The sequence below is a fragment of the Akebia trifoliata genome, chromosome 16 (assembly GCF_017979445.1).
Source record: "Akebia trifoliata isolate Shusen 1 chromosome 16, ASM1797944v1, whole genome shotgun sequence".
NCBI classification, from domain to species: Eukaryota; Viridiplantae; Streptophyta; class Magnoliopsida; order Ranunculales; family Lardizabalaceae; genus Akebia; species Akebia trifoliata.
The window spans coordinates 6,740,527-6,880,770 of record NC_141390.1 but is presented as its reverse complement, the minus strand read 5'-3'; the positions used below and the strand labels follow the sequence as shown (position 1 = coordinate 6,880,770).

Genomic DNA, 140,244 nt, shown 5'->3' with positions numbered 1-140,244 from the left:
TATCTGACCTATTTAACTTAAAAGTAGAAAGAAAAAAAAAACATTGATTCCTAAAACTCAAAAGAACAAGGCCTAAGTTAACGTGAGAGAGCCCTTTGAATCTATGAGTGGTTTGTATACATTAAACTTGGGGCAGTTAACAGGTTGCATTCAAGTCAAGCCATATTTAGACAAGGCTTTTTGCCTGGCATGAGAGACAATAAGCCAGGGCGGGGCCCAAGATAAGGCCATCCTTATTGAAGTATCCAATTTAAATTAATTCGTGCTTACATTTGAGCCAGGCCTGAGTACTAAAGCCCTAATCCATGGCCCACCATGTGTAACTTACCACCGTTGACCATTGTTCTCAAGCCCAAACCCATTTCTGATGGGCTTAAAATGAAGGTTGTACCCATTTTTCTCAAATCAAGGCAGACATCTCCAACACTCAATGTTTTTTTTGAATAAATCTGTTGATGTTTTGGAAGGAGAGAAATAATGTGGGTATTTGAAGGGAAAAGAGTAGTCAGTCTTTGAGGTAATTATAGGTATTTTAGGCCTTTTTAAGCTGTTTTTTAATGGGATCAGTAACTTGATGATGACTAGAATTGAATTCAGGTCTTTAGTCGCGAATTATATCAACTAAATGGGTAGGCTCACAATGTGGTAATGGCCATATTTATGCCTAACTTCATTAGGATATTATCAAGTCAAGTGTAAAGATTTCATTTATCTCAATCTACATAAATAGACTTAAATTACTTGGGTATAAAAAAATATGTTGGGATCGGTAGACTCGTGAAAATGAGCTCATACATACAAAATCTCAACAGGTGAACTCTTTAACTGTTGGATTTATCTTAGAGACCAATTATGTATTCTCAAGGTATTCACGAAAACGTGACCAACTTTTGATGAAATTCCGATTTTGGCTCATTGTTCATTTTAATTATCAAAATGTGAACGGTAAGACATTGGAGGTTTGATAGTGACAATTTTGTAGGTTTAAACTTTAAAGTGACAGTCTAGCAGGTATCAAGTGACTATCATGTAGATTTCACTACTTTTGGTTTGCAATTTTGCACGTTCACACTTTGGGAATTAAAATGAACAGTTAGCCGAAATGGAAATTTCGTCATATTCGACTCATGTTTTGGGAATCAAAACTCTTTTGTGGTACCCATTCACACCTAAACTCTTTGAATAGTTGCGATTCTAAAATCCAAGTAAATAATCTCAATTTTGGTGCCTATGTTTCGTGGTATCCATTTTGGAGTAAAAAAAAAAATTTGTTTCCTCTTCCCCTCTCGCATTATATATCTCCCTTTATCTCATTCTCTCTCCCTCTCAATCTCGATCTCTCAAGGTCTAAAATGGAGTAAAGAAAAAGAAGAGGAAATGAGGGATTTTGATCAACCTATCCTTATTTTTCAAGGGTTAGAACAACTAACTGAAGAAGAAGGTTATGTTTTTTACTTTTCTCAGTAATTCTAAGGTTTTTTCCCAGTAATTTTGGTGTGGATTGCCGGAAATTATAAGTTTATTAATTGTTTAGTTAACTCTTTGTGATCATGTTCTTTAATTGGACTTTTGGGTTTAGGATTTAGGTGTTTCTCACTAATTTTTTCTAGGAATTTTTGTTTGAAAGTATTGTTTATTGGTAAGTAAAATATTCCTTATTTATTTTTTATTTGTAAGGTGAAGGGATTGCAAGATTGAAGATAATGATTTTCAAATAGACATTCTTGGTAGAAATCTATTGTAAAAGGTATGGTCTTCATAGATGTTGCAAATATGATTAATAAATCATAGACATTCATGGAAGGAATCAATAATGTCTCTAAAAATAGACCAAGCCATACTTGGATTTGAATGTCTAAGAGAAGCATTTATTTGTATTGCCTTTGTAGTTAGATTTAGAATTTCACAACCTTTTTCTCCTTGTATCTCGAGGTACAAAAATCTATGGTTCTCTCAACACTACCATGTCAATTCAGTGTCAAAAGAAGTCAGTTTGGAACAGCTCTTTTTTTATTAATCAACTATATGACCCCCTTAAATCAAGTAAAGTTAGAAATCATTGGATAACGAGGATCGATAAGCTAAGTGGGATCATGTGGGTATGATATGTGGAGTATTGTTCACCGAGGAAGATACACCTCAGATGTATCATGTATTATATCACAAATAGAATTCTTCAACAATTGGGGAGGCTTTACCCATATATTTAAACTAGTGTTCTTCTGATTATCCACGTAAATGTATTAGTTGTAACCTACTCTAAAAATGACTTAAAAATCTTTTAGTAGGATTTAATATTTAAAATTAAAGATGGATTTTTTTTTTTTCTTTAATGTTATAAATAGTCAAATAGAAGCAATTTTAAAATCAATCTTCTTATATATATTATTCCATGCAATCATAGGATTTTGAAGTTCTGCCATTTAATCAAAAAAAAAAAAAAAAATTAAATATCTTGGGTGGGTCCCGAACTTATTTTGCATATGAGTAATGCTTGAGTGACTTCACAAGACACGACACTGAGCTGACATCGTGGTATGCATGGCAGTATAGATGCTTTTCACTCGTATCTCAAGGATCAGGGCAGTGTTATAGAAAGTCACTTTAGTAATTTCTCTTTACATATTACTGAAGATATTTGGTGGGACCCACACATATCATAAATTCCTAAGAAGTAGATACTGATCTCGAGGAAAACTGTGTTTTTCCTCGCATCGCAGTCATTGGAAATATGTTCTCCATGCGCACGTTAGAAAAGTCGACTCTTTTTTTCGCATGAGAAGAGAGACGTCCATCCCTTCTACCTGATTACCTTGTTAGAATGAATCTCAAGAGGTAACTAGAGAACGCTTGGAAAATAATTTAGAGTTACTATTAACACACCAACATTTACTTATAGCACACCAAACTGTATGCAAACACGTGCTTACTTTCAAAAGGATTGATGTGCTCTAACTACAAAAATTGGTGTGCCAATAGAGAATCTCTCATGATTTAATTTACCAAGATTTTAATTGTTGGACCACCTAGATTGTCATGTTGGAAAAATAACACTACAACCCTCTAAAATCCATGCCTAGACCAAATTTAAAACGAATCAAATGAAAATATTTATATTTTTGCTTGATCCATGATTTGAAAATGGATGACCACTAAACTTTTAAAATTTTATTGACAACATAGATTATTAAGGGACATGTGTCAGGAGAAGAAGGTGCGTTGTATTGATTGGACATGTTTCGCGCGGTTCCCATCCCTGTGGTCCCTGCTACGTGGCACTCATTTATACCATCACGACAAAGGGGTGCACAACTAATAGTCGTTGGGAGTTTATTACGACGTCAGGAAACCACCATGAGCAAAGGGAGACAAGTAGGATATGTATGTCTCCCTATCATTCGAAGAGGAAAGAGCCACGGAAGGGAGGGAGACAGCTGTACTAACGATTTCCACATGCCAACAATGTACCTTGTCCCATTGACTAGGGATTAAAACGGGTCGGATTCGAGCTGGATATGTTTCTATCCTTATCCATATTCAGATTTTTAATTCGAGTCCGAATCCGGATCCTACTAGCTTAAACCATATCTGATGTTTTTATTTTCATTTATCATAATTTCAAACTATTACAAAGTAATTTATTAAAAAATGTGACTTGAACTTAAGACCTCTCCTATTTTAAAAAAAGCTTTGACTACTTCACCTAATACTCATTTGTTAATAAATAATAAACTAAAAAATATAAAAATATAAAAATATAACATATACAACATACAAAATAGTATATCATTCAGAAATAGGTAGATATAGGGATGGGTCTGTATATGACATGGATCAAGGGATACTAACCCATATTTTAATTTAGATATACTTGAGAAACCAAGTTCACTAAAAAACAGATTCGGATCACTCAAATTTTGGATAAAATCTAACCCATTTTTAGCCCTACCCTTGACCACGTGACACATCCGTGGAAAACATTTCTTTGATGATGTGTCGACATCCTAGGGAAACACGTGACGACAAGATTTTACTTTAACACTATTTAAGACAAAGGAACCCTACTTGGGACTTACCTTGTCCATCACAAAACAAATATTAAAATTCAAATTCAATCATGAAAATATATTTTTAATTCTTAAAATCTAGTAATACACTAAGGTATTTTATCATATTTTTGAAGTTGAAGTAAACTGATTTGGGAAAGACATCAAAAAATATATATCATATATATATATATAAGATATATTTTTTTTAATATTTCATTTTTAGGTTCAACCGTTCCGGCTTTTAAAACATTGGTTTGTGCACTTTCAGTGTTGGGGCAGTTAACAGGTGCATTAAAGGCCTCAGGCCAAGGCTTTTGCCTGGCATGTGAGACAATAAGCCAGTTTGGGACCTTAAAATAGGCCCAATAGCTGGCCCATCCTTATTGAAGTATCCAATTTAAATTATGAAACATTTGAGACTGGCCTAAATATTAAAGCCCTAATCCTTGTCCCGCCATGTGTAAGCCACTGCTTGGTTAGACCTACCACCTGGGCTCATGGCCTATCAGTTGGGCCCAAGCCTAAACCCATTTTTAACGGGCTTAAAATGAAGGCTTCTACCCATTCTCCAAATCAAGGGCAGACATCTCCCAACAGTCAATGTTTTTAGATAAATCTTTTGATGTTTAGGGAGAGAAACCATGTGGGTATTTGAGGGGTAAGAGTAGTCAATCTCTGAGGTAATTATAAGTATTTTGTTAGGCCTTTTTTTTTTCTTTTTCTGCGCGAGATCGTAATTGATTAAGGAGATTTTATTTATTTCAATGTGATCCGTAACTCGATGAAAACGAGAATTTGCAATTCTTACATTACAAGATGGACCACAAAAAAAAAAGAAACGAGTTATTTACACACTCTAAAAGACACTTGAGCCACTACTCCATAATCAAATCCATCACTATTCTTGTCTCCACATCACCTTATTACCTTTCTCTTAAAACCCTTTTCTTCATACTTCAATTTCTACCACAAACTTTATGCTCACCTGCACATATTATTAATCCCCATTAAACTTACATACAAAATTAAAAATACCCTACCCTTGTACTAACCGATATACCTGTTTTCGGTTGTACACGGCATACTCGTTGTATTCTAGAGGACTGTCATTGTGCCCTGAGGAGACCAAGAGGCCACACGGTAATTTCCAATTTTTTGGTACTTGGGTCCCACCTGAAATCCCATAAGTGTATATTTTGATCAAAGAAAAGAAAAGAACACAAGCTAGAACTCTCGAGGTCTGTACTTGCCTATAAGGACTTCTTTTAAACTTCTCAACAACGGATAACAAGAGCTCAAAGTACTTGTTCCTTCCCTCTGCCTTGGAGTCCAAAATATCGGGAAGAAAAGCAACAAAACAGATTGTAGCCGAGCCACACTTCTCCTCCATCACATCTTACACGAAAAGATAACCAAAATGTTTCAGTATATATAGCTCCACAATTAATGAACTTATGAGCGCACAGATAAGATGCTTATCGGACCAGTCAATTCTGTCACTTCAGGGGGTGAAACATTCGTCTCAAGTTCCTGCAAGGCAAATGACTCGATCGCTGAGGCAACTTTTGCACCCTCGTAGGGAAATGGGCTGTCTTTGTCAGCACCAAACACCAAAATTGTGGGAAATCCTTGTACATTAAGCCTGCTCATCAGAGAGTATTGTACACATTATGTTAGAGATCATACCATAAAGTCGAAGTTATCATTTTAAATCGAACTTTAAGTATCATCCTTTCATGCAATTGACCCAAAACTTATCGATTATGGTCCACCTTTGGACAGTAGGACCATAGTCATCCAATCAAGAGCTATACTTGGTTGTGAGAAGCTCATTAACTCATGCACTGGACAGTTAATAAATTGGAGAAAAAACATGCCATGGAAAAGTCTGCCGTGGAAGTTCTTGACTAAGAAAAGTTGCTTAAAAGATAAAAAATTTATGCGAGTATTTGAATTTCTTACCTTTTCAGCTTCGCAATCAACATGACCTAGTTTCACCTTCCGCTTTAAGTTATTCGAATCTTTCTTCCATTTGGGTGCAAGCTTTTTACAGTGACCACACCTGAAGAAAAAGAGAATTTAATGGCATGTATCTCTTAAGGACTCATTTGGGTTTCTTACCAAATGCTTATCAGTATCTAAATTCTTGATTTCAGCTACCATTTCAACATGTTACTGTAAAGTCCCTCCAAATTTGACTTTTGAACCTGCAAATTTTCAGTAAAGTGACAATTAAACTACATTATTAAATACATAAATAAAAGGCACACGCACAGAAGTACAAAAAGGTTTCAAGTAGTTGAGCATGGACATCCCACCTTCTTTGGCTGGAAGGTATAGGGGAATGGTGAATGCATAGATTAGGGAAATAACGAAATTTAATCATCTCTGTTCCCCTTTTTTGGTGGATTTAACTCACACCAGATAAATTATGCTCTTTTGGAGTACCAAGATTAGTATTTTCAATTTTTTTGAGGATATATTTGTTCTCCCAAATTTTTTTTTTCTTCCGACTCTTCAACTCATCCACAAATGATATTGAAGACATTTGAAGATTAGGCACACTGAGTTTCGTTTTTTGGAGAGCCTTAAAAGTCTCTATATTCCATTTGTAAATAGAAGTCCAAGAAATTGGTGACCAAAAAAATAGTTAGAATTATGCATCGCTCAATGCACCCATGTTATAGAAGAATTAAAAAAAGAATAAATATATTTTTACTAGTCGTGCATTCAAAGTCCCCAGCCAAACTCGCATATTTACTATACTAGTCACGCATTCTATTCATCACAATAGAATGGATTGTCTCCTTCCGCTTTTAGGAAATATCGTAGCCAATATATAAAAGAAGAAAAACATGCCTAAGCGGGATATCATTAGCAAGAAGATCCGTTATATCAACACTGCACCCAAGCATATGCCTACACAAAATGTTCAAAAGTGGCCCAAATGTGCGATAAAATGTTGATTTTATGAAGGAAATTATTCTAGCGTAGTAAACTAGTGTAAGAATACACTACGTTTGGACAGTCGTTTTAAAAAAAAAACGACTGCCCCTACAGTCGGAAAAAGGGTCATTTTAAAAGGAGTGATTTTTTAAAAACGACAGACCAAAACAGTCGTAAAAAACGACTGTCTTTCACAGTCGGAAAAAATGACAGTAGCTACAGTAAAATAGGGATATAGCGACGGTCGCCGACCGTCGTATAGGGTATTTAAAAAAAAAAATTTATTTTACACCTGCCCCTCTCACATGTTGCTGAATATTGGAGATACCCTATGTTTTGACATTGATGACCTAGACCCTAACTAACAACATGAAAAGACCCAAATCATTTCTCGGGCAATCAATAAATAGAATGCATATATGAGTTAACCAGGGAGCTTCAACAATGCGCCAAGAATCACAACAGAATGTATGAACATCTAAAGCAATGAATGATTTTGATTATTGGAATCTCAAAGTGGATGCTAAAATTGTGCTCAGCAAATGATATCATCCATGCTTCGATCTCCATGAAGCCACTTGAACAAGCAACTTTGAGAAAAACTTCCATTGTGGCAACAACAATTACGAGCTTCAACTCACCTGTTCTCCAATCAAATCAAGACCAACAACTAAGAAAGTAATCCCTTGAAACAGTAGAAAATAGAAGTGAATCCCTTGGTGAAAGCGCCCTCGATCCGCGGGGTGCCCGGATCCGCTTTTGACCCTTGAGGTATGGGAGTCGCCACCTAGTTATTACGGTCTAGGAACCAAATTGACTCTACAATGGATAAAAAAGAACTAACCTACTACAGAAATCTGAATCCGGGGATCATGTTACGGGGTTGGAAGGTGTTAGGCACCAACCCCGCCCAGCCAATGCCAGTCTCTACTTATTCCAAATATAACTACATCGCTAATGACAAAACCTAGATTAAAAAAATAATGAAAAATCTTACCTTCGATCTGCAAAAGTACTATTCCCTCAGATCTGGTGAAAATAGCTCCTTGTACCGTACTCCTTGCTTCGTTCTGTCTCCGGATCTGATTTCTGATCTCCGAGGCAAGGTATCTCCTTCTTGGATCTGGATGCTTTGAATTTGTTGTGGATTTTTAGAGTGTTTTTTAAAGGTTTCTAGGTGTTTTTTAGGCTAAAATCCAAGTAGGGGTGTTAGGGAAGGAGTTGGGACTCCAAAATTAGGGTTTTGGGGAGGTTGTGGAGGCTTCTTCACCTACCTTTTCTAGGGTTTTTTCTTTGATACGAAAATAGGGTGTGGAGGCTCCTTTTTATAAAAATTTTTAGAAGCATTAGGGTTTGATTAGGGTTTCTTTTAGAGTTTTAATTAGGATTTTGACTTTGGTCTTATGAGATGGACTTAGTCTTTAGGATTTTAATTTAGGGTTTTGACTTTAGTTTTATGAGATTGACTTGATTAGTTTAGATTAGGATTTTGATTTAGGGTTTTGAATTTAGTCTTATGAGATTGACTTGATTAGTTTAGGTTAGGATTTTGATTTAGAGTTTTGACTTTAGTCTTATGAGAGTGACTTTAATACTTTGACTTTAGTCTTTCTTGGTTGGCTTTTAATATCTTGATTTTAGTCTTACTTGATTGACTTTAGTCTTACTTGATTGACTTTAATGTTTCACTTTACATTTTTTTATGATTTATTTATTAATTTCGAAAATTTTAATTATTAAAGTTGTAAAATTATCGTTTTGCCCTCGGAGAGGATTTTTTACGTTTTAAGTCGTTTTTCAAGGTTTCAGGATGTTTTGGAATCAGTTTTTCATAAGGAATTCAATGGGAATGTTGGTTTTTATCATTTATGAAATTTTTTGTGTCAAATGATCGTGAATTTTATAAGGGGTATTTTCGTAATTTTGTCAAATTTTGTGAAAATTGGCGAAGCGGTTTATTTGGTTTCGATTTGTTGTTTTATGTGTTTTGAATGGGTTTTCCTAAGCGTAACGTAGGTTCTAGGGTTGCTTTGATGTTAGGGGTATTTTGGTAATTTGGTCATTTTTAGTGGTTTTTATCGTGAAGCTTCTTTTTGGTTTGCGAGATGATGATTTCTATGTTTCTGGGGTCGTATTTTCCTAGCGTAGCGTGGTTTCTAAAGTTTTGTCAGTTCGAGATACCTCATCCGGATTTTTTAAACATATCTGGTAACAAAATAATGCATTGGAATAGACATCCATCATTGGGAACTGTTGCGATCGGATTGACGAGTTGATTAATCAGGCGAGTACAAAAATGGGGTGTCTACACTTGGGCAGACAACAAACTTCTAGCAGAGGCAGTTAACAGAATAAAGGCAAGAGCGAGTTCCTTCCTGTACATATTGGTGAACAAAGTTTTAACCCCCTTTGTTTACTTGTCTTACACGAAGGAAATTCAGAAACTATTCTTATGTTTGTCGATCTTATTCGATTCAAGTTTCAAATTTTTTCAACTCCCTTGTCATCATCACTCGATAAAGAAGATAACAATAGCAACATTTGGTCCAATATGGTTTAGAAGTTTCCGAATGGGGCTGATTTTTTGTGAGGTTGATCACCTCCATCAAAATTGGTTTACAAATTAACGGTAAAAATTGATGGTCCACGATTCCTCAATGACAAGAATAGTTCCAAAAGACTTTATCACGACATGCAGAAAAGTCATAACTCAACATACCTATTAACCATAGTAACCATAGGCTAAAGCATTATAACATACTGACATTAAGAGAGAGAACTGAAAACTGTAACAATTCAAATGAATGGGTGTGCAACTCCTACTAAACCATAAACATACCAAAGTAAGGTTTTAAATAGTACATACTTGATGTCGCTCTTTCCACTTGAGAAAGAATTTGTTGCGTAAGAGTTCAAAAATGTGATCTTGCATTTCATCATTTGTCACAAGCAAACACTTAAGTTTGACAGCGGCATAGAGCTAATACCTGAATTTGGCCCACAAATTAAAGGGTTTCCAATAATTCTGATAAAGACAGAAAACAGAGTCGTCAATAACCAACCATAACTTCAAAGACATATGAGTGCTACAAGATTGAGAGAGCGTGGCTTACTTGAAAGTTCTTGTAGATATTTTCGGAATGGAACCGCAAAGATTGTTATAAGAAAGATCCCTGTCATGCATGGTCCACATCTGTAAATGAGTGACAATTCACACTAAATTGGCAACAATCACATTTCTGTCATTATGCAAATAAAAGTTACAAGCCACAAAGTGGGAACTTTCTAAATGCAAAGAAGCTAGAACACAGTTGGCTTAATTTAGAAAATATCCTCAACTTTGGCATGGATGAAAGCTTAGAAATATTTTAGAACATAACATTTTCCATTTGGTTAGTAACATATATGGTCTAAAAGCAGGGTTTAATCTATCTTAGTTTAACAACCGAGCCAATTCAAGCCAACTCTAACACAAAATGCAGCACCCCTGATTAAGCTAATAACGACGGTTTAACGACTGTCAAGAACTGTAGCCATTAACAACGGCCTTTAACAGTCGTTTTTAGTGCAAATACACAGTCGCTAATCAACAGCTTCATTCCCAGTGTTGGGGACTTTTCTCCAGTGGAGTGAACACTTTCCTCTAACTACTGCAGAAAATGAAAGTGTTCTACGTTTTTTAAGTTTTGGGAGATTTTTTTTTTTTATTATTTTCTTTTTAAAGATAATAGAAATATTTTGTTATTATGTTAAATTCAAATTGACTTGATCGATAAAATATTATTGTGGATCAAATGAACAACTAGAGATTAATAGAATGAATCAATATTGTCAAAATTAAAAACTGATACTGTTATGCTCATAGCTTAAATCCAATCAAAGGATCATATTGGAGTGTTAAATTAAATCATAGGTGGGATCTAGACACATGTAGAGTGTAGATATGCTGATAGCTTCAAAACATGGGTAGCATTATTGGTATAATAACTGTGATGGTGATTGGTGATGGGGACTGGTGGCCGTAGCTATCTTAATTAACCATTTTTGAAAAGGATTGCTTAGGATAAGTCCATGGGAGACTCCTTATCTCAAGCAGATATAAAGTCATTCTTTTCCCCACTTTTTTCTATATATCTAAAATAAATCCCCATCACGGCATCACCCCTTTAGCCCAACTTTGCATAAATTTGTCAGCTATTGAACACTTCCACACGTCAGGAATGTGAGATATGGCGAAAAGCTTTACCTTGCATGCAGGGTTATCCAACTTACTCAACAGCTTCATTCCCAAAGCCTTTTCATAGAACTTAAGCTAAAAAATGTAGCCATCAGGATCCTTCACAAAAGCAATGACTGATGACCCACCTTTAACTAGACCAGGTTCACGAATGATATTTCCCCCTTAGCCCGAATGTCTTCAACCATTTTATAGACCTGCACAGCCATGAAGTTAAAGAGTCCTTAAGTTCTACAATACACAACCATAATCATGTTTCTAAAACTTAAATTATAGAACAACACACACATCTTGAGTAGCAATTGCAAAATGTCTGAAGCCTGTTCCAATGTCATAGCTATCCACTCCATAGTCTGTGAATCAACACAAAAAGTGAGCACATCAAAAACCATATTTTAACAAGATAGATAAACATTATTCAGGCCTAGACATTAAGATATATGTTATTACTTGATACTGGAATCAGTATTACTTTCAAAAGTATGTATTTGATGCAGCCTTGTTACCTTTCCCAGACTAGCATGACCAATTGTCATCTTTCCCGACTCATAAAGCTTGCAAAGTCGCCAACCAACAAGGAAAATTGCTTGAATGTTACCCAACATGCGAACAAGTTTCACTTGGTTAATTTGGAATGATGCCAATGGAGCTCCAAATTTTCACCTCCGAAAAAGAAAAGATAATATAACATACCTACAAATTTTCACCTCCCAAAAAGAAAATAAACATAAAAGAAAGTGACGTACCTTAGCTTGTGTACGTGTAATCTTGTTCGAGTGTCAATCAATATGTTCATCTTCACTGTTAGAATCTGTGCGACAAAGTCAAGAATTTCAAGATCAAACAAGGGTTACTGTTTATAGCAGGAGCCAGGTTCTTGAGGGGCAACTCTACCGGGTCCAGCCAATGGAGCAGCAGCAACTCCTCTTTGATTCAACAAACACCTGAAGTGAGCTAGCCTTCCAGTAACATGTCTTGGATCCTTCTCAAGTTTATTGAAGGGTGTCCACATCCGCTCTTCAATACATAAACAAGATATGTAAGTAAATAATAAATTTAATGCCAAAAGCACTCGTAACTCGCAAACTACAAGTATTCCTGAATTACAGTGTCAAATATTGTCTAAATAACTAATGTAGTTAATCTACATGAGCATGTTTTAATTGAAGCTAACATAATCAAGGATAATAAGCATGTCATGCAGGGAACAAGACATTTCAGTGGTAATCTTATAAATTTTCAAGTTGGGTACAATTTTTTCAATTTTAGTTGGTTTGAAATGCAAATGCCAATTTAATCAATGGGAGTATTTAAAGTTTTCACCTATAATAAATAAAGAGAGCTGCTATTGGTACCCCAATTTTTACTTATTACACCCGAATTAAAAATAAAGAAAATAATAGTTAGCTGGTTCAGGAGATCTCCCTTTTACGACACATTGAATGTATGAGTCTTATCCTAAGATGTCACATATGGTTTGCTCGATATCTGAACCATCAATATGTTCAGCCCACATGCATACCTCACCTCCAATAACTAATTTTTGTTGTTTGGGGTTTGTGATATTTACTAGTGGTTCATTCATATAAAAATCCTGCCAAGTGGCATCCAAATGGTCCAATAACTAACCATAAACAGCTCTGACTGGGAAACCAACCATTTAGTAAAAATCAAACCTATGATTTCCAAAATCACAAGGATTCTTAATAATATTTTCTCTCGATGATTTCCTTCATATGAACTAGGAATTAAATACATGGAGTTCTAAAATGACTGAAAAACTATCCATTACAATCCCTAACAAAGAGTCACAACTACACAAAACTAAAATAGATTCATAGTTGGGTACCCAACAAAGAAAAAAACTTCAGATTAAGATTTCTTCACAAAACTAAATTAGATGAAGATTTTATAACTAGATGAATTAAACAACTAACATCCAAGAATATATAGAATTTTGACAAATAACATTAACTTGAATTTGAATTCGGATATACCTATATCCGATAGGATAGCTATCCATTGATAGCCCTATTTGACACCATCCTACCTTCCCTAATGGTGCTCAAATCCTTAGTAGCTTAATATAATGCACTTGCTAATGGCGCCAATGATAAAATGCACAAGTTATTGCTAACTTACGCAATAGGTGGAGAAGTGGTAGGGATCACTCCTATTTTCTTTGATGAACCATCAAAACATTCCAGAAGTAAGATTGTTAGCTACGACATGAAATAAATGGACCAAAAACCATGGTAATATTATGCACCAAAAACCATGCATGTGGACCAGAGACACTGATAAAGTATCTAGGTATCATTGGTGGCGAGCTAAACCTATGAGCATGAGCAGCATAACTAAGCATAGAGTCTTAAAAAAGGAATTCCATGGCTGTTGACAACTTGTATTTGTGCTCCTTGCATGCCTTTAATGATGTTGGAATCTAAAAGAGAGCTTGAGAATTAATAGGATATGCAAACAGAGTTCACTGGTTTGAAAGTGTAACCAAACAATTTGGTAATCTCTAGAAGCAGTGTGATTGCTACTCCCCATGCTATATATCCCTCTTTTAGATTTATCTCAAGTAAACCATTTTTGTTTATCTTCTAGATTATGCTTCACATGATCAAGAAGTAACCAAGGTAGACATGCAAACTTGTACTAAGTTATCATATATACTTCAATGCAAATTGGATCACATTTATGTAATACATAAGAAGGCCTGTACTATGCAAGCCTAGATGTTGTTCAAGGAATAAATTGGTTGGAGAAAAATATGCATTGGTATGAAGGGATAAAACGTGAAGTGTAATGAATCATATACTTTTATAAGGTTTATAAGCTGACATTTATTCAGAGGTGGCTGAAAGTTATAATGCAGCTCGAAACTTTTATTAGAGGACTTGTAAACCAACATGAAGTTTATGGTTCACAAAGGTCCAGATTCTTGATCTTTGTTCAAGGGAAGTACTATTTGTTCAAGGGAGGAAAAATAGAGAGAATGGTAACTACTATAAAATAGAATCTAACCATATTGGGATGGTTCAAGGATCTGTGGTTCATAATCTCTCTCTACACATTTTCATCAATCTTTGACACAAAGAACCTCTCAATCAACCTAACATCCTATTAGTCAATCACTTCAACAATTGCAACAAAGAGTCTAAATTTCACGAACCTCACCTCGGTTTCCTATATTATTGGTAAGAGAAAGAAGCATAACAAAGAGGTTTGTGTGAAAAATAAATAATCCAACTAAAAGAATGATGTAATCTAGGGACACATTTGAAAAAAATAAACATCTGGAGCTACACTATAGCGAAACTAATTTTTGATATTAAACCAAAGTGCACTTGTTTATAAGGGATATATCCCATAGTAATGCACTTCATCTTGGTGGGGTAAAAGCCACTAAGCTATATTAACCACTGATCTCCAACCTTCACAATGCTTCTATATAAACTTTTTCATGTAAAACTATACAAAAAGATGATCTCTCATGACACCGATTACACCAATTATTAAATATTAAATAATAAGACAAACAACTATAAATTAGCAGTTATAGATCATGTTCCTGTACAAGACCTAAAACAAATTGCAAGTCTTTATTTAAATAGACCCATCTCATCGAGCTATTTTATACCTCATTTAATATTAACTTAACAAATATTTACTTATGAAATCAAAGGAACTCCTTGGACTCTTGGGTGAGGCTATATTAGGGGATTAGCTTGAGTGCCACACATACTCTATGCGACAAGAGGCTAAGTTAATGCCAATGTGGAAAAGTAGATCAAATCTTAGAATCAAATATAAATACATTCAAACAAAATCTTGAAGAGCATTATAAATCAAGTAAAAAGGGCTATTTCTTGCCAACATTTTTCTTTATGATCTAGAACTCCCAAAATAGGAAAAAAAAACAAAACAATTTTAGCTCAAGTAAGATAAATCGAAACAATTTTTTTTTAAAAAACATCCTTCAATTGGGTATCTGGTCAAAGTTTCAATTTTCCAAATCTCAACAAGCCGTAACAAAACCAATCGAACCCTAATTACCAAAAAAAATACTCATATCATTCAACAACCCTAATGTAATTCGATCCACCAGTGTAGAAACCTCATGTGATCATAGAATATCAAAATCTCAAATCTCGAAAGATGGAACAAAAGATAAAGAGCATAAAACCTTACCTGAACCGAGAAATTGGAAGAGTCGTTTTGTTCTTCTTTGATTGAATTGAAGAGCAGTGAGAGATGCGATTAATCTTGAGTTCCAATCGAAGAACATAAACCCTAAGTTTTGAGTTTTTTTTTCATTTTCGACTTCTGATCTCTACGAACCCTAGATCTAGGAATCTGTGGAGGGAGAGAGTGTGTGAATTGTAGGTCTGGGAAGCTGTGGAGAGAGAGTAAGTGTGTATGTGTGCGCGCGCACAAACCCTAGATCTGATTCAGATTTGTAAATTTGAGACAAATTTGGGAAACGAGTTCACAAACCCTAGATCTGGAATGTTGTGGAGAGAGAATGCGTGCGAGAGACAGATACATACATAGAGAGTGTGAGAGAACGAGAGAGCAAGGAAGAGAGACAGAGAGTCGAGGACGAGAAATAGAGAGAGAGAGAGAGAGTGCGAGAGAACGAGAGAGCAAGGACGAGAGACAGAGAGTCGCTTTTCTCTCTCTTAGCTGGGGAAGAAAGAGTTTTTTTAGAATGGCTATTGGCACCCCAATTTTTACTTATTCCGTAGAAATGACGGTTAAATGACAGTTTAAAACTGTCGCAATTAACGACAGCCTATAGCAGTCGTTTTTAGCGCAATTACGGCGTCGTGAAAAACGCAATATGACGTAGTGATAGTTGGTGTTGTCACAAGTGAATTACCAGTTACACTGGGTTTTCACAAGGAAGAGTTCCGAGTCATTCCAGGGTTGGCCATTTAATATATGCTAGTTGCAGTGAAGATTTAGTAAAAGTAAAGGAGCCTAGAGAGGGAATGGCAAAGCTAAGACTACGAAGGCATACCTTAGAACCTACAAATTAAAAAAAAAAATGGCGTTACTTGTCAAGTGTAGCAATTACTGTCTACAAAGTGGCTTTAATGGTTCTCTTCACCCTCAATTTCCTATAAAACAGAACATTGTTAGTAAGCAATTAAAAAACAATTGGACATAACAAACTAAAACATAAAAGTAATGAAATCTAACCTCCTCCTTGAATAATGGCATCTACCACTACTACTCCCCCCTTTCACACTCTCACACCCCCTCCTCCTTGGTTGCAGTAGCTTGAAATCTAGATTGGCAATATTGTTTTTACCTGAGTTTTCGTGTCCTGAACAATGAAAAGTAAATATTAGTCTTCAAATGCAAACAAGTATGGAAAATCAACAGGAATTTATATAAACTTACTACCATACAAAGTAGCAGCCACACCAAATAAGTACAAAATTCCAAATATCGTATCCGAAGAAAATCCCTCTAAAACTCCTTATAGATTTACTCCATGAGAATATGAGCCCCAAGATGGACATAAGGATCTTCCTGTAAAGAATGCTCATTTCCTTTGAACAATCTAATATTTCTCTCCAACCAGTCATTTGCATGCATGTACTATGTGTCTGTATGTGTGCGTGCTTGCCTCTGCATATGAAAACTCATAAACTACTCAAATAATGAGGACACTAGACTTTGGGATGTTCATTGTGTCAGGCACATATTGATACAAAGAAACATACTGACGCACATCCTATGACAGAAGGTAGTGACACCTTTTATTTCTTGTGAAAGAGGGTTAATCCATCCCCCATAAACTAGTTTATGAGCTACTCTAATACATTGTCTACCAATGCAAACATTGATGCCACAAGTAGTAATAATACGTTCATGCAATAAGCATATCTCATTTAGTTTGAACTTTGAGCATAAAATGGAGCAACGTTTATCAGATAAGATGTATATGAAAAAATGCAACTTAATGGAAATTGTCAAAAAAATATATTACAGGAGCAATGATAGTCTATGATGTGCTGTAATCCAAGTATTATACTACCAGAAAATGGAAAGTCTGAAACAAAAAAGCCTAGGGAGCTTTCAAATATCACAGATAATTTCTATATTGCAGCCATGTGTAATGTTGGCTGGTCTAATTTTTCACATTATAACCTTAAATCTAGAATACAGACACATCAGATAATTTCTGTTAGTATAATACTTTCTATCAGCAGATATCAGCAGATAATTTCTATATTGCAGCCATGTGTAATGTTGGCTGGTCTAATTTTTCACATTATAACCTTAAATCTAGAATACAGACACATCAGATGCCGAAGAACCTATTACTCATGGTCTCCTTTTTGTCTGATTAGTTGATTCTATGTTTTAACACCTTTTAATACCCCAACAACCCTTGATCTGTTTAACATAAGTAACAACTCTCAGCGAATTCAAGAACTTGATCTTGAGTACAAAGTGTTGACCCAATTGTAATGATGATTAATATTTGAACTCAAAACAAGTGGAGGACTGCTATAAATTTTATTTTAAATACTTTTATATTGGTTGTAAAATAAATAAGCAATCGAGGGAGAGACTGAGAGAAAGAGAGAAACTTCGGTTCGTTCCAAAAGAATCAGACGGAAATTTGGAATTTTAAAATACGATTAAAACGGTTTTAAAAGGTAAAACGGTTTAATGCCATTTTTAAATAGAAACGGCTTAATGCCGTTTTAAATGTTTGTTCTTGTTTCACAATTTTTTTGTAGTGAGAGCAAAAGAAAGCAACTTTTCATAAGGTCGTGGATTCAAGTCCAGCTTACCAACAAAATAAAAACAATAAAAAAAAACAGAGAGAAAGAGAGACAGAGAGAGATAAACTAAGTCAGGAATTAAGTCTCCCTCCACTTAAGAAAAAACCAATAAGAGAAATAATAATATAAGTTGATCAATGTAGATGTGGCCCTTAATTCACAAAGGTAGAGATCGTGTACCCAAAGATAATCAAACAAGCGTGAAAATCTTCGCAACAATAACACATGCATTATATTGCAATCTGACTTGAAATAGTAAAGAAAGCTCAAACATTCACCTTCTTTATTGGAGCTAACTCTAAAAGTTCTTTGACAGAAGTTATCATACCATGGACACTAAGCTTTGGAACAGCCAATCCAAGGTAAACCTAATTGTGAAGGCATTACTAAATCTGTGAAGGCACTTGTAGGTTTTGACTTGAATAAAGGTCCAAAAGGTCATATTCAAAATACAAAATAACATACCTGAGGATAAAAAGAGGCTAGATATGATACTTCCTTAGAAAAAGGATAGGATGCATGTAGAAGCACAATACGACATTTAGAATATCTCGTCTTCAAGAAGGGCCCGTAGATGAAGGGGATTACTCAGCCTCATATCCAAATCCCTATCTCCAAAACTGATACCCAATTTATTATTATTTTTTTTAAATGTTAGTAAGTCTTGATATAAAAATATACATCAATAAAAAAGAGGAAAAAATAAAGATTGGCAAATACAAAGGTATTAGGAATATAGCTGAGAATGATGGCCATACGCATACTCATGTTAAATGTAAGGTGGATTCTATAGGCAAAGAAGGCACCTATAGAGTAGACATGCCTTGCATATAGAGATCACTCTTCCCTAATTTCATCTTTTACAAGTACGTGGAACAATAAACTACTTTAAGTTGTAACAATTAACAAGTAACAACTAAAGAAATAGAATTAAAGACATGGTGCTACACTAGTTAACGACATTGTTAGGTAAAAGTATAATAAAAAGGGAATCACTTAATATTTTCATGCAAAATAAATCAGCATCTAGACAAATGTAGAGATAGGATGCATTAATTTGGTAAGTACACAGAAGTGAAGGCTCTCATGTTACCCTGTGTGTATCTGTATTGGCGAGTCAAAGCACGAAGCTACCTCCAAGCTACACATAAAGATATAGTCAATAAAGCTTTTATTATTGATGTGAACAGGCTTTCCAGCTGCAAGGAGGAGTGACAGAAATATCAATTCTGCTAAACATGAAAATGTTCCAGCAACACGCTCAACAATAAATATTTATCAACAACTGTAACATGTGTTATCAACAACTGTAACAACATTGAAGACATCTCATACACACAGCTTAAGACTTCAGTAAGTCCTTCCTCAGCATCCTTCCTAGTAACATGTGGATTAATTTCTAGACCACTTCAATACGCAGCTATGCTGTTCATAAGGAGAATTGTTGGCACACCGTTTCCCCTGTAATCATAGGAACATTACATAGACTCGGCAGAGACCTCAAATATCGCATGAAATTTTGGCTGTATATAAGGGTGAAGAAAATATCATTATTGATTATACTAGATGCGGGTTTGTATATTAAGTTGGAATAGGTAGTGAAGGAGGCTATAAATCATGATCCAACCCCAAACCCAAGTGGAACATTCAGTTATGCATCCAGATGCACATTCAACCCAATATGTTAATGTCACATTTTAACTTAGTGAACGATGCTTCAAAAAATGAATTCTAAATAAGGGTTGATGTCTATACTCTATACTAGGGGTGCACATGGTTCGGATTGGTTCGGATTTTGTCAAAATTGGAACCAAACCAAACATGATCGGTTCTACAAATCTGGAACCGAACCAATCCAATTACCCTATAGCACTGAACCAATCCAAACCAACCTTGGTTTGGATTGGTTCTCGGTTCTCATACTTTCAATTGGTAATGGATTGGTTCTCGAGTCTATACTATCAAGTTAAAAGCAATAATTTTCGAAGTAAAAGATAGCAAGAGAAGAGATTGACATAGGTTTTTGACTTTAGACTTCAATTATGTTGTCATGGCCATTTTTATAGTTAATTAGGTTAATATCCCACTTCATTCGGACAACAACAATGATGCAGACTCGTATACAGTGAACCAATAATGAGTGTTAACAAATGAGTTATTTCTAGATGCAACCTATAAGAATAGAATCCGAAAATATTTCTATTGCCACAGGGACCAAAAATTAACATTACTAGAATATTTTCATTACTTTTTTTTTTTTTTTTGAAAAGTATAAAAAATTGGGTTTTAGATCCACCAAAGTGGGTAGCCTTAACCGTGTGTGGTAACAGGTAAGCTTGAAAGCTGTTCCCGTTCCTGTCAGGGGAGATGCCAACTGTCACTAAAATATTTATTTAGCTCTTTTGAATTGTTATCACTTCTTTTTCAAACGACACTTCATTATCTTTAGACACACTCAAAAAATAAAAAAAAAGCAAAAGAACATGATCCAAATCATCTTCTACCTTTATACGACAAGACTCAACACCCAACTCATTTTTACTTCAGCTTTCCAATTTTAGGAGATTTTGTTCATTCTGCTCTCATTTCTCATATCATGAAGTTTTTCTTACTAGTGTTCTTTGATTTATGGTTCATAAGAGGTTGTGTAGTTGAGGATCTGGTTTGATCGCCTCATAAGGCCTAAAACCGTTTTACACCCACGTTCCTAGTTTGCAATTTCCTTGTACTGATTGTGTGAAACACGGTGAATTTCAAGGTCTCTCCAGCACGATTTAAATCAATATGATTCGTAAATTCTAACCACATTAGACTTAAAACTGAATACCTCGAGAAGACTGAGTTAACTAATCCTCATCTAGGATTAATCAAATCCTATAAAACTGATTTCTAATTTTTTAAATTTATATTTAATAAATAATTATAATGGGGACTGACTAATTACACACCACCATTGCGGAGCCAGGATTTTCTTGTAGTGGGGGCAAACTAATGGTAAGACTGAAGAGCTTGAAGATGAATGGATTTAGAGGAAAAATTTAAGGATTTTTGGTAGAAGATTGAAGAAAGTGCTTTTATGTCATTTTCAATTAGTATAATTATATATGAGAGAATGCCCAATTCAAAGGGCAATGCCTTCTTCAAATTGACGGGAGGGGGCAAAAATTGGAGGGAGGTGATGGAATGGGCAAATGGGGCAAGTCATGTTGAAAATACAGAGGTATCTCAAATTAAAGGGTAAATGCAAGGGGTATCCAAAAATATTCGGTGGGGCCAATTGCCCCCTAAGCTTCGCCCTGGCACACCACCCATTACCAATTGCATTCCACCACTTATAATTTCCCCGTTGCACTCCATTTGGACAATTACAACCCAAAAATAATTTTAAAAGTATTCGACTATTTTTTTTTCCTTCTTCCTCAACCGTGCCCACATAAATATCTTAGCCACACCTATACATGATTCCTTTACCAGGATCCATAGTTTGATGAATAGCTCATCAAGTATGATATAACTATATAGTTAAAATTCCCCTTAATTAATATGCCCCGATGACTTCTAAGACAATAATGGTGGCTAGAATTTACCAATCAAATATCTTAGCCACACCTATACATGATTCTTGAGACTATATCCAAAGCATCTGAAGTCATCTAAGAAAAGTTTGTATATATCTAATTATCAATCCAAAAGGGGAAAAGACAACAACAACAAAAAAAAAGAGAGAGAGGGTAAAAACAAGTAAAGAAAAGTACTATTTGGGCTTAGAGAAAAAGTAAATTGAAATACTTTTCTTTCTAATGACTGTTGGTATCATTCATTTACCATCATCTGGACTTGATCATGAATTCAACATGAATGAGTTCCAAAAAGCCAAAAAAAAAAAAAAAAAAAAAGGAGAAACAAAGTATTTTCCTTATCCAAGAGTTTAGGTATCTTTCATTTTATATGTATACCAAAATCAAATGGATCAAATTTATCCCTGAAATAAGTATCATTGAGATGTGTGCTATTGGAGATGATTCAGTCCCAAAACTCAATGGAGCCACCATGGAAAATAATCAAGTCAACTTGTCAATTCCATCGACTCAGCTAAAAAATGTGCCAAGTCAAGAAATTAAATATTTTACTTATTTAAAATACTAACAAATACATTTTAAATGTTTATATATCCAATGTCTACTTGAATCAACTCCGCGGACATGAGTTGAGTCAAGTGTTAAAAACAAGTCGAGTGTTAAAACAATGATCCAAATTAGTTTATTGTAAATGGTTAGACCAAAAAACCCATTTGATGAACTTATAGCTAGACTTCTTGGGGATTTATTTTCTAGCATGAAACAGGTCAGGTAATATTTATTTATTCATAAGGGGAAATTTGATTCCTTCCCAACAAAAGTAAAGCCAAAAAAGAAAGAAACAAAATTATATTTCTTGTTCAGGAATGCAAGTATGGTTTCTTTACCTTTTCCATAGTCTAAACCATTTATTAGGAGGAGAATAAGAATGACTAAACTCATCTGTTGAATCCAAAGAAAGCAGAATGGAGAAACATTTCTGTTTGAACATAACGTCTGATGATCACAAGTATTCTTCTCCAATGCCGATAATTGGCTTCTACATAGCAGCAGGTACTTCGGTATGTTTTATATTTATGATGTGTGATGTATTGCATGGATTATGTCATCGGAAGCCATGGATACCATGTCGATTATTTTCTCTCAATTCCCTTACACTCACTCTTCTTTCAATTGCTTCAAAACTCCCGGTAGATCTCACCACTCCAATGCCTTCTGCTCAGGACCAACTATCCAAGCTGAGCGGTGCTGTCTTAATTTGCATTTCTATAAGTTTTTTCTCCCTTTCACTCGGAACTCAGAGTGACTCTGAACGCTTGTCAAACATGTTCTCCTTGACCATCTTCGTAGTAACTGTTGTTGTCAATGTTTGTATGCAAATGGTCACTGGTGTGATCTTCTCGTTCATTGTAGAACATGTGATAGTCATGTTGTGCATGCTACTTTTGCTCACAGCGTTGTGGGTCACTTTTGATTATAGTAGGCTTAGGGTTATTTCAACCTCTTCTGAAATTGGTGATTTATTAAAAAAGAGTGACCCTCGAAATTTTGAGAGTAAAACTATGTTACATAGATTGAAGTCATTTTACATATCCAGTTGCACAAATCATAACCGTGAATTGGAATTCCTTGTATCGCCATTGTGCATTTGTATGCCCATTCTTTCTGCAATCTGTGCACTAGTTCTATTAGAAGCTACACTACGGTCCTTTCTTCATAAGGGGGTAGAGTTTCGATGTGGAGTTTCTGATTATAAATGGTCAATGTGGATTGTTGTTGTTACTCAGATTCTCACTGTCCTTGTTGGAAGTATAGCCACTGTATTCAGATGGTTCTTGTCAACCAAATCTGCTATGGAAGAAACTGTCAAAGTAACAGTTTTGTTCCATGTTTTGTCTGCTTTTTCCAAGCTTGAGACTTGGCCTTCGTGGGTTTTATCCTCTTTGTCAAAGCTCCACATTCTATCATTCTTTAAAATCTCTAGAACGGGTTTTGTGATCATCATTCAAATCATCACACGGAATTTGAGAATTGTATTGTTGATACTGAACGTGATCATTGCTCTTTTGGGTCTTATCTTATTTGGGATGTTTAAGATACCTTCAATATGTATGAGGAAAATCACGAAACTCTGTTTTAGGGAAGAAAGAAACAATGAAGTCACAACTGATTACATGGATATGGAACAGTTGATACAAACAATTTGTGAGGAAGATATAAAGATGCAGATGATAAAATATAAAAGGGATTCTCCAACTCATCTCATCCGATTACTTTCCCAAAAAACCCCCTCTGAAGAGTCAATTGCCACAAAGATATCCACTATACATCAAAACAAAGTTTCTTGCCTTTTAGTGGTAGTCTTTGTAAGAGTGGCCACCATTTTGCTACCAAATAACCTAAGTGCTTCTCTAATTCATACATTAGATGAAGTCTTTGAAGTCATTTCTTTCATTGACAAGCAAATGGATGACACAGATTACGATGATAAAATGAGGCGTGTAATGGCAAAAGAATTGTGGATGAATAGGGACAACACCTGTCATTGGTTCCATAGTAAAATCATTAAACCTTCGATAAAAAAAATTCATTCACAATCATTTAAGAAATCTACAGATGGGGAGTCACAGTTTCAACCTCAGCTGGATCACTTACATTTTGTTGTTGGGATTATTGAAGAATTAAAAGAGAAATCTAGTACACATACCAGTTATATATTTGAAGAAGAAGCCCTTGTAAAGTGTGAAATGGATACCATTTATTATTTTATCATGGGACATGGGCATCTTAGAAGGTACACATCAATCAGCCAGCTACATGATCACATGGAGCAACTATTTGTGGACATGTTGCACTTTTTTCTCACTCAACTCCCACTTTCCACATTCAAGCACCTTATTAAGAGTCCTATTGAGCAGTGCGAAGAAAGAGCAAGGCTTGCTTTGAAATTCTTTTGTAAACTTGAACCGCTAGAGTTTAAGGTTCATTGGTCATTTCCTGATGGAATTGGTATCACTAGCTTGATAACCCCTCAAATTCCTAGTACAGACGCTCAGGTTTGTCACTCGTTATCTGATGGAATTGGTAACACTAGCTTAATGACCACTCAAGTTCTAGCCATAGAGACTCAGCAAATCAAACCGGTGGAAGACAATATAGATGCGAATGCTGGTCATCGAGTGATTGAAGATGATGAAATTCATGAGATTGTTTGAACAACTTCGAATGTAAGTACTTTTTTTAAAAATTTACTTTGGTGGTCTTTGTTTCCGACTAACGAATGGTCTTCCACATCCCTTTTGGGACGGGGCTAGTCTTTACATTCACACGCCCTAACTCAACAAAAGTTTCAATATTTACGATTACATGTGTTATCTTTACAGTTTCTAATGTTGAACAATGGATAATATCAAAGCAAGAAAGTTGTTCTATAAGCAAGATTGGATTGATGGGCTTCATTCAGGTAACGGAGATTTCTTTTTTTTTGTTAGAACATAGTGGGAATCAAGTAATTTTGACTTGGGATTTCTTAATTGTGAGTTTTTTTTTGTTTACATCAGGATATTGGCTCGTACAAACTACATCTTGTTTTCTTCTGCTGTTCCTGTTATTGCCTTTGGAGAGCAATAACTGAGTAGAGAAACAGGTTTCTCTTTTTTGGTTTTCTTTCTTGCTAGAATTTGCAAGTAGGGGTAATGAAATCACCTAAATACAAGTTTTCAAATAAAGGATGAATTTGATGAGTTTTGTTTGTTGTGTAAATGGAAGCTTGAGTACAGTTGAAAATTTAGTGTTTACCGCAAATTATCATATCATAATGTACACTTATTTGTACAATTTCACCAAAGAAAGGGCAGACTTGGGTCAAGAACTTTTCTTTGGCTTAGGCTGGACAGTAAGAAGAATCAACCTCTCCTTGTAATTATATCTGAGTTCTCTATATAGGGCTTCTATAGTATCTTTATAGCAGATCTTTATTTTTTCGATCATGGTGTTGCTTCTCAGTTGTCTTCTATAGTATAACTTATTTCAGTTTTTCTTCATTTATTTATTGTGCTTCAAATTCATGATTTCTCGTTTTGATCTATGTCCTCCCATGCACACTAAGAGCCATGTTGCTCTCAAGAAACAGGTGGGATAAGGGTTTTAAAAGAAATTTCTACTGCAGGGTTGGCCTCTGTTGTTTCGACATGAGAAAGAAATATGAGCTACTTTTTGGGTATTTAGCTTTCTTTTTTTCCATTGTCTAAAACTGCAAACTTGTTGCTAGAATTTTGAGGTGAAAGTTCTTGAAAACATGGAACATTGTCATTTTGTTAGGTTCTTATTGGAGACTAATTCTCAGGCATATTTAGATCTATAGCATTATTCAATCTTCTATAAGAACAATAGACAACAATTATGTGAGTAATTTGGTTGCTTTTACTAGTGGGTTTTGGATTATAGATGTGGAAAGTAAATTTTGCAGTTTTGAGTTTCTCATGAACATATATTTGTGCGAACCTTTTTTGGGGTTTTTAGGTACCTTTCCCATTGTTGAAATAGTTTGATTGTTTAGAAATCCTTGTTTTAGGTCAATTCTGAGAATCATATGTTCTTATTCTCTTATACCATATGCTGCGATAGATTGAATCTCCATTCCCATCAGAATGGGAATGAAGCAGAGGCCTTCATGGTCGTTTACACCTTAATGCATCTTACCAATCATGATGATCAAGGGTTAAGAGTGTAAATTCTCCTCAAGAACTCTAAAAAAAATTTTGAGGGATATAATTGTCCATACAGTTGAGAAGAAATTGAATTTCATAAAAATTCTTGCTTGATGACATGCAATCATCCAAACATGAAGGGTCTTAAGGGTCAATTAGTATCCCTTGAGTCTTAAAAGCTTGAGGTCAAGAGAGTAATTGCTCCCTAAATTCTAAAGAATTATTTTTATGGGTAAAAAGGTGTAAGACCTTCGAATTTGGTCAAATTGCATTGAAACCTAGATGAAACAATTATTATCCATAAAAACAGGGTTTCAAGGGTCAATTACCTCGTTTTGGGTCTCAACAAACTGAGGTGATGTGGTAATTTACACTAAAACGATGAACGAAAATTACCTTTGAAGATAGTAATATTTACATGAAATTCTTGGTATCGAACTCATATAAATATATAATATGATTAGAGGATAGGTAAAGTGGGTACTTCACCCTATTTTTCTCAAGACACAAGTGCAAACATGATTATTAGAGAGAGTTACGATGTAAAGACACCTTAGTAGCCATCTCCTTGTTGGACCTATGTCATCCACATGGATGAATCCATGGACGTTTATGATTGATTCAACAACATTCCTCGCTCTGTTTTGCATAATTATTAATCAACACAAGCTCTCCACAAATAATTTCACAATCTTAAATTCATCAAATCCTTTCATCACTTTTCTGACATTTTATCTTCAATGCTCTTATTTCTCCTTTTCTAGTGATAAAACTTCTATTTCCTTGGATGATTTTATTACTTTCATCATGATCATATTTGTGATCCTTCCAGTTTTCACCCTTGGAATGACAATCAACATCTAGCATTTGTTTCTTCAACTTTGATGGACTATTAGAACCCACTTTCATACGTAATTGTTTCCCAACATTCGTTAATATCGGTGATGTTATCCCCCCTATGTACATTTCACCTATATGTGACGATCCTGTTTATGGAGTTCAAATATTTTGTCCCACTTAGTAATAAGGACATTATCTACTATTACATCCCCTCTCATCTCTTAAATCATTGCATTACTTTATAAAGTGGACGACTACATCCTCTTGCAGTTACTACACAAGTCTTCCACAAGAATGCTCTAGCATAGAAGTATGATACTTAAGCTCCATAACACGTATTACAATTGTATTCATGTATCAACTATCAAAGTACGTCTAGATTTGAACATTGGTTCTTGATATAGTATGATACTTAAACTCTTGAATAAGGAAGGTAGTATGTTTTCTTTAATTTGTTTATTTTGGAAGCAAATCATATTGAACTCTTGATCAAGACCTTTGGACATATTGTGAAGGAATATGATACCTACATTCTTGAGAAAGAAAGGTATGTTTTGTTCATTTGTTTTTACATTTTGTCTTTCTTTTGGTCGGGTTACTAATTAATTATTGTTGGATGGATTCGATATGTTATCTCAAGATTAATGATTTATTTATGTGGGTGTGGCTAAGATCTAAGTGATTGGAAATATACAGAAAATTTTGAAGCTTATTACTTCTATTTTCTTGGGGGCATCTCCCAAGACCCCTATCGGTTGTCTCACTTCTCTCTTTTCATCCCACTTGGCATACTCTTTAGGTCCACTAATAGTATCAAATTTCAATGTAAATTTTTTTATTTTTATTTTTATATTTAATGATCAAATATAATTTCATGTTTTAATGGGCCAAGTTTTCTAGTCGATTCCAAGACTCGATTAAAATGAGTTTCAATGACTGAGTCAACCAAAAATACAATCTGATCAAGATGAGTTTCAAATTTTGAAACTATGCCCAAAAGAAAGCAAATATCTGGCCAGTTTTTGTGATCGTTGGTACCATCGTTGGTCCCGATCAGGAATTCAACATGAATTAGTTCCAAAATGGAAAAAAAACTATTTTCTTTATCCATGAGTCTAGGTATCTTTCTTTATAAACCTTAAGAAGAGAATCAAACTGACTTCCACACACACACACATGAGGTATGACAGGGGAACCACATTGATCCCAACCGTTTCAAATACAAAATCAAATGGAAGAGATTTATCCTTGGCACAAGTATCGTTGAGATGTTATTTCTATTTGAGATGACTCAGCCCCGAAACTTGATGGGATTGAGTTCAACCTGGCAAATCTACAAGTCAACTTGTTAACTCTATCGTATCAGCTCAAAGATGTACCGAGTCAGGAAAAAAGTTGAGCAAGCTATTTGGTGAGAAACAAGAAATAAACATTTGCGTGGTAGGAAACAAATAATTTCTTTATTTAAAATTAGTGTATGTGTGGGAAACAAGAAATAAATATTTTATTTATTTAAAATATAACAAAAAAACACTTTTTAAATGTTTATCATTGTATTATGTTGACTTGACTCTCGATTCCGTGGACATGAGTCGAGTCAAGTTTTTAAACAAGTCCAATTTTAAAACTATGATTCAAACTAGTTTACTGTAAATATGCAAACCAAACATGTCCCTAGTTTTCTTGGGGATCATAATCCATTTGCTAGCATGAAAAAGGAGGGTAATATTTATTTGTTTATTTATTTTTTATTTTTTCCAATTTCCTTCATAGATGGCTTATAGAAGGAGGTTTTCACCCTCATTTCATATGGGGAAATTTGATTCCTGTCCAAGAAAAGTAAAGCCAAAAAGAAAGAAACTAAATTGCATTTCTTTTAGCGGAATGCAAGTATCGTTTCTTTACCCTATCCATTTATTAGGAGGAGAAGAAGAATGACTAAACTCATCTGTTGAACCCAAAGAAGGCAAAATGGAAAAACATTTTTGTATGAATGTAACGTCTGATGATCACAATTATTCTTCTCCGATGCCAATGATTGGCTTATATATAGCAGCGGGTACTTCGGTATGTGTTATATTTATGATGTGTGATGTATTGCATGGATCACGTCATGGGAAGCCATGGATACCATGTTGATTATTTTCTATCAATTCCCTTACACTCATTCTTCTTTCAATTGCTTCAAAACTCCCTGTAAATTTGACCACTCCAATGCCTTCTGCTCAGGACCAATTATCCAAACTGAGTAGTACTGTCTTAATTTGCACTTCTATTAGTTTTTTCTCCTTTTCGCTTGGAACTCAGAGTGACTCTGAACGCTTTTCAAACATGGTCTCCTTGAACATAGTCGTAGTAACTGTTGTTGTCAATGTTTGTATGCAAATGGTCACAGGTGTGATCGTCTCGTTCATTGTAGAACAAGTGACAGTCATGTTGTGCATGCTACTTTCGCTCACGGCGTTGTGGGCCAGTTTTGATTACCATGTCCTTTGAAATATTTCAACCTCTTCTGAACTTGGTGATTTATTAAAAAAGAGTGACCCTCAAAATTCCGAGAGTAAAACTATGTTACATAGATTGAAGTCATTTTACATATCCAGTTGCACAAATCATAACCGTGAATTGGAATTCCTTGTATCGCCATTGTGCATTTGTATGCCCATTCTTTCTGCAATCTGTGCACTAGTTCTATTAGAAGCTACACTACGGTCCTTTCTTCATAAGGGGGTAGAGTTTCGATGTGGAGTTTCTGATTATAAATGGTCAATGTGGATTGTTGTTGTTACTCAGATTCTCACTGTCCTTGTTGGAAGTATAGCCACTGTATTCAGATGGTTCTTGTCAACCAAATCTGTTAACCATTAAACAATCAAAGTAATAATTTTGTTCCATTTTTTATCTGCTTTTTCCAAGCTTGACACTTGGCCTTCGTGGGTTTTATCTTCTTTGTCAAAGCTCCACATTCTATCACTCTTTAAAATCTCTAGAATGGATTTCATGACCATCATTCAACTTAGCAGAAGGAATCTGAGAATTGTATTGTTTATACTGAACGTTGTCATTGTCTTTTTGGCTTTTATCTTATCTTGGATGTTTAAGATGACTTCAATATGTATGAGGAAAATCACTAAACTCTGTTTTAGGGAAGAAAGAAACAGTTAAGTAACAACTAATTACATGGGTACAAAACAGTTGATACAAAGAATTTGTAAGGAAGATATAAAGATGTAGATGGTAAAATATAAAAGGGATTCTCCAACTCATCTCATCCGATTACTTTCCCAAAAAACCCCATCTCTAGAGTCAATTGCTACAAAGATATCCACTATGCATCAAAACAAAGTATCTTGCCTTTAAGTAGTAGTCTTTGTAAGAGTGGCCACCATTCTGCTACCAAATAACCTAAGTGCTTCTCTAATTCATACATTAGATGAGGCCTTTGAAGTCATTTCTTTCATTACAAAGCTAATGGATGACACAGATTACAACGATAAAATGAGGTGTGTAATGGAAAAAGAATTGTGGATGAATAGTGACAACACTTGTCATTGGTTCTATAGTAAAATCATTAAACCTTCGGCAAAAAAAATTCATTCACAATCATTTAAGAAATCTACAGATGGGGAGTCTTAGTTGTAACCTCAGTTGGATCATTTACATTCTATTGTTGGGATTATTGAAGAATTAAAAGTGAAATCTAGTACACATACAAGTTCTATGTTTGGAGAAGAAGCCCTTGTAAAGCGTGAAATGGATACCATTTATTACTTTATCATGGGACTTGGGCTTTTTAGAAGCTACATATCAATCAGCCAGCTACATAGTCACATGGAGCACCTATTTGTGGACATGTTGCACTTTTTCCTCGCTCAACTCCCACTTTCTACATTCAAGCATCTTGTTGAGAGCCCTATTGAACAGTGTGAAGAAAGAGCAAGGCTTACTTTGAAATTCTTTTGTAAACTTGAACCGCTAGAGTTTAAAGTTCATTGGTCATTTCCTGATGGAATTGGTATCACTAGCTTGATAACCCCTCAAATTCCTAGTACAGAGACTCAGCAAATCAAATCGATGGAAGGCACTGTAGATGCGGATGCTGGTCATCGAGTGATTGAAGATGATGAAATTCAAGTGATTGTTTGAGCAACTTCGAATGTAAGTATTTTTTTTTTTAAATTTATTTCGGTAGTCTTTGTTTCTGACTAACGAATGGTCTCCCACATCCCTTTTGGGACGGGACTAGTCTTTACATCCACACGTCCTGACACGACAAAAGTTTCTTAATGTACAACAGGGTAAATCGGGAGGCCATACAGTTTAGAACACATGACAAGAGGGAGCAAACCCCTAGCACTAGTTTTACCCGCAAGCCAACACCCTAGCTGTTCTTAATTTGGTATTATTAGATGAACTAATTTCGTATTTTATTTGAAGGATCATTATTTTTAACAGTTTCTTTTATAATAAGGAGCTGGAACCAACTCATAACTTACCAAGTCAACTTTGGCTTAGCTGGATTTCCTATAGAAGTGATCAAGTTAAGAAGGAGAAGGGCTTGTTCTCATCTGGACCCTCCAATAGGCACAACATCATGAAGAGCTACTTCAAAAAGTTGTGGAATTATTTGTAATCCTTCATTGCCTTGATATTTGAAGAAATTAAATGATTACTCTGTTTGTCATGAATATTATTAGTTTTTATGTTTTTGTAAAACTTCTTTTGCAGAATTTTCTTTGTAATCTATTCGGTTTATTTTATATCACTGTATCTCTTTGCTTTATTAAGAAAAAAGATTAAGCTCGTACAAGAAAAAAGATCTAGCCTCCATGCCAAATGAGTTGGGAAACTTGAACTATCTTGAGAAATTGACAATTTATGATTGCAATGATCTTATGTATTTGCTTGATGAGGGTATGCGGGGATTACACTCTCTTCAACACTTCAGTATTTTGTGTTGTGGCAAGCTCAAGTCCTTATCTAGGGAGCTGAGGTGCCTCATTTCCCTTGAAGAATTGACCATTGTGGGTTGTCCCGACTTGGTTTCATTGCCTAATGGGATGCAACATTTGACTTCCCTGCGGAAGTTGATAATAAGGTGATGTCAAGATAGGATAGTAGAGGGAAGGCGAGTATTGGCCAAAGATATCTCATATCCCATCAATCAAAAAATTAATGGGTGTAAGATAAACCCGTCATTATTAGAATTAGAGAGAGACAATGGAAGATAGGGAGATGCCCCATCAACACCATCCAGATGTTGCGAAAAAAACTCCCTTCAGCCAATCAAGATTGATAAACTACGAAGATTAAAACGGAGAAAACAAATAACACAAGAGATTTACGTGGTTCAACAAAATTGCCTACATCCACAGGCAGCGAAGATAATTCTTTATTGATGAAAACTACAAAAATACAATACATCTTTTAGGGTTTCTGAACTTGAAATATATATGACATCCTAAGGCAAAACACCCATTTTTAATTACAAAAATACCCCCAAAAAAGTACAGATGCCCAAATCGAGCCAATTGTGGGCCGAAGGGGCCTGCTGGCCCTCGAACCCCTGTTGTGGCCTCCACACCTCTGGCTACAAGATGTCCCCAAAAAACTCAAGTTCGGGCCATAAACCAACTCCAGACCTCATATTACACCAATTGTTGAGACGGACATTGCAACAACCGATTTTTGAATTAAGTTCTCCCAATCTGTATTATGGGGTTCATTTCTTATCACAAGAAATCTAATAAATCTATTTTAACTAATGAGTATTCTGATTTATTTATTGTTTTAGTTCTTTTGGTGATGGACTAAAAGAAGCATATGAATGAGATTAAGTTCTGCACATGGTTTCCTCTAAATTTTCATGGAACTTAATGAGAGCAATGTAAATTTTCAATATTTACGGTTACATGTGTTATCTTTACAATTTCTAATGTTGAACAATGGATAATATCAAAGAAAGAAAGTCATTCTCAAGAAATAGGTGGGTTAAGGGTTTTAAAAGAAATTTCTACTCTAGGGTTGGCTTCTGTTGTTTCAACATGAGAAAGAAATATGTGCTACTTTTTGGGTATTATCTTTTTTCCATTGTCTAAAATTACAAACTTGTTAGAAAGGATTTTGTTAGGTTCTTATTGGAGACTAATTCTCAGGAATATTTAGATCTCTAGCATTATTCAAGCTTCTATGAGAGCAATACTATGACGCCCCGCCAAACGCTAACACAAATCCCAAGACCACCTCGAGGCACTAGGTGGCGCCTCGAAATTTCGGTATGGTCTCATCTGTTTATGTTAGCGTTTCACGGAACTCAAAACCTGATAAACCAAATCCAAATAATCTTGTATAAAATAACATAACAACAATGAATAAGAAGCGAAAGACGGAAAATTTACAAACAACATAAAACGAGGTTTGAGTTGGGCAAAAAGGAATAAGGATATACAGGATTACAACAATTTATCCTCACTCTAACATTACCCTATCACTCGGCCCAAAACACTATGTATACCTCCTAGGACGAACAAACTCCTAAAGGAAGTAATCCCATTGCTCACCAGGTAATGGACATTGGTCGTCGATTTGACCAACCAGATGCTCCTCGACTGGTGGCTCAACACTCTCTTCCTAAGCACAGGCTCTGCAACTAAAAAAAATGGAAGGAAAGGGTGAGTAACAATGGTATTCAGTAGGTCCACAACCAATTCCTACTAATAACCTCACCTAACGTGATCGAATAATCATACTGCATCATTTCAAAACATGCAAGTTTTACAATTGAAACTACGATTAATTGGTACATATAGCCAAGGATGAGCAATTAAACAGTTTAAAAGTTACACATAGCATCAATCATCCATACTCATTATACAATTTTCATTTTATGCAAATACAGTTGACAACATTGAAATAATAGACATGCTTTTCAGTTTATAATTTGAAATATAATAACATATACATAGTACAAGTGATGGAGTAATGGAATTTGAGCATTGGGATTCACGACTGGATCGCTCCCAATCGGGACATGATGTTACAACATAAATCTGGCTTTTAGTTCCTAATTTTGTGGTCGATCGCTACTCTTATCACACTGGTGACCATTTATCCGGTTCAGGCGGACCGTTTGACGTGATCGTAAGCAATAAGTCTCTTTTCGATGTGTCAGAACGTTCGACTACTACTAGATTATTAGTAATCACTAACCAATCATCTTCGTCTATGCTTATCAGGCGTGCATGTGATTTTCAAAATAACACTCCACTCGTATACACCTTTACAATACACGTTCATTGGTAAAGATAAGAAAGGAATGGATCCGGATTTCAGTTGTGACTCCACTCTCATACGTGTCCCCCATACCACGTATGAGCTTGGTGGTCCCTACCATATATCCCAGGATAGTGTACCCCTCCGAATGATGTGACGCACTATCCCTTCAGACATTCACAAACCCTTTAACAACTCACAAAATAGCTATATATATATATATATATATATATATATATTATTTTTCATTTAAAACAAAAGAGAAATTAACAGAACAGGGTTGATAATGGATATCCAATTCCTACCATGCAACTGTGGCCCCTCGGCTTAAAATAAATAACAATACTTAGCACACGCACTAACATAATCTTAAATAAACATGCAACCATTTCATTAATAACCTGGATATCCCTTCACCAACCTACACACAACATACAATGTAAAATGCAGATATCATCCCTCGGGTGTGATTCTGATATTTTATCATTCATCCCCTTTTTCATTATCTCGACATTTTCACTTTTCGTCTTTTCAAATCAAACCATTCATTTTCAATCTTTCAAATTCATTTTTGGTCTTTCCATCGAAAAGCATCAAGGTTTATTCAAAACGAGGTCCCGACGATGCACGGGAATGAAACTGTTAAAACAAGGAAAGCTGGTAAAAATTTGGCTAAGTGTCGGAAACTCAATTTTTCAAAATTCTCAAAATTGAAAATGGATTTTTGAAAATGAAAGCCTCGATCACGAGATTCGACTCCATATAGTTTTTGTAATCTAAATCAAAGTAATGCAAAGGGTATTAACTTTTGAAAACTTACCGAAAACGTCGAAATTTACGTTTTGTTCTTGAAACCAAAATTTGGATTTTGATCCTTTGAGATTTGGATCTGGAAATCATTTTCATTGCTCCGAAATGGGGGGTAAAACATTAATTTCATTAAAGAACTTAAAGTAAATGGAAAGTAAAATTTAAGGATGATATTTACTTTAATGTTTTTAATGAAATAAAGGGTTGGTAATCATGTACAAGTCATAAGGAAAACAAACCAATAGTCAGAAGCAATTTTGATCAAACTATTCTGTCAGTGACAAGTCGGTGGCAGAAACATGATTTTGTTAGTGGAACCGACAGAATGGCCTTTGGCAGGTGTCGGTGGGACCGACAGCTCCTGCCGACAGCACTGACCACTCTCGCGAATTTTGGGTTTTTCGATCGTATTTCAGATTTCTCTTCCGTTCTTCAAACCCTTCGACCCACTCATAAGTTTTGATGTTAATGCATGATAAAACACATGAAATCCCTATTCCTAACATGAATTTCAAATCAAGCAAGGATTTCTACCATTTAAAACAAACAACAAGTTTTCTTAAAACCTAAATGCACATTTCAAAATCTAAAAGTTACCACTAAGAATTGAAAGTCCCCTACTTGGTTTGTAGACGTCGAAAATGATGAACTCACACAATAATCAAGGTTGATGGTAAAAGAGTCAATGTTGGGTTGAGTTTGGTGCAAAGTGAGCGAGGGTTTGCAACTCCTTCGACGACGGCATTCTCATTTACTTCTACACTAGAAGACGAGTCTCTACTAGCAAGGTGAAGCTCCAAGTTTGATGATACCTTAATTTACTTGCTGATTTTTTATGGAGGATGAGGAAAATGAACGTGGATGGGTTAATAAGGAGAGTGAGGTTGTAGCTATCGTCGTAGTCGACAACTTTGTCTTCTTCGTCGGGGTTCAACAGTCCTTCTTTCTCAACGAATCTTGAGGTGAAGAAAGGAGAACCCTAGGTTTGAGAAAATGGGTGATGTTTGGATTCTTTAGAGAAGGGGGAAACAAATGAGAATGAAAGAAGGTTTGCTTTCTTTTATAAAAAGCTGAGGGCATACTTGAAATTTTCCCATCATTTCTAGTTTTGATCGTAATTTAACTATTCAGACTCAAAAAATGACAAGTAACCATACCATTTCGAATAATTTTTCATTGTGGTCCTAATGGTGTGGTCGAATCTTCCTGATTTTCCCTCTAACGAAAATTTTCTATTTTGGGTCCCGTTCAACACGAAATTCGAGGATTTGTTAACTTTTTCACCCGAACTTGAATTCAAACTTGCTTACAAGCTAAAGTATATGTTTCTATCATTTTGAAACTAATGGCGAAGTCGATTTTCAACAAAAATGAACATAGCATAATCCGGGTACTTTACTCTAAGTTTCTTTTTTGAATATTTCTCGAATTAACACTATCTGAGCTCTTCGAGATACGAGTTAAAAACATGGGGTGTTACAAATACACAACAATTATGTGAGTAATTTTTTTTATTTTTACTAGTAGGTTTTGAATAACGGATATTTGTGCATTGAACCTTTTTTTGGCTATTTAGATACCTTTCCCATTGTTGAAATAGTTTGATTGTTTAGAAATCCTTGTTTTAGGTCTATTCTGAGAATGATATGTTCTTGTTTCCTTATACCATATGCTGCAATAGATTGAATCTTCATTCCCACCAGAAGGGGAATAAAGCAAAGGCAGAAGTAGGAGATCTTTTTTGTTCTCTTATGATTAGGATTTCTTTCGATTATTTTCTATAAACCTACTTGGACTCTTCTAATCACATTAATGAATAGCTACAATTTTCAGTTGTTCTATAATGCTTCTTTATTGTAGTGTGTTTGTGGTTGCTGGATCAATCTCGAAGGAAAATAACAAGATCATTAGAGATATCTTAGCCTCTAATATTTGTCAATGTGACTACTTACCTAAGATCACCAAAGAGATCTGGCTAGAATTTCCACTAGTATTAAAATTTAGAGAATCCAATTTTTTTAGCAATCATGTCATATAGGAAAGAGGCTAGAAAATTTAACATTTTTTCACTTGTCTTTACATGATCAAAAAAATTAATCATTTAGTAAAAGTTTTGAATTTTCTAATAGGATACAACATTTTAAATGTCACACACATAATTAATCATGTACACATAATAAATGGAAATAGGAAATGCAAGAATATTTCATCAAATGATAGAATCATCAATCACATGACCACATTTTATTAAGGACTACTAATAAAAACAATTCTTTCAACATTGTTTCCTAAAGGTCCTTGACACTAATCCTAATTAATGGATAAGAGATTCTATTAACACACCAACTTTTACTTACAACATGCTCACCACTCTACATATAAATTACCACATAATTTCAAAAGGATTAATTGTTGCATTATAAGTAAATGTTGGTGTGCCAATAGAATCTCTCTTAATGCGGATAAGTAATTATAAATTTCATGATTAATTGTAATATAAATCTTGGACGTTTCTAAACATTCTTTTTATCAATTTGTTGTTTGTCCATTTGAATATTTATTATTTTTAGAGAAAAAAACGATTGTTGCAACATTATCACAATAAATTATTAGTAGTTTAGTGATAATCGACAACCCCAAACCCTAAGATAAATTTTTGCAATCCTAATTATATGGGGACCATGCCCAGTCATTTGGATCCCACCATACCTATCCTGCATATCCAATGTCATGTGACGATGATACTGACTTTGGTGGTGTCAACTTCGAGGATGTTGACATGGCGAGTAATGAGACTTATCTTGTTGACGATGATGAGGATGCTTGATACGAAACTACTTAGATTAAATCATAAAAATAATATAAAAAGAAGTAGAAGAAGAATGAGAAATATATCATTTGAGGGCAATTGAACCACCTAGATTAGTCAATTCGAGATCGTAACTCTCCAAATCCAATTAGGACTTAGTAGTTTATTTTCTCCAAAGCATTTTATTGGAAGTCTAAACTATAATTTAAGTGCACCATCCACATACAACATGCATTAACCCCGCCAATCCTAGATTCTTAACCACGCTTGGAACTAACCTAAAAATCCTACTCTCTTATGTTAGAAAGTATCCTTAGTGACTAGAGTGTGAAGCTGGTGCTTGTGCAAGAGTGGGTACGCAAAAAAATTTCTATCCCTACTTAAAATACATCCATAGATTATTATACTAATGTTGAGGAATGACATGCAGTTTAGGCTCGTGCTGAGGAGCTGTCATACAGTTTAGGCTAGTGTTGAGGAGCAGTTGTTGGAGGATTCTTTTTGCAGTATTTGTAATTTTCTATAGAATGCACTTGTAATCATGTTGCCATCATGAAGAGTATGCTCCACCGAGGATAAAAAGACTCTTCTTTTTTGTAAAAATTGACATGTTAGATCTATTAACGAAAGGAGACTCCATAGGGATTGGATAACGAAAAAGCTTTATTAAAAACAAAATGAGATTTTTGAGAAGATTTGAATAAAACTATTCTAGTAAATATTACAATCATGGAACTGACCAAACGTCCATGAAAATGTGATAGCGAGATCAGAGAAGGATCCAACTCTTCGGGGTGTGTACCCCTTTTTGTAGGTAAAAAACATAAAACACACTTATTTTGTTTTTCAAAGTTCTGAATTTTTATGTGTTGTAGTTTTAAAAAAAAATTTGTTGATTTTATTAATTTTGTTATTATTATTATTCCATGTTCAAGTGCAACTTTGGCTCTTTGATCATCTCTCTTTTGTTAAGGCTATTAAGCGTATTTGGTCGTAGTCTGAACATAAGCCGCAATCTGATATTGATTGTTTGAGTGTCGCTTTGATAGTGAAACTTTGAGATGTTGCGATGTTAAGAGGTACCATGCTAAGATTGATGATCTCAAGATAAAATTGAGTTCCCGTACTCATGTTGATGACATGGCATCATATATGTTGAGCAGAGATCCTTCTGAAGTAGATCGAGTGATTGTTGATTAGGTTACGAGGATTCGAGATTTGGAGTCTTGACTTTATGCTTTCTACTTTTCACACGATTGTGCATGTTTTTCTTGTATTTTCTACATCTTATTTTCCTATTTCCGCACACTTGAGCAAAATGATGTAAAATTATGCAATGAATGAAAAAAAATAGTTTTTTTTGTATTATTGGCATCAGATATATCTACCTTTTGTTTTAAAACTGTTGTTTTGATATAAATTCTAGATTTTTCCTCGTAAGCCAAAACTATAGTTTTTATGATATTTTTCAATTTTCAATTTTTTTTATGTGAAATGCAATGCTTAAAATAAAGAGTACTTTTTTGTAATTTTTTTTTGGAAACTTCACAAAATTACTTGAGTAAAAAAAAGTTAGGGCGCGAATATGTGAGCCTGGCATGAACATCTTGTAGCATCGAGGTAGAATGTTTCATCTGAATAACTTGGATCAATTCTCAATCTTTTATTAGATCTTTTAGATTCATCCCCAAATCAAATTGGCTTTGAAAGTCGTGAAGTAGTAGTGTAGATTGGGGGAAATTTAAAGGTTATTGGTTAGGCTTGAAATAATGATCAAAACGTTGTACTTGGACTAGTGGAGTTACGATTTTGAAAATTGTGGATGCTCTTCTTTTATTTTTTTTGACCTTTTTCTCCCCTGACGCCAGTTACTATTTTCACCAGGTCCGATTTTTTACCCTTTTTTGTAGATCGATGCCCTTTTGGGATTTTTATCATGTCGGTAGTTTTGATCTTGTCATAGTTTTTTTTTTTTACTCACAGTGCCCTTCAGATTTTCATTATGCCCTATCAAATTACACTTTATTTTTTCATTCTTTTAATATTTGATTTCCACTCCCTTCTAGGTACCAACAATATTCTTTTTTATCTTGGAATTCGAGTTGAGCTGTAAGATTTAAGACTCTGCTTTTTCTAGTTGTCCATGCTTGAGTGCACTTTCGTTATTGATTTCTTATTCTTCTCTCAATACGACCAATGACTTTAGAATTTAAGTTGAACCATGAGATTGAGGAGTTTTGATTTTTTTTCTACTGCCAAAACTTGTTCAAATTCCATCACCACTAATCAACTGACTGTTGGATCGTACCTTCAAACCTTCAACTAATTAGATAGGCTTTTATTGTGGGGTGAAACTTAGGCTATGATTAGGGTTAAGAAATAAAAAGATAAAAGGCTCAAAAATAATATTTAAATGGGATAAGTGGAACTAGAGCATGCCTCTATTGCTTCTCTTAATCTACCCTTTCATTGATTTCCTATTTCTATTCTACTGTTTCTTGCTTAAAACTGTCAATTCTATTATCCTCTCGACTTTTCTTGGGCGTCGAGATGCGAGCTAAGCCCAAAATTTAAAAGTCTACTTTTTTTACTTTTTTATTTGTATTTTTAGCCATTCATAGTTTCTCCTCATGCCGGCAAGGAGTTTACAAACAGTTCTTTTTTTTTAATGTCTCTTTTCTTTTTCTCTTTTTTTTTTTTTTGTTGAAAAACCTAGCTATTCCCCCAAATTTCCTAGTGTATTCTCTGGCTTGCCCTAGTGTATTCATCGACTTGACCTAGTTCTGGGTGGCAAAGAAACGATCAGGCTCCAAGCAGTTCGACTAAGGAAATTTTGGTAAAAGTTTGGGAAATAAAAAAATGGCTTCTCGTAATTCTAAGTGTTGGATTTTAGGCATAATACCTTTTACTTGTGTCAATATTAATCGGTTCAAGAAAACTTTACTACCCTTCTTTATGATAATCAATATACCTCATCTTTTGTTCTATTCAGTTGATCCAACCTTCTTCATATCGATTTGATTTATTTCAATTCTACTTCTACTAGGACCTTGAGAGAATGAATTTCGACCACAACTGGTGAACAAGTTCCAATCCTTAGACCAAGGAGAATGGAACCGCCCTAGTAAATGTTTCAATTAATGCTTTGTATGTATGGATAGCAAATAGCGACATCTCATGCCAATCTTTGTTGGTTACTATCTAATTCTATCTCAAGTAATAAACATGTTCTTGAAAGTATGTCTTCAAATGATCATAGATGTTAGAGTTGCAACCACTTCTACGAACTGATTCATGGCCCTTGAAATGTAGTTGAAAGTGATGAAAAAGAAGTTGGAATTTAGGTTTTTGATATACATGTAAGTAGTTTTGATTTTTGTTTGTGTGTCTACCATTCTTCGGCAGTCTAGTAGACAACTAAGCTTTAATTACCAAATTGTTTGAACTCGTCAACTTCATTTTCTATTACTTCTTTAAGATTCACATTATATGCCTTGTACCCTACCTTGTTGTTTATGAATTGGAAATGCAATCTGTGATATCCATTTTGCTTGACCAGAATTGCCCCAATCTCATTACCTTTATAGTTGAATGCTCAGTCGAAGCCTATTCAGTTTCTCCATATAATTGACGAAGCTTTTGTTTGGTAGACTTGGATAAAAAAAAAAGATAGGAAAATAGTGAACAATTAGGTCAATGTTGAGTCCTAATATTTTTGCAAGAACTCAATCATTCTTTTTTAGGAGATAAAAAGGTTTTGTTTTTTTTTTTTTTATCAATTTTGGGTCATCTTTGGATCCAAGATTAACTAAGTTTGTCTCCTCAATATTCAGTTGAACACCTTCCTCATGACGCTTTATAAGATCAAAGTGAAATCATACTGATTTTGCTCAAGTTCCACTTCTACTAGCTTAAACATATTTGCAAACTTTTAATTTTATAATTTTTTTTTTATTTTTGTTAATAAAAGTGGACCTTCTAAATTAAGCCCTCCCGAGGACGAAGGTCCATTAGGATCCTTGGGAACTAAACGAACACTTAAAGTTTTTTTTTCCTTTGAAAATGTATATTTTTTGGATTTTGAAGACTTGAATGGCCTAAAAAGGTGACTAAGAGATTGGCTTACCAGCATTTGCATGAGTCCTCGGTACCTTGACAATAGAAATGATCAGATTAGCATTTGTCGCATCATATAAGAGAGAATAATTCATTTTATTGTGGTAAAATTGTAGTTAAACTTGTGTAGCCCTGTTGTGGTGGAATCAGAGATGATCCTAGAATGTTAGATGGAAAAATGAGGACCTTAATTACGATTTTTTTTTATACTTAAAGGACTGAGAAAAACTAACCTAGAGGAATCTAAGATGCTCAGCTGTAGACCCTTAAGTTATTTGGATAAAAAGAATGAAGAGAAAAGAAATAGATGCTAAGTGTGACCTTTAAGAGGTTCAAAGATCTTTAAGAAATTCGATCTATGAAACGAAGGCGCACTAAGTTGACATTTAAGAAGTCCTAAGGTCTTTGAGACTTGATTTATAAAATAAAAACAAACTAAGTTGACCTTGACGAGGTCCAAAGGTCTTTGAGAGACCCAATCTGCGAAGTAAAATGTAAAGTTGTGAATTTGAAAGAGTTTGACCTATAGAAATGAAGATAGGTCCCTACCTAAATCTTTTAACATTAAAGCTCAATCTAAGGTGACCTTTAAGAAGTCCAAAGATTTTTAAGAGTTCTGATCAACAATCTAAAGTTACCTTTAAGAAATTGAGACTCCTTAAGAGATCTAAATCTATGAGAAATAGAGAAAGATCTCTATCCGAATCTTCTAGAATTGAATACTCGATCTAAATCAATCTCTAAGGTTGGAAATTTGAGAGAATTATGGAGCTTTTTAAAATGAAGACAGTTCCTTGCCCAGACTTTTAACATTCAAGCGCTAAATCTAAAGTGACCTATAAAAGTTCAGGATCTTTAAGAAATCCAGATCTATGAGATAAGAAGAAGAGATGTCTTGAATGTATGGGACATGAAATGAAGTAAGTGTCTTAGATGTAGGTGACACGAAATAAGATCCCTTGTATGGGTGCTATGATCGGATCTTTGGATTGGGTGTCTCAAGTGTATGAGATAAAGCCCTAAAGACCTTAAACGAGGTTCATTGTATAGGGCTTCCTTACCCTTAAACCTTGGAACTCGGTATCTCGAGTTTATGAGATTTAAAATTGAAAGGTCTTAACAGAGGTTCGTTGCATAAGCTCGCCTTGCCCTTGAACCTTGTAAGTGGGTATCTCGAATATATGAGATTCAAACCCTTGAATATCTTGAGGTTTGTTGAATAGGGTCATCTTGCCCTTAAACTTTGGAAGTGGGTATCTCGAGTGTATGAGATTTGAACCCTTGAATATCTTGAATGAGGTTCGTACGGTCTTTGTTGACGAGGAATGATTGACCCACGAAAGAGATTGAGTTATGAAGTTCTACCAAACCTATAAGAAATGAGGATTGGTTGTGTATACAACCCTTGTCAATGAAGGGGTGAATCACAGATGGGGTTGAAAGCTCCCTCGATCCACGGGGTGAGCAGATCCACTTTTGATTTTTGAGGTTTGGGAATTACCACCTAGTTATTACGGTCTAGGAACCAAACATTAACTCTAAAAGGCAAATTACACTAATCTACGAAAGAAAATACAGGTCCGGGGATCATGTTACGGGGTTGGAAGGTATTAGGCACCAACCCTGCCCGACAAACGCTGGTCTCTACTTTTCCAAAATAAAACTACATTGCTAAAAGACCTAAATAAATAAATAAAAATAATAATAATGAAAAATACCTTAATGATCACAACGATAGTTCCCTCAGAGCTGGCGGAGAGATTCCTTACTTGTGATTCCTTGCTTTGTTTCCGTTACTAGATCCGCTTCGGATCTCCAAGATGAAGTATCTTCTCCTAGATTTATGTGTTTTCTAATTTCTTTTATGGATTTCAAGGTGTTTTAGAAGGGTTATTGGATGTTTTTGAGCTAAAATTAGGGTTTGGATGTTAGGTAAGGAGTTAGGACTTCAAAATTAGGATTTTGGGATGGTTGGGTTGGCTCATTGACCTACTTTTTCTAGGATTTTCTCTTGGATACGAGATTTGAGTATAGAAACCCTTATTTATAATTTTTTTAAGAGCTTTTTAGATAAAGTTAGAATTAGATTATGTTTCTTTTAGATAGTTTTAGAATTTAATTATGTTTCTTTTAGATAGTTTAAGAGTTTAATTAGAATTTTATTAGGTAGTCTTAGAGTTTAATTAGAATTCTATTAGATAGTTTTAGAGTTTAATTATAATTCTATTAGGGTTTTAGAGTTTGACTTTGGTCTTCTTAGATTGATTAGAATTTAGGGTTTTGACTTAAGTATTACTTGATTGACTTGATTTTAGGATTTTGACTTAAGTCTCACTTGATTGACTTTAATTTAAGATTTTGATTTAAGTCTTACTTGATTGACTTTAATTTTAATTAGGATTTCACTTTACATTAATTAATGTTTTAATTATTAATTTCAAAATTTTTAATTATTAAAATTGTAAAATTATCATTTTACCATCGGAGAGGACTTTTTTGCGTTTTAAATCATTTTTCAATGTTCCAGGATGCTTTGGAATCGATTTTTCGTAAGGAATTCAACGGGAATATTGGTTTGTGTCATTTATGAAATTTTTTGTGTGAAATGAACGTGAACTTTATGAGGGGCATTTTCGTAGTTTTATCAAATTTTGTGAAAATTAGTGAAATGGTTTATTTGGTTTCGATTTGTTGTTTCATGTGTTTGAAAGGATTTTCCTAAGCGTAATGTAGGATGTTTTGAGGTTAGGGGTATTTTGGTAATTAGGTCATTTTTTAGTGATTTTTATCGTGAAGTTTCTTTTTGTCCGTAAGATGATGATTTCTATGATTTTTGGGTCATATTTTCCTAGCGTAGCGTGGTTTCTACAATTTTATTCGTTTTAGATACCTCACCTGAATTTCTGAAACATATCTAGTAACGAATAAAACATTGGAATAATTATCCATCATTGGGAATCGTCGCGATCAGGTTGACAAGTTGATTAATCAGGCGAGTGCAAAAATGGGGTGTCTATAGATGCCCCTCTTTGGCAGAAGGTTGAAGCAAACTAGATAGCAAATCTATTTTGGTAGATAGTCCGATATCCAAATGCTAAAGCTAGTGATAGTTCATTTTTGCAGTCTGATTAACAATTCATAGGGACGTTCGGATCCTTGAGGGTAAAACTCTCCCCGAACAAGTTTATCAGGTCCTCGAGCTTAAACTCTCACTAACGATGTCAGATCCTTGAATTTTAGAAAATTATCCCTGACTAATATAAAAATGCACATGTGTGCAATGGTGTGATGCTTATTGAGTAAAAATGTGTCAGGTCCTAGAGATCTTCTCTCACTGACAATAATGATTCAAAATTGAAATGTACTTATGCAACGAAAGCAATCATGGCAAGATTGAACAGTGAGGTAATTGGAGTCATAACATTATAGGAACTTCGTTAAATCCTATTTGAAATTCTTTTTAGAGTTCAAAAAAGTTTGAGTCTCGTTTATCGGACTCGAACCTATTGTAGCTACGCTTCTCGGGCTAAGGAACTTAAACAATCATGTTAATTCATTCTATGATTCAAAAAAGTTAGAGTCTTGTTTCTCGGACTCGAACTTATTAGAGCCACACTTCTCGGGCTAAGGTTTACAGGAACTTAAACAATCTTGTTAATTTATTCTATGATTTAAAAAAAGTTGGAGTCTCGTTTTTCGGACTTGAACTTACTAAGCCACGTTTCTCGGGCTTAGATTTATAGGAATTTAAACAATCCTATTAATTCATTCTATGATTCAAAAAAAGTTAGAGTCTCATTTCTAGGACTCGAACTCACTAAGCCATGTTTCTCGGACTTAGATTTATAGGAACTTAAACAATCCTATTAATTCATTCTATGATTCAAAAAAAGTTGGAGTCTCGTTTCTCGGACTTGAACTCACTAAGTCACGTTTCTTGGACTCAGATTATAGGAACTTAAATAATCCTATTAATACATTCTATGATTCAAACAAAACTGGAGTCTCGTTTCTTGGACTCTGGTTAAGGTTTACAAGAACTTAAACAATCCTATTAAAATTGTAGTCTCGTTTCTCGGACTCGAACTAAGGTTTACAGGAACTTAAAAAATCATGTTAATTCATTATATGATTCAAATAAAGCTGGAGTCTCATTTCTCAAACTCTAGCTAAGGTTTATAGAAACATAAACAATCCTGTTAAAGTTGGAGTCTCACTTTTCGGACCCTGACTAAGGTTTACAGGAACTTAAACAATCCTGTTAATAGTTGGAGTCTCGCTTCTCCGACTCGAACTAAGGTTTATAGGAACTTAGACAATCCTATTAATTCATTCTATGATTCAAACAAAGCTGGATTCTCCTTTTTCGGACTCTGGTTGAGGTTAACAGGAACTTAAACAATCCCGTTAATTCATTCTATGATTCAAAAAAAATTGGAGTCTCATTTCTCGGACTTGAACTTATTGGAGCCACGCTTCTTGGGCTAAGGTTTACAAAAACTTAAACAATCCCGTTAATTCATTCTATGATTCAAAAAAGTTTGAGTCTTATTTTTCAGACTCAAACTTATTGGAGCCACGCTTCTTGGGCTTGGATTAATTAAGGACTCAGTATTATCGAGTTCAAAGATCGGGAGATTAGGCCTTTATTAGTTTATCATGCATCTGGATTCATAATTATCATTGGGCTTCACGGGATTCTAAAGTTTTTATAAGATTTTTCTTTTTATCATGTAATTAAGAACAAAACTTTGGAATATTAAAGATTTTCAAAAATGCCCCTAGTTTCAAGGTTGACTTTAACTGGAACTTGACTATGAAACAAATGGAATGGATTGCACGAGTAGCTATGGACTCTGATATAGGATAGACAGAAGAATCGGCATTCCTCTAAATTTTCAAGACTCTTAAGATTATCATATGTGAAATAAGGGATTGATCATTTTCTTTCGAATTTATTTTGAAAAATACTTAAGCTGGACTTAAAAAATCTTGATTAATATTAGAATAGTAATCTTTCTCTTGAAAGTGGTTGATGATTTTACATCTTCCATTAGCGAATACTTGAACAAGTAAACATACTCTTGAAGATCTTACAATGTTCAAGATAACTTCTGATTTTTTCGACTTCAACATTGTCTTCGTCGGATGTGAGTTTTTTTGGCTGACAAACGAATGGTGTGGCTTGAATGGTTCTGCATTTCCTAGTTTCTACACAAACTTCCTTCTGAATTTTTCTTCTTGATAGGACTTTTCCTCCTATTTGATGATGCCCTAATTTTTACTTAGGTTGCCTCTCTAGGTTTTCAACCTAGCGGATTTTTCTTTTCTTTTTCTAAAGATGCCTTGATTTTTGCCTAGGTCGCCTTTTCTAGTTTTCAACCTAGCAGACTTTCTTTTTTATGGTTATACCCTAACTTTTTCCTAAGTCGCCTTTTCGGGTTTTCGACTTAACGAACTTCTCTTTTTTCTCGATGATTTGAATATTCAACTCGACAGCTTCTTGGTTTCCTATACCTTAACCGAGTCAATTAGCATTCAGGAGGACTTAGTTGGTGGGCTTAAGATATGATTTAGAAAGAAATTGGTAAAAGGCTCAACTTCCCAAAATGCCCCTAGTCTAATATTTTCTTTTTTTGTCATTCTTTTCTGTAAATTCTTTTAACTCTTTTTTTCTAATGCCCCTAGTTTGGCATTCTCTTCTTTTGAACCTTTCAATAGGGGATTTCCTTTTGGATGACACTTTTTTTAAGAGAATACATTTTTTTGCATGATCGGGCGTGAAGTAACTTCTCAAGTTGCCTACGTACCCCAAATATTTCTTTTCTTTTGGGATCAAGTCAAAACGTAGTTCATACTAAGATTCCCTCCAAGGTTGGTCGATGTGATTTAGAAAGAAAAAGCTATTAATTTTTTTTTAAAAACTGCGTGGGACTAAAGAAAGTTATCTTGTTTTTTTGGTAAGACAGGAAAATAGTTTGACCAAAGAATGCCTCCTTTGGTGAAATACTACTTGATTTGGTCAAGGTTCTAGAAATTTGATGTCTCAATTGCTCTGTCGAGTAAGGTCTTCTTTTGAGAAAGTAATCTTCAGTCTTCTTCTGAGAATGAGTAATTTTCAGTTTCTTTTTTATGAAATCGAGTATGATTGAGTTATTTGTATTTGACATTGACTCATTCAACCCTTTCCAAATTTCGAAGAAAATCTCATATTCTTTTGTGAATGATAATTTTTTTCTTTGAGTGAAAAATATGATGGATCCCTTCTTGTGGGTATTGGCACATTTGTGATGATTCAATTATATCATTCTTGATCGATAATCTTTGATTTTGAAGTTCACTCTCTACTTTATGCTTTGATATATTTTAGTACAATCTATCCTCATGAGTCCATGTAAGAATGTTGTTGAATTTTTTAAGTAAGTTTATTATTCTCTCATGTTCTCCTAAGGATAACGTAACACAAATTTGTACTTTTTCAGAATACTATTTAATTTCAATATTTATCAAATTTGATTAGTGAGCTTTAAGTCATTTCTTATGTTAGATTTTATATTAACATCATTATTGCATACATGATAATCAAAAGTTTCTTTATTTATTATAATAAAAAAGAGCATAAATTGACAAACCTGACTAAAGCCCAAAATTAAATATGACTAATTGAACTCAAAGACTGATGTAACTGAAGCTAAAAAAAACTAAGAAGACTTAAGAAAACGACATCATTTTGAATGGAGAGATACAATTCTAGAGTCTATGCCACTTCAGTTATTTTGGATGACTTGAACTTGCCTATTTTTACTATCTCTTCATATTCCGATTCAAGTTGGTCTAGTCATATGCTGGATAATCCGTTGCTTCAATAATCTCTTTGTTCTTTAGTTCTGGTACTGGCTTGGGGTAGATATGCTCATCTTGGCATGGTAGGGGTACACTATTAGGACCCGCTGAATAAATGAAGAAAATTGGGTCAACTGACTCGAATTTGAATAAGGATATCTGGTTTAAAGTAAGAGGAGGTTGATTTTGAAAGGTAGGTAAATGATTAGTTTTAACATTGGGTGCAGGAGGAGTGGGTATGGTGACATTTCCTTGTTTAATCAAGTCTTGAATAACATAACGGAGAGTAATACACCTGTTAAGAACATGACCAAACATCTGATAGAATTCACAGAATTGCCTATTATCCATGTTTGGAAGAAGAGGATTAGGCAAAGGCTCAGGTTGTAAAGGTGTCAACAATCTCATTTTCATCAATTTTTGATAAGTAACACTAAGGGACATTCCAAGATTGACAAATTATCTCCTAGGCTTGGCTTATGAGGGCTGAGTAGCTTGAGGAGATAGTGCGAAAAAGGAGTTGGCAACTTGTAAGGAATTGACATTAGGTTTGAAATGTTTGGATTTTGACTCAGATGGGCTATCAAAAAGTTCCGAAGAGTAGGCATCCTCAACTTGATTTCCAACCTCAAGGAGGGATTTAAAAGTGGGAATGTACTGAGGCATCAAGTACTTGGCATAATTTGGAGTGAGATTCTTGAGGATGATCTTGACTTGTTCCTTCTCTTGAGGTCGGTCCCACAATTGAGCGGCTTTAGCTCTCCATCGAGCAATGAACTCAGTGAAAGTTTTCCTGGACTTCTATTTAGTAGTTTCTAGGTTTCTTCTTGTGAGTTCAATATCTATGTTGAATGAATACCAACCAATAAACTCTTTCATCAATTCATGTCATGTTCTTACCCGAGATGAGTCCAATGACATTAACCAGCGTAGGGCAGGACCTGTAAGGGTTCTTTGAAAAAGTTGAGCCATCTGTTCTTCACTCAGACCCTGAGATTGCATTATGTCGACATATACTTTCAAATGAGTCCTAAGACATCCAATCCCATTAAACTTCTCCATATTTGGCATCATGAACTTCTCTAGTAGAGGGACCATGGGAAATAATGTCATTGTCGATAATCTAAGAATAAGATCATCGGGGTCTTTGATGTTCTTCAAAGTAGTTTGAACCTAAGTTATTCGATGAGCTAAGACAGGGTTGATGTGTAATTGATCATCTTCTTAATTTTCGACGAGGTCAAACACATCCCGAGGTTCTATAACTTTATATTTTTCCTTTTAAGTCTTCAGGGCTTCAATTTGTGTTTGGACAGAAGTGATGATTTTTTGCTTGAAAAGATTCCAAAATCTGACAGAACGTTATTTCATCCATTGTATTTGTTTCTTTTTGTGGCGAAGCTGACTACTTGGATTTGACAATGATACTCTGGAAAGATGATTTTTTTTCACGGACCCAAAGTGGTACAGATGGTGGTTTAGAACGTTTAGGAGCAATTATTACCTGATTGGAAGTAAACCAAGATTAACCATTGATTCTAAAGGTTTGACTCTTAACCACATGATTAAAATTTCGATATAGAATAACCCAAGTCTGGTGGAAAATATCGAATCTAAATGCACTACAAGTCTATGATGACCAAGAAAGTGAAAAAGGTTAGACGCGGGTCTACCCTTGATTGGGATTGAACATTTGATCAGACAAATTAATTTGATCCTAAGATCAAATCTTTCTATATGAAGTGGTCTGAATCTTTAAAAATGAAATCAATTAGTCCAACTGATTTGGTATTGATCAGTTTGATCCATTTGTCAATTGGGCCAACTAGTTTAATTGGTTCAAATTGATCGATACATTTCACCAATTGGGTCGGACTGATATTGTAGGTTTAGTTTGAACAGTCTGGATCAGTCCACCCACTTACCTATTGGTTGGATTAAATAGAGCCACCCGGGAACACCCATAGTCAGTTCGGGTCGTGACATATAGGAAAGCTCATAGACTCTAGGTTTACTATGTGCAATGCATTTTTATCTGGCCACCTTTGCCCAAGTACACCTATATACCACTCGAGCGTACTCAATCAGAAGGTATGTGGTAACTTGATTTGATATACCGTATAGGTGATAATCTAAAACTTCAACCCACTTCTCAGAAGCCAAAAGCAGTCAGTTTAGTCTCCAGATCAGAAGTGGAGTGCGATGGTTGAGTAAGGCACTCTTAAATCACCTCTCTTCTAGAATAAACGTAGTCTATCCTTCTAGTACCGTAGTACATCAGAGCAGGATCTCGCTTAGGTACTGGTTTTGACCAAGAAGTGCAATTGATGTACTTATATTATCTTTGATATAGTTATGGGTACGAGTCAAAATTTGTACCTTTCATAAATGATTTGGCATCCCACGAGGGTACCGACCATGTACTAATATTACGTTGACAAACGGGACATGTGACTATACGGCTTACAATAGGTTAAAGGCTCAGGTCGCTCTAGTCTGGGTGTATCGATATACCTTTCAGAGTCACCTGATCAGACGGTACTGATGCCCCAGTTTGATATACCCTAAGTTACGTGACTGGAGTTGTGGTTTTCATAAATGACGTCGCATCTTCAAAGAGATCGGGCCACGCACTAGTGGCACGTTGGCTATTAGGGACATGCAAGCGTGTAATGCAATAAATAAATGTGCTAGTGGTATGTGCAGAGTAGGGTGAAGTGTGTCCGGGGCCTTTTTCAAATAAATGGGCCCATGGGCCAGATCAAACCAATCAAAATATGGACTTCACATAAAATCCATAGCATCGAGATCCACATCAAGACATGCACATCAAAGTGTATAACAATCATGATTATGGCATATCTAATAGCAATCAATCAAGGAAGTGAAACAAAGAGCAATGATGATCACTCAATTAGAATAGTATGCAAATAATATCAATCATTAATCAAACATTGAGATAGGCACAAATTTTTTTTCTTCTAGTCCAATTGGGGATCACTTTGGGTGACTCAAAATAATTTGAAATTTTTGTGAACATTGAATTGAGGGTAGATTGAAAATTGTAAAGATGAGGAGTTAAGACTCTTTTTTTTAAACGTTTTTTTTTCTATTTCTTTTTAAACATTTTTTTTATTTTTTAAAATTTTTTATTTTTATTTTTTAAAACATTTTTTTATATTTAAAACGTTTTTTTCTTTTAAAACGTTTTTTATTTTTTAAAATGTTTTTTTATTATTTTTTAAAACATTTTTTTAAACGTTTTTTTTTTAACTTTTTTTTGTATTTAAAACGTTTTTTTTTTAAACGGTTTTGTTTTTTTTATAACGTTTTTTTTTTTTTTGAATTCTCTCATCATCACGAACGACATTAAAAAAGGTAATTTTTTTATTTCCTACCACATCACTTACAAATAATTTATTTTCACAACTCGCCGCCTATGCCTAGTAACGTGCTAAAAAAATTCATCCAAAAATTTTAAAAATAAAAAATAAAAATCATAACTCTTATCCCAACCATCATCATTCCGTCCTCAATTCATATGTTAATTTGAATATTTCATTATTTAGGATCATTCTAAATGGCCCTCGATTGAACCAAAAAGAAAAAAATTATATGCCAAATCCAAAATATCCAAAATTGAACCAAAGGGTAACAATAAAGAATAATACAAACCCAAAAATAATCTAAACAACAAAAATGGGTCAAATCCTTTTGATATCCTGCATTATTTAGGGTCATTCCAAATATCCCTAAACAAGTCATAACAAATAATATTCCATAATAATTAATCCAAACAACGCTGAGAGAATGCAATATAGTCCTAACAAATAATCGAATCCGATAAATAAATAATAAAAAAATAGGTCTAAATGGCAATATTTCCAAACTTGGGATTTTTCAAGTCTGATCCTCAATAATCTCCAACGAAGTCGCCACTGAAAGTGCCCTCAATTGGCAGGGTGCGCGGATCTGCTTTTGATTTTTGAGGTTTGGGAGTTACCACCTAGTTATTACGGTCTAGGAATCAAACATTGACTCTAAAAGGAAAATAACACTAATCTACGAAAGAAAATACGGGTCTAGGGATTACATTACGGGGTTGGAAGGTGTTAGGCACCAACCCCACCCGGTAAACGTCGGTCTCTACTTTTCCCAAATAAAATTACATTGTTAAAAGACCTAAATAAATAATAAAAAAATAAGAATGAAAAATACCTAGATGATCACAACGATAGTTCCCTCAGAGTTGGCGGAGAGATTATTTGCTTGTGATTTCTTGCTTCATCTTCGTTACTAGATCCACTTCGGATCTCCAAGATGAAGTATCTTTTCCTAAATCTGTGAGTTTTTTATTTTTTTTTATAGATTTCAAGGTATTTTAGAATGGTTATTGGGTATTTTTTGAGCTAAAATTGGGGTATGGATGTTAGGTAAGGAATTAGGACTTCAAAATTAGGGTTTTGGGAAGGTTGAAGTGGCTCCTTGACCTATTTTTTCTAAGGTTTTCTCTTGGATACGAGATTAGGGTGTGGAGACTCTTATTTATAGATTTTTTTAAGAGCTTTTTAGATAAAGTTAGAGTTAGATTATGTTTATTTTAGATAGTTTTAGAGTTTAATTATGTTTCTTTTAGATAGTTTTATAATTTAATTAGAATTCTATTGCATAGTTTTAGAGTTTAATTAAAATTTTATTAGGATTTTAGAGTTTGACTTTGGTCTTATTAGATTGACTAGAATTTAGGGTTTTGACTTAAGTCTTACTTGATAGACTTGATTTTAGGATTTTAACTTAAGTCTCACTTGATTGACTTTAATTTAAAATTTTGACTTAAGTCTTACTTGATTGACTTTAATTTTAATTAGGATTTCATTTTACATTAATTAATGTTTTAATTATTAATTTTAAAATTTTTAATTATTAAAATTGTAAAATTACCGTTTTGCCATCGGAGATAACCTTTTGCTTTTTAAGTCGTTTTTCAATGTTCCAGGATGCTTTGGAATCGATTTTACATATGGAATTCAATGGAAATATTGGTTTGTGTCCTTTATGAAATTTTTTGTGCGAAATGATTGTGAACTTTATGAGGGGTATTTTCGTAATTTTATCTAATTTTGTGAAAATTAGCGAAATGGGTTATTTGGTTTCGATTTGTTGTTTTATATGTTTGAAAAGATTTTATTAAGCATAATGTAGGCTCTAGGGATGTTTTGAGGTTAGGGGTATTTTGATAATTAGTTCATTTTTTAGTGATTTTTATTGTGAAGTTTCTTTTATCTATAAGATGATGATTTCTATGTTTTTGGGGTTATATTTTCCTAGCGTAACGTGTTTTCTACAATTTTGTTAGTTTGAGATACCTCACCTGAATTTCTGAAACATATCTAGTAACAAATAAAACATTGGAATAATCATCCATCATTGGGAATCGTCGCGATCAAGTTGACGAGTTGATTAATTAGGCGAGTGCAAAAATGGGGTGTCTGCAGAAGCCCCTCTTTGGCATAGGCGGGGTCACCCCAATCATCTTTCTACAAACCTAAAATAGGTATATATTGATCGCATGTGCTGCCTTTGCCAGCGAAGAATATTGAAGTAACCCATGGGTGAGGTCGACCTCAACGGTTCTAACAAACCTAAAATAGATATAGATTGATCATGCCAAGCTTCCTAAGAATCTTATGAATTCTAAGGAAAAAAGTTGGGTGTGTACCCAAAGAATTGGGATGAAAAAAGGTTCTCACCCATTAGGTCAAATTTCTATCAAGGACAACACCTACTGAGATATATCACAGGGATCCAGATTGACTTTAGGGTAAAAGAACACATCTATACCTATGATCTCACCTAGATCTAAAGAATCAGGTAACCTTAGGTCTAACTTGGAATAAAACCACAAAATTTGAAAGTTGGTTTGATCAAGATATGAAATCGAATTCCTAACTTCCCTTAAGTTCATCTTAAATTGGATCATAGACTTAGGTTAACCCAAAACCTTATGCGAGGATTTATGACTCAAACACATAGGGATTAACCTATTGTGATTTGGGTGATAATGTTGAGCACTAACCCTATACTCGAAAGGATCGAGAAGACTTTGAAGGTGTCTAACCTTGGACCTAAGAACTCTCAAACCTAACGAATCTTAGGACTTAGCACTAAGTGGGAGTGAAGTTTGGAGAGGGTTGATCTAACATGGAGATGGCTAATTTTTTAATTGGACCTGGTGATTTAAAAATCTCGACGACGGTGTCCTTTTTCCCTTCTACGGCAGAGGACAGTTTTGACTTTAAGTGGATGAACTCAAAGGTTAAAAAGTTAACACTCTCGCATGTGTTATAGATGTTTTTCAATGAATTACGAAGAAGAAAAAAAGAGAAAAATAATAAGAGATGGGCGGGGTTTGTAGAGTTTGACGTCATGGACATTTTTCCATTCTTCGTCGAGCATCGACGAAGTCTTGTTCATGAAGAATTTCAAATTTAAAGTTGGTACAAAATAAATGTTTTAAGGTTTGGATGGTTTGGGGAGACAATGAATAGCAAAATAAAGTTAGACATTCTTTTATATATAAAATATCGGGACGCGCTCAATATTTTCGAAGTTGTTCCGTTTGACAATTATCAACTTTTCGAACTCTGAAACTAACGAGTGAATACTCCATTTTCTATAATTCTTTGTTGCGAATTTAATGGTGCGATCGGATTTTACAAATTCTTGATCTAACAAATATTTACTTTTTGAGCCTGGTCCGACCCGAAAATCGAAGTTGTTTCCATTTTTTACGATAATTCGATTTTTCAAGCTCCAAAAATGACAAGTAAATACTTCATTTTTTATCATTTTTCATTGTGAATCTAATGATATAATCGAAGTTTAGAAATTCTTACTCTAGAAAAAATTCATTTTTTTAACTTGGTCTTATTTGAAAATCGAGGAATTTTGTAAATTTTTCATTCGAACTCGAAGTTGAGTGTACTTATAGGCTAAAGTATATTTTTCAACCATTTTGAATCCAATGGTGAAGTTTGATTTCATCAAAAGTGAACATAAAAATTTAAAAGTCCTACCTTAAGACCTACTTTCAAAATTTTATCAAAATTTCACTATTTGATTTTTCTCGAGATACAAATAAAATACTTGGAGTATTATATATATCCAGGTCGTTGAAAATATATAGTGATATATCACAGTTGTGTTCTTCTCTAAAAATGGAAAGCACTTGAATGGTGTGGAACACATAGAGGTTAAGTACTTGGTGGTTAGAGTAAGAGTTCAAAAATAGTTAATGTCAGTAGAGAATATTAATACCACTCAAATGATAATTGATCAATTGACAAAGGGATTATTACCAAAGGCTTACAAATTACCAAGATGGGTTTATTAGGAAACTTTTTTATGTATTTAGAAAATATTATTCTGAAGTGATTATTTAATTGACATTAACATTAGTATTAAATAAAATTTGTTTATATATATTTCATGTTTCCATTTATATTATGCATATTTTATTTGGATTTAAATAATATAGCAAATGTTTCGATAAGACAAATGACAAAGACACAATTAAAAGCTATATATGAAAATGTATTGATGGCATGGTACATAGAAGGAAATATGACACAGATGATATATACTGCCATGACTCACATTAGTATCTAATCGAAATATAACATTATATATAAAATCTAATTGAATATTGGGAATATTGACAAGTTCACTAAATTCGTGATCACGTGTAAAAATATTTTGTTTATAGAATTTTAAATTGAGTCTTTTTAAAATATTTTGAAAATTCACTTTACACAATTAGTCTAATGGGCCAAGTGTGAGGATATTAGAATTCCATAAATCATGTAGCCCATTGACCTCACGGTTTGATGTTTTAATTGCACAAGGAAGCTATAATGATAATAGATATCAATATTGAAAGGGATTCCATATCGTTGGAATTAGAAAGTATTCTTTTAAGGTTAGTAAGAAACCTTGATGGATAGGAATCTTATTAAAAGAAGAACTCTAGACCCTCAATCTCCATCTATAAAGGAGTATTAGCAACCTCATAATGGTGAGTGAAAAACGTATATAAGGAAGGAAGTTCTAAAATAGTCATATATATCAATCACTATAACCCTAGCCGATTCATATAAAGAGCAGGGAGAAGGTGAGTCTAGAACTAAAAGAAAAACCGATTGGGTTCAAGCATTTCGTCAAACACGTCGATTGTAAAGATACAATGTAAAAACTAGAAAATTGGACAAAAAATTTTGACGGGCCAAAGACCCACGAATTTTAGAAATTGAATTTTGACAATCTAGGGCTATCAAAATTCTTGATGTTCTGAAATAGTCATATATATCAATCACTAGAACCCTAGCCGATTCATATAGAGAGCAGGGAGAAGGTGATTCTAGAACTAAAGCAAAAAACGATTGGGGTTCGAGCACTTCGTCAAACACGTTGATTGCAAAGATACAACGTAAAACCTGGAAAATTGGATAAAAAATTTTGACGGGCCAAAGACCCACGAATTTTAGAAACTGAATTTTGACAATCTAGGACTATCAAAATTCTTGATGTTCCCCATATTCGATGGCTTAGAGCCATCAAATTTCCCTCATCTTTCATTAATTTGATAGTTTCGGCCAGTCAGAAAAAATTTGATAATGAAAAATTCGACACCAATTGACCTCTTGATCCGTTGAATTTTATGATAGTTAACGGCCTTGGGCCATCAAACTTGGCTTTTTTTTAACATTATGATACACACCTCCAACGATTCTTGAATCAACAATTTCATTATGACATAAGGTAAGTATCCTAACTTAATTATAATTTACATGAATAATATTCTTGATATATGTGATTGATTTCGATCCTACTGAAAATTATAGTTAAAAAGTTATGTTAAAGATTTGTATGTGTGAAATCTTACATGATAGGCATTGTCAAATCATTCTAAATTATAGTCATGAGAGTTGTGATGCCTGATTCAAGGATAAAGTTCATATTAGCCTCCATAATCACCACTGTCACCTAATTCTCTAAACCAGTTTGTTCCTTCATACCCCTTTGAGCATATTTCAGTTTGCAACCATTGTTGATCTCTTTGACATGAACATTGTATGTTATAGAGCTGATGCGGTCTCAAATTTACTCAGTCTGATAGGGTTGACCTTGTGGGCTAGCAATAGTAGGAGGAAATAGTCGGCTCTTCTCATTGTATTACTGCTAGACTAATAAGATGGAGAAATAACCAATAATGTTGGTGCTAGAAAAATAACCTAGAAAATTTCAATTCATGAACTGGGTTCATGAGGGTGTATGTGTTGTAATATGAAAGGGAGTATGAGACCTATTGATGTATACCTTCCATGACTCGCCTTAATAGTCCTTATTAATCATGTGTGACATTTAAAATGTTGAATCCGAGAATATTTCTTTTAAAAAATTTCAAAAGTTTTACTAAATTATGTATATACTTTTTATCATTCTCAAAATTCTAATACTAGTAGAAATCCTCGATATATCTCTTTGGTGATCTTAGCTAAGTAAGTCACATTTCCAAATATTACAGGCTCAGATCTCTCTATTGATCTTGTGGTTTCAATCCAAGATTGACTCGACAAACCAAAAACACACTAGGATCAAGAAGCTTTCTATAGAACAGCTGAATTGTATTTATTCTTGAATGCAATTACAAGAGAACTAAAATAGGTTTAAAGAAAATAATTGAAACAAATCCTAATCAGAAGTGAACTCTTAACTCTTAATTATCTCATCCTAATCAAATCTATGACAAATTTTTGTGAGATGATCTTGTGTATCAATATTCCACAACTTATTACAATGTATCTTATCTAATACTTTATTGACTTTACAGCAACTTCAAGAGATTGGGAGGAATCCTTGATGAAGCAGCAGTGAGGGGAAAGACGAGGAGAGAAGGAGCTTGTGTCAAGAGTTATTGCAGCTTGAGGGCGAGTGGAGATTCTTGAGCCACACCATACTCTTGGGCACATGGAGGGCTTTCATGCCTAGCTTCATAATCTCCAGAGCTTCTATTAATCTTGCATGAGAACCAAGAGAATAAAAGTGTTACAAAACAAGAAAAGACATCATTTGAGAAAAAAATTATTATAAACATACACCAGCCAAAACTTTAATAAAACCCACTTCTCTTCTTTAATCAAGACTAGAACTAGTACGCATTATAGAAGACCAAAAATTAGTACAGAACCCATAATAGTGTGTGAACTGTGAAGTGATCACCAAAACAATGGAATCAATAAAAATAAAAAAAATAAAAAACCTAACATTTATGTATCAAAATATCTACTAAGACTGTTAAAACTAAAAGATTAGTTCTATTGGGTTCACAGCACACCACCATGCTCCAATTCCAATGTCCGTGGTAGCACACAGAGGTCCCCCAAGATTTGAACCCGAGACATGGTGCTGGCTTTGATACTATTTGAATCTAACCAATACGCCAAAAGCATCTAAGCAATAATGGCATAGAAAGTTAAGCCCTTTTGATTGGGATCATGCAAATTTCGCATTAAGATCTCATAGATGGATATTGTACAATAATTCACTTACTGAACATATATCCAACATGAAAAATATGATCAAATTCAAAACAAAGAACAAGAATATTTTGTTCTCTGAATGAACTCATGGTTGGATTGAGAAAACATTATTTGAAAGCTAAATTGGAAGCAAAACTGATTTTGAAACCAAAACAAGAACTACTTTACAATAAACCTATTTCAACAATGGAATCTAAATACTCAAAAAAGATCAAATTCACAAATGTTGGTTCATGAGAAACTCAAAGCTGAAAAGCCTACTTTTCACATCAATGAATGAAAGATAAAATGTTACTCATAGTTTACTAATAAAAATAGAGAGGAGTAGATGAAGAAAAACCACCATGCATAACCTATAATCCAAAAACCAACCCTAAAAAGCAACCAAATTACTCAAATAACTGTTGTCTCTTGCTCTGATGGAAGCTTAAATAGTGCTAGAGATATGAATATGTTTGTAGGCTCAAACCAACTAGTTCAATTTGATAATTAGACTCCAATAAAAAACAGAACTCTTTCTAACAAAATGTGAGAAATTTGTTATGTTTGCAAGAACTTTCACCTCAAAATTCTTGCAACAAAACCTTTTAAGCAATTAATCCAATAATAAGTCTAGTGGTAGGGGTTTGCTCCCTCTGGTCATGTGTTCTAAACTGTATGGTCTCCTGATTTACCCTGTTGCACAGTAAGAAACTTTTGTGGGGTCAGGACATGCGAATGTTCCCATCCCAAAATGGATGTAGGAGGCCATTTATTATTTGGAAACAGAGACTACCAACTCAAAAATAGAATAAAGTACTTACATTCCAAGTTGTTCAAACAATCTCTTGAATTTCATCATCTTCAATCACTCGATGGCCAGCAACCGCATCTACATTGTCTTCCACCAATTCGGTATACTGAGCGTCTGTACTAGGAATTTGAGGGGTAATCAAGCTAGTGATACCAATTCCATCAGGAAATGACCAATGAATTTTGAATTCCACCGGTTCAAGTTTACAAAAGAATTTCAAAGCAAGTCTTGCTCTTTCTTCACATTGTTCAATAGGGCTCTCAACAAGATGCTTGAATGTGGAAAGTGGGAGTTGAGAGAGGAAAAAGTGCAAGATGCCCACAAAAAGCTGCTCCATGTGACCATGTAGCTGGCTGATTGATGTGTAGCTTCTTGATTGCCCAAGTCCCATGATAAAGTAATATATGATCTCCATTTCACGCTTTACAACGGTTTCTTCATCAAACAAAAGACTTTTATATGTACTGGATTTCACTTTCAATTCTTCAATAATGGCAACTATAGAATGTAAGTGATCCAGTTGAGGTTGAAACTGAGACTTCCTATCTGTAGATTTCTTAAATGATTGTGAATGAATTTTTTTTAACGAGGGTTTAATGATTTTCCTATGGAACCAATGACAGGTGTTGTCCCTATTCATCCACAATTCTTTTGCCATTGCACGCCTAATTTTATCATGGTAGTCTGTTTCATTCATTTGCTTGTCAATGAATGAAATGACTTCAAAGGCTTCATCTAAGGTATGAATTAGAGAAGCACTAAGGTTACTTGGTAGCACAACAATGGCCACTCTTATAAAGACTACCACTAAAAGGCATGATACCTTGTTCTGATGTGTAGTGGACATTTTTGTGGTAATTGACTCTTCAGATGGAGTTGTTTGGGAAAGGATTTGGATTAGATGAGTTGGAGAATCCCTTTTATATTTTACCATTTGCATCTTTATAGCTTCCTCACAAATTCTTTGTATCAATTGGTCCGTATCCATGTAATCAGTTGTGACTTCATTGTTTCTTTCTTCCCTAAGACAGAGTTTCATGATTTTCCTCATACATATTGAAGGTATCTTAAACATCCCAAATAAGAAAAGAACCAAAACCCCAATGACAATGTTCAATATAAACAATACAATTCTCAGATTCCTTTTGCTAATGTGAATGATGGTCATGAAACCCAATTTAGAGATTTTAAAGAATGGAAGAATGCGGAGCATTGACAAAGAGGATAAAACCCACGAAGGCCAAGTGTCAAGCTTGGAAAAAGCAAATAAAACATGGAATAAAACTGTTACTTTGATTCTTTCATCCATTATAGATTTGAATGACAAGAGCCATCTGAATACGGTGGCTATACTTCCAACAAGGACAGTGAGAACCTGAGTAACAACCACAATCCACATTGACCATTTATAATCAGAAACTCCACATCGAAACTCTACCCCCTTATGAAAAATGGACCGTATTGCAGCTTGTGACAGAACTAGTGCACAGAGTGCAGACAGCACGGGTATAGAAAAGCACAATGGCGTCTCACGGAGTTCCAATTCAGGGTTATGATTTGTGCAACTGGATATGTAAAATGACTTCAATCTATGTAACATAGTTTTACTTTCGAAATTTTGAGGGTCACTCTTTTTTAATAAATCACGAATTTCAAGAGAGTTTGAAATATTCCAAAGGGTACTGTAATCAAAACTGACCCACAATGCCGTGAGCAAAACTAGCATGCACGACAATATTATCACATGTTCTACAATGAATGAGAAGATAACTCCAGTGACCATTTGCATACAAACATTGACAACAACAGTCACTATGAATATGCTCAAGGAGACCATGTTTGAAAAGCGTTCAGAGTCACTCTGAGTTCCAAGCGAAAGGGACAAAAAGCTAATAGAAGTGCAAATTAAGACTGTACCGCTCAGTTTTGATAGCTGGTCCTGAGCAGAAGGCATTGGAGTTGTGAGATCTACTGGGAGTTTTGAAGCAATTGAAAGAAGAGTGAGTGTAAGAGAATTGAGAGAAAATAATCGACATGGTATCCATGGCTTCCAATGACGTAATCCATGCAATACATCACACATCATAAATATAACACATACCGAAGTACCCGCTGCTATATATAAGCCAATCATCGGCATTGGAGAAGAATACTTGTGATCATCAGACGTTACGTTCATACAAAAATGTTTTTTCATTTTGCCTTCTTTGGGTTCAAAGTTTAGTCATTCTTTTTCCCTTCCTAATAAATAGACAGGGTAAAGAAACGATACTTGCATTCCCCTAAAAGAAATGCAATTTGGTTTCTTTCTTTCTGGTTTTCCTTTTCTTGCACAGGAATCAAATTTCCCCATATGAAATGAGGTTCAAAACTTCCTTCTATAAGCCATCTATAAAGGTAATTGGAAAAAAAAAAACAAAAAAACAAAACAAATAAATATTAGCCTCCTTTTTCATGCTAGCAAACTGATAGTAAACTGATAAACATTTAAAAAGTGTTTTTTAAAATATTTTAAATAAATAAATTATTTGTTTCCCTTTAGTTCTTGTTTCGAACCAAATAACTTGCTTGAATTTTTTCCTGACTCGGTACATTTTTGAGCTGATACGATAGAGTTAACAAATTGACTAGATGATTTGGCAGGTTGATCCCCTCGAGTTTTGGGGCTGAGTCATCTCAAATAGAAAACATCTCAAGGATACTTATCGCAAGGATGAATCTCTTCCATTTGATTTTGTATTTGAAACGGTTAGGATCATGTGGTTCCCTGTAAGTCAGTTTGATTCTCTTCTTACGGTTTAGTTAAATGTATCAAAGAAAATCTAAACCATTGGACCATAATAAAGAAAGATACCTAAACTCATGGGTAAGGAAAATAATTTTTTCCATTTAGGAACTAATAATTCAAAACTGATTGGTAAATTAATGAATGGTTATTGGACTACTCACAACTAATTAATTTGATTAAAATGCTTCCTAGGCAGCAAAGATCACAAAAACTGGTTAGATATTTGCCTATTTTGGGCATAGTTTCAAAACTTGTCCAGTTTATCGTTTGAAACTCATCGAGTCATCTTGATCCGATTGTATTTTTTGGTTGACTCAATCGTTGAAACTCATTTTAACCGAGTCTTGGAATTGACTAGGAAACTCGGCCCATTAAAACATTATATTATATTTATTTATTAAATAGAAATTTAAAAAAAAAAATTACATTGAAAATTTGAAACTATTAGTGGACCCAAAGAGTATGCCAAGTGGGATGAAAAGAGACAAATCAACCGATGGGGTCTTGAGAGATGCCCCCAAGAAAATAGAAGTAATGATCTTCATTGTCTATAAATATTTCCACTCACTTAGACATTAGCCACGTCCACATAAATCATTAATCTTGAGATTGCATAATCCAAACCATCCAACAAAAATTAATTAGTAACCTCTCCAAAAGAAAGAAAAAGGTAAAAAAAAATGAACAAAACATACCTTTCTTTCTCAAGAATGAAGGAATCATATTCCTCCACAATATGTCCAGTGATCTTGATCTGAGAGTTCAATATGAGTTGCTTCCAAAAGAAACAAATTAAAGAAAACAAACTACCTTTCTTATTCAAGAGTTTGAGTATCATACTTTATTATGATCCAATGTTCAATTCTAGACGAACTTTGATATTTTATTTATTTATGGGTAAGCTGGACTTGAACCCACGAATTTCAACGTTGCTTTGCAATGTGTCAAACCAACTGTACTTTGATACTTGATACATGAAAACAATTGTAATGCTACTGGCTGGCCCGGGATAGACCACTCTTGTTGAAGACTTATGCTGTAACTACATGAGGATGTAGTCCTCTTTAAGCATGAAAACTATTAATGGCCCAGGATAGACCGCGCTTGTCGAAGCTCTAATCACAATATGCCAATCAGGTTAATACCATCCATTGTCACAAAATAAAGTAATGGAATGATTTAAGTATGAGAGGGGATGCAATAGTAGATAATGTCCTTATTGCTAAGTGAGACAAAATATTAAATTCTAGGGAATCAAGTGGAACATAAACACAAAATATAAAGATAACATCACCAATAAGATCATGAAAAGTAATAAAAGCATCCAAGGAAATGGAAGTTTTATCACTAGAAAAGGAGAAATAAGATCATGATGAATAATTATTTGTGGAGAGCTTGTGTTGATGAATAATTATGCAAAAAAGAACAAGGAATGTTGTTGAATCAATCATAAACGGCCATTGATTTATCCATGTGGATGATATAGGTCCAACATGAGGATGGCTACAAACATGAACATCTACAAAGCGGGGTGAGAACCTTTGCTCAAGAGAAAGGGCACTTAGTGATTAAGCCCAAGTGATTCTAAAGCCCTGCATGATAAAAGCCTGTTATCAAAACCATTCAAAAAGTTCGAATAGCGGGCTCAGCCTAAAGCCCAAACACAATAAAAGTCCAAAACTGGATCAGATCTATACCTAGAGCTTGGACCAGCCTTCAAAAGGCCTGCTCTGCTTTGGGGGCATGAGCAAGGACTGGTTGAAATTTTCATAGGTCCTTGCCCACAAGAAGGACCAACATTTTTTTCTATTATTTTGAGGATCCCAAGCCTATGTGTTACAGATTTTGTTAAGATGTCTTTACACCTTAACTCTCTCTAATAATCTTGTTTACACTTGTGTCTTGAGAAAAATATGGTGAACTACCCAATTTACCTATCTTCTAATCATATTATATATTTAGTATCCTCAAAGGTAATTTTCTCTCATCATTTAAGTATCAATTAACACATTAACCACAGTTTGTTGAGACCAAAACGAGGCAATTGACCCTTGAAACCCTCTTCTTATGGATAATTATAATTCATTCATCTAGATTTCAATGCAATTTGACCACATTCAAAGGTCTTAGACCTTTTTACCCACAAAAATAATTATTTAGAATTTAGGGGGCACTTTACTCTCTTGACCTCAAATTTTTAAGACTCAAGAGATAGTAATTGACCCTTAAGACCCTTCATGTTTGGATAGTTTCATGCCATAAAGCAAGAATTTTTATGAAATTCAATTTCTTCTCAATGGTTTGGACAACTATATCCCTCAAAGATTTATTTAGAGTTCTTGAGGGGAATTTGTACTCTTATCCCTTGATCATCATGATTTTAAGACGCATTAAGGTGTAAATGACCATGACGGCCTCTTTAATGATAGGCGTACTAGGTCATTTAATGTGGTTTTCTTGCATTTAATTTGAACTTGTGACGTGTGAATTGTTGTATCCTCAAGGGTCTCCAAAGTCTTATAAATAGATGAGTATATATAACCATAATGCCCATGTCCTTGTTCACGTATTATAAGCATTTACAAGGATAAGATGAAATTAGGGAGTACATCATTTATGAGGTGATCTTCATGTTCGATGTAGATTATCAATTAAAAGTAAAAAAAACAAAGTTACTTTGGCAAGCAAGGATCGAATCACAAAGACAACATTAATCCAATATTCTTTTTACTTCAAATCCAATTCAAGTTTATGTAATCAATTAAAAACAGCTTTCGAGAATAGATTATCTAAAATAAAATACTAAAAGAAAGTATTTAAAACACTATAAAGAAGTGTAGATCGGTCTGATTCATCATTGTAAGTCCTGTTAATAATCTTTAGATATCATCTATTTATCTTTATTTACTAAACAAAGTTAATGTTTGTGGATCAGAAAATCAATCAGTTATATTATCAAAGAAGTCCAAAAAATATGAGATAAATTATTAAGTCGAAATTATAGGCAAACTATTAAAGATTCTTCTTAAAGCATGGTTAATCTTGAACTGATCAAAGTATAAACCATCAAAATAGTTAGAACAATCAACATTCCAATTGATAATTTTTACTTAAGAAATTTTCACACTAAACAATAGAGCATAGTCATTATAACAGTAGAAAGAAATGAACAGAATCTTGCTCATGCTTCCTCGATCGATGTAATAGAGAGTTTAGTTGATAGTCATTGCAAAAATAATAAAGGAAAGATGTTGCTGGCCCCATCAACCGAGCTTTATCTTTGGACTCTAATAGTCCATCAAAGTTGAAGAAACAAATGCTAGATGTTGATTGTCATTCCAAGGGTGAAAAGTGGAAGGATCCCTTAAATTCTAGACAATCAAAGAAAACATAAACACAAAATATATGATAACATACAAATATGATCATGATGAAAAATAATAAAATCATCTAGGGAAATAGAAGTTTTATCACTAGAAAAGAAGAAATAAGAGCATTGAAAATAAAATGTCAGAAAATAAATAAAAGGATTTGATGAATTTAAGATTGTGAAATTATTTGTGGACAGCTTGTGTTGATGAATAATTATGCAAAAAAGAGCAAGGAATGTTGTTGAATCAATCATAAACGTCAATGGATTTCCATGTGGATGAGATAGGTCCAACATGGAGATGGCTACTAACATGAACACCTCCAAGAGGGGTGAGAACCTTTGCTCAAGAAAAAGGGCACTAGACGATGATGATCCTAATACTAAAGGTCTATTAGATCGGCCATTGCAAAAGACAATTGTAGACACCACAATTTGTTTGGACTAAGCCTAAGCCATTTTAAAGCCCTACCGAATAAAAGCCTGGCCCCAAAACCATTCAAAAAGTTCGAACAGCAGGCCCAGCCCAATTCCCAAAATTGAATCAGGTCCATAGATAGAGCTTGGACTAGTTCAAATTTGCCCACAAGGACCAACAGTTTTTCTAGTATTAGTGTTACAGATTTTCCTAAGGTGTCTTTACACCTTAGCTCCCTCTAATAATCTTGTTTGCACTTGTGTCTTGAGAAAAATAGGGTGAAGTACCCACTTTACCTATCCTCTAATCATATTGTATATTTATATTAATTGGTTCCATACCAAGGATTTCACGTAAATATTAGTATCCTCAAAAGTAATTTTCTCTCGTCATTTAAGTGTCCATTACTACATTAAGGAGGCAATTGACCCTTGAAACCCTCTTCTTATGGATAATTTTAATTCTTTCATCTAGGTTTCAATGCAATTTGACCAAATTCTAAGGTCTTGGACCTTTTTACCCATAAAAACAAATCTTTAGAATTTAGGGAGCAATTACTGTCTTGATCTCAAAGTTTTTAAGACTGAAGGGATGGTAATTGACCCTTAATATCCTTCATGTTAGGATAATTGCATGCCATCAAGCAAGATGTTTCATAAACTTCAATTTCTTTTCAATAGTATGCACAACTATATCCCTCAAAAATTTATTTAGAGTTCTTGAGGGGAAATTACACTCTTAACCCTTGATCATCATAATTGGTAAGATGCATTAAGGTATAAATGACCATGCAAGCCTCTTTAATGAAAGGCGTACTAGGTCATTTAATGTGATTTTCTTGCAATTAATTGAACTTGTGATGTGTGGATTGTTAAATCCCCAAGGGTATCAAAGGCTTATAAATAGGGTATCAAAGGCTTATAAATAGAGGAGACTATCAAGGCTTAAGACCAAGCTTTTTTCCCTACCAAAATTCTTTCTAAGTTTATTCTTGAGAACTTCCAAGACCACATGTTTAATATCCATCTCAAACCTTTTCTGAACTAAGTTCTAAAGATCTAAGAAGAAGAATAAGGAAAAGAAAAAGAAGAAGAAGACCAACATATGAACCACATGCTATTTATTTACTTTAATTGCATTTCCCCCTTCTCACTTCTACCTCTCTCGATCTATTTTCTCTTTTTTCATTAGAGCCTAAATCAATATAATCACATATCTCACCTAGTATCCCGATAAATCCATTAGAAAAATGTGATGGATTGAAAATCGAAAGAAAGGGTGAATAGGATCCTTTAGGACGTTTTTAGAACCCCAAGTATATGGTATATATAGCCATAACGTCCATGTCCACGTTCACGTATTGTTATCATTTACAAGGATAAGATGAAATTAGGGAGTATTTCCTTTATGAGGTGATCCCCACATCTTTGAATACATAATAAGCTTCTTTGAAGCCATGTTGCATACCATGCAGTTAGAAGCACAATAAACATGTTTTAATCATTTTACATTACTTTAAGCCTCATAGTGGCAAAATAGGACGGTTAGGGAGTATGCCCTCTCATGAGGTGATTCCCTACATTTTTAAGTTCAAAATAAGTTCCCTTGAAACATTTTTACACACATACTTATACATGCAAGTTATCTCATGCTTAAATATATCACTTTATGTGGAGGGGAATATAACTTGGGCACTAAAATGGTAAAGGTTCCTAGAGAGCACCCCTTTATTTAAGGGATATCAGTCAAAACCTTACCAACAATATCCAACGCAATCTTAGATATATTTTCATAAAACATAAAGTCCCAAGTACCGAGAACATTCCATTTACATTATACCCCACACCTATATTCCTAGACTCTTGTACATTACATATTACATCTATGCAAGAATTTTCATTTATTAACTAAAATGTTGTTTTAGGATGGGGTGTCTAACACCTTCCCTATCTTTTTATCCGAATCACTCAGTTAAGACTACTTTAGAATCATTTTCAAAAGAAAAAATAATTTTAGAAAACTAATTTTTAGATGACCATTAACATGTTAAAAATTTATCACTATATTCAAAAAAGACTCTAGACATCAGTTTTTAAATGACATCTATGGTAGTGATGTTTATTCTTGGGATATTAAACGTGTGTAAAAGCAAAGTTTTAAACATTGATTTTTCAAAATTCAATATCTAATGTCCAAACATAAATTGATGTCTAAAGTCCCATAAATTTTGGCATGCTCCTTTCATCGAAGAAAATTGTACTTTATATATATTTTTAAAAGTTAGTGTATAAATTTCTTGTAGTGGTGCATAAATGATGGAGACTCCATAACCCGAGTGAAGGTTGCTTAAGTGAAACCTATATAGCTTACACCAAGATTTTGTTTTGGTGAAGCAACAATCAGTTTTTCTAAAGATGAATCAACAATAAGTATTTCTCATCAGACTGAGGACTAAGAAAGCAAGCTTGGTCCTGGTGTGGAGGGTCTTTGAAATACTACGAAGGGTAGAAGTTCCATAGAAGCCATTATTCTCAACTTTCACACAATGAGAAAATTGTAAATCAGCGACAACAGATTAAAATAGTTTTTGGCGGCTTCTATATAAAAACGGTTTTAAGCCGTTTTAATAGTAGAAATCTTTTTCTAAATTGTATTTTTGCATTAGGAAGTTAGGAATCGGAGAACGAAATTTGAAGGGGAACGAAAGATCGAAACCCTGACTCTTTTTCATTCTATTTGAAGTTATTGCAATCGAATTTCAAACCCTAGCTTATACCTACAGATGGGCTGAAACTCAGCTTTCAAATCTCTTTTACGGAAAGTTTTTCTTTTAGAAACCTTATTTAAATCAAATTTTCTTTTCTAATTTTCTCTACATCTATGTTTTTTTGTGATTTGGCATAGATCTATATCAATTCTTTTGCAAATATGTGTATTTTTGTTGTGTATCTTCTTTCATCCTCTATTTTTGTTTCTCCCATTTCAATCTTCTCGATTTTAAGAAAACGAAAGCAAACCCTTGTTCTTCATATCGATTTCAAAAACCCTATTCTGATCTTTGTCTGTTGGGTGCATAGGAATGGGCCTGATAAAGGATTAGGTGTGAAGCATAGCCCATTCAGTCCTAGCCTCTGTTTGGTCCATTTTATTTCAGTTAGTGTTAATTTATGTCCATGTTCTTTTCAATTAGTCCATGTGTCAATGTGTGCTAGAGCTTTGTGCTTAGTGGTAGGGAAGGTGGGTAGTTATAGAAGAATGGAGAAGAATTGATGTATCTAAAACCTTCTTTGATATTAAGAAAAGGTTATCTTTGATTCCAGAAAATTTTGCTTAAGGAGGTTGGTTACCCTCGAAGTAACCTATAAATTCAGAATAACTAAAAGGAAGAAGTTTCTAACATTGGGATTAGAGCGAAAGATCTTATTATGGCCAAAGGAACAAAGAATTCTAAGTTGTACGAGTTGATTGCGTCGTTGAAGGAAACTACTAAATCCATAGGAAAATGTTGCAAGACTTGGTGCAACAGATGGCAATGATGAACTCGAAGATGGAGAACCTTTCTAATGGCCAGAGTAAGGAGGTGGGAGAGAGTTCGAATGGAAGGTCTACTGGTTGCAATCATGGGATGCCCTTTGGGGAGTCTGATCACACCATTCAAACTCGTTTATCACGGTTAGATTTTCCACGGTTCAATGGAATGGACCCCACATGTTGGTTATATAGAGCTGAGCAGTTCTTTGTTCACCAACATACCCATGCTTCTCAAATATTACTCATGGCTTCCTTCCATATGGAAGGAAAGGCTCTTCAGTAGTTTTGGGAAGAGTTTGCGAATGATTTACTGACGAGGTTCGGTCTAGCCCACTATGAGGATCCCATAGCTTTATTATCAAAACTGCGCCAAACCCCTTTAGTTGAGCACTGTCAAACTAAGTTTGAGGAGTTAGCAAATAGAGTTGAAGGTCTCAATGAGTCCTTCATGGTGAGCTATTTTGCTATAGGGTTGACGAAAGAAATCCATTTGAGTGCTTAGATATTAAAACACACAACACTCACTGATGCCATTGGACTAGCCCACATGTAAGAAGAAAAAACCGCGATTTGTAGAGGACATGTTTGACCAGACAATGCTAGAACCACTCCAACTAGTAGCTATGGAGCCAACAATTTTTAGTCACCACCGATCAAAAGGTTGACACCAATCGAAATTAAGGATAGGCGAGAAAAGGGCCAACGCTACAATTATGATGAAAAATTCATTCCTACTCATAAATGCAAGGTGCAAAAGCTTTTTCTCATGGAAGGTAATTAGCCCAAAGAAACTTCTGAAGAGGTGGAAGCAGTTGATGATGAAAATGATGCAAAACGCGAAGACCTAGTTGTTTCACCTAAAATTTCCTTCCATGCCATTGTAAGAACACCAAGCCCACAGACTATGAGAGTCAAGGGTCGAATAGGGAAAGTTCCTATCATAGTGTGGTAGATTCAGGAAGTACTCATAACTTCTTGGACCCCATCATTGCTCATAAGGTGAACCTGATGATAATTAAAAGTGATCAGTTTGAGATGTTAGTGGCAAATGGTGATCGGGTACCTTGTCAAGGTCATTGTTTCAACGTGAAGTTGGTCCTACATGGAGTCCCAATTTCAACAGATTTCTATCTGTTGGAGTTAGGAGGGTGTGATGTAGTTATGGGGGCACAATGGCTACAAAGGTTAGGCCCAATCACTTGGGACTTTGCTTAACTCATGGTGGAATTTAAATAGGGGGAGAACACTTGCAATGTTGCTGAAAAAGTTGGTTCAACAGGGAATTGCAACTTGCTATTACATATATATAGTGCTACAGGGATCCTTACCACAAACTAGCACATCCACAAATCCAGTTCTTGACAGAATTTCAAGATGTTTTTGCTGAACCCAGAAGCTTACCACCTTCATGTCAACACGATCATCAAATTCCCTTGTTTCCAGGAACAAAATCGATTAGTGTGAGGCCTTATATGTATCCACTCTATCAGAAAAATGAAATTGAAAGGCTAGTCCAAAAATTGTTGACTAATGGAATGGTGCATCCAAGCCAAAGCCCCTTCTCATCAGCAGTTATGTTAGTCTGGAAGAAGGATGGTACGTTGAGGCTTTTTGTGGATTATAGAGCTTTGAATCGGGAAACCATTACGGACAAATTTTCAATTCCCGTCATTGATGAGCTTTTGGACGAGTTGCATGGCGTGAAAGTCTTCACCAAGCTTGGCCTCCACTTAGGTTATCACCAAATAAGGGTGTAGCTGGAGGATATACACAAGACTGGCTTCTAAACTCAAGAAGGACACTACGAATTTCTTGTAATGCCTTCTAGATTAACAAACACCTCTTGAATGAAGTGTTTTGCGACTATTTGCGGAAGTTTGTCCTGATTTTCTTTGATGACAGTATGATTTATAGTAAATCTTGGCATGATCATTTGAGCCACTTCCACATAGTCTTAACTATTCTTTGCACACATATGTTGTTTGCCAAAGAAAGTAAGTGCAGGTTTGGATGATCCTAGCAAAATCGCTTGCATATTTGATTGGCCACTTCCTAAATCACTTAAATCTTTGTGCAAATTCTTGGGGCTTATCGGATATTATCGTAAGTTTGTGAAGAACTATGGTCAAATTGTGCCGCCACTTACTAATATGTTGAAGGAGAATTCATTTACATGGATGCCTAAATTGATGAAAGCTTTTGAAAAGCTAAAGAAAGCCATGAACAATCCACTGGTTATTTCCTTGCCGGACTTCAATCAGCAATTTACTATTGAATGTGATGCTTCCAGATCAAGTATTGGCGCTGTAATAGCACAAGAAGGAAGGCCCATAGCTTTTCTAAATCAAGCATTAAGAGGAAAATCTCTTTTCCTCTCTACTTATGAGAAGGAATTGTTAGGCATAGTGCTAGCAATTCGAAAATGGAGGCCCTACTTATTTGGTCATAGATTTATTATCAAAACTGACCAACAAAGTTTGAAATTCCTCTTGGAGCAACGAGTGGGAACCCTTACGTAGCAACATTGGTTGTCAAAATTACTAGGGTACGATTTTCTAGTGGAATACCGAAGTGGTAAACTTTTAGGTGATGCTCTATCTCAAAAAGATGAGGAAGGTGAAATGATGGCTATCTCAAACCCAGTAGGAACATGGCTAGATGAGCTGAAAGTTGAACACAAAAATGATCATGCATTTCAAGATAAGCTTCATCAGTTGTGGCTAGGAACATTGGATCTTATTGGGTTCACCGAACATGAAGGACTCTTGTTTTACAAAGGACGATTTTATCTAAGTTCCAATTCATCTTTGAAGGACAAGGTTTTACAACAATTTCACAACAGCCCCATAGGAGGCCATTCTGGGTTTCACAAAACCTATCATCGAGTAAAGATTGATTTTTCTTGGGATGGCATGAGCGGAGATATGCGCAACTGTAGAAATTCTTATAAGGGTTTCTTGGTTATTTCTAATCTTCTAAGGGTTCTTTTGTTATTAGTAACACTCTTATGATATTATATATATATGAGTGAGAGAGAGAATCAAATAACTCTCTCGTTATCTCTTTTCTTCTTCTCCACAAAAATCCTAATCCTAAAACTCTCAAATCTACTTGGTTAACTCGGCCAGATATTGCTTATGCAGTTAGTGTGGTAAGCCAGTTTATGCATACACCAACTGCAACTCATTTAAATGTTGCTTATAGAATCCTAATGTACTTAAAATCCACTCCTGGACAAGGTTTATTACATGTTTGTCATGGTAGTTTGCGTATTGAAGCCTACGTAGATGCAGATTGGGCAAGATCAGTGTCAGATCATCGTTCCACCTCTGGATATTGCGCATTTGTTGGGGGTAATCTTGTTTCTTTGAGAAGTAAGAAACAAATAGTGGTTGCAAGATCCAGTGCAGAAGTTGAGTTTAGGTTTATGGCTCATGTGGTGTGCGAGCTTCTATGGCTTCAAATCCTCTTAACCGAATTGAACTTTCCTATTCATGGGCCAATGAGTTTGTATTGTGACAATAAGACAGCCATTAGTATTGCTCATAACCCAGTTCAACACGATAGAACTAAACACATTGAGGTAGATAGGCACTTCATCAAAGAAAAGTTGTAGTCTAGACACATTTGTACTCCATTCGTGCAAACTGAAGATCAGTTGGCTGACATCCTTACTAAGGGGCTGGGTAGTTTACATTTTCATAGCATTGTTAACAAGTTGGGCATGAAAAAATATATTGCACCAACTTGAGGGGGAGTGTAGAAATTCTTATAAGGGTTTCTTGGTTATTTCTAATCTTCCAAGGGTTATTTTGTTATTTGTAACACTCTTATGATGTTAATATATATATATATATATATATATATATGAGTGAGTGAGAGAATAAAATAACTCTCTCTTCATCTCTTTTCTTTTTTTCCACAAAAACCCTAATCCTAAAACTCTCAAATCTACTGCAACCACATACGAGAATGTCAGAGTTGTCAACATCACTAGGCCGAGAATGTCTCTCCTACTGGTATACTTCAGCGACTTCCTATTCCTTCACATATTTGGACTGAAATCTCAATGGATTTCATAAAAGGGCTACCTCGTTTCAACGTGAGAGATACCCTTATGGTGGTAATGGATCGTCTCTCCAAATACGCCAACTTCATTCCACTATCACATCCTTATATAGCAGCAATGGTGGCAAGGATTTTCATGGACCATGTTTTTAAATTACATGGCATGCCTACCTCAATAGTCAGTTACCGAGACCCCACATTTACTAGCAATTTCTAGACTGGATTCTACAAATTACAAGATACTACTCTCACCTTGAGTTCAGCATACCATCCTCAAACAAACGGCCAAACAGAAATTGTTAATAACTGTCTTGAGCAATACTTAAGATGCTTCTGTAGCGATCAACCTAAGGACTAGTTTAAGTGGGTGGCTTTAGCTTAATTTTGGTACAATACCAATACCTATTCAGCCATAGGCCTCACACCTTATGAAGCGGTATATGGAGTTCCTCCCCCTCTTTAATTATCTTCTATCAAAGAAACCGTCAAGGTGGAAGTTGTGGAACAAGTGTTAAAAAGCAGAGACTCTATTAGTCAAATCCTCAAGGAAAATTTGGAAGAGGCTTAACAAAGGATGACACAAATGGCTAACCAGCATCGCACTTAACGCTCTTTTGAAGTGGGTGATTGGGTCTTTCTTCATCTCCAACCATATCGACAACAAGCAATGGTCATAAGGAAGTCTCTCAAATTATCTCCAAAATACTTTGGTCCCATTCAGATTCTTGAAAAAGTTGGAATAGTGGTGTATCGTTTACAGTTACCTGAAGATACTAAAATCCACCTAGTATTCTATGTTTCATGCTTGAAGAAAAAGGTGGGAAACAACATCCAGGTACATACAACTCTACCAGTGATAGATGATGAAGGTGTTTTCAAGCCCAAATCCCAGCGCATTCTGGACCGTCAGATTGTTAGAAGAAGCCGCGGTGCTATAATAGAGGTGTTCATCCAATGGCATGGTTTAGATGCTGAAGATGCCACCTGGGAGTCTAACCACAAGTTGCAAGCTCAATTTCCTGAACTCAACCTCAAGGATGAGCTTGGTGCTAAGGAGGGAATGTTACATGCATAGGAATGGACCTGATATATGATTAGGTGTGAGGCATAACCCATTCAGTCCCAGCCCATGTTTGGTCCATTTTATTTCAGTTTGTGTTAATTTCTGTCCATGTTCTTTTCAATTGGTATTTTGTCCATGCTTTTCAGTTAGTGTTCTGTCCATGTTCTTTTCAGTTAGTCCATGTGTCAATGTGTGCTAGAGCTTTGTACTTAGTGGTAGGGAAGGTGGGTACTTATAGAAGAATGGAGAAGAATTTATGTATTTAAAACCTTCTTTGATATTAAGAAAAGGTTATCTTTGATTCTAGAAAATTTTGCTTAAGGAGGTTGGTTACCCTCAAAGTAACCTGCAAATTTAGAATAGATAAAAAGAAGTCTTCTAACTTTGTCTCTCAAACCCTCCATCTCGAAGAGAACAAATGAATAAATGTTGAAAATGGCAAGTACAAGATAAATCTACATTCGTAATCGATTGATGTAGGTTTCCAGACTAGCAAAAACTGGTTGTTGGACATGCTTTGACGTCAAAGAAGTGAAGAGCTTCTTGTAGACAAAGATTGAAGGTTTGGATAGGTAATTAAAAATTTATTTGATTTCAAGTTCGAAACTTTTGCTCCATTTCGTTCCATGATCTGTGTGTAACACTTCACAGTGTTGCTTTGTTTGCTCGATAAACTACAATTTAGAAAATTTTGGGAAAAAATAGTGTTTATTGCCCTCTTATGAGATTCATTTTCTTGGTAATGACTTCGATTGTTTTTCTAGTGGGTAATTTTTAGTTTTCTAGTCCAATTTGTTTGTTTGATTGTAATGCTTATGGCGAAATTGTTAAAGCACATGTACATTCTTTCTTACATTAACAAAAGAAGAAAAATAGAAGAAGGGACCCACCCTCATACATTTGTTTTCATGTGTAGATAAGTCCAGGAGGTACCATTCTTAACCTCCTACTGAATATTTGAGATAATAAATAGTAAGCACTTTGCATTATGATATTTCTTGATTGTTATTTCTTTTCTTTTAAATGAAATTTCCTTGTAAAATGGTTTGCTGAGTTGGGATTGTATGTTAAGCAGAAGAAGTTATGTTAGTTGCTTGACTCCAAAAATATGTTTCATATAGACTAAAATAAATGGAAAAACTAGATGATTTTCGATTTCTCTGTCCAAAGTCTAAATTCATGTAACACCATCACAGTCATGTTTCCTTGATTGAGTCACTGAAGGTCTCATGGTTTATCAGGAAATTGACTTGACCAACTCTTTGGAATGTGAGAATTTCATCTTGTTTGTTCCAATTAGAAGTTCTTATAGTATTCATTTCAGACAAATTTGGCATGATTAAATTCAAAATCAAACACATAAATTGAAAATTTAAACTATGTTTTATACCTAAGCACTGACTGATAGGTTTTTTGGGTTAGGCACATTGGACTGTGTGTGCATGTGAGAGTTATTACATTGAGATATCTCTCAGGCTTCAATGGATATCCTAAAGATTCTAAAGCACTGAATTAGTCTTTATTTGTTCATGTAGAAGGCATGTTCCCTTCATCTGATTTCAAACTATCCTTTCTACCATCAAAGAACAAATAAAAGAACAGATGATTAAAGAAAGTCACAGCATCCCCAAAACAACTATTGTACTTCTTCTTATCTATTCCTTCCAATCAACTCTGTTTTAGCTTCTTCTTCTTTTCTTTTTTTTTCTTTTTTTTTTTTCTATTTGAAGTTTATCAATTTTTCTCTAATGGGTTTTCATTGTTGGGTGTAATTCTTACTTCTTATTTGAATGGATTTGACAGTATTTATAGATATGTCAGGGTTTAATACCAATTTGCACTTAAAAGGACACTTGTGATCTGTCTCATTGAGAACCAATTGCTAAAATCAAGGTTAGTTTAAGATTGAGCACCCCGTACTATCTTTTACTTTCGTGATTTACTTTCTCATTTTATTTGGATATGAAGATAAGAAGTTTCTTTGGTTCTTTTTGTTTCTTTTATAAATTGAGCATGCAGTTCTCTTTTCTGTGGAATTAATTGATTTAAAGGGTTTATATACTATTTCCTGTTTTGTAGACTTATGGATCTAATAAGTGAAATTGGGAATTTGTTTCAGCTACTCATGTAAGTGCTTTATCTTCTCTTCTCTTCTCTCAATCTTGTTTCTATAATTGAAATAGTTAGAAAGTTACCCTTTGTTTGAAGTCACATGTCCAATTGGTAGGATCCTAAAGAAATAAATATTGAATGAATAAATAGAAGAGTCGAAGATATGATACCCGAAAATTTAGCATGTTGCCCTAGAATAATGTCGTAAGTGTAAAACATCAGTTTATATAAGATTAGTACATGCTCGTTGAAGAGAAATGTCCAATTGATGGAACCCACACCATCCTAACAACTGAGGTTATACATTGCTTATGGTAATTCATTGATTTATGTTTCAGGTCCACTTGTATGAAAATCTCTTGAATGGATGCAAATTGGTAGAATCCCCTCATAATTAATCCCAGTATCCCACACTGTACATACCCGCCCAAACTAAAATCCCTTCATCAACTCATATTTTCTTTCCTAGGTTTTCGATATCATTGGTGTATTGTCATTTTAATAACAAAAGCATATCTCCTGTGCAGTAAGTTATAAAAGGCTATCATTTCAATCATAGTGAGAAAGAGTAGAATACTCTTATATATTTAGATAGTTTTGATAATATTCAAACCTTTGACCAAGAAATAAGAGCCTTTCTAACGGGCTTAATTTCTTGCATAATGGGGCAACAATGATTCCACGATCTCGATGTCATCTTTTAACCCTTCTATAAAGTACTTCCAATCAAAAATATCTTTAAAATCGTTGCAAAAAATAAATGAAAGAAATCATATACAGACGAATCTTATCGTAATCATGTAATCCATGATTGTCTAGAAGGAATCATAATCTAGAGAAGGGAGAATCAAAGTTGCATTCATGATCTCTACGATTGCAACTATATCACATATGTACTATTCAATAAGTTATGTCAACAGGTTAGAAGTTAACAAAACATTGTAAAATTTGGAACCTACCGTCGACAATTATTATATAAAAGTTTCTTCTTATTTTCTCTCTGTTTCTTTGTTCAAAATGGTTGAAAATTGTTATGTTGTACAACTTGAATTGCTATTTTCAGGGATTTACACCATGCCTTGTGAAAAGGGTCGAGGATCTTAATAGTGTTGAGTTTAGTCTCACATCGGACACAAATTGCCTTGTCTCTCTCCTTTAATGCTCCCGAGCCTCTCCACTCATTGCCAATTGGTTCTGAGTTGGACCCCCAAATTTATCATGGTATCAGAGTGGGCCTTCTTTTCCTCCACACCACCCAGTTCATATCTCCACGTGTTTTGGCACAGTCCGACCTACACGTGTGGGGACATGTTGAGTTTAGTCCCACATCAGACACAAATTGCCTTGTCTCTCTCCTTATAAGCTCCTGGGGCTCTCCACTCATTGCCAATTGGTTCTGAGTTGGACTCCCAAATTTATCAAATAGCATGGTCATTGAATACTAAAAATCTCTATAATGTCATGGTGGTTTTAATTAAAGGTAGTGTGAGTTTCTCTGAAGGATATAGCTTTCGGCAGCATACATCTAGTAATATATCTAGACTTTTCATCCCCTCCCCTTACTTGTTCTCTTCTCAATTTTCTCATTTGCTAATCACTAACCCATCAGAGGAGATTGGTGTCTTCATAGGCATTTATGTCCTTCATTACTTAAATCTTCATGATTCTACCTATAATTTGCATAAATCTAAAGTGAACAGTAACATTAATCACTACTTTCTATTAGGTTATAGTAAAAATTTGTTTAATTTCATTATAGATACTTTGTATCTTATTGTGATCTGATTGATGTGATGGTTGATGGCCATAAATGGCTTGGTGACACATGAGAGAAAATGTGATGGAAGGTCTTTTGTCAAATGTCTGTCGCATTTCTCGAGTATACTTGATCTTGTGTAAGTCCCACTAAACTGAATTAGGTAAAATGGAACTTGTTTTGCTAAAATTCATTTAGGAAATTGAATTTGAATGCTTATTCATTCTTTTCATTTATTTTTTGTTTTGCAAGCCTATTATTTTCTTATTGGTAATTAAATTACTATCTTAGCCTCAATGTCTGACCTTCCCAATAGTTAAGAGAGCTAGAATCCTTGTTTGAGTTTTTTCAAACTTTTTTAAGGGCTTATAATATTTATATGTCCAGTTGATAAGATTTGGATGAGTCACTAATGAAATACATTTTGATGGCTAGATAAATGATAAGTATCTAGAATCTAAGATGTACCCTTCAAACTTTAAGGTTGTCTTTTGTTTGTTCTTGCTAAGTTGAAAGATTTGAACTTGTTTCTTGTTAGAGGAACTATACTTCACTTGGAGATTGAATTGGTCTCCTAAAAGAATGTCTTGTCTATTATTTCATTTATTTTTCATATATCTTTAGTTTGTTTTCTCCATTGAAAAATGATTGGAAATAGTTGAGAGTTATATTTTATAAATGGAAAAAAAGGTGTGGAGATGGGTGGGGTTGCAATTACAAATTTTTGTACATGAATAACCCATTTGATCCATGTTTAGGCCTTTTAGGAGATCTCTGAGTTGCAACCTACTGACTTCTCCGCTCACACGTGCCACATGGACTGGACCCTATGTCCTCTTTGTAATGTAGATGGTTTAAGCAAGTAGTTCTCTTTGATCTTGACTTAAATTTCTATGGGTTATCCTTCCCCTGTTCTTTTCTCTCATTATTTTAACTGTTTAAAGTTGCAGTTTTGGAGGACTTTTAAAGATCTCCAGAAACCCTAAGCAAATTACAAAAAATCCCTCTCCGCAAATGTGAGAAAACCACACCCTATGTTAAAAATCATCTTGTAATTCCTGTACTTAGAAGACCACCTCCATGTAAGACCCTAAACAAAAGTCCTTTTTTTTCTTCAATCAATCCATTATAAAACCTTATTCTAATACATCAAACACCTCGAATAGTTATATTTCTATTAGTTCTTCTCAGTTCGTTTGTTGTTTATTTTGTGATACATTGAGTTTTTTTTTAAACTCAATTTCGTGAATAATTTCGAGTTCCTATGATTGGTTGTTTTGTAAGAGATTTCTTTGCATATATTTTGTATTCGATTTTTATCTTATAAATTAAGGGAAGAAATTGATCTGTCAATGGTTAGGAATTAGTTTCATCTTATTACATATTTTTTCTTTTTACAAGGAGGTCCAATGGGTGGTAGAAATTTATTTGCATATTTTGTTCCTTGTATGTACACACCATCCATGATGCTATGCTATTGAGAACCTTCATTAGTCTACTTGACACGTTGATTTGTGAGTTTTTGCCTTGACTTGATAACAATTAGTTTTTTACTTTTTGAATGGCATATTTGGATAAAACATCACTCGGCAATTCTATCAAGTTTTTCAGGTACTTCACTTTACAAAAAGAAAAAACTTGTCTGACACAAGCGTTTTACATGTAAGCAGAAAATGATAGAAATGATAAATAATGTTAATGTGTGCCTAGCACAATCTATAACAAAAAATATATATATAAATTAGGAACGTTTTATAACCGTTCCTAAGACAGTTTAAAAATGATTTAAGAAATCTCTGGTCTGGTGGTATGTCTGAGGTTTTGGAACGGCTAAAAACCGTTCCAAATGTGCATTTATAAACCAAAACACCCTTAAAATAAAAAATACCTTAGACATCAATATAAAATCCGATGCCTATGAAACTGATGTTATAAGTTTGAGACTTTAGACATCAGCTACCAACTTTTTTCTCTTATAGTAGCAGAGACGACAACAAAGAGAAAAGCTCTTTTTCTCTTCATTTGGATGGTAATAGTAAAAAAGAAAACAAGGAAAAAAGGAAAAGAAAAAAAAAAACTTACTTGCCATTAACACACCTCCTATTCTCCTTTTTCTATTACTTCTTCATCTTCTTCGATTTTCTCTTTTTTTTTTTTCTCATCACTACAGCACCCTTTCATTTTTTTCACCTCTTGTCAACGTACACCCCCCCAATTTCTTCCCGTAAACCTTTCACCTCAACTTTGATGTTTGTTACTTCCTTGATTTGCTCAATAATTTGCTTATTTTTCCCTAGATGCAGTAAGTCCTTATTAAATAGATGATAAGTTAACTCTGTTACTCATAAATTTATAAGTGGATTGAGGGTATCACATAGAAGTGAAGCTTACACTCTCGCGACCCATTAACTTCACAACACCAACACCATCCTCAATACTTTTAGCTTCAACATTTACCACATTAATGGGATCCTAATAATAAAATTGTTAGGATTCAATCTCTTCTAATGGGGGTAATTTTTCTTAATTGGGAGTATATTGTGCCAAAAGGTGGTTCAGTGAAGGACACAGTAACCAGTGGCTTAAAAACTCCTAAGCATAACCAATTACAAAAAATAATTAACTCTAAGATGAGGTCCCATGTACATTGCCACCCATATGTTCCAAATAAACACTCGACGAAACATACCAAATTCCATCACAACCAAATAAAATTACACATAATGCAACAAATAAGAGCGAGGGAAGAGAAATCACAACATATTAAAATAGTAATATGTATTTTAGAGTGATAGCCACAATCCCCTTTGTTATCTAGTTAAGAATTAATAAACAAGCCAAGCATTATTTGTCAATAAAGTAAGCACGATACTAATAATTTTGAAGAAACAAAAGAAAAGATAAGGTGGAACACATTCACATCAAAGAAAACACAAAAAACCCCAACCAACCTAAATAGAAAAAAATTTAGGAAAAAAACTTAGAGATGGGTATCTCTGATTCTGAAGTAGTAATGATAGATTTGAGTTTTGAGCAATAATCTGAAATAGTAATGTAAGGGGAACACATTCACGTTAGAGAAAACAAATACATATTTCATATAAAGACATTTCAGCAATTTTTCAGTATAAGGATTTCTGAAATAATTGGGCTGCCTGGTATATTACAATCTAAGACAAAAATTGAAGGAAAAATATATCTGAAATATCATGGCACTTCAGCATATTATCCCACTTAATTGATGCAACTACCATGTGCACCAATGCCAACTACATACATAGATAGAACACCATAGAAAATTTCCAAATTTTTATCAATGAAAAAACATATAATAAGTTTTTTGTGTGTGTTTTTTTTTAATTGTACTTGCATTCTCATCATGCTGTCTCTCTCTTTCCAGGTTCAATGGGATGAACCTGCCTCCATACAGAGGCCAGAGAGTTTCTCCCTGGGATGTATAACCTTTTGTTGCTACTGCACCTCTTTCGAATCCTTATCAACCAACATTTGTAAAGAACAAAAAGTCCCAACCGACAATAGATCTACTACATGGTAAGAGAGCTTTTTTTTCTTTTTTTTTTCTTCCATTCTGCTCTCTGTGTCGGATAGGTTTTAATGTAACTTAATTTTCTCTTTAAATGGAATATAGAAAATACTACTATTTCTGCAGCTTCAGCTTTCTGGTATTCTGGGTCAACCAGTCTCATGGTCCAACTGGATTAAGTGCTCCCGAAGTCCAAAGCAGTGAAAACCAAGTTCTATGGTCTCCTAAACAGAAAGAAATTAAGGGAAATCTCATCAACAACAGCACCAGATGTATCTCAACGACTCGGCCAGACAGAGGATGGCCTTCACCACTTGTGAACGTTTCTCTGAATTTGTTTCAAGATGTAGCCGAAGATGATAAAACTATTTCTACTTGGGCAGGGCTCTCAAGTTACGGACCACCCAAGCTACCATGTCTGGGGCTGATTCAGCCCAACTGTCTGGCATTTAAAAAGAATCAGAAAGAATTAAACAAGGTTTATTGCAGGAATCACTGAAGGAGATTCTGAATAAAAGCTCCTCTACTTCTACGAGAAGTCGCACCAAGGTATATAAAATCTGAAAGATCTATTTTTTTTTTTTTTTAATTTAACAACATTACCCTATATATGATGTTTTACTGAAAAACCAAATTTGTTGGTTGGTGTTTGAGAGAAGCTGCACATGCAAGGGATAGCAGTTGGTCGGGCTGTGGACCTGACCATGTTGGAAGGGTACAACCACTTATAAATGAAACATGGTGGTATTATTCTTGAATTTCAGATCTGGGGGAAGGGGGTGTGAGCGATAGTCCCACATTGCCTAGGTATCATGACCTTGGGCTTTATATAAACCTGGGGCAATCCTGTTTCATTCTCTTGTTTCATATATTCTTTTGGTTTGCTTCTTATTTAGTGTATCTTTGAGTTGACACTTCATATCAGTGTCAACCATGGTGACCAAATTGTACTTCATATTTGTACTAATACTATTATATATTTAATGATAGTGTGCATCTTCCATCGAGTCTGGCTGCTTTTTATTTCAACAATATTACAGTGGGGGAGGCACCTGCATCTCCAGCTGTAATGAACCTTGCTCAACACATTGCAGAGTGCCCCAGTTTGTTTCCAGAAGTAAGTTATGGCTTCTTTCTTAGCAAAATACTTCCATTGATTATTGTGCAACTTTTAGAAGATGATTATCGATAGGTTTCTTAGTGACTGCATGTAATTTCTTTTAGAAGAAAAATCAGGACGGGAGGCCTAAGAAGGCATTCAAGCTGCTATTGCTTAGATGCCTCCATGTTCTCCATGTGTGTGCTGGCAACAAAGCAAGGGTGTGAGATGGGGTTGCTGTGAACAGCCATATGGCATGATCGAAAAAATAAAGAAATAAAACAATGGCAGCTGCTATTGTGGACATGAAATGGCAACAACTGGCAACTATTACATGTGAAAGAAGGTGGTGGTAGTGTGGGCTGAGCATATGTGTGTGCTGCTGTGAGCAGTGAGAAGTGGCAGTGGCTATTTTGGCTTGCTACATTGACAGCAGATTGCAAGCACATCTGAAAAAACAAGTCAAAGGAATGGGAGCAGCAGCTGTGCTTGTGAGCAAAAGGTGCAAGGACATGTAAGAGGTGGGATAAGCAAGAGGGAAAGAAAAATGGCAAGTGGGACATCAGGTATGCATGCTGGGTTTTAATGAAATAGAAAAAATAGAAAACAAATAGCGAAATGGAGGGATGTTATTGCTCCAGCCACATGGCTATGTTAAAACAAAAGAATAAAATAAGAAGTGGAAAAGGGGTGTGAGGTGATATATGAAAGTGTCGGTAGCTGCTGCTATAGCTTAAGAACATGAGGCAAAAAAAATGGGTGAAGTGGCAGCATATGAAATAGTTATGGAGTGTGCTGGAATGGAGAGGAATTGGAAAGGACTTGGAGGTAGCAGAGCAAAGCCATGGTGTGATGGAGATTGGATGTGGATAAATTGCAATAATCATAATTATGCATTTCAGTCACATTGCAATCGGCCTATATCTATCTTTTCCGTTAATTTTTTAGGGCTGTATAATTCTCAAATATTTCTGTAGATTCTGGTACCCATGGTTATGATTTGAATGATGCAGAGCATTAACATCAACCCTTTGAACATAGGGATCAACTTATTAATATCTCATAAATTAATTATTTTTTTAAAAAACTTTATATATCGGTTTGTAACCGATGCTTAAAGTTTCAGACTTAGGACATCAGTCTCATAGACATTGGATTTTAAAATTGATGTCTATAGCAGTGCTTTCCATTTCAGAAATGCAGATTTGGAACGGTTTTTAGCCATTCCAAATTCTGATATATGGACCAGTTCCCACCTATTTGAACTCATTAATGACGCCTCGATAAGAAATGGACTTTCAATAGTTTTAGAAAGTCTTAGGAATGGTTACAAACCGTTCCTAACTTCCATTTTTGTTGTAGTATCATAAGAGTACTTAATTCATATAAATACTTAAAGTTGGTTCAAAACAATGAATAGAGAGCAAGTTGATTGTGAGAATGATATAAGAAACAAAATGATGATAAAAATAATGAACTGCAATCATGGAACAAATTGCAATAAGTTCTTTGGTACCAAGTTCCAACTGTGTTTGGATAAGATCAAATAAATTCTATTTCAAGGCCATGGCAAAACGAGATGATATACACACTAAAATATAAATCCAAACATGGTAGGAAAACAAGTAGTTAAACATGACAAAATTGAATCTAGAGTAGAATTCTCATTCTTTCTACCAAAAATAAAAATAAAAACAGCAACAACAACAACATGACAACAATAATAACAAAGTCTTGTTCCAAAGATTTGGGGTCTGCTAAAGAAATCTTATTATGTTTCCATTCCTCCTATAACCATCAATGGATAAAAAACACTTAACTAAACATTTTTAAGGAAGATTATTTTCATCATGCCATCAATGATGTAATAATATTTCCACTAAATTTTATTGCAAAATTAAAATCGGTGACGACCACAAATATTTAAAAAAGATGTCATTAGTTTTCTGACGACAAATTCAAGTTTAAATGACCAGATTTGCCAAAATGGTAGAAATTTGATCTAATACTATAGTTGAAGTTTAAATGAATACGAAGAATTCATAGATGCCTGGACATTGTTTTCAAGAGTTGACGAGTAGAAAGCTTTACATATTCTTCTTCTACCACAAGCATGCATCACAAAAGCGGTAGTGCAGACATTCAAACTCAAGCTTCAATTACAAAACGCTAAACAGAAAATGTAATCGCATAGTTCAAAATATCTCAAGAAAGTGTACTTTTGTAAAGGGGAAAGAATTATTCTTTGACTTTAATAAAAATGGACTGCATCAACATTCAAGCCTTCAATCTTCATGTCTGAGACATATCAAACAAAGAAAGTAGTCATAATCTTTAAAAAAGAAAAGAAACTAAACCATAGATGATGGTGAGTACCAAACTTACCTCATTGAGATAATGGATGAATTGAGATAATGAAGAACATAAGATATAGAAGTTTTAGAGTTCTCACCATTAATGAAGATTTTATGGTAAGAACTAATGAGCAAACTATTAAGGTTTGAGATTTGAGTTGTTGTCTTTCAATCTCCCCCATAGAGGTGGTGAAGGTCTTCACTCACTAGACAATCATTTTGTGTAGGTATATACTAGAAAAGCCAACTTGATTCCTATGTGAAGTTCCTAAACTGAAAGGTAGAAATGATGAAAAAACAAATGTATATGATGTGTAAACGATAATTTTGAATTCCTAATTAGCAATCAGCTGAATCCCAGCTAAGAACAGAGCATAGTTAAAGAAAAACCCAAATCAATTTCAGAATAAAAAATATATTTTCTTATAATAAGGTAGAAATGATGAAAAAACAAATGTATATGATGTGTAAACGATAATTTTGAATTCCTAGTTAGCAATCAGCTGAATCCCAGCTAAGAACATAGCATAGTTAAAGAAAAACCCAAATCAATTTCAGAATCAAAGATATATTTTCTTATAAACGATAGGTAGAATTAATTTCTTTTAGTTTCCTAGTAGACCAGAAACTCATTGCTGTAATTGGCATATAAGTGCCCAAGTTTATCTCGTTGTTTATCATCCTAAACTCTGAAAAATTGGATTCAACTAATAACATCAAAATCCAGAGCTTTCCAAATCACCAACACTGATTAATACCTCATCATAGTTCACATCTGGGCATAGTACTCAAATGGAGTTCAAAGTTTCTCAAAGAAATCACCTTTTATTTTTTCGATCCATTTAATGAAAAATTAGATGAATTATTCTATTTTAACAAAAATAGCAATTCAAGGTAAAAAAAATGAAGAACGAGAGTTCATAATAGATTGAATGAAGAAATCCAAAAAAAAAAAAATTTAACTCTCAGGAAAAAAAAAAAAAAAAGAAAAGAAAGCATCCCCACAACCATAAAGGAAAATTAGAATCCATAAATTCAACATTTTGGCAAAAAAATCTCATTTAATCCTTAGAATCAGAAAAAATTTCATAAAAACTTCAACTTTTAACAATTTCAAAGAAACAAACCTTTTTGCAAAGATCACGAGAAGAAAATCAACTGCAACTCGGATTAAGCTTTCGATGTAGTTCTAAAGCCATAGAAACCATGGAATTTGGGATGAAATGATGGTTTCTTATAGATCTAACTTCTTCGAACTTCCTTTCCGCTTCAACGGCTAGAAATCAAAATGATGCTGACATCGATATCGAAATCGAGATGAAGAATCGAATAATCGAGTTGAAGAAGAGAGAAATCAAGATGAAGAACATGGGTTTGAGAGAGAAAGACCAGAAGCGAGATTAGGCTTTGTAGTCGAAGATAGGAGCGACGAGATTTTGTGAAAATCGATTTGCAGATGAAGCTTTGGAGAAATTGAATGAACATCATGTCTGTTCATTCGTTGGAGTAAGAGAACTAAAAAGGTTCTCTGGAGATATTAATAAATGTGGGAAAACAGTTTCCAGCTATCAAGTTTAATGGAAAATGATTTTCAATAGAGAAACAACTTTATACCGTTTTTAATTAGAAAGGGCGGAAAGCCGTTTCAAAACACTGTTCCTGATTTGCCATTTTTTTTTGTAGTACAGCATTCTACATTTCTTCGACGCTTATATTTTCATATTTTGCTTTGTGTTTCAGTAGTTCTGATTCTTTTAAGCCATTGATGCTCTCGCTTGGTCTCATAGACCACTTTGTGGTACTATTCAAAACATATTTATACTTCCCTCGAACGTCTATATGGATTAGTATTTGATGTTACGATAGATAAGATATGTTGCTTTCAAGAATCTTGGAGATCTCTAAAGGTAATGGGTTTATCGAGGAATGGAGAATTCATAGTAGTGGGTGCAGCATGAATTGTAAATTAGATATGATGGGTTTAGGCTTCATGAAGGGAAAACAAAACATGGGTCCTGAATATTCTTCATCAACTGTTATATGGTTAGACTACTAAAAATAATTGTGCTCTTTTTTTTTTCAAAATTTTTATGCAGCATTAGGTGTAAAATAATTATTAATGAATTGCATATAAAAGATGTCTAATTCTTATAAGCCCATTTACTTGAATTCCCTTCATTGTTTCAGAGTTCACGGGTTACTGAAGAATAATTTGGTATGGGCATTGTTGATCCAAAGCCTGCACCTTCACCTTCTTCAAAATCTTTAGCCATAGCTGTGCCAAATGATTTTGCTATTGATATTTCTCAAATCGAGCCTGTTGTGCCAAGGAATGACCCCTCTAAAACCCAACTTGCAGATTCTGGGAATCATTTAGAGGACTAGGCATTGCAAGCAAAACCAATAAGATGGATTGGAGTTAGTAGCTATGTCGAGGTCGATAGTATGACATGTTGTATTCCTATTAGCTCTTACAAATTTATAAAACATCCACTTGATTCATCATCATCAATAACAGAGAAATGGTTAAAAAAATAATGGAAATATAACTTCTCTAATCATAAACATTTACGTTATTATTATTATTATTATTTTTTTTAGAATTTAAAATTTGGAACAGTTCAGAACTCTTCCTAAATGGTATACATGGAACGGCTTAAGACCATTTTTAGAATCTGAAAGGGTTTTCAACCTTTTGAAATCTTTAACGCCGCCTCAATAAAAAAAATGATTGTAAAGACATTTTAGACATTGTTAAGAACGGCTAAAAACCATTCCTAATTGCCCCTTTGTTTTTGTAATTTTTGCTACATTTCTCATTGCTTGCTATTTGATTGAAGGAAAGTATCATAGTGGAAAGATCTGTGATGCGGATTTTCAAGTGGTCATCGTGAAATTTTGTTGTACCTTTCTTTGACTAGATTTGGATTTAAATGTTATTAAACAAAATGGATCGATCAATCTAAGCAACATATATATATATATATAGTGTGTTTTTGAAAAAATCCTAGACAACATTTTACACAATGCATTTGTCTTATATGGGCTAAAAGTTTTGGAATGCTGATTTTTTGTGAGGATGATCTCTATGGTGAGAAAATCATCATCATAAAAAATCAACCAATTCTGAAATTTCTTTAAAACATGGAGTTCGATGCTTACTAATGTTCTTTAAAGTGTAAAGGTCGTCACTTGATAGATTTGACTAAGTATCCAAAATACATATATAATAATAGTGAAACGAACACTCAGATAAAAAATTGCAACTAAATCTCTAAATTATGAATATATCATGCTTTATTCACCATTCATTGTCACAAATTATTGGAATACATAGAAAATTATGAGTAAATATACAATATTACGAATGTATCATTCGTCATTTGCCATCACAAATCATCCGAATGGATGCTAATTACCATTTAAAAACTCAATAAAGGAGGTGAGAATGGATGTTTTGGATACTTCAAAACTTTTCTTAAGGTGAGTAGACATTTAGAATGAAAAACCAATCTTAAGTTTTATTACCTAAAAAAATTTAGTAAAATTCCCTCATTTTCAACCTCTTGCCAAAAATCATTAATTTTTCTTGCAAGAAGCCTCTATCATCAGCCTCTATTGTAAAATAATTTTAACCTAGTCAACCTTGCCTTCAATCCATCTTTTTCAACCTTGTCTCAACCTCTTATAGAAAAGTTTTGGTTCTCCTTTTTTCCTAGAAGTACATTTTGCTATGAAGGTTTGAAAGTCAAAGGAGATAGAATCTTTAAAGTTGAAGATGAGGGTGTTTATTTCATTTTCTAACGGACCTCAACTAGGTACGTTAGGAAGTTTGAAAACAAGGTAAGGTATTTCAAATGTTCAACAAAATGTAGAGGGCTATGCTTAAATCACCCTAAATTTAAAATATTTGATTGACTGACCTGAATTGATTCATAAATCGTTTAGATGACAACTCTATGGATCGTGAGTGGAGGTTTTGAGTTTCAAAACAAAGGGTAAAACAGAGGGCTTGGGAGATGGTCCTCTTTGACATGAATGCACACCTTTGGACACTTGTGGGAGGTTTTTTCATCAATCTAACACATCCAGATTTCTCACATAATCAACCCAACACTAGTCCTTATTTTAGATCACTCATGTAATGCATGCTAAGGACACTGATGCCTACTTGGTGCAAAATGAATATTTTCTGCAAATAGGGAATTTTATCACATACGTTTCACAAATAATTAAGCACTAAAGTTCTGATTTTTCGCTCATATATAATTTTCAGCTTCTTGAAGTCACTTAACGCTAAGTGTTGAATAAGCTTAGCAGATTCCTGTTAAAAGTTGTTGACATTGGACAAGTTTAGCCTTATTGCACTATTCAATATGATCTCTCTCTCTCTCATCCCGATCCCTTGATAGTCCAAAAACACATATTGTGCTTGAATTGGTCAAGTCCTAACAAAACAGATATGGGCCCAAACAACTAATAATGGTTCATCTTCGTGCTTCCTACCAAACAATACATCTCATTCTTAACATGAAGCATTTTAATACTTCAACAAAAAACAATCAAATTCATTCCACCAAACATCAAAATCCATTATTCCAATCGAAACATTTAACTACTCATTAAAAGTCCATCATACCAACCAAAGCATAATAAAAAAAAGTCTATGTTTAATGATACTCAAATTATTAGAATAGAATCATTACGCAGTTGAAACTACCATGCACCATCCATTCAAGCTTGCTTGTGATTGCACGTTCTCTTATTATGACCTGATATGCCACATATCCCACACTTGCGCTTGCGAGTGTATTGATCTGCAACATCGTTCTGATGCATGTTCAGCTTCACTTTCGTTTGTGATTGTTTCAAAAGTGGAGATGCAACAACACAAGAGCCCTGCAAAATAAAGCTTATAATTTACAATTTTCCTATTTAATTACTCATGAGCAATCATAAAAGGTTTTTGTGTACCTTATTGGAGTTATTTTTATTAGACATAGGATGTATGTAGTCAACATTATTGTTGTTGCTTTTGATGATGGTATCACTGGAGTTTCTGCACGGGCAATGTAGAATATACATAGATCATTAATGCAATTTTCATGTTCTGAAAAAATTTAAAATGAAAGAGAAACAATATAATTTAATAAACAGTTGAAGAGTTATTTATAATAAAAGTATCCAAATAAATTATTTTTAAAAGGTTTCTCCCAAACACTTTCACCAAAAGACCTTTTTATTAGCAACATAAATTCTACTGGAAGTTGGGACGCATCCACAACAATAATTTCCATCGTTTAAAAAAAATCTCCCAAAGATTTCCTAGGGAAAAGAAACCCTTATTTATCTCTCATCTCAATGATATTGGGCACTAGATTAAGTTAAAACAGTGGATCCAATGGTTAAGTGAAAAGATCTTCCTATAGGTACCCAAAACCAGACTTTAACAAACATATATTGATCCTTGTAGAATATCTTTTTCTTCTCATCTCAGGACTTAGTAGTATATTTTACATTGTATAGATTAGAAATTTTCAAATTTTTAGAAGTGATTTAGAAATACGCGTCCACATATTGGTTAATACTTTTGAGACACCCATTGTATTTTCAAAGTAATGATATGCCTCCTGACCTATATCTACTAGAGAATACTAATAAAAATGACCTAAATTCACTTGTTTTAGTCAAAATCCCTTCATCTTTCTATCCCCAAGCACATCATCTTCAACTTCCGGGGTACATTTTCTTAATTTGTTTTAATATTCTCTCCTTCGACAACCAATCTCAAAAGTAAGGCAGTATTTTTGCAAAGTAATTGATAATAGATTTTTGGCTAGAAAGGTCAAAGTCTTCTAAAAGGGGTTGAAGAGCTTGAAGATTGATTGATTTTTTAGAGAAGATAACTAAAGGTTTTTGGATAATCTGGAAGATCGATTAGGACATTTAGGTATATATATATATAAAAGGGGTTGAAGAACTTGAAGATTGATTGATTTTTTAGAGAAGATAACTAAAGGTTTTTTGATAATCTGGAAGATCTATAAGGACATTTAGGTGTATATATATACATATATATGTAAACATGATCCGTTGACTCATCCAAAACACATGATCCCAACTGTGTAAACATAAAATCAAACAGTTGAGATTAGTCATCAAAATAAGAACTATCGAGATTTGTGTTATTTGGCTACATATAAATCCCTACTAATGGATTCCATGTTTACACAATTGAGATCACGTGTTTTCTCATGACTCAACGGATCACAACCCATATATATATATATATATATATAATGTATCACATGGTCAGGAGAACCCCTTATTTTGTCAACCTCCATGACAATCGTTTATCCAATATGGGTTAGACGTTTTGGAATGTGTTGATTTTTTGTGAGGATGATCTGTTTGGTGAGGAGATCATCATCACAAAAAATCAGCCGATACTGAAGGTTTTAACCATATCAAAAGTAGTTTAAAATGTGTAATGCACCACAAAGTCCAAACCAGTAAACATAATAGCCAACTGTTGCTACACATAACCGAAATATCACAAATAACACCTTTTTTTGGGGACCATGATTCCAAGACCATTCGGCCCACCTTTAGAAGAAGTATGCAAAACAAATCGTCTTGATAACTGATTTAAAACCGCTGGACTTGAGTAACCCTAGAATGTCTAATCCTTGGTAAGAAATCAATCAATTAAATTAATTGAATCAAATGGTTAGAAATAGCTGGCCAAGCTGATTTTGATGTATAGAGTCTAAGATATGGGCTAAATGTTGAAAATTTTAATATGCTAAATTTGATATATCCTATATGGTTAGTAACAAAGATATGCATGCCCTATTAGAAAGAGTAAGATAACGCTATACCGACCTTCTCATTTTAATTATTTATTTTTAATATTTTTATTCTAAAGAATAAGGAAAAGAAATGAAAAATATATTAGGTACCTTTGATTACTTGCAGTCACGATGGATCTCCTTCCATCTCTTTCTATTAATTTCTGTGAAAAAAATGATGAAATGAAATAAAGAGAATAATTACCATTTCTTGTATTTTACGGGCAAAATCAATTGTACCAAGATGATCAAGAAAAAAATGAAAAATAATGTGATATATTAAAAACCTTTGTTTTGCCTGGATTGATGATGGCCTTGGAAGTCCCTTTTTCTATCTTGTGAATCAAACTATTTGACCTACCCATACCCTTAATGATCCTTGACTGTTCAATCGGATTGGATAAATCCTCCGTTGATGGAAGAATTTCTCCTATATTTTTGATTTTTAACAAGCTTTTATTTTTTCTTGGGAATTGTTGATGGAACGTAGCATCTTGAGTAGTACTAGCTTCCACTGTAGCAGTAGCAAGAACAATAGAAGTAGTTGGAGGAAATCGAGGACGAGGGCATCTATTTTTGTTCCGCATTGATTGATAAGAAAGATATTCCAGATAAATACGGCTAGATAAAGATTGTACAGGAAGAAGATCAGACAAACCTTAGAAATGATTAAAAAGGAAAGATGGAGAAAAATAATCAAAGAGATGGTTTAGATTAGAAGAATAGATAGATTTTTGAAGATTACAAATGGTTGTGGGGTATTAGTGATACCAAAAAAGGGGCGAAAGCAAGATCTTAAATATTGGAAATGGTTAAGATAAAAAGAGATGATTTAGAGAGGTATAAAAGGTATGCTTTTAAAGACCTGATAGATTGAGAAAGAAGTATTTCATAGAGTAGGATGAAATAAGCTCTTAGGGATTAGATAGGATTGTTTGAGACGAAAATGACTTAAATAACAAGAAGAGGTGAAAACCTAAAGACTAGACATGGTTGAGAAAGAGATGGTCTAGGGAGGAAGAAGAATCTGACTTTTAAAGACTAGAAATACAAGGGATTGGGGGAGCCTTCTGGATAAAGCTGAAACTTACGTAATAAAGGTATGCCAGGTAAGGTCATTAAATATTGCGTTAAAAACTAGACATTCAATTTAAATGGAACATAGAGTGGACTCACGAGTTGCCCAAACTATTAAAAAAAATAATTACAATTATTAAGTACCATTTTTTAATTACTTTCAAATTTAGAATTTTATTTATTTTCTATTTTTCATGAAAAGATATTAAATGTATAACATTAACTTGGTCAAGATTTTAAATAAATTAAAAGATCTTTCAATTCCTCAATTGATTTCATCAAACTATCGAACCAACTCAAAATTCAATCCAATCATGTTGACTGGAATGGGTTTTAAAATATAATATTAAAATTTATGATTCTAGTGCACCATAGACAAATGGCGCACATGTGACATCTATAGAGATTATGGCATTGTGTTAGGGTGAGCAGGGAATGGTAGGTGTAGATCTCATGATTTGGAACGGCTAAAAACCGTTCCAAATATGCATTTATATAATATAAAAAAATACCTTAGACATCGATTTAGAATCCGATGTCTATAATATTGATGTTCTAAGTCTGAGAATTTAGACATCGGTTACAAACCGATATCTAAAGGAGTCATAAGTCGATATCTAAACTTTTAAATTAATTTTTAATTAATTTTTTTTCTATGCACCTATTACCCACGATCAAAATATACCCAAATAGAAAACATCAAGGTTCTCTATCACATTCATTTATACACAAAAAGAGTTACAATGAGTCATAATTTACAAAATTATCAAGTACTTCACCATCAAAATTACAAAATGTCGAATAATATTACAAACAAACTGTAATTGTTCCTCATTTGGAGATCCACTACCACCAGGGCTGCCATTCCCTGCATTCCTATGTATAAAATCATCCAGAAAGTTTAATATCATGAAACCTTGAGTAAAATCCAAACTATGAACCACACATGTGTACCTATTCGATGAGATATCTTCAAGCATAATAGAGAACTCAAGCTTGTTTTGCGAGAGAGGACCAATAGTAAATAAGTTTTTTTCTACATCATACGCAAAGTCCTTTCTAGCAAGCTCAATATCATATGTTTCATGAACTCTATCGATCACTCTTCTCCCGATACGTTTCCCATCAATGGGTCAACCATCATCGTAAAACAAAGAAACATGCTCCAATGAAGATGAAAAACAAGACTATGATTAGTACAGAAAAGGATTTTTCAATGGCCAACAAGGAATTCAGTGCATAGTTTGCGTACATCATAGCGAGCAGAGAAGTTAACAAGAGCCCAACGTTCAATCTTTGCTGGCTCCACCAGTTTCTATGCAAGTGCATGAATTTATTGTCAGTATAGACAATAAGAGAAAGTTAATCACTAGTCAAGAGTTGATGCTGCTACAATTTATTTCATGCCAGTTGCAGATCATTACAAAAAGGAGTTGCTTGCAGCATTGTTACAAAAAAAAAAAACATATAGTTGTTTACAGCACATCATCAACAATGATGATAAGTAAAACCTTCACACGACCTCGACTAAGACAGTGAGTTGAGGTGATGGGATAATAAGTGAACCTACGCATAAACAATCATCGAGGTAAAGGAGAATATGGAATATTCTAGCTACCTTGACTATAAACATATAGACCGAGGTAAAGTAGTAAAGGATCTTTGTGATGCTCTTCTAAGGTGATTTCTAACTACCCTACCTCGACCAATTTCCCATTGGGTTTAATCTTCCCACAATTCCTGTTTTTTTTTTTTTTGTAATTTTATACACTAATCTATCTCTCTAGATTCTTCATTTACAAACAAGTTAGCCAACATATCCGCTACCCTATTAGTCTCCCTGCATACATGGACAAAAAAAATGAGCAAAAAACATGTAGACAATTCCCTTATGTGGATGATAATTTCTTTCTATTGCCAAGGCACCTGAAATAGACCATTGATGCAATTTATCACCATTTTGGAATCTGAGGCCACTTTGATTTTGGAGCAACCTTGCCTTAAGGTCATGAGCAAGTCTTCCTTGATTGGTTGGAACTCATGGTGGAGAACATATTAAGGTCTCACACAAGCAACAATAATAGCAACCATTGACCCATTCCTATCACTGATTATAGTGCCAAATCCCCCCTCCTCTAGCGGCTCCCATTTGCATGGGTTCCTCTATTAAGGAATGCCATGTTGTAATCAAAATCTTCCACTTAGAAGCCTTTGGTTCAAAAAATTTAGGCATATATCATTAACAATATACCCGAGCGTAAGTTATACTTGTTGTTATTGTTGGAATTTAGAGGGTTGAATTGGAAAACCCTTTAATATTCAATTAGTTATAACCATATGGTAAATCAATCTATTAACCATAGGGTATTTCAATCCCATGTTTGCTTTATGCTTTATGCTTTTTACTTTATTGCTTTAAGTTTAGTTGATAGTTTTGTTTTTGCCTTGAGTAATTTTAGTCCCACATCGACTAGGAGAAGAATTGATTTGCAATTCTTAAGTAGTTGTGCTTCTAATAGCTTTAAAGTAGATAGAAGTAGTGGGCGGGCTCACGCGCGCACACGGGGGCCCAAGAGGAAATCCCATGATTCTAATTGGAATTTGGATCCACCGGTCCGGAAACCTTAATGCGTGTGCGCACGTACGACGTGCGCGCAGGGGGGGTGCAAAATCTTAGATTTACACCTCACGTGTCTGTTCAAAACCAGTTTGTGACTGTTCCAAACAGTCACTTTCTCTTTTATTTATATAAAATGTTTAGTTGATTTAAACCACTTGATTTTCTCTGCTATTTTATATTTTCGAATATCAGTAATTTATTGTTCGTTGTGAGAGCACACAACATCATTGAGTTCGAAGTTATGTTCCAATTTAGAGTACCCTTTTGGATACGTGGGTTGTTAAATCTTGCAGAACGAACGCCTACAGACCGTGGTACTGTAGCAGGGGCGAATTTCGTTTTAGGACAGTGCTTTGTGCATGCCTCAACCATTTCTTTTTGGTAATATTTTTTTATTACATTCAATTTCAAAATTAAGATTTGTTCTAACTTCTTCTCTCTCTACCATAAGAAATCAGTATTCAGAAACAACAATCTAAAATGAAATTCTTTTATTACAGATTTCTATGAAGACAGTCTTTAATTTCGTGCATAGTGAAAAACCCGATAAATTCGATGGAAAGAATTTTAAATTCTGGCAACAGAAAATGTTATTTTATTTAACAACATTACATTTGGCTCATATCATCACTCAAGAACCAGTTTCTTTAAATGATGATGAGGATGACCAAATCAAAAGAATTGAATATCAGAAATGGGAACATTCCAATTTCATGTGCCGGAATTATATCCTAAATGGATTAAGTACTGTTCTTTATAAGGTGTATTCCTCTATTGAGTCTGCCAAGACATTGTGGGAAATTCTTGAAAAGAAATATACTTTAGAAGATGCCGACACAAAGAAATTTGTTGTTAGGCATTTTCTAGATTTTAAGATGGTAGACTCTAAGTCAGTTGTATCATAATCCGAAGAGCTCCAAATCCTTATTCATGAGATTCATGCTGAAGGCATGAGTATAAGTGAAGGATTCCAAGTTGGATCGATAATTGAAAAATTACCACCATCTTGGAAAGACTTCAAAAATAATTTGAAACATAAAAGAAAGGAAATGGGACTCGAGGATCTAGTGATAAGACTTAGAATTGAAGAGGATAACCGAAAGACTGAGAAGAAGAATGAAACAAATTCTATGATTTCTAAAGCGAATGTAGTGGAAGAAGAACCTTTCAAATTCACTAGAAAGTTCAAATCCGGATTCTAGAAAAAATATGTAAAAAAAAACTTGCATGGTCCAAAAGCCAATATCTAGAAGATCAAGGGAAATTGTTATTTTTACAATAAACCTGGATACCGGGCTAAGGACTGTCGCAAAAGGAAAAATCAGCAACACCATCAGAAACATGAACAAGTCAATGTGACTGAAACTCAGAACCTATCAATAGTTGTTTTAGAAGTGAATCTGGTAGGAAATACTAATGATTGGTGGCTGGATACGGGAGACACCAAACACATGCTCTGAGAGAGGCATGTTTTCCTCTTACAACAACATTGGAGATAAAAAGTTATTCATGGGAAATTCTTCCACATCCGCTGTGTTCGGAAAAGGAAAAGTGAATGCGAATTTCACATCTGGCAAAGTTTTGACTCTGAATGATGGGCTTTAGGTTCCAGACATTCGAAGAAATCTGGTTTCAGGTTCTCTTTTAAGTAAGAGAGACTTCAAAATGGTATTTGAGTCTGATAAATGTATAATTACAAAGAATGGAATGTTTGTGGGCAAGGGCTATCTATGTGATGGATTATTTAAACTCAATGTAATTTCTAATTTTATTAATAATATTAATTCTTTTGCTTATGTTTCTGAGTATTCTAATATTTGGCATGCTAGATTAGGCCATGTTAATAATAAATCAGTTATCAAATTAATGAATAGTGGTATGATTCCTAAAATGCATATTGATATATATATATATATATATATAATATATATAATATATATATATATATATATAAATATAATGTGAAATTTGTGTTGAATCAAAATTTACTAAAAACCTTTTAAAAATATTGAAAGATGTACAAAACCTTTAGAATTAATACATTCTGATTTGTGTGATCTCAAATACGTTCAATCTAGAGGCGGTAAAAAATATTTCATAACTTTTATTGACGATTGCACTAGATTTTGTATGATATATCTTTTAAGTAGTAAAGATGAAGCATTGAAAATGTTTAAAATTTATAAATCAGAAGTTGAAAATCAAAAAAGAAAATTAAAATTTTAAGATCTGACCGAGGAGGAGAATATGAATCTAATCCTCTAACTATATTTTGTCAAGAAAATGGAATAATACACCAAACTACTACTTCTTATTCTCCCCAACAAAATGGTGTAGTAGAGAGGAAAAATAGAACTTTAAAAGACATGGTAAACTCTTTACTTGTTAGTTCAGGTGTATCTTTAAATTTATGGGCAGAAGCCCTTTTAACATCTTGTTATATTTTAAATAAAATTCCATTAAAGAATTCTGAAAAATCACCTTATGAACTTTTGAAAGGTAGAACACCTACTTTTAAATACATGAAAGTATGGGGGTGTTTAGCCAAAGTGGTTATACCTTTACCTAAAAGAACAAAATTAGATCCTAAAACTATAGATTGTATTTTTATTATATATGCTATTAATAGTAGTACGTACAGATTTCTTGTATATAAATATGATATAAATGATATTAATCCTAATACTATAATTGAATCCAGGGATGCTGAATTTTTTGAGGATGTGTATCCTTGTAAGGATAAAATTGAAAAACTATTAAAAAGATCTCACTTTGAATTATCTAATAATGAACCTAGAGAACAAGAGTCTGATATAGAACCTAGGAGAAGCAAAAGAACTAGAACAGCAACATCCTTTGGACCTGATTTTATTAGTTTTCTCTTAGAAAGAAATCCTCAAACTTTTAAAGATGCAATTTCAACACCTGAGGCTCCATTTTGGAAAAAAGCTATAAATAGTGAAATGGATTCAATTATGAGTAATAACACTTGAGAATTAGTTAATCTACCTCTTAGTAATAAAACAATTGATTGTAAATGGATTTTTAAAAGAAAATTAAAATCTGATGGAACTATAGATAAGTATAAAGCCAGATTAATGGCTAAAGGGTACAAGAAAAAAAAAGGCATTGAATTTTTTAACACTTATTCTTCTGTTACTAGGATCACTTCTATTAGAATTCTTATTGCTATAGCTTCCATTTATAAATTAGAAATTCATTAAATGGATGTAAAAATTGCATTTTTAAATGGAGAACTTGATGAAGAAATATATATGGACCAACCGGAAGGATATGTAATTAAAGGACATGAAAATAAAGTTTGTAGATTAATTAAATCCTTATATGGTTTAAAACAAGCTCCAAACAGTGGCATGAAAATTTTGATAATATAATGATATCAATGGATTTAGAATCAATGAAGCTGATAAGTATGTTTATTATAAAACTATCTTTGATTCTTATGTGATTATTTGCCTATATGTAGATGACATACTAATTTTTGGATCTAATATAAATGTTGTAAATCAAACTAAGAAATTATTGTCTAGAAATTTTGACATGAAAAACTTAGGCCCTGTTGATGTAATTCTTGGAATAAAATTTTTTAGAAATAATATTGGATTTGGTTTATCACAATCTCACTATATTGAAAATGTTTTAAAATGTTTAATCAGTTTGATTGTATTCCTGCAGAAACACATTTTGATCCAAATTGTAAATCGATGAATAATGTTGGTAAAGGTGTTTCTCAATTAGAATATTCTCAAGTTATTGGTTGTTTAATGTATATTATGAACTGTACTAGGCCTGATATTGCGTATTCAGTAAATAGATTAAGCAGATACACTAACAACCCAGGACATGATCACTGGGAAGCTTTTGTGAGGATCATGAGATACTTAAAGTATACCATGAGTTACAAGCTGCATTATAATAGGTATCCTGCCGTATTAGAAGGGTACAGTGATGCCAATTAGATATCAGACTCGGAAGAGTCGAAATCCACTAGTAGCTATATTTTTATACTTGGAGGTGCAGCAATCTCATGGAAATCTACCAAGCAAACATGCATAGCTCGTTCCACCATAGAATCTGAGTTTATTGCCATGGACAAGACTGGAGAAGAAGCTGAGTGGCTAAGGAATTTTCTTGTTAACATTCCTATTTGGTCTAAACTAGTATCTGCAATATCTATTCACTGTGACAACCAAGCTGCCATTACAAGAGCCAAAAATAATGTATATAATGGCAAGTCAAGGCATATTAAACGGAGGCACAACTCTGTAAAACAACTACTCTCTAATGGAATTATTTCCATTGACTTTGTAAAGTCTAAGGAAAATTTGGCGGATCCTCTAACAAAAGGATTATCTAGAGAGTTGCATCGACTTCGAGAGGAATGGGCCTAAAGCCTATTGATTAAAAATTATTTCAATGGAAACCCAACCTAATTGATTGGAGATCCCAAAAAATAGGTTCAATGGGAAAACCAGTTAAATGTAATTTAAAAAGAAAATATTAATGGAACAGAGTGTTCCAAGTCCATTCCTATGAAGTGTTTAGTGTTGCCTGTAAAGAAGAAAGGTTGAATTATAATTCTTAATGTTGCCTATACTTGTAAAAGTGGAGTATATCAAGGTACTTCTCATAGGCACACCTAAATGAGTGTAGAATTGGGCCGGTTCTATGAGAGTTAAGGCTAAGCTCTCTAAAGCACTCATGATACCAGGATATGTTCAGGGCCAAAATGAACACCATCGATATGACTTGATAGTTGATTGAGTAACCTGTGTGTATAGTCTATAGTTTTGGTTTACACTAAAGGTTGATAGTTAAAGGCTTAAAGTCCACTGATTGACTTGTAAATCCGATAGACTTATACTAGGTAAGATTCAAGTTCAAAAGACACCTATACTGAAACATGGTTGTTCAAAGTGCTCTCTCTTTATATGTTTTATATATTTTTTTATTTTGAGTTTTCTGCATTCATGTGGAGGATTGTTGGAATTTAGAGGGTTGAATTAAAAAACCCTTTAATATTCAATTAGTTATAATCATATGGTAAATCAATCTATTAACCATAGGGTATTTCAATCCCATGTTTGCTTTATGCTTTTTATTTTATTTCTTTAAGTTTAGTTGATAGATTTATTTTTGCCTTGAGTAATTTTAGTCCCACATCAACTAGGAGAAGAATTGATTTGCAATTCTTAAGTAGTTGTGCTTCTAATAGCTTTAAAGTGGATAGAAATAGTGGGCGGGCTCACGGGGGCTCAAGAGGGAATCCCTTGGTTCTAATTGGAATTTGGATCCACCGGTCCGAAAACCTTAATGCGTGTGCGCACGTACGACGTGCGCGAAGGGGGGGTGCAAAATCTCATATTTACACCTCACGTGGGTACGCGCAAAGGTCTGTTTTTGCTTTAATTTTCAATGTCCGTTTTTTAAAATTTTAGATGTTTTTTAAATTTAATTTCTGTTTTGAACCAATGTGTTTATTCTGAGCCAACACAATGTGTCGGTTCAGAACCAGTTTGTAACTGTTATAAACAGTCACTTTCTCTTTTATTTATATAAAATGTTTAGTCGATTTAAACCACTTGATTTTCTCTGCTATTTTATATTTTCAAATATCAGTAATTTATTGTTCGTTGTGAGAGCACACAACATTGTCGAGTTCAAAGTTACGTTCCAATTTAGAGTACCCTTTTGGATACGTGGGTTGTTAAATCCTACAGAACGAATGCCTATAGACTGTGATACCGTAGCAGGGGCGAATTTCGTTTTAGGACAGTGCTTTGTGCAAGTCTCAACCATTTCTTTGAGGTAATATTTTTCTATTACATTCGATTTCAAAATTAAGATTTGTTCTAACTTCTTCTCTCTCTGTCATAAGAAATCAGTATTCAAAAACAACGGTTATGTCTACTCATAAACCATTCTACATTCTTCACACCATAAGTGATATACGAATGCACAAAAGGTAGCTTTCTTTATGCCATTAATCAGAGACTGCTCCCTTTGAATCTCTTAACAAATCCATTAAATCTCCTCTGTCCAAGTCCCACCTATTCTTGAGATGAGGCTTCTTAAAGAAATTGTTGTACCAAACATATAGATCATTATTTGTGTTTGCCAACATTGGTTTTGAATTAGTCGCCAAAGGACATACTATATATGTTCCAAGCATGGTTATTAAGTTTATTGTAATTCCCAACTAGCTAAAAACTGATTTGGCTACTTTTTAATCTGGGAATTGTAGGAAACAAACCACCTATGGTATTAATACTTAGCTTTCTTATGTAAATCTGGAAAATTCAATGATATTAAACGTCCTAGAATAGGGGAACAACTAGCCAAAGCTTAGATGAGATTTCTTAAGCTTTTGCGTGCCATTTCTGGAAATATTCTTGTACCTACCAGCATTGGTAATATCTGTGAGGTTTTGGTGGGACAATTATTAGGTAGTCGTCAAGCTAATGTTCTTATATAACAAGAAGAATGTTAAGCTGAAATTTTCAAGCCATCAATTGGGTTGAAGTTTTTCAACCTCAAGAAACATTCCTAATTTTCTTCCAATAAGGGATACCAATAGTAGCAAATGAACAAATAACTTGATAATTCATAGAAGATAATAATTCCTTAAAGGGAAAGACTAAAAATATCCATCCATCAAACTCTAATCCATAGCTAATATTTAAAACCATAAAAAATCAAACACGTGCATCGAATCTAGATTTTGTTTTTAACATAGTAATGAATGTCAAAAAAATTTAGGATATTAAAGGCATGATATTGGTAACTTAGGAGTGCGTTCCAAGTGTCCAACTGGTAGAACTCAAGAATCCATGGAAGATTTGAGCATATGAAACCAACACCATAACCTATTAATAGTTGCAAAGTGAGGAATTAACACAAAGGGAGGTAACACTATAACCCCAAATAACAAAGAAAAGGTGATGGGAAGAGTGATATACCCTCGGACACAAGCAGTTCATAGGGATGGACTAAAGGTATTAGCGATGAGAACTGAACTGTTCTAGCCTCAACAACGTCTCCAAATTTTATGATCTTAACATCTGGAGCAAGCAAAAAATATAATAAGATTTAAAACGCAAACAATTCTCCCATAGACCCAATTATACAATTCAATGAAGCGAAGATAGGAATGAAAAACCATAAACCACATGCATGAGTAGGATAAGACAGATATCCAATGAAGAATAATACAGTGGCAGATACATAAAACTCCAAACCAGCAAATCAATAGAGTCTAGAGCAAAGTACTTTGACATAAATAACACATAATAAATAATTATGTTAACACAAAGATAATAAAATTAAATGGAATACATCTGCTTATTCTTCGACGCAAAAGAGTTCACCATTATTGTGGAACTTCTATGAGCCTTTTGAGGGCAAGCTAAAATTGAAAACACGAAAACCTTTGATGCCATTTACTAAAATGGATGACCATACTAAATTATTAGCAATAAACATACTTGTGACGAACCCTGTTTTAATCATCTAAAGAAGCTTCAAAGGGATATACAATGTTAGAAGAAGTAAAATTAAAGAACATACATTTACTCCAAAGGTCTGCCATTACCATATTAAGAAGTTAGAAAGCCAAGGGCATGGAATTTAAACAGTTGAAAATCATGAATATTTCGTTGTAACATTTCTAACTAGACATCGTTATAGCCACATTGATGTCTTGTAAATAATTATAGACAACAATTAAAATCTAAGATTTTCTTCCATTTTCTTCATATAAAGTTGTGATGTACTATATTGATGTTTTAAAACACAAAAGCATTTCTTGAAAGCAACAAAATATTATAGAAGATATGTGGCTAAAAACCATTTAGTACACAATAGCTAGACCCGGAAAGTAATGTATACAAAAATTATAGAAGCCAACACAAGCATATCAAGTTAAACCCACAGAGAACACATTTATATAAGAAAATTATCTTGATAATAGAGACCTATCATTACATTACATGTAACCCTTCTTTTTAACATAGCTAATATTTAAGCCATCATTGCAGGCACTTTGATGGCTCTCTTCACCCTCAATTTCCTATAAAACATAATATTGTTAGTGAGTGATTAAAAAAACCAATTGGACATAACAAACTAAAAAATAAAAGTAATGAAATCTAACCTCCTCCTTGAACAATGGCATCTACCACTATTATTCACCCCTTTCACACCATCGCTCCCTCCCCTAGTAGAGCGCCCACCCTAGTAAGTCTCGTGATCGTCTTATATTCATAGTTCTACTCTCTCCAACAATTTGGTCTTTTGGAGTAGTTGTTTGGTTAACAAAGTAGATCAATATTTCAAGAAAATTGCTACTGGGGTTTCCTTATAAGTTGGGTCAATTCCTCTATTTTAATGGATTCGCCTATTGGGCTCTAAATCTGACACACCAGTACAAAACTCTTTATTATAAGCCCTGGCTCACTATAATATAATAATAAGAGGGCTCTAATCCATGGATTGGGGAACCAAGACACCATTTGGTCAATTGTCTAGAATTCTAATACTAATTGCACCGCAAAGGTTGGACTATATTGATCATCAAGAGAAATTCCATTAAAATATAGGCATAAACCAAAACCATACAACAAATAATCACCCTCATCATTTGCCTGAATCCTGAAGTGAATTACTAGCAAAATAACTAAGGAACATAAAACTTGCTTATCAAACTATATCATCTGACTAAGTACTGTATACATAACCTGAATATATATATATATATATATATATATATATATATATATATATATATATATATATATATATGCAAATCCAACTACAAACATGACTGTATACAACACTTTATTAATAGAAAATTGGGTAGTACAAAATTTCAAATAAGGATCAATGGTAAGCTTCATATGCCACTAAAAGAAAAAAAAATGCATGATTTAGAGAAATTTTGTTTGTGTGAAAAGATTGAACACATAAATTAAGCTCGATAGACAAAAAAAAATTACATATGCTGGACCCAAATAGCAGTAAGAATAGTTTAGCCGATCAGATAGACCACAATGGTTAAAGACAGAGATTAGCTTAACATAAACTATGCATTACCTCCATCCTCTGTCAAAAGTCCACAAGTGACGTTGTCCCTAAAAAGTTGCATGATTAAAGGGCTATCTTTGTAAGATTCTTCATTTAGGTAATCCAGCTCAGAAATAGCTTCATCAAAAGCTTGCTTTGCAAGGTGGCAGGCCCTAAGATATGGGATTCGCAAAACATGCATCGAGTTACTCGGATTTTGGGTTCAAAGTTCATAAATCACATTACTCAGAATGAACAATAGTTCCATGCATACCTTTCAGGTGAGTTCATAATCTCATAATAATAGACTTCAGTGCCAAACCCAATCAGATTGGATGTGTAGGAGGCAAATCAGACGCTGCTGTACTGGAGGCCATCTGCAGACAATTAACATGAACAGATAAGCAAAAAAGGAGTACGTGGTAAGCAATCTTATCTTATATTTTCATTGCTTAACAGGTCAAATCACATGCCATGTTCCATCTAACATGCAAGATGCACACAAATTAAAATTTTGAGACTCCAAGAAGACAATTACCAACAATGGTTTCCAATTGAATGAATAATTGATCCGAATCCTAAAAATAATAATTGCTTTCAAATAGGCATGAGTTATAAAATGAAATAAAGCAGCTCTATTTGACCCCATACCTAAAGTAAACATAATATAACCCAAATTGAGACTGAATACCCACAAATTGATTAAGAGGATGGTGCCCACAAAAATGTGATGTACAAAAACGAACTGATCCAATCACAACATGATATCACATTCACAATGAGAAAGGGTTCAAGAATAATTCGGCAAGAGAAAGTTTTGGAAAAATTCGGAAAAAATCAACAGAGTCAGGAAAACATTGAATAAATTTAAAAATAAAAATACGTTATTAAGTATAAAAATGTAAAAAAAAAAAAAACATATATATATATATATATATATATATATATATATATAGGGAAATGTTCGGCAACAAACATTTTGGCAAAACATTTTTCAAAACATGGGTTAGAAGTTTTGGAATGGGTTGATTTTTGGTGAGGATGATCTCTACGGTGAGGAGATCATCATCACCAAAAAACATCCCATTCCAAAACTTCTAACCCCATCAAAAATAGTTTACAAAAAATGGACGGTCTACGATTTTTCAACTTATGGGCTAGAAGTTTTGGAATGGGCTGATTTTTGGTGAGGAGGATCTCCTCACCGTAGAGATCATCCTCACCAACAATCAGCCCATTCCAAAACTTCTAACCCATGTAGGACAAAAATGGTTGGCTAAAATGTTTGGTGTTGAACGGGACCCTATATATATATATAGGGTGGGGTTCCTACGAGACACATTACGACTCACATTGCGACACACCATTTTGTCTTATATGGGCAAAAATGTTTGGAATGGGCTGATTTTTTGTGAAGATGATCTCTATGGTGAGGAGATCATCCTTGCCAAAAATCAGCTCATTATGAAACTTCTAGCCCCATGTTTACAAGTTGAAAATTTTTAGACCGTCCAATTTTTGTAAATCAATTTTGATGGGGTTAGAAGTTTTGGAATGGGATGGTTTTTTACAAGGATGATTTCCCTCATCACAGAGATCATCCTCACAAAAAATCAGCCCATTCCAAACATTTTTGCCCATATAAGACAAACAGTGTGTCGCAATGTGTGTTGTAGGAACCCCACCCATATATATATATATATATATATGGGTAGCGTTCAAGGGCAAACTTTGTAGCAAACGTTTTGGCAAAACATTTTTCAAAACATAGGTTAGAGGTTTTGGATTGGGCTGATTTTCGGTGAGAATGATCTATATGGTGAGGAGATCATCCTCACCAAAAATCAGCCAATTTCAAAACTTCTAACCCATGTTTACAAGCTGAAAAATTGTGTACCGTCCATTTTTTGTAAACTATTTTTGATGGGGTTAGAAGTTTTGGAATGGGATGATTTTTGGTGAGGATGATCTCCTCACCGTAGAGATCATCCTCACCAAAAATCAGCCCATTCCAAAACCTCTAACTCATGTTTTGAAAAATGTTTTGCCAAAAAGTTTCCTAAAAAGTTGGCCATGGAACGCCCCCCTATATATATATATATATATATATATATATAGGGAAATGTTGAGCACCAAACATTTTGGCAAAACATTTTTCAAAACATGGGTTAGAAGTTTTGGAATGGGCTGATTTTTGGTGAGGATGATCTATATGGTGAGGAGATCATCATCACAAAAAATCAGCCCATTCCAAAACTTCTAACCCCATCAAAAATGGCTTACAAAAAATGGACAGTTCACGATTTTTCAACTTGTAAATATGGGGCTAGAAGTTTTGGAATGGCTGATTTTTGGTGAGGATGATCTCCAGCCCATTCCAAAACTTCTAACCCCATCAAAAATGGCTTACAAAAAATGGACAGTTCACGATTTTTCAACTTGTAAATATGGGGCTAGAAGTTTTGGAATGGACTGATTTTTTGTGAGGATGATCTTCTCACCGTAGAGATCATCCTCACCAAAAATCAGCCCATTCCAAAACTTCCAACCCATGTAAGACAAAAATGGTTGGCTAAAATGTTTGATGTTCAACGGGACCTTATATATCCTCACCAAAAATCAGCCTATTCCAAAACTTCTAGCCCCATATTTACAAGTTGAAAAATCGTGGACTGTCCATTTTTTGTAAACCATTTTTGATGGGGTTAGAAGTTTTGGAATGGGCTGATTTTTTTGTGATGATGATCTCCTACAGTAGAGATCATCCTCACCAAAAATCAGCCCATTCCAAAACTTCTAACTCATGTTTTGAAAAATATTTTGCCAAAATGTTTGGTGCTAAACATTTCCCGTTCAACAACAAACATTTTGACAAACATTTTGGCAAAACATTTTTCAAAACATGGGTTATAGGTTTTGGAATGGGCTGATTTTTGGTGAGGATGATCTCTACGGTGAGGAGATCATCCTCACCAAAAATCAGCCCATTCCAAAACTTCTAGCCCCAGTTTACAAGTTGAAAAATCGTGGACCGTTACTTTTTGTAAACCACTTTTGATGGGGTTAGAAGTTTTGGAATGGGCTGATTTTTAGTGATGATGATATCCTCACCCTAGAGATCATCCTCACCAAAACTCAGCCCATTACAAAACCTCTAACCCATGTTTGAAAAATGTTTTGCCAAAATGTTTGTCAAAATGTTTGTTGCTGAACATTTCCCATATATATATATATATATATAGGGTCCCGTTCAGCAACAAACATTTTGACAAACATTTTGGCAAAAAAATTTTCAAAACATGGGTTAGAGGTTTTGGAGTGGGCTGATTTTTGGTGAGGATGATCTCTACGGTGAGCAGATCATCCTCACCAAAAATCAGCCCATTCCAAAACTTCTAGTCCCAGTTTACAAGTTGAAAAATCGTGGACCGTCCATTTTTTGTAAACCATTTTTGATGGGGTAAGAAGTTTTGGAATGGGCTGATTTTTTGTGATGATGATCTCCTCACCGTAGAGATCATCCTCACCAAAAATCAGCCCATTCCAAAACCTCTAACCTATGTTTTGAAAAATGTGTTGCCAAAATGTTTGTTGCTGAACATTTCCCATATATATATGGGTCCTGTTCAGCACCCTAAGCTTTACCACACACTTTAACAAACGTGTTTTGTCCTACATGGGTTAGAAGTTTTGGAATGTGCTGATTTTTGGTGAAGATGATCTCTATGGTGAGGAGATCATCCTCACCAAAAATTAGAAGTTTTGGAATGGGCTGATTTTTGGTGAAGATGATCTCTATGGTGAGGAGATTATCCTCACCAAAAATCAGCTCATTCCAAAACTTCTAACCCCATCAAAAATGATTTACAAAAAATTGACGGTCCACGATTTTTCAACTTGTAAACATGGGGCTAAACATTTCGGAATGGGCTGATTTTTGGGGAGGATGATCTTCTAATCATAGAGATCATCCTCACCAAAAATCAGCCCATTCCAAAACTTCTAACCCATGTAGGACAAAAAACATTTGTTAAAGTGTGTGGTAAAACTTAGGGTGCTGAACATTTCCCTATATATATATATGGGTCCCGTTCGGCACCCTAAGTTTTACCACACACTTTAACAAACACGTTTTGTCTTACATGGGTTAGAAGTTTCGGAATAAGCTGATTTTTGGTGAGGATGATCTCTATGGTGAGGAGATCATCCTCACCAAAAAGCAGCTCATTCCAAAACTTCTAACCCCATCAAAAATGATTTACAAAAAATGGATGGTCCACGATTTTTCAACTTGTAAACATGGGGCTAAACATTTCGGAATGGGCTGATTTTTGGGGAGGATGATCTTCTAATCATAGAGATCATCCTTACCAAAAATCAGCTCATTCCAAAACTTCTAACCCATGTAGGACAAAAAACGTTTGTTAAAGTGTGTGGTAAAACTTAGGGTGCTGAACATTTCCCTATATATATTAACAAACGTTTTTTGTCCTACATGGGTTAGAAGTTTTGGAATGAGCTGATTTTTGGTGAGGATGATCTCTATGATTAGAAGATCATCCTCCCCAAAAATCAGCCCATTCCGAAATGTTTATATACATAGGGAAATGTTCAGCACCCTAAGTTTTACCACACACTTTAACAAATGTTTTTTGTCCTACATGGGTTAGAATTTTGGAATGAGCTGATTTTTGGTGAGGATGATCTCTATGATTAGAAGATCATCCTCCCCAAAAATCAGCCCATTCCGAAATGTTTAGCCCCATATTTACAAGTTGAAAAATCGTGGACCGTCCATTTTTTGTAAATCATTTTTGATGGGGTCAGAAGTTTTGGAATGAGCTGATTTTTGGTGATGATGATCTCCTCACCATAGAGATAATCTTCACCAAAAATCAGCCCATTCCGAAACTTATAACCCATGTAGGACAAAACGCGTTTGTTAAAGTGTGTGGTAAAACTTAGGGTGCCGAACAAGACCCATATATATATATATGGGAAATGTTCAGCAACAAACATTTTTCAAAACATGAGTTAGAAGTTTTGGAATGGGCTGATATTTGGTGAGGATGATCTCTACGGTGAGGAGATCATCATCACCAAAAATCAGCCCATTCCAAAACTTCTAACCCCATCAAAAATGGTTTACAAAAACTGGACGGTCCACGATTTTTCAACTTGTAAACATGGGGCTAGAAGTTTTGGAATGGGTTGATTTTTTGCGAGGATGATCTCCTCACCGTAGAGATCATCCTCACCAAAAATCAGCCCATTCCAAAACTTCTAACCCATGTTTTGAAAAATGTTTTGCCAAAATGTTTGGTGCTGAACATTTCCCTATATATATATACAAAGTAAATAAAAATTAAGAAATTCAATATGAAATTAAGTAGAAGAAAAGAACCCAGATTCCAAATAAACAAATTAAAACTCGAAAAGGATCTTTCTGATTCTCGAAGAATGAGGGGCAAAGGGATTGATTGAGGAAGATCTCTTGTTCTTATTATAAGTTTATTATAAGTTATAAGATTCATTATAAGTTATAAGATTCAGATCGTGATTGGATCCGCATATGTTTGGTAAAAAGAAGAATCTTCTCCTTTGAGAATAATCAAAAATGGAAAGTGTTCAATTGGAACATGAAAACGTGACTGAATTGGTCCTAGTTACTCTTGAAAAACTGGATAAGTATTATCATGATCTAGACTATTAACGAATATATATGCCAATCCGTATCGATTCATTTTATTAATTTTATGAGTATCTATTATTAACCACATGCCAGGAACCAGATTTGAACTGGTATATATATATATATATAGGGTCTGGTTCAGCACCAAACATTTTAGCCAATCATTTTTGTCTTACATGGGTTAGAAGTTTTGGAATGGGCTGATTTTTGGTGAGGATGATCTCTACAGTGAGGAGATCATCCTCACCAAAAATCAGCCTATTCCAAAACTTAGCCCCATGTTTTCAAGTTGAAAAATCGTGGACCGTCCATTTTTTGTAAACCATTTTTGATGGGGTTAAAAGTTTTGGAATGGGCTGATTTTTGGTGATGATGATCTCCTCACCAAAAATCAGCCCATTCCAAAACTTCTAACCCATGTTTTGAAAAATGTTTTGCCAAAATGTTTATTGTTAAACATTTCCCATATATATATATATATAATATATATATATATATATATATATAATATATATATATATATATATATATGTATTTCATATATTAAATAAGGGGGCGTTTCGAGGGCCGTCCTCAAAACCATCTGAAAAATAGATGTTTCTCAGTTGTTGGATGGAGAGAAAACAACGGTATAGGGGCGTTCTCACGTCAGTTCCATATAAGAAACAAGTTTTAACTTATTTAAAAAAAACTCCCTCGTTTTATTTTATTTTTTAAACAAACTCTCTGCTTCTCTTAACATATCCTCTCTCTCTCTCTCGACGGAAAACCCCTTCGTCTCCACTGAACTCACTATCTCTTCTCTCTCAATCGACTGAACTCTCATGCTCTCTCTCTCTCTCTCTCTCTCTCCCCTCTCTCCTCTAGACAGAAAACCCTTCGTCTCCACAAAAAATCGAATGGGCCGACTCGGTTGACCAACAATAGATTCTAGATAGACAGACAGAGAGAAAAAATCTGAACTTACATGGAGTGGGAATGTGGCGAACCTCGGGAAAGACATGAACAAGATAAATAAAACTAGAAGAAGGCTTGGTCGCATATTGCTTGAGTGCCCACAAAAGAGCTTCCATGCTGGAATTACTCTTTCCAACTGCAACGTAAATGTCTTCTTCTCCATTTTCAAATTCTTCCTTGATTGTTGCTGGGATCCCAAGTTTGGTCTCGAAGATCTCACTACAAGGCTCCTCTTCAATCTCACTCTCTATTGAAATAAAGTTGTCCGATTGGCTACTAAACACCGTGATTTCTCCATCTTTTGTCGAGAATTGGGTTGGGTTGGGTTTTCAGTGTTCGAAGGAGTGACTTTGTTTTTAAAAAAAAAATAAAACGAGGGAGTTTTTTTTAAATAAGCTACAATTTGTTTCTTATATGGAACTGACGTGAGAATGCCCCTATACCGTTGTTTTCTCTCCATCCAACAGCTGAGAAACATCTGTTTTTCAGATGGTTTTGAGGACGTCCCTCGAATCGCCCCCATTAAATAATAATAAGAACACTTAAAAATACTAAAAATAAGACTAATATGAGATTGTTTTAATAAATCACGATTAATAGTGATTTTTTGAAGAAAAAAAATACTTTTTCAAAAACTTTGCAATTTGTTGAAAATCCATGATTTAATCGACAACTATTTAAATAGCTATCTTTTCAACAACAACAAAATCACAGATTTTTGTCACCATGGTCCCATTAACCATTTGTGACTCATCCCAAGTTCCAATACAAACTTCGACTGAATAACTGAACTATTTTAGAACTTAACACATGAATTTCTAGACTTCTCGAAATATTCAAATCCGAATTATGATTTCAAGCCCAAATAAATGCAATCAAGCAATTAAAAATGTTACGTTAGCTCCATCAAAAATAGTTCTAATTTAACATTCATAAAGAAAGAAAAATAAACAAAATACCTCAAATACATTCAGTGATTGATCAACAAAAATAGTTCTAATTTAACATTTATAAAAATAAAAAATAAAAAGCAAAATTACTTCATACGCTTCCAATGATTGATCAACAGCCTCTTTCCTCTCAATACCAGTCTTAAAGTCCGCGAGATAACGATGATAGTCCCCTTTCCTGCAACCAAGAAAATTTCCAAACCCTAAAAAGCCTGAAAAAATCCACAAAATCTGAACAAAAACCATCCAATACACCAAAATCCCTCACATCATATAGTAAAAAATAGAGGATTCTCCAACAGTAGCTGAAGGATCCTCCATGAAGCTCTTCGTGCTCCAATTACGTTCTTGTACCCTACAGAGAGAAGATTTCACTCTTCTATAGTTAATTCGACATCGAGATTCGCAACTTTCTTCATTGAATCCACCATTTCTGTCAAAAAAAGAGAAACAAATAGAAATAAAACCTAATAATTCGTCAAATGATTCAAACCATAACCCTAATCGAATTGACATTTGAGGTCCATAGAAGAAAAGAAAAAAAAACCCTAACCATTGTATCGCTCCGCCTATTCTGCGAATTTAGCGACGTAAACTAAGCTATCGCGTTCCTTAGAGGAAGCCATGACCGAGGGGGATATAAGATCGATTGAGGGAGACAAATCGAGGGAGAGACTGAGAGAGCAACTGAGAGAAAGACTGAGAGGTCAATCACAGGAGTGACCGAGAGGTCAATCACAGGAGTGACTGAGAGAGAGAGATGAGAGGTCAATCGAGGAAGCAACTGAGAGAGAGTGAGATGAGATCGTGAGAGAGAGAGAGAGAGAGATCGAGCGAGAGAGAGTGAGGTTCGTTCCAAATTCGAATAGAAAGAGACGGTATTACGGTAAGTTTAGACGTTTAAAATCACAATTAAAACAACTTGTAAAAAGTAAGACGGTTTAATACCGTTTTTAAATAAAAACAGCCTAATGCCATTTTAAACGTCTGTTCCTATTTGACAATTTTTTTTTTGTAATGAGTAAACTATCCAATGCTTCACAGACTAGTGTAATGCATTGTCATAAGTTGGATAATTCAGAATCAGCCCACTGAACATTTATGAATGACTTAGAAGAGACACCAGAGTTGGCCCTTGAGTCTTAATAGCCTATAAATATCAAATGAATAAACAAAAACGTCAGCTTCATTGTTTCATTATGAAAACAACCCACCACCAGCCACCATTGTGGACTTTCAAACTTTGTAGGTCCTCATGTCTCTTACGAGGAGAAGGAGGACTAAGAAGACACACCCGAGTTGGCTCTGTCTCGGGCTTGTTTTAGAAGAATGCCCCAAATGTTTTGGGTCTTAACAATTGTTTTCATCACACCCCCATCCCCAGTTAAATCAATCGTATCTCCCATTGACCCTTGTCTTAAAAGCTTGTAAACATCAAATGCATGAACAAAAACGTCGGCTGCATTGTTTCATTATAAAAACAACCCAACACCAGCCATCATTGTACTGTCAAACTTTGTGAGTCCCTCATGGCTCCATTTATTACGAGGAGGAGAACAATGACTGAGAAGAGACACCCGAGTTTGCTCTGTCTCGGACTAGTTTTAGAAGAATGACCTAAGTGTTTTGGGTCTTAACAATTGTTTTCATCACATCCCCATCCCCAATTAGATCAATCCTATCTCCCATTGACCCTTGAGTCTTAATAGCCTATAAACATAAAATGAATAAGCAAAAACGTCGGTTGCATTTTCCTTCTTTCATTATTAAAACAAGGAAACCCACCACCAGCTACCATTGTGGACTTTCAAACTTTGTGGGTCCCTCATGTCCCCTTATAATCAGCGGTTAGAACACCCAACACGTCTGGACTACCTATTCTAAACCATTTATTAAGAGGAGAAGAAGAATGACTGAACTCATCTATTGAACACAAAGAAGGCAAAATGGAAAAACATTTTTGTTTCAATGTAACCTCTGGTGATCGGTATTCTTCTCCACTGCCGATAATTGGCCTCTACATAGCAGCAGGTACTTCGGTATGTTTTATATTTATGATATGTGATGTATTGCATGGATTACGTCATGGGAAGCCATGGATACCATGTCGGTTCTTTTCTATCAATTCCCTTACACTCACTCTTCTTGCAATTGCTTCAAAACTCCCGGTAGATCTCACCACTCCAATGCCTTCTGCTCAGGACCAACTATCCAAACTGAGCGGTACTGCCTTAATTTGCATTTCTACAAGTTTTTTCTCCCTTTCTCTTATTACTCAGAGTGACTCTGAACGCTTTTCAAACATGTTCTCCTTGACCATTTTCGTAGTAACTGTTGTTGTCAATGTTTGTATGCAAATTGTCACTGGTGTGATCTTCTCGTTCATTGTAGAACATGTGATAGTCATGTTGTGCATGCTACTTTCGCTCAGAGCTTTGTGGGACAGTTTTGATTATGGTGTCCTTTGGAATATTTCAACCTCTTCTGAAATTGGTGATTTATTGAAAAAAAGTGACCCTCAAAATTCCGAGAGTAAAACTATGTTACATAGATTGAAGTCATTTTACATATCCAGTTGCACAAATCGTAACCCTGAATTGGAACTCCTTGAATCCCCATTGTGCTTTTCTATGCCCATTCTTTCTGTAGTCTGTGCACTAGTTCTATCAGAAGCTGCAGTACGGTCCTTTCTTCGTATGGGGGTAGAGTTTCGATGTGGAGTTTCTGATTATAAATGGTCAATGTGGATTGTGGTTGTTACTCAGATTCTCACTGTCCTTGTTGGAAGTATAGCCATTGTATTCAGATGGTTCTTGTCATTAAAATCTATTATGAATGAAACAATCAAAGTAACATTTTTGTTCCATGTTTTATCTGCTTTTTCCAAGCTTGACACTTGGCCTTTGTGGGTTTTATCCTCTTTGTCAAAGCTCCACATTCTATCATTCTTTAAAATCTCTAGAATGGGTTTCATAACCATCATTCAAATTAGCACAAGGAATCTGAAAATTGTATTGGTTATACTGAACGCTGTCATTGCTTATTTGGCTCTTATCTTATTTTGGATGTTTAAGATACCTTCAATATTTATGAGGAAAATCACTAAACTCTGTTTTAGGGAAGAAAGAAACAATGAAGTCGCCACTGATTACATGGATACGGAACAGTTGATACAAAGAATTTGTGAGGAAGATTTAACAATGCAGATGGTAAAATATAAAAGGGATTCTCCAACTCATCTCATCCATTTACTTTCCCAAAAAACCCCATCTCAAGAGTCAATTGCCACAAAGATATCCACTGTACATCAAAACAAAGTATCTAGCCTTTTAGTGGTAGTTTTTGTAAGAGTGGCCACCATTCTGCTACCAAATAACTTAAGTGCTTCTCTAATTCATACATTGGATGAAGCCTTTGAAGTCATTTCTTTCATTGACAAGCAAATGGATGACACAAATTACGATGATAAAATGAGGCGTGTAATGGCAAAAGAATTATGGATGAATAGGGACAACACCTGTCATTGGTTCCATAGGAAAATCATTAAACCATCGGTAAAAAAAATTCATTCACAATCATTTAAGAAATCTATGGATGGGGAGTCTCAGTTTCAACCTCAATTGGATCACTTACATTCTGTAGTTGAGATTATTGAAGAATTAAAAGTGAAATCCAGTACGCATACAAGTGATATGTTTGAAGAAGAAACCCTTTTAAAACGTGAAATGGATACCATTTATTATTTTATCATGGAACTTGGGCATCTTAGAAGCTACACATCAATCAGCCAGCTACATGGTCACATGGAGCAGCTATTTGTGGACATCTTGCACTTTTTCCTCTCTCAACTCCCACTTTCCACATTCAAGCATCTTGTTGAGAGCCCTATTGAACAATGTGAAGAAAGAGCAAGACTTGCTTTGAAATTCTTTTGTAAACTTGAGCCGGTAGAATTTAAAGTTCATTGGTCATTTCCTGATGGAATTGGTATCAATAGCTTGATCACCCCTCAAACTCCTAGAAATGATGCTCAGTATATCGAACTAGTGGACGACAATGTAGATGCAGAAGTTGGCCGTCAAGTGATTGAAGATGATGAAATTCAAGAAATTGTTTGAACAACTTGAAATGTAAGTACTTTTTTTTTTTTTTTTGATTTGGTAGTCTTTCTTTCAAAATATCGAGTGGTCTCTCACATCCCTTTTGGAATGGGAACATTCGCATGCCCTGACCCCACAAAAGTTTCTTAATGTGCAATGGGGTAAATCAAGAAGTCATATAGTTTAGAACACAAGACTAGAGGGAGCAAACCCCTACCACTAGTTTTACCACTAAGCCAAGTACCCCCTAGCTGTTATTAATTTGGTATTATTAGATGAACAAATTTCTACTTTTATCTGAAGGATCATTATTTTGAACAGTTTATTTTTCAATTAGGAGCTATAATCAACTCATAACTCTACCAAGTCAACTTTGGTTTAGCAAGATTTCCTCTAGAAGTTATCTAAGCTTCTTATTATTGGATTAATTGCTTAAAAGGGTTTGTTGCAAGAATTTTGAGGTGAAAGTTCTTGAAAACATAACACATATCTCACATTTTGTTAGAAAGATTTATGTTTCTTATTGGAGTCTAATTGTCAGGTTGAACTAGCTGGCTTGAGCCTACAAACATATTCAGATCTCTAGCACTATTTAAGCTTCTATCAAAGCAATAGACAACAGTTATTTGAGTAATTTGGTTGTTTTTTAGGATTGGTTTTTGAATTATAGGTTATGCATAGTGGTTTTTCTTCATCTGTGCCTCTTTATTTTATAAGTAAACCATGAGTAACATTTTATCTTTCATTCATTGATGTGGAAAGTAGGTTTTGCAGTTTTGAGTTTCTCATGAACCAACATTTGTGCATTTGATCTTTTTTGGGTATTTAGATTCCATTGTTGAAATAGTTTGATTGTAAAGTAGTTCTTGTTTTGGTTTCAAAATCAGTTTTGCTTCCAATTTAGCTTTCCAATCATGTTTTCTCAATCCAACCATGGGTTTATTCTGAGAACAAAATGTTCTTGTTCTCTGTTTTGACTTTGATCATATTTTTCATGATGGATATATGTTCAGTTAGTAAATTATTGTACAGTATCCATCTATGAGATCTTAATGTGAAATTTGCATGACCCTAATCAGAAGGGCTTAACTTTCCATGCCATTATTGCTTAGATGCTTTTGGTGTATTGGTTAGGTTCAAATAGTACCAAAGTTATCACCATGTCTTGGGTTCAAAACTTGAAGGACCTCTGTGCGCTGCCACAGACATTGGAATTGGAGCATGGTGGTCTGTTGTGAACCCAACAGAACTAATCTTTTAGTTTTAACAGTCTTGGTAGATTTTTTGATACATAAATGTTAGGTTTTTTTTATTTATCGATTCCATTGTTTTGGTGATCACTTCACTATTCACACACTATTATGGGTTCTGTACTAATTATTATGTTTATAATAATTTTTTCTCAAATGATGTATTTTCTTGTTTTGTAACACTTTTATTCTCTTGGTTCTCATGCAAGATGAATAGAAGTGCTAGAGATTATGAAGCTAGGCATGCATGAGACCCCTTCGAGTGCCCAAGAGTAAGGTGTGGCTCAAGAACCTCCACTCGTCCTCAAGTGGCAATAACTCTTGACACTAGCAGCAAGTGCTCCTCTCCTCGTCTTTCCCAAGTGCTCCTCTCCTCGTCTTTCCCCTCACTGTTGCTCCATCAAGGCTTCCTTCCAATCTCTTCAAGTTACTGTAAAGTTAATAATGTGTTAGATAAGATGTATTCTAATAAGTTGTGGGATATTGCTACACAAGATCATCTCACAAAATTTTGTCACGTATCTGATTAGGATGAGAAAATTAGGAGTTAAAGAGTTTGCTTCTGATTAGGATTTGTTCCGATGATTTTCTTTAAACCTATTTTAAGTCTCTTGTAATTACATTCAAGAATAAATGCAATTCAGTTGTTCTACAGAAATCTTCTTGATCCTAGTGTGTTTGTGGTTTGTTGAGTCAATCTTGGATGGAAACCACAAGATCAATAGAGAGATCTGAGCCTTTAATATTTGGAAATGTGACTTAGCTAAGATCTCCAAAGAGATATATCGAGGATTTCTACTAGTATTAGAATTTTGAGAATGATCAAAAAAATATATATATGGAATTTAGTAAAACTTTTGAATTTTTTAAAAGAAATATTCTTGGATTCAACATTTTAAATGTTACACATGATTAATCAAGACCGCTAAGGCGAGTCATGGAAGGCATACTTCAATAGGTCTCATACTCCCTTTCATATTACAACACCTATGTTGGAAAAATCTGCAGTTTTTCCAGATTTTTATGATCGAGTGGGTCTATTTGAGCTACGAATTAAGTGGGTCCCATTATTTATTTGTGGCGGGACCACTTGGAAACTTATTCTTCTCAACAAAGAGAATAGTTTCATGTTTTTAATTGTCAAAAATCTATTTGGGGTGAATGACAAATCGACTCCAAACAACCCCTTTTATTCCTATCAGAAAGAATACACCTCTTGATTTTGAAGGGGCACACCCCTTGATTTAGAAAGGGCATATCTTTTGATTTTGAAAGGGCACATCTCTTGATTTCCATGGGTGCCTGTTCGTTCTGTAAGGACACATCTTTTGGTTTGGGGTTGTCTCTTAAAAGACACACGTTTCCTTTTCCAAGAGACATTATGTCTCTTAGAAACATCTTTTCCCAAGAGACACCTTGTCTCTTAAAATTCTATAAATAGGTCATTTCAACCTGAGTTTTTCTAATTAAAATTTTTCTCTTCTTCTCTGTTGTTTTAAATTGCTTGCATCCTGATTTCTCGTCTGCATTATTTGAGAGTACAACATTAGCGTTCGGTTCGCTAGACGTGTAGATTGAAGTGCTACCTCTACACGTGTGATCGTGGTATCCTGGGAGACAATTGTTCATTGATCCGTGAGCACCAAGTTGCGGGAACAAAATTGTCTTAAGGATATTGTGTTCAACACAAACCTCGGTCAAATTTCATTTTGTTCATTCTCAGGTATCTACCGTATAACAACCTACACCCTCATGAACCCAGCTCATGAATTGAAAATTTTATAGGTTATTTGTCTAGCACCAACACCATAGATTATTTCTCCATCTTATGAGTCTACCAATAATACCATGAGAAGAACTGACTATTTCCTCCTACTATAGCTAGCCCACAAGGTCAACCCTATCGCATTGTGTAAATTTGAGACCACATCAGCTCTATAACATACAATGTTCATGTCAAAGAGATCAACAATGGTTGCAAACTGAAATATGCACAAAGGGGAATGTGAAGGAACAAACCGGTTTAGAGAATTAGGTGACGGAGGTGAATATGGAGCCTAATATGAATTTTATCCCTGGATTAGGCATCACAACTCTAATGACTACAATTTAAAATGAAATGACAATGCCTCACTCAACACAAACACCAAAGGCCTGTCACCACACTAGTTTAGTATGAATCAATATCCATGGTTCAATAGTTGCTCAATCAAGCCCAAACTTGCTTAATTTGGTCAGGCCTAGCACCAATACATGTCAATATTTGGAAATCCAACAAAAAAAAGCTTCTACAATGGAACATAAACCATGTAAGTCAGACAAGAACTGATCAAAAGAACGAGATAAAAAATTCGTTGAAGATAAAAATTATTAGGTTTCTTTTTTCTTTTTCTGTTTTTTATTTTTATTTTTTTAATGTTAACCTTTTGAAAATCACATGAGGATCAACATCAGACATAACTCCATTTGCTAGTAATTCCAACAATTGTCTTATACATGATGCCCTGCTTGCAAAACCCAATCTTTCTAATTGTATTTGCATTCCTTCATTGATAACCTCAACTAATAAGAGATTCATCATCATTCATTTGGGTGAGTTTCTTTGATCCCATCAAACAGTTGTGCGAACTTTCCAATCGTTTCTAGATAGATTCATCATCATCGATTCAACATAAGCCTGAATGGTTAAGGCAATTAGAAATAACATTATAATTACTTTCTTCCAGTAAAAGAATCACTATAGTAAAATAGGGATATAACGACGGTCGCTGACTATTGTTATAGGGAAAATCGTTGCAAATACATATAACAACAGCCACCTAGCTTGTCGATGGTCGTCGCTAAAACCTCCAGCGCTATATGTATTATCAACGGCCAAATATTGTAATATATGAGACTCGTAACGAAAGCCGCTATTGGTCATCATTATAGGGTATTTTTATTTAAAAAAACATATTAGACCTTTAGCTACGGTCGCGGACTGTCGCTATAGGGTATCTTTTGAAAAATAAATTATTAAATCTTTAGCTACGGTAAAGGCCGTCGCCCCCCCCCCCTTCCTTTCACATGTTACTGAATTTGGAGATACCCCTTTATTTTGAAATTGATAACCTAGACCCCATCTAGCAACATGAAAAGACCCAAATGCCCCTCATCTTCAACTTTCATAAATCTAACTATTTTCTAAATCACGTACGGTAAATTGTCTATTATTAGAAGGTAAAATCAAATAATTATGCAAATCTAACCACCAATCCAAATTCTAGTCTACAATTTAAAATTATCGAGAACCCATTATTAGAATCGATCTCAAATGCGTTTTTCAAGTCCAACTCAGCTATGTCCAAATCAAGTGTCTCCATGTATGCTTCGGCTCTCTGAAAAAGCGCTTTTACATTGCTAGGTTCAAGCTTCAATACCTGTGTTGAAACAAGTGTGGTAAATAAAACAAATTTATTAAAACAAAATAACTTTGACACGACGTGGACCAATCAGATGGAAATGCAATCATATACAAGTTGACACGATATATGCAATATAGAAAATCAATTGCTGCAGTAAGCATAAATGAGAAAACATGCAGCTCAAACATAAAAAGTAAATGCTTGTACAAATCTATTGGTTTTTGCATCTTTAAATAAATAATGATATGCCATCTCATTAGATTTTACCGAATAAAATTCATTTTAATACTTGTACAGAAGCAAAAATCCAACACTAATACACACAAGAAGTGTAAGATAAAGGCAAGAAGCAAAAGCTTGAAGAAGATCCTCAACATCTATTACAATGACTTTGAACTCCATCCCTCTAGAAGGTTTTTTTTTTTTTTCATTTAAATTTTCGAAAGAGCATTGATTCCACTGTGATATCATTTTGGGTTATCTATGAACTATTTGTCTATGATGTGAATTAAAATAGTTGGATGCCACATTTCAAGGATAATAGAATCCATCAGATGAGAAAAATTAACATTTTTTTTTTCTTTCTAGAGAGCAAAATCAGATGAGAGAATCGAAAGCAACAAGTGCTACAGTTTTGAGAGTAGTGGAGATCTAGACAATATAGAATCCATCTTAATTGAATAAAAAAAGGTAAATTTTAACCATACCACTCTCAAGATCCCCTGGAGGGGGCAAGGATAGGTTTTTCAGTTGAGAAATGTCTGACATTGTCAGGATTCTAAAAGTATCTGCTGCGCCAAATTTTCTGCGTTCTTCCCAATCTTCACCAGAGTCTTCTTCGTTACTATCCTCATCATCTCCTTGATGACTGCTAGGTGTAGAGGGATCATACACACTTCTGGATCTGCAGTCTTGGGTGGCAAGCATGTTGACTTGGCAAAGGTGAGAAATCTCGACAACAGCAGTATCATCGTCCACTGGAAGAGGCTGTTTCCATGGTTCCCCATCATTTCTCATGAAGGTGTGATCAGCTGCACCCTTGTGAAATTCAAAGCGGATTCGGCTTGCCTAAGTACGGTTATAAAAAATAAAAAATAAAACAGTTAAACAGATTGTATACATAGATTTTATTGCAGTAGGTCCGATTTAACTGGTAAAATATTGGTGTTGGGATAGGACTGCAACATGACTTTAAAAAACCTTTATTTCTAACCTGAGCGAGACAAATTCCATGTCCCTTGGGAGCAAGTAAAACAAGCCCATGCCAAGCCTTCCTAAAACCGACAACCTCATGAAGACTATCATCAACAAATTGTGCCATCAAGTCTCTCTGTAGATCACATGATACACCAAGAAAATTTCAATGAACGAGTGTTGGCAGCAAAATAACGTTTCTCTGCTCCTCTCTCTGAAATAGAAAGAAAAGGAAACTTGCAAATTAGAACTCACATCTCACTCTTTCTTCCTATTTGGTGTACCCCAAGGATTTAGTCCGCCAGAAAAGCTAGGCAGGTTAAGACAAACAATCGACCTGATTTTGTATGTTTATAGGCAGATAAAGTTGGTAAGATGACCAAACCATGGAGAATTACTTATTTCAAACAGTGGCAAACAATGTAAAAGGGAAGTGCATTTGTTATAGTGTTATCAGTTTTCTGCCAAAGACACAACATACGTAGTAAGTGCACAAGGAAAATTCAGAAAAACAAACCAACATAAAACAAGGATGAAGGGATGTTTCCTTCCAATTGATTCTGAGAGAGATCCAATAGATGAAGAGAAGTCTAGTTGTCAAGGCATGCTGGAAGATTATCTTCTAAAATTGGTTTTAAAGTGATGAACAATTTATTAAAAGGCACCCCTTACGAAATAGTTCCAAACTTTCCAATCAAATACATCACTGCAAGTGTAAACTCTGTGAATTGGTTTTAAAGTAATGAGGACCTAGTTTTTAGATGGCATCCTGTGGTTGTAAGAGATAAGTAACATATCTTTTTTATGTTTTTTCGGTAGTTCTTCTGTCCTAGGTAGATCAAGTTTCCTTCGTTTTTTGAAAATCAATGAAAATTACACTATAGAGAAAAAATAATATTTTAGAAGAAATAGCTAAAATAAATGGATGATAATTATTATCCTGTTCAGCATGATAATTACTATCATGTGATCATGTGGCTTATGAATCCAAAAAGCAGGAGTGCCCACACTTTCTGTTCTTACTTCTTATTTGTACTCCTGCTTGCGCCATAGGGATAACATTCTAGATGATCCAACTGTACATCAAGTCAATCTCATGATGATGATCATTGTCACACACAAAAATATCAAACCATTCCAACAATACCGACTAAAAAAAAAAACTAGCTTAAATTATCTGTTTAAATAAACCGTTAAGATGTTTTAAATAGAAGCCAACTTTTAATGAGGTTAAGAATGTCAAAATAGATTGAAATTTAGTGAGGATGGTCTTCAAGATATGGAAAATTCATTGTACAGATGGAACTTGTGTGCGTGTGTGTGTGAGAGAGAGAGAGAGCCCAAACGAGAACTCCAAGAACTAAACATGCTCTGCGGTCCTCAAATAGCTATATTTTCCCCAATCTTAATAAGAAAACAGAACTTTCTTTGGAAAAAAAAATTATAAATGATAGAATAAGAGCTGACCTGTTGTTGATCAGACAATACTCTGGAAAAAAAGATATCAGCTATGAATTGAAGCCAATCAAGTTTGAAATTCCCCAAGGGTACCTGCTCCAAAAATGTACAAATGGTTGCAATAATTTCATATTCACCAATCAAATCAAACAAAAATTTATATGATAAAGCATACCAATATGAAACATCACGTTACATGTGCATATCTTGAAAGAGAAATTTTCTCATTCAACCATTGTGATGATGCAACACATCGTTGCATTCCAATTTTCGCAGCCACAATTTGCCACCCAAGGGCCTATATAAAGCAGGAAATCAAATGTCCAACATATGTTGGTGACCAGATACAAGAAAAATATAAATCAAATTAAAAGATGCCTGAAAACCAGTTATTATTCATAGTTACACTACCTGATAGTAGCTGTCACAAGCATTGCAAGGAATGTTAACACATAGGAAATCATTTAAAACACGAATTCCTGAGTTCATTGAGTGAATCTTTGGGCATTCGATGACACTGATTGCAGGTCCATGATGTTGATGTCTGTCATGAATCAATGTAATTATATTTTGACAACTAAGTTAACATGTAAGATCAAACAAAATAAGGCTTCAACAGGAACAAGGCCAAAATACAATACATTGATTTACAAAACAAAATAATAGGTTAGTTTGTCACGAAAATATATTGTGAGGATAATTTGGCCAAAATTGGTTTAATAAATTCAACCATTACCAAAATCCATTGCAACTAGATTTAAATTTCATTAGCATTAGTGCGGAAGAACTTTTGGAAGAGAAAACACTAATGTTTGGGTAAATAAAAGTACCCTTCCTCATCAAGGATACCAAAATAAATTGGTGAAGCCTTTTATGTTTTCTCCATGAAAATTCAACTTAATGCTTTCACTCACTAGGAAGCAATTCCCTTCTTTTAATATCAATCACAGCTATGCATTTGTTATATTCCTCACAAATATCAACTACTTATCATTCATAATCAGATCAAAATAATACTCTCTTAAGTTTTCTACAAATTGTTTGTTTAGTTGGACATATTAACATTCTTTTGAATTTTTACATTCATAGAATTGAATTGTCTGTTTATTTTTGAATTACTATAAGTTGTTGGGTATTTGAGATATCCACCAAAGGCATATTGAATTTATGTCTGGTTTAAATTGTAGATAGAGGATTCAAACTATGAGAATGTACAAAAAAGAAATGTCGTGGTGGTGGCTACAATGATTTCTACAGTTGCTCAAGCTGTTATTGTTATCAAACAACTCTTAAATATATCTAAAGAGATACACATTAATATGGATGAAGAGAGACAAAAATACATGAATTTGATATTGCATAACAAACACAAGTGTCGATCTAACATACAAATGGGGTGCAGACATCCACCATCTATGCGCATTAATTAGAGCTCAAGGTATTATGAACGACACCAAAAGGCATTTTAGTTGAAAGTAGAGGTGCTTCTCCACCCAAGTTTGGCATGTCATCAGCTTGAAAACAGGGAGATAAATCACCAAAAAATTCAAGTTTTGTTAGTACTTGCTGTATTTCCCAAACCCATAGGACCCAACTGTGAACTGGTTCACTATGTACTGATTCGCGGTTTGGTTCGGTTTACAATAATGAATCTAAGTAACACAGGTTTAACAAACCCATCAAATTAGAGGGGAAAAAAAACTCAAATTACAGGGTGGAAACAATTTTATACAATAATCAGGGGCAAAGTACCAGGAAGATGACTAGAACCAGAGTCCAAGCTTCAAATCAATCAAAGTTTACCGGCAACTAGATCCTACTGGTTCTACATTTGCAGTTTCATCTCGTTTTGTTGCTCACTCAGTTGGTCAGGAAATGTGATGGGTAACAAGAAGTCAATTCAGTCTACTGCTTTTGCACTCTTAGGCACCTATTCACCAGAGTAATAAGAAGCCCATCAGGTAAAGACGGACAAATTCCATTTTTGGTTCATGTCTTTTAACTCATGAAACATGAGTCTTCGACCATCAAAGTAATATGCAGAGCACTCTCTGTGCGAATGTTATTCTCCTTCATATACAATCTGGAAGTCGAAATCGTATTCAAAGTACTTTAAAGACTAACTCAGGCGAGGATAAAATGAAACCTGTGAAAGTAGATGAAGTCCCTTTCATACAAACAACTAAGTGTGCATGCAGAATAGATATCAAAACAAGAGGAGAGATTACCTCAATAAGATTGCCGTCGGGGGAGAACCACCCCAAGAACACTCCAAGATGTACAACAGCAGGAATCAGCTTGAAAAGCAATGGGGTAGTCACCTACATAATTTGTTATATGAGTGATCATCTGTGCAAACTTTACAATGAAATCAAAAGCCTCACTGATTAAGAGCCCCACAACTACATGCTGGGCCCCACTCATGGGGCTGATTTTTTCTGGAATGTGCTCCAAAAACAAGGCTCCATATATCATGCCTACACATACCATAAATATACTAAATGATTTTCAATGCTTTGATGGCAAGGATCCAATCGGTTGAGCATTCATGAATGAGCAATATAAGAGCCTTAATCAATTTCGGACAGCAAGATGGTTCAAATATTATCAAATCATACACCGGGATATGCATTCCATGGTCACAATGAATTGGGAAAACTATAGGAAATATGACTTAGCATAAAATTCACTCATGATCTATGTTCGATTTGGGACCTTTGATTTCAATGATTCTGGAGGGGTGTTGTCGAAACTAGAATCTGAACCAAACGCCCCAAGACAAACTACTATGTCTGGTATGCCCCCTCATATATCTTTTTTTTTTTTTTATTATAAAATATCTTGTTTTCTTAGCAAAAAAAAAAAAAAGGTGAACAGGGCTTTAAGCCCATGTTTCAAAAGCTCAATCTAAGCTCTAATGATACCAATTGTTACATATTTTATAGAGTCTAGCTACCTCAAATGAATTACACGTAAAACTTGATCTAGAGCATTTAAATTGTAGGAAACTAGAGAAAGCATGCTGATTCTGCTAGAGATCTTCATCTCTTTGTCTACTTTTGGTTAGAATTAGTGTTCCAGAACTTGGACTACTGAAGGTGTTTGCCTCTTATCTCTGATAAACCAGCGTTCGCTAATGAAGCAAAACTGATTACAGACATGGCTGTCATGAAGAGAGATGGTTGTGGTGGATACACAAATTTAAGTAACAAAGGCATCATCTCTCTCTCTCGCTCTCATTTCAAGCTTGAAAACGAATTTAATGATTTTTGATAATTTTTCAGTTGAATCGATAGAAAAGGTATGTTTTCCTATATTTTATAAGTAGACTTATAACTCTAGTTATACTATCAGATCAATCCCACAAACAAACAAAGGGACTCAAGATACCTTGGATCAATCTCAATAGCCAAATCAACCAAAGGACCAACGGAAGCCCCTTCAAATAGTGCTGCCGCCATCAGAAGAGCGACTCTCTTCTTCTATACATCAAGAAAGGTAAAACAAATTAAAAAATTAAGCTCATAACACTAAAAATTGTGACAAAAAAGCAAGATAACAAGCTTACCTCCTCATATGGAGGAGTTGAGAGTAACCAAATCATACTTCCGATGCATCCTACAGTTGTGAGGAAATCCCCAATACACCAAAGGAGATGCATGTAAACACCAACAGCCGAAGCTATCAGAGCACAACATAACATGAGATAAACCTGCAAGAATCAAAACTAATTAGATACAAGTCCCCAAATTTGGTTCCAAAGTACATTATTTAGAACTTGAACAGATTTGGGAAAGAAAAAATGTGAAAATCACACAGATTAATCAGATCTAACTAAAGCGATATACAAATTAATCAAAAGCAAGACTTCAAGATTCTGATTGAAATAAAGATCAAACCCTAATCCCAAACTCGGTTCCAAGGCACATCAATTAAAACTTAGAACAGATTTCGGCAAGAGAAAGGTGGAAATCACACAGATTAATTAGATCTAACTAGCAAAATACACAAATTAATCGAAAGAAAGATTTCAACAAATATCAAGCCCTAACCCTTACCCTAAACGAAATTCCAGCAAATTGAATAAATCTAACACATAAAACCATAACATACGGGCCGACATGGATCTGAAATAAAATGTTAAATCTAAATCAAACACTTGCAGCACAATCTTTAAAAAAAAATGGTTGAAAATGAGGGGATTACCTGTTTCAGATATTTCTGAACAACAGGTGAAATCTGACGGAAATTTTTCAGGGAATCGTAACTCCATCTGCTACGAGAAGACGAATGAGACTGAAAGAACGAAGAAAACGAATCCATTTCTCTGATTATCGATGAAAAAGAACAGTAGATGAGATTAATAGCCAAAAAGAATAAATTTTGTGAGCAAATTTGCAAAGAACGATCGTTGAAAATATAAAGATGAGGAGACCGAGAGAATCAATGGTTCATCATCAAATTCGTTTTCGAGCATGAAATGAGAGATAAAGAGATCGAGGTTGAGACGAAGAGGCTGTTTTCGTTTCAGACGAAGAGCCCTATAGCGACGGTCAAAATCTGAGCGTCACTGGAAGTTGTCAAATAGACAAAGACGTAATTCTAGTAACAGTATAGCTCCCCTTTAGCAGAGTGCGATTTTGTTGACGCACCGTTCAGTGACCAAATATAACTTCTAATCCTATAGGAGGATTTTGTATCATTTTTTATTGAATGCACCTTTTTCTATTTTTTATTAAAGGATTTTATTTATTAACTAATTACACATACCTCCAACAGGATTTTATACACAATGATTTTAAATTTAAAATATCAAGATTTCAATATGATATTGAAAACACTTCCCTTACAAACATAGTAAGATTTAATTCTTACTAAGGGTCGTTTGGCTAAAATGGATCACCACATCAGCAGTCCAACACCACAGCCCTCTAAAGTTTGTCCAAAAACTCTTAATTATAATAATAATAATAATAAATTATTTTGAATTGAAATAACAATATTTAACCGTTTAATCCTATTGGAGAATTTTGTGGGATTCTTTATTGAGCACACCCTTTTTTTATTTTTATTTTTAAGTACTTATTACACAAACTCCAATAAAGAATATTTTGAATTGAAATAACAATATTTCAATAGGAATTCCAAACGATTCATTTTCTAATCACAAGAAGAGACAAGGTTTTTCTATACTTCTAAGCAAGATTTCAATAATAAGGTTTTTCTATGCTTCTAAGCAGTTCTCTTGCTTTCAAGCCCTAAATATTATCATCTCCTACTTTAGTGATTTTATTTTTTTTCATTCATATATATTTTTTTTAAATTTATTTTTAGAAATTTTAATTTATTGAATTTTTTTTAATATTTTCTCATTAAGGTTTTTCTATGCTTCTAAGCACTTCTCTTACTTTCAAACCCTAAATACTATCATCTCCCTATGTAAGTGTGTGATTTATTTTTTTTCATTTATATGTTTTTTTCTAATTTATTTTTAGCAATTTCAATTTAATGAATTTTTTAAATATATTTTCAATTTATTTTGTTCAATAAACTTAAATATATTTTTTTTTAGATTCTACATAAGCTTAATCATAAACAATTACTTCAGTCTTGTTCAATAAATTTTATGTTTAGAAAATATATTTGTCACCGAGAAGTTTTTGATGATATATTATCTTACAGAAAATAGAAAGAAAAAAGTTCAATACAATACTCCAGAAGAATTTGTTAAAGGAAAGAGTTTTAATTATGTCTTTGATACAATAAGAAGGATTTGATATTGGTGATGATGATTCTTCCAATGATTCTAAGGATATACGTTTGGATTTTCATAATGAAGATTTTCGTAATCATGGAGTAGAAGATGCAAATGATCAGGTAGGTCCATTTGTTAGAATGATATTTGATACTGTAGAAGAGACAAATGATTATTATAATGGGTATGCTAGAACAATTGGATTTAGTGTGAGGAAGCAAAGGACAAGTAAGGTTCAATCTAATCCCAAAAAAGATTTATAGCGAAACATTATGTTATTCTGTTGAAGGTTCTTACCGAAAAGTTAAAACACCAGAAAAGAGAAGATAAAATAAGAGATTTCAATGCCCAGCTGTATTTCATATGATACTCAATCTTAACGAAAAATATTTAGTGACCAAATTCATAGTGAATCATAGTCATCAACTTGTTCCGCCTAAGAGATCACATTTATTATGGTCTCACAGACATATAGAGCCTTTGTAAGTTGGACTTATAAAAAAATGTATTCATCGGGACTTCTACAATCAAAGATTTTCTCTTACATGTGTGCAGAAGCTAGAGGGGCCCAAAATCTTAATTTCATTCAGTTTGATTGCAACAATCTAGTTCAAAGAACACATGTTGAGTTTTTTAAGAGTGGTGACGCACAATGCCTCTTTGATTATTTCAAGCAAAAGAAACAAGAGAACAAACACTTTGTTTTTCTCATTTCGAACCAATGAAGAACACAAAATAAGTGGAGTTTTCTTTTGTGATGCAAAGTCCAGACGTGATTATGGGTTGTTTGGTGATGCTATTTATTTTGATACAAGTTTTCAAACAAACAATTATAATATGGTATGTGCACCAATTGTTGGTATTAAAAATCATGGACAAACAACTCTTTTTGGATGTGGTTTGTTAGATGGTGAAACAACTGAGGCAATTATTTGGTTGTTTAATTCTTTCTTAGAAGCGATGAGAGGAAAAAAAACCAAAGACTATATTTTCAGATCAAGCTATGGCGATCGCAAATGCTATTACTATTGTATTCCCAGAAATGCATCACAGATTATGTTTATGACACATTTATCAAAATGCAGCAAAACACTTATCCAAAGCATTCACCGATTCCAAATCACTCACGCAATAATTTAAGAAATGCATATATGATTCAGAAACAATTGAAGAATTTGAAGAAAATTGGGATAGGTTGCTTGAAGATTATGAGTTGAGAGATAATGAGTGGCTGCAAAGGTTATATAAGTTACGTAAAAAATGGGCTCAAGTATATGCTCGTGATCATTTTTGTGTGGGTATGACCACAACACAAAAAAGCGAGATCATCAATAAATTTTTTAAGGATTATTTTTCTAGTACTGTTATTCTTCGAGAATTTGTAGATCAATACTCAAAAGTCATGGCTAGTCGAAGGGAGAAAGAAAGGGAAGTAGAAAATAAGTCACGACAAAATATAGGATGGGCATTATAATTCCCTATTCAAATGGAAAAATAAAAAATTAAAATAAAAATAGAAAGAACTGGTATTGGCAACCCTACTTACTTATTACACCCCAATTTCTAAAACTATTTATCACATGCAAAACACACTCTTCAAACTTTATAAAGTTTTGGCTCAAATTATAATCACGTTACAAATCATTATAACACTCGTTCAAACAATTTCAATGGTTCCTTACAATTATGATTAGGCTCATATATCTAAAAAATCTAGTAAAAAGAATTAGTTTCTATTGGCACACCAACTTTTACTTATTATCAATCATTCACTCATTTTTTAATCAATGTGTAATAAATAAAAGTTGGAGTGCCAATAGCAGCTCCCAAAAGAAAAAATAAAGAAGGAAAAAATATTCATGGAATGAGAAAAATCAAAAGAACTCTTCTAGGAAGCACACCATTTAATGTAATGTTTCCAATGTTAAAATACGATTTTTTTTTTCAAATAAACTCTAATTAGGGGTTCCATGTATGGTCATATGTTTTAGACTGATAAAAATCTTGAATTATTGGTGTAGAAGATCTCCTAAGTGCGTGGGATCTACCAATGAACCCACCCCTGCATATGCAACAATTACACTATGTCATTGGTAGTCAATATTGGAGATTTACTAAAAGGGTCGTGCTACTAGCGCCCATCATATACGCTCTTCGAGCCCACTTAAGTTCAAAAAATAAATAAATGAAGAGGAAGTTATATAATTTTACCCTTCTCCATACACCCACCATCTTCTCCATCTATTGATCGAAAAACCCAAACCATCTTCTATAACCATTCTCTCCTTCTTCAACATCTACCCCTCTCTCTCCCTCAATCTTTTTGTTGTTGTTCTTCTTCTTCAAAATCATCTATTTTTAAGTTTGTGAGAAGTTGAATCAATGGAGATTAGGTTTTAGGTATTCTTTATTTCAAAAATCTATTTTTATTATTTTTCTTTACTTTTTTGCATTTAATCATCACATAATATGGAAAAAAACCACCAATAAAGCTTTCAAAAATGAGAATTTTGAAACAAAAAAACTCTGAAACTCAGAGTTTTTTTACAATTATGTTCAGTAGGTTCAGACCGAATTTATTTTAGCAAATTCGGTAGGTACCTACCGAACATTACAAAACCACTTCTATGGGAGTCTACCGAAGCACTTATACATTCTTTGATAGCTATTATTTGGTAGGTTTAGCCTAATCTTGTTTAAGAAGATTTGGTAGGTATTCTTCAATAGCTACCTACTGAACATTACAAAATAGATTCGATAGATAGCGATTGGAGGTGTTACGATTACACGAGAAAATTTTGGTTCTGTAAACTCCCACTGAGAGCACTTATACATTCTTTGATAGCTATTATTTGGTAGGTTTAGCCTAATCTTGTTTAAGAAGATTTGGTAGGTATTCTTCAATAGCTACCTACTGAACATTACAAAATAGATTCGATAGATAGCGATTGGAGGTGTTACGATTACACGAGAAAATTTTGGTTCTGTAAACTCCCACTGAAATGATTTTGTAATGATTGGTAGGAAGTTATGTTTTATAGTTACCTACCATATTTACTAAAATAAGTTCAATCTGAACCTACTGATCAGAACGGTAAAAAGAACTCCGAGTTCTTCAATTCGAAATCTTCAATTTGCAGATTTTAATTGTGGGTTTTCCATTTTCTTTGATGATTAAATGCAAAAAAGAAAAACAAAGATTAAAAGAAAAATATTTTTAGAAGAAAAAAACCCGAAGTCCTAATCTTCATTAATTCAACCTCTTACAAAACTCAAAATGAGATAAATATAAAGAGAGAGAGAGAGAGAGAGAGAGAGAGAGAGAGAGAGAGAGAGAGAGAGAGGAAGAAGAGGGATGAGGGGGAGAAGAAAAAGAAATAGGTTTTTGTTCAATAGGTTGTGGAGAAGATGGTGGGTATGGAGAGTAATTTGATGAGGGTATATATTAGTGTAATTTCCTCTTCTTTTTTTTGTTTTTTCTTTAAAAAAAAAAAAAACTTAAGTGGGTGCGGAGAGAGTATATAATAGGCACCAGTAGCACAACTTTTACTAAAATGGATAAATTAGTTCCCGTCAAGCTTTCAAAACACCTTAATATATCTATGTATGAAAGTTGTTGGCATCAATTTTCTCAAACATAACAGACAAACTCGTTTGTCAAAAACATTTTATGAATCCTCCATTCTAGTTAACACAACCCACCCCTGCATGTGACTAAGGATTTGATGCCTTAAGATGAAGTGGCCTCTGAATTTTATAATAAATATTGGTCTAAGATTAGACGTTAGATAACTCTTTCTCTTGACCATGTCATGGTCTTTGAATAACTCCATGTTTTGATTCCATCATTTAAGATTGATAGTAGTGGCGGTGCTAGGTTTCCCATTAAAAACATGGCGAAGATTTCTTATGAAATTGATTTAGTTGAACCCACGCGCTCCCTAGTAGAGTCACCAAGTTGTAGAAACGCGAAGTTCAAAATATAATTTGACTTCATCTACGTGGGTTTAGGTGTCGCTACCATTCAAAAAGTTTGAGTGTGAATGGACATTACAAATAGAATTTTGAAATTTTATTTTTTGGCTTGTAGTGATTCACAATCAATGGATAATGGAGGATGTACCTAAAGACTAGGCAAAGAGGTTCGGTTATGGGACAAGGTAGCTCTTACATACCTTATCCCACCCATCGAGTGATGATTACCAAAGTATGACCACAAGTGGAGTATAAAATTTTTTTTTTTGTATTTTTAAAATTAGAGGAGATATAAGAAGTTAAAAGAAAAATCAACTATAGTTTGATTTGCAAAATTGTGACATAAAGATAGTGAGTTAGCTAAAAATGAAAAGTTGTAACTAGTAGATTTTTTTGTAGGCTTGGGACTTGAGTGGAAATCTACTTGGATTTCACTCTTTTGAGCCCTCAAACACCATTTCCTACTTTTGTGCTTACTTAGGAGCTTTTTTGTTGGTTTAGTCTATAGGTAGTGTCCATGGGTTGGACATAACCATGATGGAACTAAGATCTTATGCATGAGGATATATTTCACTTCCGTACTATTTTTGTTGACTTAAATAATTAGGTGTAGATGTAGAAAGATCCACACCTTTGACTCTTAGCCCTTTTGAAAATAAGTTGTGGTGTATGTACTTGTTGTGTATGCATGGACATTCCAAATGAAACTTATTTAGATGGACTTATAAAGAGAAGATTACCTCCAAAGTGGTATTACTCTGTTACTCTTAAGCCATGAAAAACAATAAGAAAAGCTAAATTAAGAATTGTAAACTTGCTTGGAATTGAAATAAAATAAAAGCAACTATACTTTGAAATTTAAATTCTTACTATAGAGTTTATTATGGATTTATAAGGGGAGATTACCTCAAATGGAAGGTTTACTCTCTACTATCCAAGCCATTGAACTAAGAAAATTAAAGACTACATTGTTTGGAATTTAAATGTGCATAAAATAAAGAAAGGGAGGTGATAAAAGAAGGGAACTAGAGGGAAATTAACTACAAAACTAAAATATAATTTCACACCTATAGACACCCCATTTTCGCACTCGCCTGATTAATCAACTCGTCAACCTGATTGCAACGGTTCCCAATGATGGATGACTATTTCAATGTTTTTATTTGTTATTAAATATGTTTTAGAAATTCGGATGAGGTATTTCAAGCAAACAAAATTTTAAAAATCACGCTATGCTTGGAAAATATGACCAAAAACATAGAAATCATTATTTTCAGATAAAAAAAAGCTTTACGAGAAAAATCATCAAAAAATGACTAAATTACCAAAATACCCCTAACATCAAAACATCCATATAGCCTACATTACGCTTAGGAAAATCATTTCGAATACATAAAATAACAAAGTAAAATCAAATAAACTATTTCATCAATTTTCATAAAATTTAACAAAATTACGAAAACGTCTTCATAGAGCACACAATCATTTCATGCCAAAAACCTATAAGTGACACAAACTAATATTCCAATTGAATTATTTACGTAAAATTGATTTCAAAATATCTCAAAATATCGAAAATCAACCTCTCAACTCAAAAGTCGTCTTTGAGGGCAAAACAATAATTTTTCAACCCTAAAAATTTAAATTTTCAAAATTAATAATTAAAACATTAATTAACATAAAGTGAAATCTTAATAAATAGAATTAAAAATTTGAACAAATAAAATCAATCAATCAAATCCATGGGTCAAATTTTAAGTGGTGACTCATTTATTTAAGTGGGGCCCACATGATATTTATAAAAGACCCCTACATATGGGGTTTGAAAAAATTAAAAATATAATTATGGGATTTTCTAATAGTTAAAAATTTCTCTTATACTACGTAAGATTTAAAATCCTAATTAAACAACTTAACTTTATCTTGAAGAAACCTAGTCAAATTCAAAGACTTTCAAAAAGCTTTATAAAAAAGAGTCTCTACAACTTAAATTCGTAGGTCAAGAAAAACTCTCAGAAAGAGAGGCCAAAAACTCTTCCCAACCTTTCCAAAACCCTAAATTTGAAGTCCCAAGTCCCTACTTAATACAAAAATCTCATTTTTTTTACTCAAAAAACACCTAGAAATCCTCAAAAAATACATAGAAACCCTCAAAACACCTAAAAAATTAAAAAATATTCAGATCTAGGAGGAGAATATCTCATTTCGGAGATCGAAAACGGATCTAGTGACGGAGACAAAAGTAGGAAGAATCACACAAGGAACACTCTCCACCAGTTTCTAAGAGAATCAACCGTCACAATCACCTAAGTAACAAAGGTAATATTTTTGTTTTGATTTTTAGGTCGTTATTTTTGCAATGTAATTTTTTTGGAAAAGTAGAGACCGGTAGTCGTCGGGTGGTATTGGTGCCTTATACCTTCCAATCCTATAATGTGATCTTCGAACTCATTCTTTTCGTAGATCAGTATTTTTTATCTTTGTTTGAGTCATGTTTCCATTCTTAGACCATAAAACTAGATGACGACTCTCAAAACACTAAAAAGTGGATCCGCACACGCGGATTGAGGGTTCTTTCAGTTGCGAATCTATTGGGAAAAATTTTGAGGATCAAATTTGAAATTCCCAAATATTAGTGCATTGCAAAATCGACTTAGTTTTTTTTTTTTTTTTTATATATATTATTTTTGTTCTTTTAGCTCGATTGTGGATCATTTGATTAGTTTTTGGGTATTTTATTTTTGATTTTTTTTTCTCTCTATGGTCGAATTAAAGTTGATGACCCAAAAAAATTTAAAATTTTCAAAAAAAAATAATGAATTGAGGGTAGAATGATGGTATTTGAGATAAGGAGCCATCGAAAAATTTTAAATTAAAAGAAAATAAAAATATTAGCACGCTGCTATGCGCGAGTGATGTGTTGTGAGTAAAACAAAAAAAATTTGCGCGTGATGTGATGTTAGTAACAGCAAAAGTAAATTAATTTTTTTTAGCACGCTGCAGTGTGTTGTGGATTATCAAAGGAAAGAAAAAAAACATAGAACATCTCTCTCGTTTATTCTCTCTTTCCTACGCGCGCAAGCATCCTCGCCATTCCCTTCTCTCTTCTGTCTCCCCCTTTCAAACAAACTTTCTCACGATTAAAGTTTTTTATGTTTTATTAATTCGGTTCATATTGCCGTGCAAAGGATGGGGAGAGAGATTTAGAGAGGTTTCAGTGTCTCATCCGTAGTTTTTTCGATCTGTAGCTCATCCTTAAGTTATTCTGATTTTTAGCCATAGGATTGTGGAACTGTTATTCCCGATCTTTGGCGAAGATCATTACCTTTTCTGTTGGTAGTATTAGCAAGAAAATATGTCTCCTGAATTGAAATTTAGAAATCAGAGCTAAAATTTTCCTACAAAATGTCATTTTACCAACTTCTATGTATATCAAAGCATGGTTGTCCTTTGGAAGGTTAAGCTACAGAGAACTTTTAATGCAAAATTTTAAATTTAAATGGCAGAGAAGATTCGTCTTCAAATTATGCCTTCTAGTTAGTTGTTGCAGTTGATAGAACATAGTCGAAATCTTTTGGTTTCGAGGAGGAGAACCCTAGCTGTAGCCACGTGTATCTTAGTTGCTAGTAGAACAGCTGCTTACATGCAATCACAACGAAGCCGATACACGAGGCTGATTCTCTTGGCACCAAACCTATTAGTAATGAAGAAAAATCAAGTAAAGTCGAAGAAAATGAGAGCATTTTAAAGAGATATAGGCTAAAGAAAGGATGTTAAGATCACTTAAAGTCTTAGCAATCGTCTCAAAGAAGTTTGATTAACTTCGATTTTATTTGAAAAAAAATCGTGAGATTCAACTCTTTTTTTCCTTTTTTTTGTTTAAATCCTCATATCTGATTCGAGCGTTCGAAGAAAAGGAAAGATTTGTGGAAAGATTTGTGGTGGTGTATGTGTTGGCAGCAACTTTTTTTTTTTTTTTTTTAAATCAAAACAAACAAAAGAGTTGAATGTTGTGTACTGGCAGCAATATGACCATGAAAAAAAAGAGTTGGAGTATCGTGTGTGTTGGCAGCAGCTTTAAAAAAAAAGGAAAAAAAAAAGAAGACAAGAGTTGAGTGTTATGTGCTAGCAACAACATGATCATAAAAAACAAAGACTTAAAGGTGTTGTGTGTTGGCAGCAATTTAAAAAATTAAAAAAAAAAACAAAGAGTTTCATGTTATGAATGTTGTGCTGGGCAGTAACATAAAAAAGCTTTTGGTTTATAATTTTTTTTGAGTGGACTAGTCTTACTAGCATAATAATATTTCTTTCTTACTAAGAGTCATTGAACCCGCCACGTGGCATCCGAAAAAGTAATCCAATGCGATGTGTTTATGGCGGATGAAATTCTACAAACTTTAAAAAAAAACCAAGAAAAAATTTTAAAAATTAATTTTTATTTTAAATTTGATTTCATAGTCGCTCATTTTCAAAACATTGGACCAAAGTAAAAAAAAAAAAAAAAAAAGACAACGTGAATTTCATTTTTGGATCCAAACTTTTCCATTAAATCTAGAAAGTCTATGGTACTGGATTACTGATGAGTTGACCACGTTGGCTTAATGACCCTTAGTAAAATTTGAAACCTTATGAGTTATTTAAGTTAGCTTATGTTCTCAAAAGATTTGTCATGCATGCCCTTCAAAAAAAAAAAATTCTTGTGCCTATTTTAATGATTGGCTTATGATTGGTTATTTGTGTGCTATCTTGATTGATTACTTTCGTTCTATTTTGCACTACCCTAATTTATTGTCTATCTAATATGCATGATCTTATTGATATATTTCGATGATGTGTATGCTTTGATCTCAAACTTGATGTTATGGATATTTTTATATTTCTTGACCAATGTTTATTTGATATCCATATTTTGATGGTTTGATCTGACCCACTGCCTCATTTATTCGAAAAATGACCTGGGCACACCCTACCCTATTTTGCACACACCACTAGCACGTTTATATTACATTGCATTGCACGCTTGCATGTCCCTTATAGCCAACGTGGCACTAGTGCGTGATCCAGTCTCCTCATGAGACGTGACGTCATTCATGAAAATCACAACTTCAGTCACGTACCTTTATGGTATATAAAACTGGGGCATCAGTATCGTTCGATTCAGTGACCCTGATAAAGTTTACCCAATTTTCACCAAATTTGACAAAATTATGAAAATGCTCCTCATAAAGTTTACGACCATTTCGCACAAAAAATTTCATAAATGACACAAACCAATATTCCTATTGAATTCCTTACAAAAAATTGATTCCAAAATATCCTGAAACATTGAAAAATTACTTAAAATGCAAAAAGTCATCTCCGA

At 34.2% G+C, this 140,244-nt stretch overlaps 6 protein-coding genes, 1 long non-coding RNA gene, 1 other non-coding gene and 2 pseudogenes across 33 annotated transcripts; 4 read left to right on the top strand and 6 right to left on the bottom strand.

Moving 5' to 3' along the window:
- Nucleotides 1-4,883: 4,883 nt before the first annotated feature.
- On the bottom strand, nt 4,884-15,902 carry LOC147382463 (protein disulfide isomerase-like 2-3). 13 transcript variants are annotated; one of them, XR_015173956.1, is made up of 15 exons: nt 15,430-15,902; nt 12,127-12,249; nt 11,979-12,043; nt 11,739-11,895; nt 11,521-11,585; nt 11,242-11,429; nt 10,109-10,188; nt 9,983-10,020; nt 9,862-9,895; nt 6,171-6,256; nt 6,012-6,111; nt 5,534-5,691; nt 5,300-5,444; nt 5,110-5,222; nt 4,884-5,034 (listed from the first exon to the last, which is right to left on the bottom strand). XR_015173956.1 is itself a non-coding variant. In XM_086429196.1 (14 exons), the coding sequence occupies exons 10-13, from the start codon at nt 6,032-6,034 to the stop codon at nt 5,156-5,158; spliced, it is 393 nt and encodes a 130-aa protein (XP_086285322.1). In that variant the 5' UTR covers nt 6,035-6,111; nt 6,171-6,256; nt 7,993-9,370; nt 9,862-10,020; nt 10,109-11,429; nt 11,521-11,585; nt 11,739-11,895; nt 11,979-12,043; nt 12,127-12,249; nt 15,430-15,891; the 3' UTR covers nt 4,884-5,034; nt 5,110-5,155. The 13 variants fall into 13 exon arrangements, 10 of the variants coding, with proteins under 10 accessions (XP_086285322.1, XP_086285318.1, XP_086285317.1 ...); XR_015173955.1 differs by having other exon boundaries at nt 6,210-6,256; XR_015173954.1 differs by having other exon boundaries at nt 6,012-6,256.
- Nucleotides 15,903-20,316: 4,414 nt separating this feature from the next.
- Nucleotides 20,317-20,444, bottom strand: LOC147382462 (U6atac minor spliceosomal RNA). Its single transcript, XR_015174125.1, has one exon. It is a non-coding gene; the product is annotated as a U6atac minor spliceosomal RNA (small nuclear RNA).
- A 2,015-nt stretch (nt 20,445-22,459) lies between these two features.
- On the top strand, nt 22,460-26,281 carry LOC147382461 (uncharacterized). 2 transcript variants are annotated; one of them, XM_086427334.1, is made up of 3 exons: nt 22,461-24,849; nt 25,006-25,085; nt 25,183-26,280. In XM_086427334.1, exon 1 carries the CDS (start codon nt 22,588-22,590, stop codon nt 24,835-24,837), a length of 2,250 nt encoding a protein of 749 aa, XP_086283460.1. In that variant the 5' UTR covers nt 22,461-22,587; the 3' UTR covers nt 24,838-24,849; nt 25,006-25,085; nt 25,183-26,280. The 2 variants fall into 2 exon arrangements, with proteins under 2 accessions (XP_086283461.1, XP_086283460.1); XM_086427335.1 differs by having other exon boundaries at nt 22,460-25,085; nt 25,183-26,281.
- A 32,421-nt stretch (nt 26,282-58,702) lies between these two features.
- Nucleotides 58,703-62,612, bottom strand: LOC147382460 (uncharacterized). Its single transcript, XM_086428623.1, has 2 exons — nt 60,423-62,612; nt 58,703-59,096 (listed from the first exon to the last, which is right to left on the bottom strand). The coding sequence occupies exon 1, from the start codon at nt 62,607-62,609 to the stop codon at nt 60,435-60,437; it is 2,175 nt and encodes a 724-aa protein (XP_086284749.1). The 5' UTR covers nt 62,610-62,612; the 3' UTR covers nt 58,703-59,096; nt 60,423-60,434.
- Nucleotides 62,613-82,944: 20,332 nt separating this feature from the next.
- On the top strand, nt 82,945-84,179 carry LOC147382459 (uncharacterized). The gene is made up of 3 exons (XR_015174001.1): nt 82,945-83,070; nt 83,189-83,611; nt 83,722-84,179. It is a non-coding gene; the product is annotated as an uncharacterized LOC147382459 (long non-coding RNA).
- Nucleotides 84,180-90,609: 6,430 nt separating this feature from the next.
- On the bottom strand, nt 90,610-94,420 carry LOC147382458 (uncharacterized). Its single transcript, XM_086428809.1, has 4 exons — nt 93,654-94,420; nt 93,478-93,530; nt 91,490-91,574; nt 90,610-91,414 (listed from the first exon to the last, which is right to left on the bottom strand). Exons 1-4 carry the CDS (start codon nt 93,951-93,953, stop codon nt 91,250-91,252), a joined length of 603 nt encoding a protein of 200 aa, XP_086284935.1. The 5' UTR covers nt 93,954-94,420; the 3' UTR covers nt 90,610-91,249.
- Nucleotides 94,421-95,222: 802 nt separating this feature from the next.
- Nucleotides 95,223-114,592, bottom strand: LOC147382457 (14-3-3-like protein B; annotated as a pseudogene). Its single transcript, XR_015173844.1, has 7 exons — nt 114,297-114,592; nt 114,012-114,176; nt 113,834-113,921; nt 106,419-106,521; nt 106,175-106,317; nt 104,044-104,145; nt 95,223-95,758 (listed from the first exon to the last, which is right to left on the bottom strand). The product of XR_015173844.1 is annotated as a 14-3-3-like protein B (transcript).
- Nucleotides 114,593-115,624: 1,032 nt separating this feature from the next.
- Nucleotides 115,625-119,762, top strand: LOC147382456 (uncharacterized). 2 transcript variants are annotated; one of them, XM_086428858.1, is made up of 2 exons: nt 115,625-117,873; nt 119,311-119,762. In XM_086428858.1, exon 1 carries the CDS (start codon nt 115,690-115,692, stop codon nt 117,859-117,861), a length of 2,172 nt encoding a protein of 723 aa, XP_086284984.1. In that variant the 5' UTR covers nt 115,625-115,689; the 3' UTR covers nt 117,862-117,873; nt 119,311-119,762. The 2 variants fall into 2 exon arrangements, with proteins under 2 accessions (XP_086284984.1, XP_086284983.1); XM_086428857.1 differs by having other exon boundaries at nt 119,303-119,762.
- A 2,401-nt stretch (nt 119,763-122,163) lies between these two features.
- On the bottom strand, nt 122,164-129,807 carry LOC147382455 (diacylglycerol kinase 5-like). Of its 11 annotated transcripts, none has more exons than XM_086428257.1 (10): nt 128,718-128,857; nt 128,540-128,631; nt 127,378-127,626; nt 126,539-127,295; nt 125,561-125,693; nt 125,346-125,447; nt 125,159-125,242; nt 123,711-123,827; nt 123,205-123,565; nt 122,164-122,512 (listed from the first exon to the last, which is right to left on the bottom strand). In XM_086428257.1, exons 4-10 carry the CDS (start codon nt 126,553-126,555, stop codon nt 122,499-122,501), a joined length of 828 nt encoding a protein of 275 aa, XP_086284383.1. In that variant the 5' UTR covers nt 126,556-127,295; nt 127,378-127,626; nt 128,540-128,631; nt 128,718-128,857; the 3' UTR covers nt 122,164-122,498. The 11 variants fall into 11 exon arrangements, with proteins under 11 accessions (XP_086284383.1, XP_086284385.1, XP_086284387.1 ...); XM_086428259.1 differs by having other exon boundaries at nt 126,539-127,232; XM_086428261.1 differs by having other exon boundaries at nt 126,539-127,079.
- Nucleotides 129,808-131,407: 1,600 nt separating this feature from the next.
- Nucleotides 131,408-132,378, top strand: LOC147382454 (protein FAR1-RELATED SEQUENCE 5 pseudogene; annotated as a pseudogene).
- Nucleotides 132,379-140,244: the final 7,866 nt, after the last annotated feature.

Excerpts from the sequence above, each read along its gene's own strand:
- LOC147382463 (XM_086429191.1), bottom strand. The coding sequence starts at position 6,034 with ATGTTGATTGCGAAGCTGAAAAG. Across the intron at positions 5,445-5,533 it reads TGAAGTGACAGAATTGACTG|ATGTGATGGAGGAGAAGTGT; the intron begins GTCCGATAAGCA and ends TTTTCGTGTAAG. Across the intron at positions 5,223-5,299 it reads TTTAAAAGAAGTCCTTATAG|GTGGGACCCAAGTACCAAAA; the intron begins GCAAGTACAGAC and ends ATGGGATTTCAG.
- LOC147382461 (XM_086427335.1), top strand. The coding sequence starts at position 22,588 with ATGGAGAAACATTTCTGTTTGAACATAACGTCTGATGATCACAAGTAT.
- LOC147382460 (XM_086428623.1), bottom strand. The coding sequence starts at position 62,609 with ATGAAAAAACATTTTTGTATGAACGTAACGTCTGATGATCACAAGTAT.
- LOC147382458 (XM_086428809.1), bottom strand. The coding sequence starts at position 93,953 with ATGCGGAACAAAAATAGATGCCCTCGTCCTCGATTTCCTCCAACTACT. Across the intron at positions 91,575-93,477 it reads GTGACTGCAAGTAATCAAAG|AAACTCCAGTGATACCATCA; the intron begins GTACCTAATATA and ends TTGCCCGTGCAG. Across the intron at positions 91,415-91,489 it reads ATAAAAATAACTCCAATAAG|GGCTCTTGTGTTGTTGCATC; the intron begins GTACACAAAAAC and ends TTTATTTTGCAG.
- LOC147382456 (XM_086428858.1), top strand. The coding sequence starts at position 115,690 with ATGGAAAAACATTTTTGTTTCAATGTAACCTCTGGTGATCGGTATTCT.
- LOC147382455 (XM_086428253.1), bottom strand. The coding sequence starts at position 129,472 with ATGGATTCGTTTTCTTCGTTCTTTCAGTCTCATTCGTCTTCTCGTAGC. Across the intron at positions 127,471-128,717 it reads CAACTCCTCCATATGAGGAG|GTGACTACCCCATTGCTTTT; the intron begins GTAAGCTTGTTA and ends CAAATTATGTAG. Across the intron at positions 123,828-125,158 it reads TATTGTCTGATCAACAACAG|AGAGACTTGATGGCACAATT; the intron begins GTCAGCTCTTAT and ends TGTGATCTACAG.